At 44.0% G+C, this 144,179-nt stretch overlaps 1 protein-coding gene across 3 annotated transcripts; it reads left to right on the forward strand.

Annotated features, from left to right (window-relative positions):
• Window positions 1-15,352: 15,352 nt before the first annotated feature.
• Window positions 15,353-54,939, forward strand: LOC134565277 (uncharacterized). 3 transcript variants are annotated; one of them, XR_010083849.1, is made up of 2 exons: window positions 15,353-15,488; window positions 22,983-23,472. XR_010083849.1 is itself a non-coding variant. In XM_063424792.1 (2 exons), exon 2 carries the CDS (start codon window positions 52,095-52,097, stop codon window positions 54,534-54,536), a length of 2,442 nt encoding a protein of 813 aa, XP_063280862.1. In that variant the 5' UTR covers window positions 15,355-15,488; window positions 51,984-52,094; the 3' UTR covers window positions 54,537-54,939. The 3 variants fall into 3 exon arrangements, 1 of the variants encoding a protein (XP_063280862.1); XR_010083850.1 differs by lacking the exon at window positions 22,983-23,472 and adding an exon at window positions 15,813-17,656; XM_063424792.1 differs by lacking the exon at window positions 22,983-23,472 and adding an exon at window positions 51,984-54,939 and having other exon boundaries at window positions 15,355-15,488.
• The last annotated feature ends 89,240 nt before the right edge of the window (window positions 54,940-144,179 follow it).

Raw genomic sequence — 144,179 nt, forward strand, 5'->3', positions numbered from 1 at the left:
CTGGGCCGCAGCACAAGAGTTCTGGCCTGACCGAGGTGGGACCCAGGTTTGTCCCTGCAGGTGCCTCCACTGGACCGAGACGCCTCAGAAACCCGTGCAGGAACAATGGACACTGTCACGGTTCCTGGGCCGTGTTTGCAGAGGCCGTGTTTGCTCTGACTGACTGTGCTGTCCCAGACCTGCTTGTCCCAAACCTGCCTGCCCAGAGCAATGAGCCTCTTCACAATGACTCTTGGGTGCTCCCCCCATGTTGGCTGGGTGCCCCCCACTTCTGCCTGCATTGGCCGGGTGCCCCCTGCTTCTGAAATGACTATAAAAGCTTCCCCCCGTGACTCACTCTGAGGCCTCCCCGGCGGACTACGGATCTATTGACACACGCCACGAGGACTGCGAAGGTGGTCTTGGGTCCAGTGTCACGAGGACTCACGTCTGTTCAGTCGGTAGCTATGACCCCCTTTTCCTCTTTTTTCTCTCTCTCTCTTTTTCCCTTCTCTACTATCGCATAATTGTGTGTATCAATAAAGATACAATTGATTTTACTTGAACCAAGTTCTCATTGCCTCTTTTTGCACTCTGAAATCAAAACGAACCATCACGACCATCCTTTGGCTCGTGACACCAGGTCATCTCAATATCCACAGGTGGTTGAAGGAGCTGGCGGGGTTAGGAGTGCAAGGACGGAGCCTGTTGGAATGATGCAGTCCTCCCTCGTGTCCCAGGGCCGCAATCCTAGACTGTGGTGTTACCTTTATTTTGCGACAGAGGCAAGGTCCCTGGCACTGTGCAAACTGAGGTGAACACGCTGGCTTTGTGCCTGCTGCTGCTGAGTGCTGGCTCTGACCTCCCGTGGCTCAGTCTGCTTAGATACTGCTATTCTGTGGGACACGACATGTCCATCCCTCTTCTCACCTGACTTGTGGGGACAAACCTCCAAACAGCTGCCAAATGGAGCTTACATGTATTTTGCTTTTGTGGCTTCTTGTATTGTTTGGGCTGATCTGTGGGAAAGCTGTGTGTTTCCCAACTGGCTTCAGTGCAAAACCCCTTAATTTGGGGGGCAGAATCTACTTTTTCTCATGAAGGTAATTTGGCATTTTGCAAGTGTACAGAATAGCTCACGTTTCATCTGAAATAATGAAGTGTGCCCATTGATTTCATGTCTATTGCTACTTGTCTTGGTTTGAAAGACAGATATCTGCTAGGAAGGGGCAGGACCTCCCTAGAGATGGAGAATTCAAATCCCCTCCCTCCAAATTATTCCAATTAAAAAAAATTAAAGGAGCTTTCAGACAGAGGTATGGGGGTAGGAATAACAGTTCTTTACTAGTATATATGACAAAACGACAAACAAACAACAACTACAGCATCAATAATAAACAGAACCAAGAACCTTGAGGGCTTTCTTTTACAAAAGCCCAGAGCAGTTTGATCTCGGCGCCCCTGCAGGACTCCGAGAGGCCGAACTGGAAGGAAGGAAAGTCCCAGACCGGTGGAAGAGATGAGGAGCTCTGCGCTGGCAGCTGGAGCGGCAGGGGTGCCCCGGCAGGGCTGGGCAGTGCAGGGCTACAGAGGAGCAGGGGAACCTCAAAGCTCCGAAGAAGCAGCGACGGTGGGGGGAGGCTGGAGAAAGCGAGCTCAGGATTCCTGGGTACACAGCAGATGACGATAGATTTCCCAGGACGAGGCAGAGGCAGAGGGCAGCCTGACCGTCCTCCTCGGCGCTGAGAGCAAGAGTGCCTCTCCCTCCCCCAGATCTGTCTTTTTGCCTTTCCCAAAGCTCATCATCTCTCCCCTCTGAGGGACACTCCCAGGGACTCAAAAACAATAGGTGTAGCCTCGTGCTGCCATATCCCTCAAGCACTCCTTTTGTTCTGACTAAGTAGTCATCAAGGCTTCTTGGAAATTTATGGGAAAAAATTCTGTGAGAAGAAAAAAAACCCAAATCTAACCCCCAACACTACTGAAAGTTTTCTTAATTACAAAAACCCCTAAATATTTCATTTTTCTAAAAATACATTAATTTTAAGGGGGTTTTATGATGAATTTTGAGAATCTTAATCTCAAGAAAAGTGCAGTTTTTTATGTAATTTGCAATTGTTTTCCTGACAGTATCAGTGACTGCATTTTGGTTGAGCACAGCCTGCCATCAGCAGCCGAGGCTCTCCAAGGTCAGCAAAGGAGCACAAATCCTGCCCTACCTTTTCACTACATTATTTCCAGACATAATCTTTTTGGAAAAACAACCTCCCATCCCATCTTTTTTGTGCTCTTTCTGTTAAATTGTTGCAGAAAGATAGCAAGGAACGGCTTTGTGACTAGCAAACCACTGAGTCTCGCCACCATCCCACCAGTCTGTGTAGGTTAATCATGAGCCACTACACCAAAAATACTGCAGCAGTGGCTTGGCTTTTTAATGAGGCTAAGACAAGCTCAGAAACCATCCTTAAAGATCCTCCATACTCAGATGGCTCTGCTGTGACATGCTGCCAATCCAGGGATAGGTAAACCTTAAGGCTGAAGGCACATGTGCTTAAAATTTGGAGCAGGGCAGCATTGTGTCACTTGAGGGCAGATGTTGCCACAGGTGGAGTGGTCCTTGTCAACACCACCAATTGATGTATCCAGCCATGAAAAGGTGAGCTTCTGGGCAGTAGGTTAGGACAGGCAGCTGTAATAAATGTCAGGACTGGGAACCAAACAGGATACATGAGATGCTCTCACATATGGTGTATTTAAATGGGTATTTATAAACAGGCTTCAACATGTATTTTGGAGCTACTGTCCCTATTTGGTATCCACTAATACCTGCCCTCCAAATGATTGCAAGTGTAACATGCTGAGTTTGAGATTCACATGACTTAGTCACCAGTTTACAGACACTACCAGTTGTGGGTACTGAAACAATATTCAGATCCAGAGGTCATTTACCCAAAATGAACATCTGGATATTAAAGCAACATATGCATATTTATCATCACTGTTGGCACACGTGTGTGACACATAATAATAGCGAAAGCAGGTTGTAACAGCAGGTGGCACCTGGCATACTCTGTCACATCAGTCACTTTTTGTTTTTCTGTGCATTCGGACTGACAGATATATTTTCTAGATAACTGGCATACTCTTTTTCAGAGGAAGCAATTTTTGCAATACCTTTCCTAGCCTGGTCTCTCTACAGTTCCCTTTTTTCTCTGGGTTGATTAAGATTCATGTTTCTTCCAAAATTGCTTTCTAAGGTCCCTATTTACATATGATACAAGATCAGTGGACTAATAATTAAGGCAGTGGTGTGTTGCTATTTCAGGTCTTGTTGCCTATTTATTTGAAGCAGCTGTCTACGAATGTGGGATGCATGGTACAGAGGCTGCCAAGGTTAAAAACCATGTTTACTGATTGCTCAGTAAATAGTTACACAACTTTCTGTGCAAATGCCAGATAGAAAACCAGAATTTCCTTGGGCAGTTTCGCTTAGGCACAAGCCTTCTCCCCAATTCCTGTAACTGTACTAATCTTGTTTGCTTGCTCACACCTTTATGGAGTGAGGTGAGAAGAGAAGGAAATGTGCCACCAAGAAAGGACTGAGTTTGTGTTAAGCTCAGAGTGATGAGTGACACGGCTGGTAAAATCCCAGCTAGCTCTGCTTCCTGGCTGTGCCAAGAGCCGTTCCCAAACCTGCCCACAGATTCAGGTAACAGTACAGAACAAGGCTGTTCTTCTACGGCAACAGGTGGAACAGTGCCTAGGCTTCAGAAAAGGACTAGAGAAGACTCTTTTTCGTACAATTTCTCAGAGACCTTTATTCCCCAAGACGGGGGTACGAAAAAGGGCAAAGAACAAACTCCTCACCCATTTTTAAAGCCGAGGGGTGGGGGGTATGGAACAGGCAGGTGATTGCTCCCAGGACAGATGGACAGGGGTTTTTCCATAACATAGGTGTGAAAAATGTAAGGCATTAATTCATGTTCTTATGGGTTATGACGTTAAAAAATTATGAAAACCACTGTATATATGTTATATGGGAATATAGTCTTAAGTTTCAGTCTGCCTTGAAAATTTGCTGAGACAGAAGCAGGCACCAGCCTGGAATTTACATTTAGAAAGGAAACAAAGGACTTAAGAGAAAACCCTGGCCTTCTCTTTGGCATCAGAAAAGGACACATTAAGGTAAGCTATGAGTCTTCCCCTCCCTGTGTTAGCGTAGGAAAACATATACCCACACAAAGGCGATCATATGCGGTTCTTTATTTGAGTGCGCGGGACACAGGGGCATGGAATGCCCAAATCTTGTGCCCGAGAATACAGAGTTGATGTGTGATTTTATACTTTCAAATTATACATATGTTAACTAACCTCCACCCCTAGATACTGGTTATCCTATTTCTTAGCTACTATCTTAAATCATACCTACGCTTTACCCTGAGTTATGCTTGATTTGGTTTAAACAAAGCTTCTCAATTATCTCCTGGGCTGGAGTCACACTTGATTCAATTAAAACAATAGTATGAAGCTGGTTGCAGAAAGCTGACGTTCGTTCCAAGGCCAGGCTGCGTCAAGTTCTAGTTGTGCGTCTTCTACCTTCTCCCCCCAACCACCCGCAGTTAGCTTATACAGAAATTATTTTAACTATCACCTGGATGACAGAGCTGTCAGATCATTATATTCAGCCATCAGAACACCGTCATCCGAGCACCGGAACACCACCATCAGAGAACCATCATCATCAACATCTCCGGAGATAAACTTTTACTATTCATAAACTTTGGTGTCCATTCACTCATGGGAAACTAAAAATTAACACCTTGCATTAGAGAAGGAGACTCTTTTCAGCTAAGCCGGAGACGACTATGAATTCAAATAACTAGCTTGGAAACAAAAGGACTATGAGGAAATATTTGCCGGAGGCGGAATAAAGTGTATAAAAACTAAGCCCCGAACAAGGCCAATTCGTGAACTCAGGGGGGACGGCAGTTGGCCAGATACTGCGTCCCAGTTCACCGTTGACGATTCCCGGGTCAATCGTCAACGTATCTCCGCTGTGGGTGGTTTTGCCGAAATTCTGTAATTCAATCCTTTTTTTAATAAACCAAAAATTATAATTTTAATTGGACTATTGTATTGGCATTTATAACAATAGGGCAGGATCAGGGAAAAGATGGACAGATTACTGAAGATTCTAGGGACAGGGCAGGCATAGGAGAGGTACACAAAGGCGGACATGCCTGGGCAGCACCCTACCCTTCGAGTGGGGGGAAACAGGGAAAACCATTGATACAGAACTCCAAACAGCTTAACCAAAACCCACCACCACAGATGAGGACTGAGAGGAGGTGTGAAGCCAATCTCTGCAAAGATGAAAGGCCACGGAAAGGTAGCTAGGAATAATCTCCTCATCTCTGGTGGCTAGGAGAGGAGCACAGGTCTTCAATCGCTGCCAGGAAGAATCCATTTAGGCATCAAGGAGAGACTTTGTAATGGTAATGATGGTGAGGCAACAGCCTTCAGAGGCTGTCAAATCTCCATTGCTGAAGATCTTGAAGAGCAGATTAGATCTAGTTTTGGCAGGAATGATATACTGTAATTAATCCAGCCTTAAATCAAGGAAATGGGCTGGATGACCTCTTGAAGTACCTCATAGCCCATAAGTCTCTTTATGCCATTAATATTTGGAGGCAGAATCTGATTAAACTTTGGCACACACCAAATGCTGTTTCTTTCACCCCTAACATGGCAAGAGGACCTAGCAGGGCTCTGTGGGAAACATGTTGCCCTGAAGGAGGATGGCACTAATGTGCCTATATGCAAGTCTCAGCTTGGCTCTTCAGAGATAAGCATAAAGTCAGCAAGGAACAGCTGGGCTTTCCCGAAGTTGTATCCAAGCGTCCACTGGAAAATCTCTCTCCTGTCATCTACAGCAAGTCTAAGCTTCTTTGCAGAGCACTGGGTACCTGGCCAGTGCCAGCAGCATACTCATGCCCTCATCCTCCCCAGGGGAATGCAGGTGCCCTGCATCCTGCCTTGTGTTCCCCTGTTCTGCATATCTCATCAAGGAGCAGGGAGAGTCTGGCCCTTAGCATGGCCATTCTTTGTTTTCCATGAACCCACTGAATATTTTATCAAAAAATGTAAAAATGTTAATGTGAAAAAAGGTGTCTTTTTTTTTTTTTTACTTTCTCCTGAATGACATATGCTTCCATTTTCAGACATGTCTTATTTGCTTTTGGTTCTCCAGATGTAAAACAGACCCATGGGGTCAGGCAGTACAGGTTTTCTATTTTTCACTTCACTGCATCCACAGAAGGATAGAATTCGGTATCACTCACATTATGTGGGGGAAGAGCCTTCCTATTCATGCTGTTTTCAAGAATGTAGTATTCTTACAGGAATACTAAGAAACTCCTCTCATTTTCTGCTGTGAAGAGCTTCTGCAAGTTGGGGTAAAGCTGTGGGCTGTGAATGGACACACTTCCCAATAACATGGTCTTATCTTTAAAATGGGAAAGCTGTGAAAAGCAAAAGTAACCAGTCAAGATTGCATACTGTAAAATTAATTAGCAGATAGATGACTTCTTGAAATGGAAAAGGCTTGCTTTTCACAGGGCCTGGATTTACTTATCTGCCATGCAAGTACTTGCATAATAATAGCCAATCTGCATATGATAAATTAATAAAATGCATCTAAGTGTTGAGGGTGCAAAGGAAAACACTAAGCACTAGATATTTGGCTTTTATTTATCTCAATTGAAAACACCAGTGGAGGATCTGTGAAGAAATTAGTAACACTTACTGGAAGAGAAGATTTTGCATGTGTGATGGCTTCCCAGATCCTTCCTGTGGCAGCCACATTTTAGGTATTCTTCTCCTGAAATGAGAGCCTGTTCTGTTCCCAGTCCTTTGCAGAGCTGGCTTTATATGCAGTCACCTTCCTTTCAAAATAATAATCCAAAGTTTACAGAGCTGCAAATAAAACAGCAACCTGTGTAAGCCAGCACAGAAATTTTTCCTGAGTCCACAGATAATCAAAATGATATTGTTGGAGAGCACTATTTAAGCTTTCCTGTCAGCAGTTACTGTAATGCTCAGTAGCTGTGGTGTAAAAGAGTTTGGGGAGATGTGTGGGCCATGGCACCAATGAGCTCATTTGTGTGGCATGGGGAGAAGGGCAGCAGGGCAGCTAGGCGAGATTGGGGAAAAATCCATGCCCATTCCTATCTCCATGTTTCCCAGCTTCCCACAGCAAAAGATTTTGATATTGCAGTCAGTGCTGGGCTACCAGATCTGACATCTCAGCTGGCTATTTTGTGCCAGTGCAGTTGCACTAATTATGGCAGTAACTAGAGGCTTGTGGCTGGTTATATCTCTAGTTTTTCCTAAGTCTCTGTTGGGTTTTGGAATATTTTTTTTAGGTCCTTGCTGCAAAGTGGGGCTGAGCTGGTCTCTGCATCACAGCCACATAGCTTGGATAGATCCATCTCTAACACTGCAGCCACTGCAGAGAAAGATGAGCAGCAAACACTAGGACTTGGTTCTATTGTGGTGAGAGCCTCAACACTGGCTGGCTGCCCATTTCTAATCAAGCAGTAGACATGACAACATGACATTTTCTGCCTTACTTAGCTCCAGCTCTCCTTCCACTCAGAAAACACCTCAAAATGTGGATTATTCATACACTGATCTCAAGAGATGCAGCAATAATTATGTAAACTTCACATCAGCTGTACATGGTGTTGACTTTATAGCAAAACAAAAGCAGAAAGGAGGTAGTTGTTTTGTGGGATTCTTTCCCCTCATATCACTAGCCAATATCCCAGGCTGGCCTGGTAGTCCTAACTGAGGATGGTGTTTTGTTTTGAGAGGCTACAAAAATCTGCCTCTGGAGATCATAGTCTAGAAAGAAGAGCAGATAGAGGCAAGTGAAGGAGACAGAAGAAAATCTTAGCAATTAACTCTTGTAATTATCTGTACCTGAAAAAGCTGTGCTCACCCAGTCAGGGAACTGACAAACCAGTTGAGCTATGGGCACAAGGAAACAGTGCAATTTTTAATGACAAATACTTGAAGCAGTAAATGAATAGCTTACCAGCAACTCAGTCTGGAGTTTACATTGCTTTTTAGATAATTTTGAACTGTAGATGTATTAATGGAAGTTGTGATCTGTTTCAGGACAATTTGCAAGCAGGCAAAAAGAGTAAATTCAACAAATTGATTCTTCGCTGCAAGTAGTCCAACCAGAACCAGTTCTTCAAGATAAGGTTTTGAGCATTTCTCATTTCTGACTCCAATAAATGTGCTAGTGTGCTATTGCATTGTTTATCACCAGAGAGTCTGCATAAATATTGAATCATAAAATTGAGATTGCATAAAATCCTATGCATGTGCAAAAATAGTCATGCATCACCTGGACCCCCTCCTTTACTGCTCTTTCAGGGTGCCACACTCTTCCTTGGAAAGGGGACAAGACTCGGTGAGCTCATCAGAATTGAAACTATATCCCATTCCACTTGGACTTCTTGCCAATGAGGTAAATGCTGACATTCATTGTGTGTCCCTTGCTTTAATAGTATGACAAAATTATTTTTTCAAATTCTGATTGCTTTGAGAAGACTGGGGGGGGGGTGTGGATTTTTGCCCTACATGCACACTGAACCCTACTGTACCACTGTTGGCACCCAAGGGGTAATAGATTCACCAAACGCTTATTCTGGGTTCATTGTCTCTCAAGTCTGTACGGACAGACGGGTTTTGCAGAAGTGGTTCCATGTGTGGTGTCACTTGCCTAGTCTGTGGTGACTTGCACCACATTGAACCCATTGAGTTCATCTGCTCAGCAGGCAGTTTTTCCTTGAGGCTTTAAGAAGTAAGATCATTTATTGGAGAGCAGTTGAGTAGTATTTGCTTGAGGTGAAAGCCTGGTTTGGGAAAATGTAGTTTGTTTGGTCCAAAGTTTGAAGAATTATTCTTGCCAGTAATGTCTTTCCCTGTAGTAGAGAGAAATGAGCATTTAGAGCCTGAAGGGGACAAAAGGTGCAGCCACTGAAGCCATATATTTGTGCATCTAGGAGGGTCACAAAGTCACAGATTCAGCCTCCAAGTTCAGCAATCAAAACATGGATGGTATGTTCATGACACATCCTTTTTTTTCATATAATGTCAAAACTTTAAACCCCTTTGGACAATTTTAGCTTGATGGTAACATATTGTCTGACTTCTGTTGAACTGGATTTTAGTCAAGGAACATTATATTTAGATATAACACTGACAATAATTGTCTTGGCTGGGTTAGTAATTACATAGAAATGCATTCTCTCATGCTCCTATAATAATTGCATGTCTCTGTACTGTTGGCTGTGTTCGAAGAGACCTTAGGGCTGCAGTATTGTGTGGAGGAATAGACTAGACAGTTCTTACTCAAAGGTCAAGCTTAAGTCATGCAGGACTATGATTTTCACTAACTTTTATCCCACTTGCTGTTCCCTTTTGGCAGCCTGTGCCCAGAACCAGGTCTGCTGATGTTCTGTGGGCCTGCTCTCAGCCTCAGCATCAGTTTTGGAAAGAGTTCACATCCCTACAGAATTGTCACTTGGTGTTGGTTTGGTGTTTTTTTTTCCCTAGGCTCTCCGAATGTACTAAAGTGTCATTAAGACAAATGGCAAACATTTTTCCATTTCTCACATGTCAAAACTTAAAAATCTACTTTCATGACATTTCACATAGCATTTTTTTATGTACCACTCAAAGGACATGGAGTTCTCATGAGCCTTGCTTCCATAATTTTCATCTGCCACATTCTGCTGTCCTGATATAATAAATTAACAAAAGCAGGGGGGCTATGTAACAAATTATTTAAACACTTGTGGAGTGGAAGGAAAGGGAAAGTGAATTAGGCTGGTACCCACATGGGGTTTGAAGACACTTTTTGAAGGAAGTAACTTCACATTCCCACCAGGAGGGCATGGTCCTCAGCCCCTGAGCAGAGTGTTTCCTCAACCCACCACCAAGGAGGCTGAGTTGCTCAATAGTAGAGCAACTATGTAAGACTGAGAAGTAGCTTTGCATTTCCAGTGTCAGGAATCAAAAGGGGACTTTATTTTTGGTCATTAATTTAAAAAGCAATTTGTTGTTTCTGCAGTTACAGACTTGGCTGGCAAATGTTAACTGATGTGCTTGCTTTCACTGTTCATAAATGTGTTAATGGGAGATTGAAGATACTGCTTTTTCACATCAAAACACAAAAGGAAAAATATACCAAAATTAGCTTAAGTGCCTCCTTTATGAAGGGAAAAAAAAGTGGACAGTCATTTTTTTAAATTCAAGGCTACTAAAGTCAGTAGTGCTGGCAGCTCAGGTTCTTCCTTGTTAACCACTACAGTGCAACAAATAGTTGTCATCTCCTTCCCCATCCTCTGGATTGGGGAAGGACATCTTCAGACGGACTAGCTGACCTGTAATAGCTTGGATGACAGCAATGTAGTTAATAAGATTCTGAGCAGATCTCTATCAGTTTGTTAAAAGCCACCCACAAGCAAAAGACTGGCTTTCAATATGAGGGTCTCCTAGCAGCATTTTGAAAGCACTCAGTAATTATTTGGGACTTCTGTTGCCAGGAATTTTATCTTGATTACAGGATTCCAGGAGCTACAGTTGTAGGATGGTCATGTTTCCATCTTCAGGATACTAACTAGTCCATTTGGATATAGACTGCCCTGTTAATTTTGCAGAAAACATGGAATTCAGGGTTGGTACTACCCAAATTAACAGAAATAAATTGGTAGTGTTTGTATTCAGGATAGAACACACAATCACTGAAATGCCCAGGGAATGGCCTTTAGGTGCTGGCCAATCGTGTAGTGTTTCTACTTTAGACCAGAAGTACTGTCAGAAAAAATCAGAAATACCACTACTGTCCATGCTACCAAACCAACCAATGAAGAAGACTACATCTTGTTAGGTTCTTGTAAACTAGTTTCAGTTTTAACCTGGTATGTCAGGACCTGTACACACACACATACACACACACACACACTTCTATACACTCATTTGTTATAGTTCTAATGCACCATGTCCACCTGAGCATTGCAATGTGCTGGGTGGCAACATGGCACTTACCCTTTGTGCTCCTTCACAGTAGGGCAGGAGGCCATCACCTCCAGGTGACTTCCAGCCTTGTGGGACTGCTGGGGGTTCACAGTCCCTGCCTGAACGACCACAGCTATTGTACATGGCCTCACAGGTTTGCTTTATATGAGACCTGCAGCCTTCTTCCTGCCTGAGATGCGATACATAGACCAAATTACCTTTCACTGCCTACCCTGAAGTCAAAGTTCAACTTTCTCCCACAGCATCAGCCAGCAGGAAGCCTGGATAATAATTTGACATGGCAGGTGTCAGCACAGAGAAATGTACTTCTGTCTCAGTACAGAGCCTTATACAGGTTTTCTAATATATTTTCAGAAAGTTTCCAGATAGAGCAGATATGGCAAAAACTGATGAAAATTTGATTTCACTTGCAGCAGGGGAACAGGAAGAGGAAGAGGAGTTAATGTGCTTCAGAGATCATCCAGAAGGAATGTTGATGGGTAGTCACCTGCTCTACTTTTAACTTTCATGTTGGATGCTATCTTACTAGATTGCCAAAATCTTCATTCATGAAAAAAGGAGCTTGAGAGCACTCAGACTTCAGCAAATCAGAGTGTATTTGGGGAGCCTAAATCTGAACTAAGAAGAAAAATTTTGTGCTTTTCATACCACTGGCAAAATGTAAATGTCATTGGTGCAACATTCACTCATCGCTGAATCAAAGAGCAGTCTCACTTCCTGCTGGCATCCTATTTAACAGAAAAATAAAAGTCTCTTCTGTTGCAGACATATATTGCTGTGTGAATGGATTACGCTGCCTCAATCTTCATGTCTCATGTTTGTGTTGATTAGCTGCCCTATTTTAGGACTGTTTGCATTATGCAATAGGCTAGTAAAAACATTGGTGTGCAAATAAAAGTAGGTCTTTACCTTAAGAATTAAACACATAAAACATGTGATTAAAATGACAGAGGTTTATAGGAATGGGGAAAACTGCATGAACTAGGTGAGACACCAGGATTTGAGGTAGATGAGCTACACTGGCGATAAATGACAGGGTGAAGCACACAAATGAAAATAATCAGAACTCCTGTGTAAAGTGACACTGATATATTCTGAATGTCACACTGCACTGCACAGTGCTATGCTCGCTCCAAAAAGGCTCTTCAATTATAGTTGCTCAAGCCTTAAAATCACAAAACTCAAAGTGTAGAGGTGAGCACCATTTAAGGTACATAAATCCATTTGCTGAAGATGCAAATGGGAAGTTCAGCTCCTAGATAATTAGCAAGACTTACCTCTGATATTTAATTATTTATGCATCTGTGTAAGGCTCACAGTTTATTAAAACCATTATCCTTTTAAAATACTACTTTCTGTTTTTTCTTGCCTTTCCAATGCTTATAATATTAAATTGATTTTGGTTGTTTTTTTGCATACGAGCCATTACCTGTTCTTCCCATGTTGCTGTCAAGGGTGGCAACCTGCTCTGGAAATCTCTTAATTACCAGCCCTTCCAAAGGATCTGCAAATGAGGGCAACACCTGCTAATGGAGGTCTGAGTTCAGTAGTCCCAGTGGAGCAGGAGCACCTCACATGGGGCTGAGGAGGCAAGAATGAGGGCGCTTTGGAGGTTTTGCCACAGGGGTGAGGATGGCGGCGTATCAGCTGTCCGTTGTGATTTGGCTGGCAAAAATGACTTTAGGAGCTTCGTCCTCTACTTCCCATTGCCTGTCAGAAAGGGGACCCATCCCCTCAGGCATCACTAGAGAAATCCCTTACTTGGATATGGATAAACAAGGGAAATGCTCAAGCCAAAACCCAGTTCCCAAATTAAATGAAGGAACTCTGCCCATGGTAGTTTGAGAGTCCTGGAGAGTGCAATATGGGCCTTTGTTGGCTTTGTAAACTGCTGGCCTAGCCACTTAAGCTAGAAATAAATCTTTCCTTGAGAGCTTTTCTCCAACACCTTTCTTTTCAGGAGCTGGCACTGAAAAAAGCAGTTTAAGAAAGAAAACAAACCAAAATGGGGCAGAGTTTCAAGTGGAAAAACTGAAAAGCCCTCTTGAGCTGTGGCCACACACAGCTGCATTCTCCCAGCTGTCCTGGGATCCTGCCCCTGCCAAGTGTGCTGCCTGCTTTGCTGTGGATGTTTTCTTTATTTTAAACAATACTGATGCATTCATTAGTAGGCCCCTTGTGGTGGTGAGTTTTTGTTAAGGTGTTTTGGGTTCTCTATCTCAGTGGTTCTTCCCGGTTCCCCCCTCCCATGGGTCAGGTGCTGTCCAGGCATGTCTCCCCCTTTGTCTCTTTGTCTACCTCTCCTTCCCCTGCCCTGTCCCTGGAAGCTTCGGTAAGCTGTCCATCTTTCCCCTGACTCTGCCCTGTGTTATGGAAAAGCCCCTGTCCATCTGTCCTGGGGCCAATCACCTGCTTGTTTCACATCCCCCACCCCTCGGTTTTAAAAGTGGGTGCAGGCTTTGTCTTGCACTCTTTTTCATCCCCCTGTCTTGAAGAATAAAGGTCTCTGAGATTCATACGAAAGAGCTTGCTCCGTAGTCTAGACACTGCAACACCTGTTGCCGTAGAAGAACAACTCTGTTCTGCACTGTCACCTAAATCTGCTGGCAGATTTTGGGAATGGCCCCTGGCACCCCGGGAACTAGACCTAGCTGGGCCCTACTGGCTCGTTTCAGCTGGCACCTGAAATGAACAAAGATTATGCCTTTATTACTATTCAGCTCTTTATTAAAGTGATCAGCTGGGTGGTCGAGCCCGACGGAGTTCTTCCATGCTGCCCTAGCAATCCGGACGAGCAGGAAATGTCCCAGATCATCACTCAACTGCAAGCAGTAGGTGCCGGGTCCTTGTTCTCATGGGAACAGCTAGAAGCTCTCTCTGGTCAACCCTCAGAAGGCAGAGTGGTGGAGGTCTGTCAGTGAAATGTAAAGCGGCAGACGTCAACTCTTTACCCTCATGGAAAAGCCTCGAGAGTTTCTCACTATCTGTCACTTGAGCTGGCCCAGTCCCCACGCTCGTCAGACTCTTAATAGATCATGGCGAGTTCTCAAACCAGGTCAGGGGGTGGGTCCACCTCCTCCTCGGCGAGAGCATCCCCTGGATCTTTCACCGTGTCCAGTCTTCCATTTTGGGGTGCCTTTTATCCCCAAAGAACTCTCTCCCAGCGTGCTGTGTGTTTGTCTTAATTGCATATGCCCTCCTCAAGTAGGCAGCATGGGGGGGACTAGGTGAGGTCCGATTACAGTAGACACAGCTAGGACAATCAGCTTGCTTTTAACATGCTAATGCAGAAATGCAGGACCGGCAGGATGGCTGCCCAGCCCCGCCAGGGACGGGGTCACCTGTCTCTGAGGCGCCGAGGCACCGGCGCCTCCCATTGCCCCCTCCAGAGCCCCGCAGAACCACGCTCGGCACTCCCCCCCTGCCTAGCCATGGCTCCTGGCTGGCTGGCGGGGCCGCCGCTTCCCGGGGGGTGGGAGCCGCCACACCAGCAGCCTCAGTGGCTCCGTCGGCCGCCAAGGCATCCCCCCAGGGGAGGACCCCACCTATGGCAGCAGGGGTCCGGCAGCAGATCCGTCAGGGCTGGGGCGGCGGCAGCCGTCTCAGGAGTTCTGGAGACATAACCCCGCCACATCTCGGGCCGCGGCAGCTACACAGGGGCAGCCTTTGGAGAATCCACACTCACTGAGACTTCATTCATAACAGCTCCCACCACCATGGGGCAGTAAGACCCCAGACAAAAAACCTGCTTTGGAAAGCCGCTCACCACGGCAAGAGAGCTGAGGGACTGCGGCATCAGCAAAGCTGTATCACCCCGGCCACGTGCAAGACAGCTGCTGTGCGTTCTTCTGCCCCCGGCCGGGAGAGAGCGCGGAGCCGCTTCTGCTGCGGCCGCAGCCAGCCTGTGCAGAGCCGCTCTGCCGCCACCACCACAGCACAGCCTGCGCTGAGCCATCAATGCAGCCCGTGCTGCACTCTGCATCAAGCGACTGCTGCCGCCGCGCAGTGCGCGCTGACCAGTGCACGGCCGCAGCTGCTGTGGCGCCTGCCAAGCACACAGACCGCACCAGCCGCGTGCTTGCCCATGCTGCCTCCTGCCGCTGCAAGTGCAGACCCACCACGCCATCCGCCCGTGCTTACCGGCGCTGTTTGAGCTGGCTGCCAGCTGCGTGCTCGCCCGTGCCACCCACCCGCCGGTCTCTCGCCGCTTGCTGTGGACCGCGGCACGGAAGATTTACAGTTTGTGGAACGTCAGTGCCTCTGTGGAGCCAACCCGCTTTTTGGTCGCTGCAGGCCGACATGGGAAGAAGAGGCAGCCCTGCAGCAGCACCTACAGGGTCTCTTCCGGCTTCAGGGACCTAACTTGCAGCTTTTATTTCCAGGAAAGTCAGTCGGTGAGTTGCCTGACCGCGCGGCAGGCAGGAGTATGGGTGTTTTCCCCAGGGGAAGTGGGGGCACAGGGCGCACGTGGCAAGACAGCCGCAGAGTCGGCTGCATACCCCGAACGGGATCCCTGGACTTTCCTTTTGCTTTTGTTTACTTGTTTTACTGCAGAGGAGGGAGAATCAGTGATTCTGCAGACTCAATGGGAGCTAAACAGTCTACAGAATCTAGAGAAGTGTTTGTCCAAGTTATGGATTCCCTGGTGGTGGGAAAAATGCTTTTTTTCTCGGACTTTGTTAAAAAGGTTATTTGCTGGTTGTTTCTTCATTTTCCAGGTGTGTCTCCTAAAGATGTTAAAAGTGCAGCTTTTTGGAATATTGTGAATTCAAAAATGATTGGTTTAAGAAAAAAAGGGGACCCTTCTGGGGATGATTACTATTCTTTGCTTGCTAAAATCCAAGCTGTAGTGAGTGAGCAAGAAAGGGAAAAAGACCCAGAGAAAATGAAAAAACAACCACCCCATTGTTTTCCAGTTCCTCCTAATACCCCTCTTTCCCAAATCCATTGTGATTAATTAAAATATGAATATCGATCTAATATCAATATTCAACTGTGACGGACAAAAGACTCTCTAACAGTTAAAGTTAGAAAGTGTATGTTTATTGCGACGCCGGGCAGTGCGTGGGATAGCTCCCTAATGAACACTGCAAAGATCACAGGTAATTACAAAGCCTTTTATTTACAAAAATGTTGAATACACAAAATACAAATGCATATTCATACCCCTGTCACTTCCTCTTCTCCGCTTCCTATGCTAATTGACAAAAAGGCTATTAGTCATGCATAGTTAGTTCCCTGAAATGGGTCGGTGGTCCTTTTGTGAGGGGTGGTCACCAAAAGGAGGAAGTAAAACGAGTCTTCCTCGTTCTAAACTTTCAACCTTTTCAATGCAGATGTGATTGATGGCTGGTAGAACTCCCTGTTTCCTGTTTTCCAGGACTATTTCAGTGGGTTTCTGGAAACAGTAGGTCTGGTGTTGTATTGATTAGTTTCTCTGTTTGACAAGCAATGAGTTACTAGATCCGGGGTAGCTTATCTTAAATCCAGTTTCTTCTAACCATCCTGTTAGGAACGAAAGAAAAGAAAAAAAAAACAAAAAAAACCAACAACAAAACAACAAAACAACCACCCCACAACTGACCCTCTCCTGGCTAGAGTAACACCCCCCCACACCCCAGACAATCTGAGTAGGGAGAGCTGCCCTGAAGGAAAGTTGCCTGGCAACTTTTCCCTACCTAATTGAAATGTGAAAAGAAGCTGCCCACACCTAGATAGCCCTATTGTCCTTTGTAACTACCTCATTTAGCAAGAGTAACTTCGGCTATGACCAGGACAAATGCATATGCATTTGGATATGCAGATAGGGCAGGGCCGCCCCCGTGGATCCTGGGAGGTTTTTTTTGGGGAAACTGCACCCCAGGACAGGAAGCTGGATTCGTCAGAAGAGAATTGGATAGTGCCCTGGCTGAGCGGGGAGTGGATGCACCTCCTGGCCTGGTTTGAAGATTGGCCATGACCTGTGAGGAGCCTGAATGGAATGGGAACTGGCCAGCTGAGCTGACTGATGCAGAGAATGGGAAACTCTTGAAACTTTTCCCTGAGGGCAAAGAGCTGACTGCCAGTGCTCTGCCTTCTGATGGTTGACCAGAGAGAACTGCCAGCTGTTTCTATGGGAACAAGGACTCAGCATCCACTGGGATAGCACCTGCTCCTTCAGATGGCTGCAGTAGTGTGGAAAACTCCGATCGGACTTTGCAATCCTGCTGATGATTTTAATAATGAGCTGATCACTTTAATAAAGAGCTGAATATTAATAAAGGCATATGCCCTGTTCTTTTCAATCCTCTAACTTTTAACTGATTTCAGCAAAGCTTATCTATTCATTTCAGCTAAATGAGCAACATCTATTGTTAACGGTAACCTTAGCTTTTCTCAAAGCTTCAAAATTAGTGTCTCAATTGTCCCAATCCCTCATCCCCAAAGCCTTCTCAACCCCCCTGCCCCTGCAGCAAAGTGCCTGCTGCCAAACAAATTTCCCTAAACCCTCTACCTATTCCGTTTGTCCCAGTTCAAAATCCCAAAATTGAATCTAGTTTGCCTTCCACCCTCCAAATAGGCTCCCAAGGGGTACAAAATGGCCGAGGCCTCATGGCTTGATCTCGACCATGTGCTCCTTCCCCCAATCCCTTTCTCCCTGTCTCTTCCCCTCCAACCAACCCTTTCCTGTCACCTAACCCCTCCTACCCTCTGGGTACCACCCCTTCCTTTGAGCCAGCCCCTTCAGCTCCTCCCCCTGTGTCAGTCAACCTGACTCCTCCCCTGGCTCCACCCAGGGTTCCTCCCCCAATGACATCACTGGGAATCTCCACCTCCTTTGGTGACTCTGCCCATGTTTCTGCCCAATTTACATGTAGCTCTGCCCATCCACTTCCTACTTCTGGTTCCCACAGTCCCACATCCGGTTCCCATGGTCCAGAACCCAGAAGTGACTGGCCCAAAAACCTAAACCTACAAGAAATAAAATCCATTCCTTTTGCTGCCCTTGTTGCATACAGTCAAAGGGCAAACCATCCAAAATGGGAACCTTTCTCTTACCAAAGCAAAAAAGAGCTTTGCAAAGCTTAAAAAGATTTTGGTTGAAAAAGTGAATTTTTTAAAAGCTTATTAAAAGCCACTTTTTCATCAAATGTGTTGATTCCTAGTACCCTCAAAGATTTATTTTCATGCCTCCTTTCCCCCACAGAATATATTCTGTGGGAAAGGACATGGAAGAGGTTGTTAAAGGACCTCCTTCCTGAGCTTTTGCAAATCCCCGAATGTGCAGTTGATGAACAAAACAATCTAATTACAATAGGCCATATAAGTGGCGAAGGACATTGACGTCAAGCACGCAAGCAACCTGGAAGTATACCTCAGCCTGTTCTCCAACGCGTGAAAAGAGCTGCTGAAAAGGCTTTCCAAATTATGCCTACCAAAGATGCTAGACAAAGTTGTATTTCTATTAAACAGTCTCCTTCTGAGCCCTTCCTAGATTTTATAGACAGGCTTCATGCTGTGGTGGAGAGTCAAATAGAAGATCTAGAGCTACAACAAAAGATGATCCCAGAAGTGGTGCAAACCAATGCCAATGAGGTTTGCAAAAGAGTCATCCTACGACTCCCTGTTCATCCACCACTGACCCTGGACCTCCTCGCTGAGACGTGCACGAAGCGAGCCATCATAGACCCAGAAGAATTGCGAAAAGGACCCGGGCTCAGAAGCAAGACTGCGGCACCAGCCACCATCCCACCTCAACCACCAGTGGCTCGGAGAGTCGCATGTCACCAGTGTGGGAGGGAGGGACACATAATGCGGTTCTGTCCTTTCAAAAACAACACATCACATACACCAAGGGGGGAGAGGGGAGGAGAAGGGGGAGCCTGCTCCAACATCAAAAAACTAAAAGGGGAGCGCCAACCTGTCCCGCGTGCTGCAAAAAAATGGGACAGGTCGCCAGGTTGTAAAAGTTGAAAAAGAGAGTGATTCTTTAAATGTGCAAGATCCTCAAAAACCTTCAGGTTTCATTACCACAAAAAGTAAGTGTGAGCCTTTTAGGCTTAAACTTACTTCTCCCATGGTCTTTTCTTCACATGACTGGCACACAATAGCATTTGACCTTGAACAAGTTTCAACCTTACACCAAGCTGACAGTGAGTATCTTGTTGTTGGAGACACAAAACACCCTCTGAGATCGAGATTGTTCCTGGCACTTTACCATCACAGCCAGAGCAAATCGTTCTCTGGGCACGTTGTGTCCATCCTCCCTTTTTCCTTCCTAAAGGTCAAGTAATAGCGCAAGTGATTCCAATTCCCGATTTACTGCCATCAGCACCCAAACCTCATGATGATACTGATCTTTCTGTTTATTGGGCTGAGGCTGTGGGTGAACAAAAGCCTTTGATCTGGTGTGTGCTCATAAAAGGAGACTTTTTTATGATGCGAGGAATAATGGGCACAGGGTCAAATGTAACTCTTATTCCACCACACAAATGGCCATCACACTGGGAGCTGCAACCCGTGGCTTGCAAGGTTTCAGGTGTTGGGGAGACAAAATTGGCAAAGAGATCAAAAAGCATTGTTCAAATTGAAGGACCTGATGGAAAATTGGCTTCTTTATGTCCATTTGTTGTCGATTCTGGTTATACCCTCTGGGGAAGAGATGCCATGTCCCAATGGGGGGGTTGAATTACAAATTCCAAAAAAGCCCCCAGTATTGTTTAAATTTTTGGGGGGTCCCCGGGGAGTGCCCCTGGAGACCCCCGGGTCCTAGGGTCGTGGTTGTTCCCATGCTGGCAGGCAAAGAGACTCAGACGCCGGTGGGGTGCTGATGAGGTGAGGGTTTATTCACTGAGGGAGAGGGGAAAGGGAAGGGGAGCATCCGGAGGTCTCCAGGGGAAGAGGGGCAAAGAGGGCGAGACCCCTTGCGTTAGCATTCTTAACACCGAGGTTCAAAGGGGCGCGGTAACATTCTCCAGCCAATGAGGTTACAGATAACTTGATACTGCAGGGAGGTTACAGACTTGGGACAAACTATGCATTTTCCAGGGGTGAGCTAGAACAAACCATTTCCATAAAATGCAATTCCATCATTCACCCTTTTTTTATTTAAATGTGAGAAGAGAAATATGACATATGACAATTAACAATTTAAAAATGAAACAGTAATTACACAGTTTTGCAGCATAAAACCAAATACAATTGCAGTAAGGATTATGTTATACTGTGAACTTTCATCTGACCTTGTAATTGCAGTAAACAGGTTATGTGGGTTTATATTGCAAGATTTGAAACAAATTAGCAAATTTGTTTGAGCCTTTTCAGCGTGACTGGCCTAATAGTGTCTAGCCTTTTCCAACTGGCTTTTCAGCCCACCACAGCCCCCAGTTCAGGCTGTGGCGCTGACCTCTGCTCCCACTCTAGGGACAGGAAAACACGTGGAGTTCCCTGGGCTCCACACACGGCCTCAGATTCTCCAGGTGACCTGCTGCAGTTCCCCTATTGGGGCCGGGCAGGGGCAGTGAGGAATTTAAATCAACTCAAGCTGCCACTGATCTGTCACGGAATCCTGTAAGGCCTGAACAGCAAGTCACCGACACTCACGGATCTGAGCCAGATTATTCCTTTCACTTTCCAACTGGTTCAACCAAAAGGACCTACACTCTGCATGCAATTGTTTACATTCGTCCATATGTACCCATTGGGGATTTTTTTCATCCATACTTGCACCAGAAGTGTCGGAGACCTAACAGAAGACCTCCAGTTTAAGGTCATCAAAAGAAAAACAAAAGAAAAAAACTACAAAAACTGTCAAATACTTTCTCAGACACCAATTTAGCTTATCAATCACCCTCAGAACTAACTGAGGACAGCATAAACCCAAAAGCGTTACTGATTCAATAGTCTATGACTGAATCGCGCCTTACAAGAAGACAATTCAAAAACTGCTTCCCTTGGATCTACCCTTGTGACCTGAAAAAGCCTCTGCTTACTAAAACAGAAAACGGGAATCTACAATATGAACACACACAAAACTAGAAAGGCATAATTGTAAAACTACTTCATGGGGATGGGAAGGAAATAGAGGGGTTTGGGAACAGGGAAAGGGGATCATAGAGTAGAATTAACAATTACAGAAGGCTGTAAAACTGGTATTACAAATTCACTTTAGCTTTGGGGTTTGGTTCTTTTCGCTGCTGTCCAGGGGCGTCGGCTGCTCGGGCTCGATCGACTGTGTGTGGGGCTCTTCTCACTGCTGCCGGGCGGGGGGAGGGGCGCCTGTTCTCCGCGCGGCTTCTCCAGGTTCTGGGGCCCGCGTGCACTCTGCGGCGGGGCTGGGACCACGTGTCGGCTCGCTCCGGGACTGCCCAGCGCCGCAGCAGGGTCCTGCTGGGCCAGGGCCGCTCTGCCGCCGGGGCCGAGCCGGAGCCCCGCCACGCCGGCACCCGGGCCCACGCTGGTCTTGCCGGGCCGGCCTGCGCAGCAGCCACGCGCTGCAGCAGCAGTCTTGCCCCGCCTGAGCCTTGCCGCGGCAGAGCTGCACCGCCCGGTGGGGCTGCGCAGCCCGCGCAGCGCCGAGGCGGGCCGGGGCCCCAAGGGGCTGGGACCCGGGCCCACGCCGGGCTCATCGGCGGTGGTGGGACGGTGGCGTGGTGGCTCACGAGGTCTCTGCGCGGTGGGGGAGGGGCCGCCCCTGGCCGCGGCGGCCCGGAATGGCCGCTCCACCGGAGACGGCGCCGAAACGGTGTTACCATGGTCCATCCTTGTCTCAGGGTCGTTGGTGCTGTTGCCCGACGTTGGTGCGTCATTTATTGTTGTTTAAATTTTGGGGGGTGCTCCCGGGGAGGGTCCCCCGGGAGACCCCCGGGTCCTAGGGTCGTGGGGTTCCTGTGCTGGCAGGCAAAGAGACTTCAGACGCCAGTGGGGTGCTGATGAGATGAGGGTTTATTCACTGAGGGGGAGGGGAAGGGAAGGGGAGAGGGGGAAGGGACGAGAGGGAAGGGGAGCGTCCGGAGGCCTCCTGGGGAAGAGGGGCAAAGAGGGCGAGACCCCTTGCGTTAGCATTCTTAACACCGAGGTTCAAAGGGGCACGGTAATATTCTCCAGCCAATCAGGTTACAGATACAGGATGCTGCAGGGAGGTTACAGACTTGGGACAAACCATACATTTTCCAGGGGTGAGCCAGAGCAAACCATTTCCATGAAATGCAATCCCACACATCAGGATTTTTCGTTGGGGCCACTGAAGAACGCCCCATCCAAAAACTGAATTGGCTGACAGATACTCCAGTTTGGCTGGACCAGTGGCCACTGAACAAGCAAAAATTGAAGGCGCTCAACAAGCTTGTGGAGGAACAACTAGCTAAAGGCCACACTGTCGAAACTAACAGCCCATGGAATTGTCCAGTGTTTGTCATCAAAAAGCAGGGAAAGACAAGTGGTGCCCCCTCCACGATCTGCGAAACATCAATTAAGTCATTGAGGACACGGGGTCCCTTCAACCGGGTATGCCATCCCCTTCCATGCTCCCCCAAAATTGAAATCTAGTTGTCATCAATATAAAATATTGGTTTTTTCCAAATTCCCCTAGACACAGCCAATGCTTTGCGGTTCGCTTTCTCTGTTCCTTCCATCAATAGGGAAGCTCCCTAGAAGCGTGTTGGGGGTTAGATTTGTTTTGTTGTTTGTTTTTTTTTTTCACTTCCAGAATTTTTTTTTCCCATAAGTTTCTAAGAGGCCTTGATGACTACTTAGAACAAAAGGGAGTACTTGAGGGACATGGCAGCACAAGACTACACCTATTGTTTTTGAGTCCCTGGGAGTGTCTCTCAGAGGGGAGAGATGACGAGCTTTGGGAAAGGCAAGAAGACAGAGCTGGAGGAGGGGAACTCACTCTTGCTTGCTCTCAGCATCCAGGAGGACGGTCAAGCTGCCCCCCATTGCAGGAAGAGTTCGCGGCCATCACTCTGCCTCTGTCTCGTCCTGGGAAATCTATCGTCATCTGCTCGTGTACCCAGGAATCCTGAGCTCGCTTTCTCCAGCCCTCCCACCACCGCCACTGCTTCTTCGGAGCTTTGAGGCTCTCCTGCTACTCTGTAGCCCTGCACTGCCAAGCCCTGCCGGGACACCCCCTGCCATTCCAGCTACCAGCACAGAGCTCTTCATCCCATCCACCAGCCCGGGACTTTCCTCCCTTCCACTTCGGCCTCTCGGAGTCCTGCAGGGGCACTGAGGTCAAACTGCCCCGGGCGTCTTTGTGAAAGAAAGCCCTCAAGGTTCTTGGTTCTGTTTATTACTAATGCTGTAGTTGTTGTTTGTTTGTTGTTTTGTCATATATACTAGTAAAGAACTGTTATTCCTATCCCCATACCTCTGTCTGAAAGCCCCTTTAATTTTTTAAATTAGAATAATTTGGAGGGAGGGGATTCGAATTCTCCATCTCTAGGGAGGTCCTGCGCCCTTCCTAGGAGATATCTGTCTTTCAAACCAAGACAAACCGCTACCACTGGACGGTTTTACTGCAAGGGACGAAAAACAGTGCAATTATTTGTCAGCAGTACGTAGTCAAAATACTGTCCCCAGTGCGTGCCAAAGCAGAAGCAGCTGTCATCCTTCACTATATGGATGACTTGTTAGCGTGTGCCCCTAATAGTGACATGCTTGCAAAAGTACTAGATGAAACTAGATGAAACTATTACTGCTCTGACCACTGCGGGATTTGAGTTGCAGCAAGAAAAAGTGCAGAGGCTGCCGCCTTGGAAGTACTTAGGGCTTGAGATTGCCAACCAAATGATAACACCCCAAAAGTTTGTGATCAATGAAAGGCCTAAGACTTTGAGAGACCTCCAACAGCTGTGTGGGTCCTTGAATTAGGTCAGGCCCCAGCTAGGCCTCACTACAAGACTTAGCACCCCTCTTCAATTTGTAAAGGGGTGAGAAGACCTAGATTCTCTGAGGACTCTGATGCAGGAGGCCCAGCAAGCATTAGAGAAGGTACAGTCAGTAATGTCAAGCCAGAAAGCCCACCGTTGTCGGGCAGACCTCCCATTCAATTTCATCATTTTGGGGAAATCGCCACATCTCCATGGGCTCATTTTTCAGTGGGACAAGGGCCAGAAGGACCCTCTCTTGATCAGAGTGGATGGTCCTTAGTCAATAAACTTCAAAAATATCACCAAACCACAAGGGTTGATGGCCCAGCTGATCAGCAAAGCTAGGCTGAACATGCCACTGCTAGCGGGGTGTGAGTTTACATGCATTCATGCACCAATAAAATTGTCACCTGGATCCTTCACAAATGAGGCATTAGATCAATTGCTCCGTGAAAATGAGATGTTACAGTTTGCTCTAGACAGCTACCCAGGGAAAATTTCAGTTCACTGTCGGGGCCACAAATTGTTCAACTCTAAATTTAATTCGATCCCAAAAGAAAAGCAAAGTCGCAAGCCTCTCGAAGCCTTGACAATTTTCACAGACGTGTCCAGAAGGTCCCACAAGTCTGTAATGCCTTGGAAAGATCCTCAGACTCAGCAGTGGGAAACAGATGTAGAGATAGTTGAGGGTTCCCCTCAAGTTGCTGAGTTGGCCACAGTAGTCAGGGTCTTTGAGAAGTTCTCTGAACCAGTTAATATTGCTACTGATTTGGCCAATGTAGCAGGGGTAGTGTGAAGAGCTGAAAATGCAGTTCTCAAAGAAGTTTCAAATCCAGTCATTTTTAACTTGCTCTCAAAACTAATCCATCTAGTGTCCCACTGAGAGCAACCGTATTACATAATGCATGTAAGATCACACACAGATCTTCCAGGTTTCATCGCAGAGGGCAACCGCAGAGCAGATGCCCTGGCCACTCCTGTGCAGCTAGTTGGCCTTCCTAACATCTTCCAACAAGTCAAGTTAAGCCATCAACAGTTCCATCAAAATGTTCCAGGCCTGATCTGCCAATTCCGTCTAAGGCGAGATCAAGACTAATCCGAGAGGGCTTGGCAGTTGTGAAGTGTGGCAAACAGATGTCACCCACATACCCCAGTTTGGAAAGTTTAAATACGTCCATGTTTCAGTTGATACCTTCTCTGGTGCAGTTTATGCCTCAGCCCACACAGGGGAGAAGGCCACAGATGCACAGAAACACCTTGTGCAGGCCTTCTCCACTTTGGGGATCCCCAAAATGATCAAAACTGATAATGGTCCGATTTATGCCTCCAAGGAGTTCAGTAATTTCCTGCAAGAGTGGGGGGTTGAACATTGCAAGGGTATCCCTTACTCCCCCACCAGTCAGGCAGTAGTAGAAAGAACCCATCACACTCTCAAAGAAAACTCTAGAACAACAGAGGGGAGATGTCAAAATCAACAGTCCACACCAACGACTTTGTAAAGCTCTTTTTCCAATGAACTTTCTCAACTGTTCATTTGAAAATCTCAACCTTCTTGTTGTCAGGCATTTCAACCAGAGTCAGTGGTTGAAGTTTGAAGAGAGACCACCAGTCCTGGTGAATGACCCAGAGACCTGGAAGGTCCAGGGGCCCTTTGATTTAGTCACTTGGAGTGGAGGATACGCCTGCATGTCCACCCTCTCAGGTTTAAATTGAGTCCTGCAAAAATGGGTCAAACCTTATGTTCCACCTAAAGGAAAAGACACCCTAAATGCAGATCCACCTTCACCTTCCCTACCCAATGATGTAGCCATTGCTTCCTCTTGAAGGCAACGCAAAGGAAGTAGAGAACCCCAGTCCTGTGTTTTCCCTGATCCAGAGTGTTTAATAAGATCTTCTGATGAGTGTTAAATGTTATTTTCCTACTTACATGCGTATGTTGTTTTTAGATGTCCTCCTATTCCCCAAAATTAAGCCAGAACTCCTGTGGGTTTTTGTTCCTGCTAACGCTGTCAGCAGAGCATGAAAAAGAGCATGATGACTTCAGAGTGAGACCTTGCCTCAATTTTTACAGCGGAGGCCAGAGCATCTTCAATTCCATCCAAGAAATGAAGAACATGATTGAAGAAATTAAGCAAGAATCAAGAAACTAGCTGAAAAACATCTTTAGAGACTGGGGGTTGCCAGGGTAGATGTCATCAGTTTTAAAAGATATTTTAATAGTTTCTCCCAATATCTGTCATCCTGTTCTTTTGGAATTTTTTTAGCTTTCTGATTGTTTACTTTATTGGAGTCAAGATTCTCACGCTTCTAGCAGTCTCTTAATGTAAAAATAGCTCTGTTTACCTAACGGTTATTTTTTGTTTACATTCCTTTATGGAGGAGGAGAAGAAAAATTGATTGACTGTGTGTTTGACCAGTGTGGTTGGAGGGGTTGTGATCCTATCTTCCAATCCACAACTGGTGCCAAAAATGTATAAATATGAATGTAAAGTTCTACCCCCTTCTTTCCTGCTGGGACATCTGTTAGTCGCATGGTTCTGTCGTGTCCAACTGTGTCACATTATCCTTTTAATTTCCCTAACTTTTAAAGTGCTAAAGGGAGTTCTAGCTCAAAGAGACAAAAAATCGGCTCCTTTCAAATTCTCTGTGGCTGCCGTTAAAAGATGGTGGGAAGAGCCACAGAAAGGAGTTTGAAGAGTTACTTCTCTCTCTTCTTTCATTTCAAATTAAACAAAAAGGGAGGAATTGTGGTGGTGAGTTTTTGTTAAGGTGTTTTGGGTTCTCTATCTCAATAGCTCTTCCCTGTTTCCCCCCTGCCCGATGGGTCAGGTGCTGTCCAGGCATGTCTCCCCCTTTGTCTCTTTGTCTACCTCTCCTTCCCCTGCTCTGTCCCTGGAAGCTTTGGTAAGCTGTCCATCTTTCCCCTGACCCTGCCCTGTGTTATGGAAAAGCCCCTGTCCATCTGTCCTGGGGCCAATCACCTGCTTGTTTCACATCCCCCACCCCTCGGTTTTAAAAGTGGGTGCAGGCTTTGTCTTGCACTCTTTTTCATCCCCCTGTCTTGAAGAATAAAGGTCTCTGAGATTCATACGAAAGAGCTTGCTCCGTAGTCTAGACACTGCAACACCTGTTGCCGTAGAAGAACAACTCTGTTCTGCACTGTCACCTAAATCTGCTGGCAGATTTTGGGAATGGCCCCTGGCACACTGGGAATTAGAGCTAGCTAGGGTCTTCTGGCACGTGTCAGCCCCTGAAGAATGATTTTTAGATCTAACTTCAGTCACCAGTTTTCTTTCATACCCTTCTGCACTTTTTCTATGCCAGGCGTTCCCAAAGGAAATGGGTTAGTTGGTGTAGCTCTGGAGAGGCTTTGCTATGCTGCCAAAAGTGCTTTGGTACTTCACAGACAGAATCTCCAGGATCATGTGTCTGGGCTGTTCTCCCATTATGCCTCCTTGGTGGTTCTGCAATTCCCTGTTTTTCCACCAGTATTCAAAAGGCAACTCACCTCGGTGCAGCCGAATTCTAAACATTTGTTGCCATTTTGAGGAATATCCAAATTACTGTTTGTCATGGGTAGGCACTGGCCAGATGTTAATGCACCCATGAATATATGTTTTTCTTTAACAACTGCTGTGGGATGTGATCAGGAACAGAGCAGAGCAGGCTTAAATCTTGAAAAAAAAAAAAAACCACCAAAACTTTATTACATTACATAAGAACAGAGACAGAAAAACTCTTAAACACACACAGAGACAGAAATAAAAACTTCTCAGAACATTTCTTTTCCCAGTTTCCACCCCCCACACATTACTCTTCACAGACTAAACCTTTGGGTTTTAGATCAAACAATCAGCACTCAAAAACAAACCAATCTTTAATTCAGCAAGGGAGAGAAGAGTCTCTCTCGCACCACAGACTGTTCTTCAGAAAACACGGGTCTACCCCTTATGTGTTTCTATGTCACCCCTGGCACCGCTCAGAGAAGTCTGCCAGGGTGACACTCTCTTTTTCTTATGTCCAGCGCTCTCACCGCTGTCCATAGGCTGAAAGCTGCATACAGGGCTCTTTTAAGGATACTTGCATGCCGAGCTCTCCCCCTTTTTACCCAGGGGCCGGGGTTCCAGGAGCAGGTCTCCCCTGAGGGCAGAGGGCGCCACCTCACCCTCCCCCTCTCTTCTCTGCTCGCTCTACTCTTCAAGTGCTAGTCACTGTAGCAAAAGCAAGGGCAGCTGTATCTACCCAAAATGCAGTTTATGTTCAAAAGAGACTTAAGTTCAGTCCATGGCTGACATTATGCAAGAAAAGTCTAGCTCAGAAAGCTACTCTTCTCATTCTTTGCCCATCGAGTTCCTTCTAATTGTGCTTTATCATCTCGGTCCCAGGCCGCTTCCCTCTCTCTTCTAAAACCACCAGTCATGAGAATCAATGTCTAAGAAAAGTTTCTTTCTGCCAAGCAAGGGTTAACAGTTTCTATCTCTCGGCAGGGTGCAGGCTGAGACACTCCCAGGCTCGGCAACTCCCATGTGGCTGAGCACCTTCTCCCGGAGTTTGGGGGGGGAGGGGGGTGAACACACACAGAAGGCACCTCCACAGTTTTCCACCCCTCCATCCTGGACGGGTCAGCTCAGTTCCAGTCCTGTCCACTCTCTTCTCCCCCCTGGGGCTCCGGCTTACCTGAGCTTGACTACGTGTTTCCCCTCCCCCACCCAGCCTCGTGGCTGGGCAGGGGAAGGAGGCCTGAGACGTCTCTCTGCTGAAACTGGAATCTAAAAAGAGGCCGAACCCCCTTAGAGTCCTGCTTTTAACTCTTTGTGTCCTCAGAGGCGTGTCTAAACCTCTGAGTGACCAATCCAGGTGCCAGCAGAAAAGCTAATCACTTATTGGCCTGCTCACCTCCCCCTGGAAAAATTCACCTCCCCCCGCAACCACGACACTGTTGCCTTCAGCAGAACTCATCATCTGCTTAGGAAAGTTCAAGCGATGAGTATGTTGATTTAGAGTCGTTGTGGCTTTACTAAACATGTTTTACAGTTATGAAGAAATGAATAGCTGTCACAAGTGATGATTTGGCCAACAAAAAGGTCCAATTTCCTGAAATAAACTATTAGCAACAAAAATATGTGACTGGCTCAATTCTGTGATTTCCCTCAATATTTACTGAGGAAAAAGCATGATTTAAAAATGAAAATAATTTAGTGCTAAATGAAACTAAACTAAACTGTTTTCTTGGCAGATTGATGTGAACAGATTCAAAAAAATGTAATGGCAAAAATTGAAGTGGCAAGTTAGTATTAGGAATTAGTAATTTTTCATAAGTAAAAATAAGATATTGAAAATATGTGAAATGTGAGGAAAGAAATGCTTTTTTAGTATTTTGGTACCTTACCACATTCCAGAAAGAGAGGAAGGAGTTGTCAAAGGCCTTTAGACTTACATTCTCAAGAACAGCTTAATCTGTATGCTATAATTTACTATTAATGAGCAAGAATGTGGTATTTCAAATGTATTATGTTACAGAGAGGTAGATGTTTTGAAAATTGTATTGCAGTTGTTCAAAAGTGGATGCCTATCCCCCCTGCACAAGGTAGAGTAAGTGAACTGCTTGCTCCTGTATTCCTCTATAGTGACACCCACTTCTTTGTGGCTTCTGACTTGTAGATGAGGCAGTTCTTGCATGGAGAAGGTAAAAAAACCAACCTCTTCCTTGAATGTATGCTTTGGTAAAGCATCGGCTTTACTTGTCACCAGTGACAGGTGTTAAAAACTCAGGGGAATCATTTCAGATGATCAGCATCTCAGGATTCATCCACATCTCTGGCTCTGTGACCAATGCACAGTATTTTTAATAATTATTTTTATTTAATTTTATTTAGCTACAAACCATCTCTGCACCCACACTTGGAGTATTGCACAGCAGACTAACACAAGAAATGGCTTCTCTCATGGACAACCAACAGTTCCTTTTAGTTGAGAAACCTGCAGCCATGCATAAGCTTATGCTCTCTCTGTCTCTCTCACTTCTTCTTTTTAAAATTTAAATATCTTTCTTCTCTTATAGGGCCAAAAGAAAAATTCAGCCAGAGCTAAGTCTCCACACAAAATACAAGAGGTGTGCTGGAGTCTCCTGCTGTGCAGGGAAGAATCATCAGCTGATTGATCTGCCATGTCATTTTACCTTCTCCCAAGATTTCACAGCCTTAAATGTCTTGTCTGTAAGGATTCTAAAGCAGGGGTAAATATGATTGAGGTTTTACACCAGAAGAGAAAAAAAATGTAAGCTTTAAGAGAAAGCTGTGTGCATGTGAAAGAAGCATTAGCTGGATTCACAGGTGTCATTTTTGGATTTGAGAACATACTAGCAATTTTGGAGGCCTGGGGGTGAGAGGCTTTGCATGCCTTCCCCCTTCTTTCCGATGAGCCTCAATTTACCACGTTTATGTCCTTTATATTTGGAAAATTGCTTGCTGCTATGTATGTTGCACATGCCACGCTGCATCCTTGCAGCCACGGTTCTTTGTGCTCGGCATTTGCAGATGGATGGCTTTTTCCATCATACATGGTGGCTGTGACAGCAGACTGATGATTTACGACTCCAAGCGCTGTAGTGCTGATGATGTGGCTGTGGCTGTACTAATTATCTGGGCCCACTCCTGGGACAGCAATGCTGGATGGGTTTCTTTTAAAGGTGTCTTGGTTTGGAAAGACAGGTATCTGTCAGGGGAAACTGGAGTTTCCCTTGGAATGGAGAATGTGAAACCCCCTCCCTCCAAATTATTAAATTTTGCAATTAGGAGCTTTCAGGCAAAAATATGGGAATAGGAATAACAGTTCTTTACTAGGAATATTAAAAAATGCAAATGCAGTAGTACAAAAAACAAACAAGCAAACAAACAAAAGTCCTAGAAAACCCTGACAGAGTGAGAGATACGACCTGACACCCTGTTGTCAGGGTGTTGGACGTAGTCCAAATAAGTCCTCCTGGAGTAACAGATCTTGTTCTGTGATGTAGAGATGATCCTGTAGAACAAAGGGTCCAGTGCTGGCGAGATGGGTCTGGTCTTCCTCCGAAAATTCAGTGGAAAATCAGCTAAATTGGTGTTTGAGATGGCTGGTTTTATCCCGGTGGAAAGGCTTTGGATCCTCCGACTAAGTGGAGCACCTCACAATGGAATGAAGTAACGTTATCAGTCGTGTGAGAAGCCTTAAATGGCCCATTCACAGGTGATATCCCTCAGAGGAGGATAGGTGGAGGAAGAGATAAGAAGGCACTGCTTTATCTGGTGTTATCAGTTGTCCCATTAACAGAAGGCATGAGCCCTCTTCCCCCCCTAGAGCTACAAGAGATAAAGAACAATATCTCCCAACTGGTTTCAACAGATGAAAATAGAATACACATTTTTGGGTACATTTTTCAACCCAAGACAAAAGGCCAGGTAAAAGGCTTAAATCCCCTCTTTTTTCCTATCTGTCTCCCTCCCCAAAGTGGTTGCAAGACCCAGATCAATGGAAAAAAAATTAATCCATCTTCTGTGGAAATATCATCACTGGTATGAGAGAGCTCACTGATTTACATGCTGGAGAGGATATCACAAAAGCAAGCTTTGTAAATACAGATTTGGGCAGAAATGCAAAGGAAAGCCTGACTTTTGGATCTCTTACCATGGCAGGTAAATATTGTCACATTAGAAGCAGAACAAACTGTTCTTTTGTGTAGCGGCAGTTTGGTTGACTCTTGCGTTTTTTCCATAGGGTCATATCTCTAGTGTCCATTAAAATTCCAGCTCCTGGAGGCCATCATGTTTCACATCTTCCCTAAGTAAATAAACATTATTTTCTTTGAAAGGAAAAGTATATTATTCAAATTGTGACATCAGTTACTCATGGAGGTTCAGAAATAAAAAGGTCACAGAAAGAAAGCACGTTGTATTATTACAATATTTCCTGGGTTTTAAACAATTCTGCTGATTTGGGTTTGAGTCATGATGCTTGATCGCTTGGGGTAGTAATAAAAATGAATTTAGATCCGCACCTGGCACTGGTGCTCTGTCTCATTGTGGACTGGCATCTGGTGGTTCCAAACTGGAAGCCAAACTCCTTTCTCTCCATCTCCCAAGTGCATTAACCTGTTTTTAGCAGGCTGGATGGCCCCAGCTCTAGCACTGCCTGTGTGCATACAGACCCTATCCCCACTGCTCTCCCTGCCAGCCAGGCTACATGTACCTGTGGAAAACTCCACCTTCATCCAAAGTCCAGAGAAGTGGAAGAAGACACCTATTGACTTCAGTAAGCTTCAGTTCAAGCCCCAACCTCATCCATCACAAGAAAGTTGAGATTACTGCCTGTGTACACTGATAGAAACAGTGCAATGTACTTTGTTTAGTTATTATTATTACTATATTTTATTTTTTTATTATTTCTGCTTTATAAAGCATAGGTTTCAGCTAACACTGAAGGGTTTTAAAAAGTGAATTCATAATTGACCTCTGAATTAGTAAAGTAATTTCATCTTTTCCCTGGGATATGAAACAAAAACTGCACTGGTGGACATATCTGCTAGTGTTAATCAAGTGACAACTGTTTGCAGAGGAGCTTATGCACATGTGCCACTGAAAAGGAAAAATCACCACAGGGGATCTGACCTCAAGCTCTGGCTGAAGGAGAGAGGAACTCCTTGCATGTCCTGTATGCAAGCTCCTTCCTTTGGGAAGTTCCTGTCCTAATATTGTAGCAGGAGAATAGAAAAGGTAAAAGATGGAGTTTATTTGCCAATGAAGCAAATTGCATCTTGTGGTAACTTACTTCAATAACAGGGAGAGTTCACTGAACACCACTGGTTGCCTATGGTCAAGATGACACTGTCATTATACTTTAATCCTGTCCTCCTTGATATTTGCATATCCTCCTTGGTTTGAAGGATACCTAAATAGGAGCTTGCTCTTAAAAACACAGATTTGCATTTCTGACTATGCGTAGAGCTGCTAATGAAAATACCAATGAGCATGGGGGAATAAACTTGCCACCTGTGGAGTCTTGTTTGGCATCCTCATTCAGCCTAATAAAGAATCATTCATGTTTAATTGCTACATTTGATTGTTTAATTACACTTATTTTACATGCCATCTTGTAGTTTTGTCTTGGCTTTAGATACTATCTGCCACCTTACTCTTTTTAAATAGCAAATTATACTATAATAGAAAATTATTTTGGTCAAATAATTAGAACTAGGTCTAAATTTTAATCAAGATGTTTAAAAAAAAATGCTCATAAAATTCTTTCTGGTTGATCTTGCTGTATGGATTTAAACCCAGGCTTTTTTTTTTCTGTGCAACAGGAACTATATGAATAACTCTCTCAAATACTCTTGCATGGCCACAATATGAGTAGTTTCATTTTCTCACTTAAGTTTTATCAAATTATGTTTACTTTGTTAAAATGCCAATTCATTTTAACCACTGTAAGATGTTTTTGTACAGGCTTAACTTGGCATAAAATTAGTTCATTGCAGGTTCACTTAGCTGGACAATGTTCTGAATTCAAATCAATACAAATCTGTCTGAAACTTCAATAAGATGTTCTGCTTGCAAACCTGGCACCTGTATAACTAAATGAATGGAGAGAAAACCAGGGAAGCTCTTCTGCTTCTTCAGCTGTGCCTTTTTGATACTCTCATCAATTAAATAGAGGAGGTACCTCCCAGTGCAGAACCCCAGGGCAGACCCTTGCCTTGGTAGCTAGTGGGTTTTTCTCTGCAAGACAGACTACCTGAACTTTGTTGCCAGAGTTGATGACTTTTTGGTTTAATGATGGACTTGTCCTGGGCAAACCTTCTTCATGCACTCCTCAATGGCAGTCAGGCTCCAAACCACCTACCCCTGCCTTTCTCTAACCTTTGAATTGGCTGAGCTCCATTTTAACTAATGTGTTTAAGGACTTCTTTCAGGAGAAATCAAACACCTCCAGTTTATTTATTTTGTACTGTGCTCCCCACAGGACAGACATCACCAAATGGAGAGTAGTCCCCAGTTCCCCTCTTTGCTATCCAAGCAGGGTGAGGTGTCACTACCCTGCCCTGAGGTCCTCAGGTTTTCTTTCTGATCTTGTGCCTTGGCACATGTAGGCTCCCTGCTCCCAGACCGCCATCCATCTTGCTGGTACCTGCACAGCTGTCCTTTTTGGTCTTTTTATGCTAAATTGCCTGGCATTTAGTCAGTCACCCCTCCCACTGGTCTCTGAGAAATTTCTATAGAAGCAGCTGAAGAGATGCCCAGGCCATTTGAAGTCTATGCTTTCTATGATCTTTGCCTTGAACCTTATGCTCTTTCCAAATCTTCATCCCAGCAGCTGACATCCTCAGACACTTTCCAGATCCTCTTCCCTTGGACAGCAGCATTCCTCTTGTGTGCCACAGAATGTAACCGCTCAGCGTTCCTCCCCTCTCACATTCAAAAAAAAGAGACCAGGTGACTGCAAGTATCACACATTTTGTCTTGCTCACCAGATGGCAATTTTCTCAATGCTTCAGCTCCCCTCTTGGACAAGTAAAGACAAGTGGCTCTTTGTGTGCCCAAGCAGCAGCAATGGCAAAGGCTGCACTGATCCCTCTTGGATTGGGGTACAATGAAACATGGCAGCTTGGGGAAAACTGCTCATCACAGTACTCTGCCTTTTGATGCTCATGTTTCTTAATTTTAGGCACCAGTGATTTTTTTACCTGGGCCATTTCTATGTGACCAATATAGGTACAAGAGGAGGAAGGTCTCCCTTTTACTTTGCTTTTATTCCTGCTTTTCTGTTACCTGAATCTGTCTTTGTGCTGGTTGCCCAGGTGCTATGCCATCAAGAAGGGAGGCAACTTTCTCAGACTAGTCTTTAAATGTATTGTTTAATAGAAGAAAACTTTAGAATGACAGCATTGATATCCAGAAGTTAGCGAAAAAAAAAAAAAGGAAAAGTCATCTGTCAAAACATACGAAGAATTAATAAATTCAGGGCACTGCACTGTATGAGGGTTCTCCACAAGAAAGGAAAAAAAGAAAAAAAGAAGGTAAGGGAGCCAAAGAGCTTCAGGATGGTTTAATGATAGCTGTTTATCTCCTTGGAGGCCCTAAGGGATTTCCCTTTGGATGCATCTTGAGCTTGTTCCCAAGAAATTCTTCCCCTGCTTTGTTTTACCACTGTCTTGCCTTTCCCCTTCTCACCTCGCACAGTTAAGAAATGATGAGCCACCTGAGTGGGGTTTTTTTCAGAATAATTTTAGCTACTTCTTTCTCAGTTAAGATTTTTGAAAAGATCAGGCTCATGTACTCAAATCAGTTTGAAGTGCTTTGCAAGGATGTGGCACAGGAATACTAAATCATTATTCAGCATTTGACCAGACATGAAAATAATCTGCATTTATAACTAGTTTCTTAAAATGGCCAGCGTCATTGCTGAAATACAGAATAAGAAGGTAGGAAACAACTACTATTTCCACAGACAAGGAGCATCTTACTGAGACAAAGCTACTGTGAAACAGGCAATTTTCAGTTCTTTTCAGAAATCTTTCTACATCCTTTCTTGCCTTTGCACACACAGAAAGCCAATTTTCCATGTCCCTACTACAGGCAAAATGGGGCAAGATTTTAAAGATACAGCTCCACTCCATTTGACTGCAGCAGACTAAAAGGAAAATGAAGTTCAGCACTTAACTGATCCCTCTGCAATATTTCAGAGTAAATTAAAAATCAAAATGTCAAGAGGTTCAATATGTCAGTGGGCCTTTTGACAGAGCAGCCACTTTGAAGCCTAAATGGGAAATGTGCTCTTTTAAAAACTAAAGACAGATGTGTGCAACTGCTGCTCTATTTCAAAATTTGGGCCCTTCATCTTTGTATTTCTTTTGCACTAAAATTAGCAAAATATTCTGGCTGCTCTTTTACTTATCCTCAGAGCAGAAAGTCTCCATTTCAGAACTGCTGTTTATTAGGATGGCTATTTTTCATTATCTGCATTAAGGTAAAATCTGGTAATCTCACAGTCTGCCTTCTTTCACTGAACAATGCTGTATTTACTGCCCATGATGTGTTCATCTTTGCCTGGCCATCAGCAAATCATTTTTTGTTTTGGCATCTCGGTTTGGATTTGTAGAACAGGAAAGATAATAAATGATAATACTTACCTTCCTCACAAAGATGTGGTGAAGATTAATTAGTTCATGTTCATACAGATTGGTAATAGTGATCTGCAGGTTTGCAAAACCTGAAGTTATTGCTATTGCTGCTGTGCTTGACAAAGAAGCACAGTCAAGGACAGGAGCTGGTGCCACTGCAATCATTTACGGACAGATGATAAATGTGGCCTTGAAGAAAACTCCCCAAAAGCATCTGCATTTGTACCTAAAACTGGAAGGGAATGCATATGAGGACACACAGAAGTTGAGTTTGCAGCGTGACACTTGCAGGATAGCAATGTGGCAGCCCTATTCCTTTGCATCGCAACAAAAGCAGTGTTACCATCTAGTTGTGAGGTCTCCTTGGAGCCTGCAAGTGCAGTTAGCTGAAACAAAGAAGGGTGTCTGGGTGTCATGAAGACACTTTCCATCCTGCAGAGCTCCCAGCCCCATCACTGAGGCCACAGACATGGGGCTCTGCCCAGCATTAGGCTGGTGCTCTGCCCTGAGGCAGAATTTGGTGAAGCTCAGAACTTGCTCAGAACAATGCTGGGAGCAAACAGCTGGCTATGAAAATGCTTCCTCCTGCCAAAGTCTGCTCCTCACCTGGCCACATGCTCTCAGCCAGGCAGTGTGGGCTGACATGGACCTCACACTGGAACCCACCTCGAGCAAGGTGCTCCATCACCACTTTGACCATGGCACTCCATGCTGGGTCTCCTTCACCCAGCAGGAACCCTCTGCCCCTCACTGCAAACACTTCAGTCTGCTGGAAAAGGCATGTGGATAAGCAATCCAAATTACATATTCAGTAACCTCCTGGAGTGCATTAAACTTCTCCCTCCTGAACTTTGCATTGGAGACAGTGGTGGACTCAACTTCTCCCACTCATGTACATCTTCCCTGCTGGTCGCTGCATACACATGCTGTGCTCTGGTAAATTGACACCTTTGTTGCTCAGCCTGATGTGTTAGTGAAATCTGTGCAGGCTGTCCAGTCAGCAGGTTGGGCTATTTTGATAGTGATGAGTCTGCTGTGGAATGCATTTTCCCCCACAGTTGCCCAATTTATTCTCTAGGTGCTTTGGAGCACGGCTGGCTTTCAGTCTGAGCTTGCTGCAGATGGAGCTGTCTCTGTACAAAGTGGCTGAAGGCTGTACCAGCCTTGTCCTACACCTTCCCCCTGTTCCCTACAGCTTTCCATAGGCTCCAGCTGACACTTTTTGCTTTCCTCAGCCATTCCTCGCCACCCTGATAGCTGCCTCTGCCCTCCTGGGCCACTGCACTACCTGTGGCAAGGAGGAGACGTCCAAAATGCAATGAGATGATGCAGAAAATCTGGAACTCCCCCTGGTCAAAGCGTGGGCTGTGGCTGCTGATGACAGCGAACCAGCAGCTAGTGAAGGCCAGGTTTAGGTACTGCAGGTTTCTGACATAGCAGATGGAATTTCTGTGGCTGAGGCTTTATTCCTCCTGCAGCCAAAGTGGCATAAGCCATCAGCTGGAGACAGCTGTGGAAGATGCTGGTCCTTGCATAACTGGTGACTGCTTTTGTCAAGTCATCTGGTGACACCTGGGTAAGTTTTGGAGGGTAACTTTTCTGATTTGTCTGAGACCAAAGCATTCTGTTGAGGAGAGGTGAATTTAGCAGAACGTGTGTGAGATCTAGGGTAATGATACAATAGTTACCAGTGCTGACCAACAGGTCCCCAGAGCAGATGGTTGGCCCATCCTTGAATGACTGGGTATTACAGGGCCCCTCAAATCCCATGACCTTACTCTGTGCTTCTTTACTTACAGCCCTTACTGCATAGCTATGTCAACAGTACACTTGTTCCGCTGTTAGCCCTGTACAGGCTACAGCCAAAAAAAAAAACAAAAGCAGCCAACACTGACTGGTTAGCAACTCCTTCCAGATTGTAACAAAAGCAGCATTGATAAAACTTTGATGTTCTGTAAATACATAGCTCCTAGCAAGTTTTTTTCAACAGCAGATATTCAGTTACTATGGTGGACTTGAAGTCAAAGTCTATAGGTTAGATTGTGCAAAGCCAAAAATTCAAGCTGTGGGATTTCACCTCCATTTAGTGGTGTGGGCTAAAAGGAAGGATGTGTTTTGGGCAATTTGCATTGCAAAGTATATGCAGGTGGCAGTGCAATATGATGGGAGATGTTGTTCCTGAGATTAGAATTTACACTTATAGCCCAAATTGAGATTGTATTTGTCTGAGAAATGATGGTACCCTGGAAAAAAATGCTAAACACCTGCTAATTTAATATAGACTGCATCCAGTAAATATCCTTTTGGTTTCCTATTTCAAACTAAGATTAATTTTCTGATCAAAGAAAATTTGACCAAAACTGCATAGACAGCGCAATAGCAGTGATATTACATGGCTTGAGGATATGTGTTGTACCTTTGAATCTCTACAGGAAAGGCAGCCAGGAGGGGATGATGATGGCTTGTGGTAGAAGCTCTGCAAGAAATAATAACTCTTCTTTGGTTTTGGAAAGGAGTTATTTTTATGTATTTCTTTCCTGCTGTCAATCAGAGAAATCCTTTCCTCACTTTGAAAGCACTGTTTTATGCTTGTAAAGCTCTTGGGATGCCTTGGTTGAACCCTGTGCTAGTTACAATTATTACTATTTTGGTTTCTTTTATAAAGTCCAGTAGAGATGAACAGTACCATGCCATTATTTTGGTGTTATAAACTATGTTAAAAAGATCAATCTCCATTCTCTCATGTTTCTGCCAAGGGATAGTCTCCTTCTCCTTCCCCTCCCATTTTCACCCATTCCTGCTAGATCAGCTTTTGCCATCACAGGTAGCATCCCACCCACACAAGTTCTGAAAGGTTTCTGGTTAGTCTTTACCAGTCATTTTGCAATATTGTCTTCCTTGCTCTTCGACTACCATACCTTAAATATTCACTGCTCTACAATGCCTGTTAACTCTATGGTTTTCTACTAATATCTGGGTCTGAATGGAGATATCTTACTCTGAGTATTCCCAGCACCATCTGCTGCCTTTCTTTATCTCCATTTCTAGAAAGGGTTTTGCTGATATCTGAGAAGCAGGGGAGGAATCTGGATATGGTTGACACAAATCCCAGAAAATATTTATCTGTTTGTCTTATGCACTAATTAGTGCAGACTTGGTCAAAAGTGTTCTGAACTTTTTTTTTTATTTTATTTTACTCATTTCTATAGCATCTATCACCATGACAGCAATATGCTTCAGTGGCAGGAAATTAAAACACATAATGCAGACAGCTAATCAAATGCAGAAGCAAACAAGAATTTTGCACAGAGTTCTCAGTGTTGCTACGGTCCTACTTTGACAGACTGTTTCTCTTTCTGCAGGGAAAAAAAGATGTTTTGTTTGTTTCAAATTCCCTTTTCCCTTGCAAGCGTAAATGTGAAATTATCTTCCTCTGTTGGGATGTCTTATTTATTTTCCTGCTAGTGGCTGCTAAAGCAGATGATGTTTAATTATTTGGGGGTTTTCATTCATGGCTTAGACAGTTCAGGATGGGGATTATGGGAGGACTGGTGCAGACTGACCTGTGCTGTTGAGGTGCAGACTGTTCTTAGTAGCTCAGCACCCCTATGGCCAGACTCTGCCCCCCCATAGCTGCCCAGGCTCCACCAGATCTCCCTTCTGTGCTGTGTCAACAGCATCTTGATCCACTTTGTCCTCTGGGGCTGTGCTGGAGTTAGGAGGTCTCTGCACATGGGCAAAGGGCTGAATGCCATCTCAAGGCTCCCGGGGTGCAGCACGCTTCTCTGGCAAGAGCAGGTGAAAGGGCAGCTGTCCAGCTTGTTCCCACATACCAGGCCACCTGCTTAGCCAGGCAGCAGGGCTGGTAAGAGGTTTCAGCAGCCAGGAAAACCTGCTGAGCAGAGAAGAGAGGCTAAACCTGTCCAGGTAAAGCGGGATGCCAAGCTGGCAAGGCTGGACTTTATCGCTTTGCCTTTGGGGCAGCAGGTACCAGCAGGGAAGGACTGGGAGCTTGTTTTGCTGAATAGGAGTCACTGAGCTAGTGAGTTCTTAAGATCAAATCATTCACTTAATGAAGAAAGACTGAGGGACTAAACCGGGACAAAAACAAGAGGTGTTGGAGTCCATGTTTCCATGGATCCTCTGCAGAGAGTGAGAAGTACAGAGATAGAATTAAAACCTTTAGAAAAATTAGAATATATAAAGCTTTAGATACATAAAGTAGAAATCTAACCCTCAGCTTTAAGTTTTACATGCCCTAAGTCCTAGTTGTTAGTGTACAAGGACAGAGCTTTAGGCCTAGTGATAGAGTATAGACACAACAAAAATAGAGTAGAGTACTGTTTATAATTTTTAGTATGAATTTCATGTACAACAAGGTAGAACCTTATGCTAGTAAGATAGAGTTTTACGTTAATAGATATGCTATGTGCGTAGGTTTTGACGCTGTTTTTCGTAGTTTTACAAACTTTAGAATTGTACCTAGATTGGTTAGTGTGTAGATAAAAAATATGAATATGCATTTTGCAATTTGGGATAAAAATCCTCTGGGTCGGTCGGGGGTCGATTGATCAATCCCATCTATCGATCCAACCTCCGCTTTCTGCAGCCTGAGGAAGGAGTCCTGCCAGGCAGCCGAATGGGATTCTAAAGGTACCATCTATTGTTGCCTGGGATCTGGGCCCTGGGGTCCCATCCCTTCCCCCTGCGAGGGTTCGGGACCCCAGGACCCCTCCTTGCCCCTGCGATCCTGTCTCTTCCCTTTCCCCCTGCGGCGTTTGCCCTGGAACTCTGTTCGGGGCTGCTGGAGAGTCTGCGAGGGTTCGGGACCCCAAGACCTCCTTCCTGTCCCTGCAATCCCTGTGACCAAGAATTCTGCCGGGTTCGGGACCCCCCCATTGCCACTGTGATCCCAGCGGCCGGGACCCCTGTCTGGGATCTGTGATCTTGTGATCCCTTTCTGTTATTGTGACCCCACGGTTGGATAATCCTGCTTGGGGTCAGGAGATGGGAGGCTGATTTACCTAGAGGCTGTAATGTCAGATTTATGCTTGCTTATAGTCTTACTAGAGTTTTGCTTGTTAGGAATTCTATGCTTTGATTGCTGTTTCATTAGAACGTTGTGTGTTAAGATTTCTATGCTTTGGATATTGTTTTATTTAGACTTTGCTTGTTTATGTTTATAATTGATTGTATTGTAAGACCGCTCTTAGGACTCTCGCACCTTCAGATACATGCTTTTATATAATAAACCACTTTGCTTAGATGCTAAAATGATATAAGACCTTATAAAGACTCTATACCCGTACAACGACCTCGGCAAAGAGGGTTGTGCAATGGGACCCAATTGAATGGATGGATGGCCCACCTTGTGGGGTGAGGACAGGTGCAAGGGAAAGCCCAATAGAAAAACAAATCCATGCAAATCTCTCAACTCTTGGAAAAATGGGGGTTTTTTTCAGGATCCAAACTAGATCTATTATCTGGGCTGCATGAAGCTTTTTTATTTGAGCAGTGTTTGAACATGAGTGTTACTGTAGTTCACAGCATTTCATGATTTTTCTACACTTCTCCCTTTTCAGGCTGCAGCCAATTCATGACTCTGCATATTGCAACCCTCTGCCATGGGCATTGTTACATGCAAACCTAAATCCCTCCAACCCAAGCTTGTGGCAGTAATGAGTCCAGAATCATCACCTCAGCTGGTCAATGCAACATGAGTAGCAGAATTAGGGATAAAACTCTGCTCATCTGATGCTCTTCATTTTGGACACTGGGCTATGCAGTGTGATGCTCACCTCTCTCTTCAGCACATGAGGTTTTCTTGGTGTGAAGTGGATAGCCTGTAGTTAGGGCATATGTTTATGACTATCTACATGCTGGGGTGAGAAGCACAGTTATGTGATGGGAGCAGGGTTTTGGGCTTCAGGTGTTCAGAAAATCGCTGTACTTAAAATTATTGTTTAAACAGGAAGTTTTTAAAGAAAAATATGAAAAATAATGTATTTCAAAGAAGTGTAACATGGCTCTTTTGTAGTAACAAATAAAATTATTTTGGGCTGTTTTTAATGTTGACAGGAACCCTTTGAGCTGTTCACATAAGGTATTGCATGTGTCAATCACAGCCTGGCTGCTGGTGGAAACTTCAGTTTGCACTCTGCTAACTTCTCTTTTACACTTTCATCAAATCATCATCTATACTGAAGTTTTCAGATAATTTCTTTTGGGGGTAAGAGAATTTTACCAAACCAAATATTTGTATTATTCCCCTTGCACCTAAATTAGTTTTTATTGTATTCTTTAGGGTCAAAAGTTCAAACAGCTATCACACCTATGAAGGAGCATCCTAATGGGAAGCTTTCCTAATAAGCTTTCTTTAGTGTTAAAAATTGAAATGCATTTTTTTTCTTGACCAGCACTGATAAAATATCTGCCACACGATTTGCATGAATCATGCAAAGCTTGAGTTCTTCCCTGAACCCAGTTTTTTTGTTTTGTTCCTGCAAGCTAAGTCTGGATTTCATGGAGCCATTGAGAAACTCATCTCTTAAATCCACATACTAGCAGCCTAACTTATCTCAAAATACTTATATTGCTTCTACCTCAGGCTGTAAACTTGGGTGTGTTGTTAAACAGCTGATGGGTTTCATAGTCCAAATTAACAGAATGATGCAATGTGCACAGCAATCAGGTCTTCTCCCCAGTATGAGATGCTCCACAAATCTGAGACTCATTATTTGCCCATCCATCCAGATACATGTAGGAGAAAATAATTTACCATACTAATGAATACATTAGTCTCTTTTTTAGTTTTCAATCCAGCTTTTTTGAGTAATTTACTTGATACTAATTACTGGAAAACACTCATGATTTTGTGGGGCTGTTGTACCCAAGTAGCATTATTTCCTGCCATAAAGGGCACAGCAAGGTTAAATACCAAATACCACTTGATGTGATTTTTGCAGAGATTTTGGGCATATGGAGACACAAATGTGCCTGAGGCTGTCATCAGCTCCTCTTGGCACCCATAATCAGGAGTGAGCTGATTGTCTTTCCTTTTCATAGCCCTGTGTTTGAGTAGGAACTCTCCAAACTATTTTGTGGGATAATGTCTTGGTGAAACTTTCATTCTGTGTACATAGGCATGTGGAATTGCATTTTATGGAAATAGTATGCTCTGGCTCACCCCTGGAAAGTGTATGGTTTATCCTAAGTCTGTAAGCTCCCTGCAGTATTGTGTATCTGTAACTCTATTGGCTAAAGAATCTTAGTGCGCCTACTTCGAAACTCCCTGTTAAGAATGCGGGGGAAGTGGGCTCGTCCTCTTTGCCTGGGAGGTCTCCGGAGGTTCCCCTTCCCTCTCTCCCCTTCCCTCTCTCCCCTCCCCTCTCTTCCTTTCCCCCTCTCCCCTTCCCCCTCTCCCCTTCCCTTCCCCCTCTCCCTCAGTGACCATGCTGCCTTCCCGGGGTCAAACTCCAAATAAATCCTCATCTCATCAGCACCTCACCAGCCATCTAGAGTCTCCATTGCTTACCAGCATGCAAATACCAACGACCCTAGGACCTGGGGGCTCCTGGGGAACCCTCCCCGGGGACCCCCCTAAATCAAAATTACAACATAGGCAGACAGTCTTTCCTTGCTTTGAAAACTGATTTTATATCATAGCACTTTTCTCTTGTCTCTGTTTTATATTTCAGGTGTTAGTCTAGAGGCTATTTTAGTTTTTTCCTTTCCTTGCATGCTTGCTTTAAAACAATTTGTAGATAATTGAGTATTAGGTGTTTTAAATGGCTAAAATAGAGTACATTGATGTCAATTCAACAGAAATGGATTTCAGACTGCAGCGACCATGGCAGCTTCTCATGCCAAAATTGGAAGGTATAGATTCTGAAGTAGCCAATGTTAGCACCTGAGTAGTACTCACTATCAGTCAGGTTCAGACTAAAGTCTGTTTCAATTTTTTTCTTAATTCTCTTGGCTGCAGATACTTACTGTTTACTGTTCTTGGAAATAAATCAGTTTGTCTTCCCATCATCCAAGGAGAATAGCTTTATGAACCCTACAGTAAACCTGCATGAACATAATCATACAGCCCTTTTTAAAAATTAAAGCAATCCCCAAAAGCTTTTTGCTTCATAGGGAATGGGTGGAGCTCACAAGTGCCTACTAAGGGTAATGTCACTTGCAGATTTGAGGCACTTCACTTATGCATCAATGATATTGGAGGGTTGAACGAGGTTAAAGGTAAGGGAAAACCAGTCAGAAAAGAGTCCCTGTGACCAATAGGGTGAATTCATGGTTCACCTGGTTTATTTTTCCTTTGGAAACTAGGAGGCCTCCAAAGTTGTGCCCGTGGGAACTTTAAATAATGCTTGTTGCAGCAGAGAGGGGAAAATGAAAATTGTGATATCAGAGCAAGAAGACCCAGGTGTGAGAGATTAGGGCTCATAGGAGGAGCAAAGCCACTTGGTGGAATCCCATTCACCCTAGTGCTCTCCTACCCTACCCCAGTCCTGCCTCCTTCTTTCTCTTCTGCCAGCCAGGATCTGGAGCCGAAAACAGGAAAAATGCTCAGTTCACTACTAATTAAAAAATATTTGCTCATTATCCTATAAGCCTCTTTCTCCCATTTAGCTTCTTTCTCCCATGTCAGCGTGACTTGTAAAGGTGACTTCAGCTGCTGTGCCTTCTCTCGCAGGGAGGGGAGGAGGGAGGGATTCATACTGCAATGAGAAATCAATTTAAATTCACATGGGCACAGTCAATCCTTAATCAAATCAGCAAACTCAGGCTGGCTGCAGGAATCTGAGTAGGAAGTTCAATTACCTCAGTCCCAAATGTTCGTTCTCGATCACAGAACTCCCATCAGGGTGTCCCTAATCATTAATCTGCTGCTCCAGCACTTTTCTCAGTCTCTTCCCCAGCTACATTATAATTTGTTCCCTAGTTTACAAATTATAATTTGTCTCCCCTCTATTTTTCACTCACCATTCTGTAGCTCTTGCTATACCTTTGGAATAAATTCTGTAGTCACTCTAAAAATGATGCAAAACATGATCTTGCACATGAACATTATTATGGTGGGTTTTGGGAACAGCTTCCTACTCTGCTTTTCTTGCTTCCTGTGCATTGTCACTAGGGGCATGTTGCAGTTCCTGACAGTATTAGTTTTTATTGCTTTCTTTACTCCTCTGGGACATGGAGATCAAGCATAGCTAGACAACATTTTCAGTCTCTAGTGTCTTTAGTTTAGGCACTTCAAAATCAGCAGCAGACACTCAATTGGAAGCTAATATAAGCCAGCATCCACAGCTCCCATTTAATCCACAGACTGTTCTCTTGAGTCTTACCTGGGCTAAGATCTGCAGGGGTGGTGATTAGAGTAGCTATCAGACATGCTGATAGGGAGGCTGCTCTTGGTTTGCAAGTCTGCTGTCACTGCCCAATGCTGACTGGCTCCTCACAGCCTTCCTAGGGCATTTCCCAAGCCTCAGTCTTCACCATCAAGAGCTGCAGCACTGGGAAAAACCTGCTAAATGCTGTTCTGTTCCTGCCAATGATTCTTCAAGGAGCAGAAAGAAAGAAGCTTGTGAGCCAGGAATTTCTTTTAAAGAATGGAGATCAGAGGTTTTGTGCAAACTACTTTCTTCAATTATTTAATACTTCCTGTAATTACTGAGTACTTAAAAATATTTTCGGGAACAATTTCTGGGCCCTTCTGTTGTTCCCTTTTATTTATTGCCACAAATTATCTAATCCATTAGAAATGCTACAGGATGACTTTCATAAAAATGATGGAGATAGCAAGGACATGTTTGACAAAAACACAAATTCTGCTTGAAGTGCAGCTATATGTCCTGATCAGAAGACACTAAGAGGTGGAGGATTCGTTACTTCCACTGGTACCTTTGTTGCCATTTGATTGAAATAAACTGTATCTAGCTAGTAGAGAACCTTATAGTTGACATTAGTTGTAGTAGTCATGCTAAGGCTTGATAGGCCGCATATAACCTGCAAATGAACTATCATAGTGAAATTTGTAATGTAAGCAGTGTATCTAAGGAATAATCACTTATCTAAGGAATGTACCTGTTGGCAAGAACCTAAATGTCAAGAAGATAACAGTACCAGGCGATAGAATTAAGTAAGATGCTGTAGCGATTAAGAAATCATGTAAAGAAACATATAAAAACCCTGTAAAATTTCTGTAAGATGGGGCTCTGATCTTGGACGCTAGTCCACGGCTCCCAGGGCCCTCAATAAAGCACCGCATAAACGACTTCGGTTGTTTGTGTTTTCTTCGGATCGGGCAACAGTTTTCTGGCGACCGCGGCAGGACTCCGAAGGTGACTAGGGGCGGTTCGCGTTTCGATCTACTCCACGCCCGCACCGAGTGATTCTCGGGGAGTCATCGGCTCGTGCCCGACCCCTGCGCCTGGCGGACGACTGCGAAAGGTAAGCCCGAAGGTGCTTTATTTTTCTGGTTTGGGTGCCTGCCCATAAGCCGAGGTGGCAATCCTCGCCGGGTTGGGCTAAGACGTCTGGTTGGTCTGGGAAGCCTAGGCGCCGGCTGTCAGACACAGCGAAAGCTGCGCAGGTCCGGCACTTGCCCCTCGCGGCGTCGAGAAGCGGCAAGTTGGTATTGGTCTGGTATTGGTCTGGTATTTTATTCTGGTATCTACTTTGCTGTGTGAGTGCGAATATATGGTGTGATTGATTTGTTGAATTGTCAATATTGATTTGGGTGAATATTGTTTTGTACACTGCTGCACATTAGTTGTTGTTGACTTGTTGTACGGCTGTAGGTGGAATCGGTTCAAAATGCCATTTGGAGCTCTTAAGTCTATGGTTCAGTTCTCTAAGGGTATACCTGAAAATACTCCGTTAGGATGTTTATTGAAAAGGTGGAAGAGTGAAAGGTTTTTCCAAGAGATGAATAAAGACAAAATGATTGAATATTGTAATCATTGGTGGCCGGAATATGAGCGAGAGGGGCCGGTATGGCCAGAAAATGGTACTGTGGATTATGATACCCTGAATTCACTAATGCAGTATTTAAAGGAAAATGAGAAATGGGATGAAGTACAGTATTTGGACTTGTTTTACTTACTGCGCAGTAAAAAGGAGTGGCAGACTGAATGTGGAATAATGGTATTGGAGATGAAAGAATCTGGGTGCGGGGGCTGTAAAGGGAGATCTAAATGTGTTCAGTGCTTAGCCTTAACCTCTCGACCAGAGGAAGATTTGTCTTTAATGGTGTCACCCAGAGCGCCGTCCGCCCCACCCTCCCCTGCTGCCTCAGCATCCTCTGCCGCCTCAGCGTCTTCTGCTGTCTCACCTCCTCCTGCTGTCTCCCCTCTCCCCTCTGTTTCACCCTATTCCTCCCTGTATCCCGCGTTACCGGAGAGCAGTGTAGATGAGGAAGATGAGGAAGATGAGGAAGATGAGGAAGAGGAGGAAGAGGAGGTGGCAAATATAACAGTAATGCCAGGGAATGCTAACAGGGTTGTTGTGCGTCCTCCAACCCCTTCCCCTGTTTCTCCCCAAAATCGGCGAAACACCCCGCTTGCAGCACGAACTAGGCAAGGACGAAAGAATCATGGGGAACCCCAGCTTATTGCCCCCTTAAGGGAAGCTATGGGACCTCAAGGAGGGAAGGTGCTTGTGAAAGTGCCCTTCTCCCCAGGAGACCTGGTAATTTGGAAACAGTCAGCAGGGAGTTACCGTGAGAATCCTGAGAGAGTGGCACGGGTGGTTAAAATGATTATTAAAACACAGAATCCAGATTGGAACGATATGCAAGTTTTGTTAGACACTCTAATGGACTCCACCGAGAGTGAGATGGTGCTGCGGGCAATGAAAGAGCGTGCTCGGGAAATGATCAGGCTGTATCCAGGCGGAAGGACTTTGGGAGACTTGGTGCCTAGTGATGATCCAGGGTGGGATCCGAATAGGGATGAGGGAAAGGAATCTATCAGGGAATATCAGGAATTGTTAGTGGAGGGAATTAGGACTGGAATGCCCAAAACACTAAACTGATCAAAATTGTATTCAGTGAGACAAGATAAGAATGAATCACCCTCGGCATTTTTAGAACGACTTAAAGAAACAGCCAGGCGATTCACAGATTTGGAAATTGATAGTGAAGCAGGAAAATTGCAGCTTGCCTTAATCTTTTTAGGTCAGACCCAGGAAGATATTCGTAAGAAACTGCAGAAATTAGAGGGACAAGATACTCGGGATTTGGATAAAATGCTAGAAATAGCTTGGAAGGTTTACAATAACAGAGAAAAAGAAGCTAGCAAAAAGCAACAAGCGAGTCTGTTAGCTGTGCTGCAGCAAACGAATGCTGGGAGAGGGAGGGGTAGAGGTAACTTCGGACGGGGCCGAGGGCAAGGAAGTGCAGGATTTCAAAACATGGGAACAAGTGGAAGAGGGATGGTTTCCCCAGGACTCCAACAAGGGGGGCTTGCCTCTAATCAATGTGCTTTCTGCCGACAAATAGGACATTGGAAAAATGAGTGTCCTGTGAAAGCTGGGCTGGGAGGGGTATCTGGTAATTCAGGGGGTTACCCGATGAATCCAGAAGGGGTCGCCCAGGCATTGGTGTTGAGCAACTATCAGAACCAGAGCTGACTAGAAGAAGGTTTGACTGTGGTGCTTGAAGTGGATGGGAAAAAGCAAGCATTTATAGTGGATACAGGCGCTACCCATTCTGTTCTGAATAAACGGTTAGGACCTTTGAGTGACACTACCATACAAGTAGTGGGGGCAACAGGACAAATAGAAGAAAGACCCTTTTTGCAGCCTTCACACTTAAGATTTGGAGGAAAAGAATGGGATCACCAATTTTTATATATGCCCAACTCCCCTAAGCATCTTTTCGGAAGAGATTTACTGTCATTCTTGAATGTCAAAATATCCTTTGAACAAGGTAGGGTAAAATTAGAGTTCCCAGAAAAAGAGATCGCTAAGCTTTTTGTGATTAAAGAAGTAGACCCCTCTCCAATACCTAAGGAAATTGAAGATGCAGTAGTTCCCTGGGTATGGGAAACGGGAAATCCAGGACGGTCCAAAGCAGCGGAGCCGGTGGTAGTAGAGCTGAAAGAAGGGGCAAAACCGGTCAGGGTAAAACAATATCCAATTAAATTGGAAGCAAGAAAAGGGGTAGCACCTTTGATCACTCAGTTCCTAGCCCAAGGAATTTTACAAGAAAGTGAGTCAGAATACAACACTCCAATTTTTCCCGTACAAAAACCAAATGGTAAGTACAGGTTAGTACAAGATTTGAGAGCTATTAATGAAATAGTAAAGGACATTCACCCAGTGGTGGCTAACCCGTACACATTGTTAACATCTGTGTCAGAAAGATTTAAATGGTTTTCTGTGATTGATCTCAAAGATGCATTCTTCTGCATCCCTCTGGCATTGGAAAGCAGAAAATATTTTGCATTTGAATGGGAGAGTCCCGACACTGGAAGAAAGAGACAGCTCACCTGGTCTCGGCTACCTCAAGGTTTCAAAAACAGTCCTACGATATTTGGAAATCAGCTGGCAAAGGAATTGGAAGTATGGAAGACAACGGAGGTAAGAGAATCTCCTTTCTCTTATGTGGTATTGCAGTATGTGGATGATATCTTTCTAGCAACAGAAGAACAAGAAATTTGCCTCAAGTTGACAATTGCACTGCTGAACATGCTAGGCCAAGCTGGCTACCGGGTATCAAAGGAGAAGGCCCAGCTAGTGAAACAAAGTGTTATTTACCTGGGATGTGAAATCACGCAGGGCCAGAGAAAATTGGGAATCAATCGAATAGAAGCTATCTGTGCTATACCCCAGCTGAGGAACCACCACGAACTGAGATCCTTTTTGGGAATGGTAGGATGGTGCAGGCTGTGGATTTTAAATTTTGGCCTCTTAGCTAAGCCCTTATATGAGGCCCTGAAAGAACCGCAGCTACACTGGGACCGACAAAGGAAAAAGGCTTTCGAGGACTTAAAACAGGCCTTGAAGGAGGCCCCCGCGTTAGGCCTCCCAGATCTGAACAAAGATTTTCAGTTATATGTGAATGAAAGGCAAAAATTAGCACTTGGGGTGTTGGCTCAGAGACTCGGATCCTGGAAACGCCCGGTGGGGTATTTCTCAAAGCAACTGGACCCAGTTAGTGCTGGATGGCCGTCATGCTTGCGGGCAGTTACGGCCACAGTGATCCTCATCCAGGAGGCCAGAAAATTGACTCTGGGGAGGAAGATAGAGGTATTCGTGCCTCACATGGTACTGGCAGTTCTGGAACAAAAGGGGGGTCATTGGCTTTCGTCCAGCAGGATGCTGCAATACCAAGCCATCCTGAGAGAACAGGACGATGTGGAGCTGAAAATGACTAATCATGTTAACCCAGCAGAATTTCTCCGCAGTGAGCAGGAAGAAGGAGAACTGGCACATGATTGCATGGAAGTGATTGAGCAGGTGCATGCTAGCAGAATCGATTTAAAGGACACCCCAATGGAGGACCCGGACTGGGAATTGTTTACTGATGGATCCAGTTTTGTGGAGAACGGAACCAGGTATGCAGGGTATGCTGTAACAACAGTAAAAACCGTGGTAGAGGCAAAAGCCTTGACTCCCGGAACCTCAGCCCAACGAGCAGAAATTATTGCATTAACAAGAGCTTTAGAATTAAGCAAGGAGAGGAAAGTGAACGTGTAGACTGATTCCAAATATGCCTTCGGAGTCGTCCACATTCATGGAGCCTTGTGGAAAGAACGAGGCTTGTTGAACTCTCAGGGAGTTACTATCAAATATAAAACTGAAATTCTTGCTCTACTGGATGCGGTCCACCAACCTGTGAAGGTGGCGGTGATGCATGTTAGAGGACATCAGAAAGAAGAAGGAAAAATCTACGAAGGAAACCGGATGGCAGACTGGACAGCCCAAGATATAGCCAGACAAGTATGGACTCAGATGGCCCTGATACCAACTAAGGTGAGCCCAGTAACTCCACATCTATTGCAGGAACCAAAGTACTCTCCAGACGATGAAAAACTGGCATCATTGCTGCTAACCCAAAGAAATGCAACTGGATGGTATGTAACAGGAACGGGACAAGTAGTAGTGCCTGCCAGAATCATGAAGGCAATCCTAGAAACAGAACATAATAAATGCCACTGGGGAGCGGAAGCATTGGTAAAGTTTCTGAAAAGAGAAGTGATTTCTAACCAGATGTTAACATTGGCAAAACGGGTAAATGCCATGTGTCCAATTTGTTTAAAGAATAACCCAATAGTTAGGAAACAGATTCAGCTAGGGAAATTGCAGATGGGACCAGAACCAGGAGATTACTGGCAAGTGGATTTTTCAGAGTTACCAAAAGCGCAGAATTACAAATATCTTTTAGTGTATGTATGCACCTTTTCAGGCTGGCCTGAAGCTTTCCCTTGCCGAACAAATCAAGCAAAAGAAGTGGTCAAAACACTGTTGAGGGAAATCATTCCAAGATTTGGGGTGCCGTTAGGACTGTCATCAGATAGAGGCCCACATTTTATAGCAGGGATTGTACAAGAAGTGGCCAGGGTACTAGACATATCCTGGAACCTACACACCCCATGGCGACCTCAATCTAGTGGCCAGGTGGAGCGGATGAATCAAACAATCAAAGGGCAAGTTAAGAAAATTTGCCAAGAGGCAAAAATACAGTGGCCACAGGCATTGCCATTGGCATTGCTCAGAGTTAGAATCAAACCCAGGGAGCGGGTGGGAGTTAGCCCATATGAAATTCTATACGGGAAACCATACCATGCTACTGTGTTAAAAGGGGATCTGCATGTGCAAGGTGATCAGACAATATTCAGTTATGTCATGTCATTAAATAAAATCCTTAATGCTTTAAGGGGAACCTTGCAGTGGAATCGACCCATGCCACTGGAAAATCCGGTGCATGACATTCAACCAGGAGACCAAGTGTACGTGAAAAATTGGTCCACCCTCCCCTTGAAAGAAGCATGGGACGGCCCGCATCAAGTGATCCTGACAACCTACACGGCAGTAAAGGTCGAAGGAATCGACTCATGGATCCATTACACTTGGGTCAAGAAAGTCCCTGTGCAATGGGGGACACAGTTAGTTTCTCCCACGCGGATGATTTTCCACAGAGAGTAGCATTTTTAATTATATTGTTACTGGTGTTGACGAAACCCATCCGTGTTAATGGTTCTGATTTTATTGTAGTTGCAGTTACCGAACCAGTGGTCGGTGTCATGGAAGGAATGGATGTGAACCTGACCTGTTTAATAACAAATAACCAGAAAACTGAAGCCCGGAATGTGCGAGCAGTCTGGAAGAAAGGTGCTGATTATCCGGAAGCAAATGCTACTACAGTTTGGGATAAGGATGCACAAAAAGGAAACACCACATTACAGCTGAAGCGAGTCAGTCAAAAGGATATGGAAAGGTACATGTGTATTGTAAGATCCCGGAAAAGCTTTGATTATAAACAAATTACATTGAGAGTAGTGCCCTGGAAGTTGTGGAAGGATGCTCCATCCCAGGAATCTGTAGAGATAGATCCCCCTTGGGCTGGACAAGATATGTGGGAAGGACTTCCCTTGAAAATGAGTTGCCCATTCATATTGAAACAGGGATGTAATCAGACTGTGCAGGTCAAATGGTGGAAAGAAAACAAGCCAAAGTCATGGGATAAGATAGACCGAGGAATTAGTTGGTGGGAGAAATCTGGAAAAGGTATAGGATGGTTGAATATTAGTAACCCTCAAATTGGTCTTACTGAAGGAAAATACTTGTGTTTAGTGATATGTGGAATTGAGGCCGATTATGGAATAAGAATTGTAGAGGCTGGACAAGGAACCAGACCCCCTCGTATAGTGTCCCCAATAGGAAAGAAGCGTAGAGAGGTAGCTATACCTCAAAGTCATGAATGGGAAAACTTGATAATAGGGCTGATTAGAGATTTTGGGATGGTGCAAAACGTATCCCGAATCACAGCATGCCTGCCACTTCCACAAGCAGCAGGAGAACCAATTCCATGGGGAATAATTCCTATTCCATTACCACATGAGATAGCAGAAAACATATCTACTGTATGTCACATTGAAAGAAAAGAAAGAGAAATAGTGACGGTCAAAAAGAATGTTTGGAACGCAGCCTTGTATGCTACCGAAGATGTAGAAGTTAGAACAAAGCAGCCTTACCAGGAAGTTAAGTGTGAAAATGTAAGCCAGCAACAAGTTATTTGGGATAACTGGAAAACAGTATGGGGTCCGAGCTTACTAGAACACTACAGCTATATTGGAGCAGTGAGTTGGTGTATACAATGGACAGGAAAGAAAAATAAAACCCTGTTAGAAGTCTACAAGACAGAAACATCTACAAGAGAAATTAAAGAAGCTAGAGAAAATTGGAATTGCACTAATGTCATTACATGTGATACCCCTGAAAATCAGATCAATTTGGCTCCTCTTAGAGTACTACTCAAGTGGGGATGTGAATGCAGGAGATTCAATCATACAATACTGGACAAAATAAACTCACTCTGGAGTAACGGAATTAGGAGAGCAGTAAGCTGTAAGGACACTACAATTAAAAGTCCAGGAAACTTAGTTTGGGTAATGGGACATGGACAATGGACCACACATATTCCTATAGATGGGCCTGTGACACAAATTACTCTAGGAATCCCTACTCTTTGTCCCCTATGGAAACAATCAAGATTAAAATCCAACCGGAAGAAAAGAGAAGTAGATGCATTCACTGAGTTAGAAAGTGAATGGCACGAACCTGATGGCGGAGTTAAATTTGGGTGGGCTTTAGAATCACTATTTGTGCCTATAGCCACCTATAGGAACAGAGAGATGCTGTACAAATTGCTAGGGCAAACTGAAAGATTAGCAGCAGCCACTAAAAAAGGATTCAAGGATATAAATTTGCAATTACAAGCCACATCCCGAATGACTTTGCAAAACAGGATGGCACTGGATATGCTCCTGCTAAAAGAGCATGGTGTGTGTCAGTATCTAAAAACAAGAATTGATCATTGCTGCATCCATATTCCAAACATGACTATTGAAGTAGAAAAAGATATATCTCAATTGGAAATCGTTGAATCCAAAACAAAAGATATTGAAAAGGAAGCACAACATAATTGGATCGGAGAAATTTTTGAATCTTTAGGGCTTCAGGTTTCTGGATGGGTTTCGTCTGTAATACAGTACATTCTGTTGATTTTAATTCTGTTACTAATTGTTTGGCTAGCATATAAGTGTGTTCTAGGAGTCATCGAAAAGGAGACAAAACGCACCAGAAGAGTGATGAAAGCCTTGACAAGAACCAACGAGATGCAACTGTCTCACTTGACTCCCCCGAGGTATGAAGATGTTATCGGGCAAGAGAACCCAGCATTTGAAGACCCGATAACAACTGAAAATTGAGCATCCTTGCAGAAGACTGAAGAATGCTCAAAAGGGGGGGAAGTTGTTGCCATTTGATTGAAATAAACTGTATCTAGCTAGTAGAGAACCTTATAGTTGACATTAGTTGTAGTAGTCATGCTAAGGCTTGATAGGCCGCATATAACCTGCAAATGAACTATCATAGTGAAATTTGTAATGTAAGCAGTGTATCTAAGGAATAATCACTTATCTAAGGAATGTACCTGTTGGCAAGAACCTAAATGTCAAGAAGATAACAGTACCAGGCGATAGAATTAAGTAAGATGCTGTAGCGATTAAGAAATCATGTAAAGAAACATATAAAAACCCTGTAAAATTTCTGTAAGATGGGGCTCTGATCTTGGACGCTAGTCCACGGCTCCCAGGGCCCTCAATAAAGCACCGCATAAACGACTTCGGTTGTTTGTGTTTTCTTCGGATCGGGCAACACCTTGATGAGAGGTTTAGACCCTTCTTAAAAATGTATTCTTACCATGTCAATTTGCCTGTCTCGAGATTCCAGTTACTGGGTCTTGTTACCTCCCATGCTAAAACCCTTCATGGTTCCTATTGCTTTGCAAAGGTAAGAGCACATTGTAATCAAGTCACCTTTCAATTTTTTTTATAGGCTAAACAGATTGTGGTCTGCTTTTTACTTTAGAGCACTTTCTTCAAGTCTTAAACCATTTTTGTGGCACTTGCTGTGGTGTTATGTTTTTTTTTTCCTGTGCAGTCACCAATTTTGCTACATTCTTATTAAAACTTTGGAGCTGAGCATTATCAGGAACTGGCCTCATCTCAACTATATACAAACTGTTGGGGGTTAGATTTGCCTCTTTTTTCACTTACAGAATTTTTTCCCATAAGTTTCTAAGAAACCCTAATGACAGTACTTAGCCAGAACAAAGAGAGTAGTTGAAGGACATGGCAGCGCAAGGGTACACCTATTATTTTTAAGTCTCTGGGAGTGCCCCTCAGAGGGGAGAGAGAACGCAAGCTTTGGGAAAGGTAAAAAGACAGAGCTGGGGGAGGGGGGCTCACTCTTGCTCTCAGCATCGAGGGAGGCAGTCAAGCTGCCCCTCGCTGCAGGAAGAGTTCACGGCCATCACTCTGCCTCTGCCTCGTCCTGAGAAATCTACCATCATCTGCTCGTGTACCCAGGAATCCTGAGCTCGTTTTCTCCAGCCCTCCCCCCACCGCCGCTGTTTCTTCGGAGCTTTGAGGCTCTCCTGCTACTCTGTAGCCCTGCACTGCCAAGCCCTGCCGGGACACCCCCTGCCGCTCCAGCTACCAGCGCAAAGCTCCTCATCTCATCCACCAGCCCGGGACTTTCCACCGTTTCAGCTCAGCCTCTCGGAGTCCTGCAGGGGCACCGAGGTCAAACTGCCCTGGGCTTTTTGTGAAAGAAAGCCCTCAAGGTTCTTGGTTCTGTTTATTACTAATGCTGTAGTTGTTGTTTGTTTGTTTGTTGTTTTGTCATATATACTAGTAAAGAACTGTTATTCCTATCCCCATACCTCTGTCTGAAAGCCCCTTTAATTTTTAAAATTAGAATAATTTGGAGGGAGGGGATTTGAATTCTCCATCTCTAGGGAGGTCCTGCCCCCTTCCTAGAAGATACCTGTCTTTCAAACCAAGACACAACCTAAGAAGCTCATGCCTGAATCTGCTCACATTCCATTCTTTTTATATAGAAATTATTTTACCACTTTTTAGTGCAGTTTTGCCCTCACAACCTGTGTTCAGGTGCTTCTCCAATATGACCTTAAAGCCTTTGCTGTTATTGTGGGATTACCCTGTTTGTCCATTTCCAGGAATGGCTTGCACTCTGCATCCCTACCTACTCTTTGCACAGGCCTGTATTTAGATACAATTTATTTGAGTGAGCCTATCTTACCAAATGTTGCACCATCTTCTACATGATTTACAGTTTCTCTGAAGCACTTTGTTTCACTATCACCAAATACAGGATGCTGATCTCATGCCTCTTGTTCCAGCTCCACAGCAGATCTTCCCTGGGAATGGACTGTGGTCCATGGGAGATCACAGAGTGAATCCCCAAGGCCTGTCTCTTTCAGCCAATAAAATGGGGGAAAATTAACTCCTCGGCTTCATCAGCATATTTAGCACTGTTTGCCCATCCTTGAGGCAGACCTGTTGCTACTTGTCATGTCATTTAGGTGCATCTTGGGTAGAAAATGCTTTCAATGTCTTGGTCACTTCTGACCTGCAGTGGAAACATCTCTGAATCCAACTCAAAAATATCTCACTCCTTCATTTAATGAAATTTTTACTGATATTGTGGAGTGATTACTTTTTAATCATCTTGCTGTACAGTATTAAGTGAAGCACCTGACAAGGAAAAGAAGATTGCTGCATCACCAAATCCATCATCAAAAAGCGGAATATTTTTGAGACAGGATTTCTATTTATAAGAATGCTGATTGACATTATTTATCACTTAAAATCTGTATCAGCATTCTCATTTGGCATAAGAATTATGCCAGACATCTCCTTCAGCAGTAAGAAAAATGCAATGTAACCTCCATGTTAGCTCCCAGCAGTTGCTCTGGTGTTATCCGCAACCATATGTGGGTGTTGCCCTGTGACAGAAATGGAAGGTATTGCCCTCTGCTTTTAGAATCCCTTGATTTTCCAATTGGGTTTGCATGCTCAGACCTTTGCTTTGCTGCTCAACTCCACTATATGAGCACAGCAGGATGATTTATTAAGGACTTCAAGAGGGAAGAGCTCTGTTTGTGCAGGGCTGGCCAAGCCCCCTCCTCCATCTGCTCATGTACCCAGGAATCCTGAGCTCGTTTTCTCCGGCCCCCCCCCCACCGCCGCTGTTTCTTCGGAGCTTTGAGGCTTTTCTGCTACTCTGTAGCCCTGCACTGCCAAGCCCTGCTGGGACACCCCCTGCCATTCCAGCTACCAGCGCAAAGCTCCTCATCTCATCCACCAGCCTGGGACTTTGCACTGTTTCAGCTCAGCCTCTTGGAGTCCTACAGGGGCACCGAGGTCAAACTGCCCCGGGCTTTTTGTGAAAGAAAGCCCTCAAGGTTCTTGGTTCTGTTTATTACCAATGCTGTAGTTGTTGTTTGTTTGTTGTTTTGTCATATATACTAGTAAAGAACTGTTATTCCTATCCCCATACCTCTGTCTGAAAGCCCCTTTAATTTTCTAAATTAGAATAATTTGGAGGGAGGGGATTTGAATTCTCCATCTCTAGGGAGGTCCTGCCCCCTTCCTAGCAGATACCTGTCTTTCAAACCAGGACAATATGGAGTCCTTATACTGCTGAGGATGGAGACCACATGTTCTGTGGACTTTTCATCCTGTGTTTTGACTTCCCTTCCTGTGGAAAAAAAAAATTAAATATCTAGTCCAAATTTCCTGCATACCAACTTGTATCCATTGTTGCTTCTCCTATTCCCCTGCACCTCAGTTCAGAGCCCAGTTCAGATTTTAATTTGTCCAAATTTCAGGCAGTGCTCCAGGTCAAAAAAACCAAAGACCCATACCTTGAGACTTCTGCTGATTTTAGGGCTCCCAAAGAGTTAAATGCACTAAAGCCTCACAAGGAAACCAGTTCTGGTGCCTAGAAGAGAACATTTTTTGTGCACTGAAACAACAGGATTAACACTGTAATTTAGCCAAAATATTTTACCAAGGCAGTTACCAAATAGTAGAAATTAAAAGGGTTTTTTTTTTTTGTTTTTTACTAAATTAAAACCTCCTCTGGGGCTTTGAGGGTGAATGTTTATCACCAAGCTCCGCCTTCTTAAAAAATAAAACCATTTCTGAGCTATAGACTAATGTCTTAGCAAGATGCACAATCTCCTTAATGGAAAAGTGAATTGTGGCTACTGTGATGCTCCATCTGATGAGGATACTTAGCTGTGATGGTGTGGAATAAAGTGCTTTATTATACCTCAGTGAACCACACTGCTGGTGCTGGGGATATGGTTAATGCAAGTACAGAGAAATTACACAGTGTCTGTTTTGACTTTCTTATTTCCTCTAATGGACACACATCCTCCATGCTAAGCAGTTGCAGAGTTTTGTGCCGTACCATTTTCTCCAATTATTACTTAGGCTTTTCCTCCAAAGTACCTGGTGGCAGTGGCTCATTCCAAAAACTGGCATTTACATCAGGGAATTTAAGGGGCTTGCGTCCCACATCCAGAATCCTTCATTTCAATCCCATTTCCCTTTAATGACACATTAGCCATTTTAACACATTAACTGATGTCACCTGCAAATGCAGGAAACAGCAAAGTCAACACCTCTAGGCATGGGATTGCCTCTGTAGTTTGTTAGCTCAGCATTCGTCCTCCAGCTGTGACTCCTTTTCCCTTGTTAAGATCCTCCTTAGCTCTTTGTGCAGACGCACTGTCGGTGAAGGCAGTGCACAGTGCCGCTGCGAGCAGGGCCAGGCGGGTCCTGCCAGAACACTACTTTGCCAGTGCCAAAGTCTGCTGCGGCAGGGAGCGGGAGAGGCAAATTCCCCAGGGAAGCTGTCTTGGGTTAGAAAATGTACCCAAAAATGTGTATTCTATTTTCTTCTGTTGAAACCAGTTGGGAGATATTGTTCTTTATCTCTTGTAACTCGGGGGGGGGGGGGGGGGGAAGAGGGCAGATGCCTTCTGTTAATGGCACAACTGATAACACCAGATAAGGCAGTGCCTTCTTATCTCTCCCTCCACCCATCCTCCTCTGAGGGATATCACCTGTGAATGGGCCATTTAAGGCCTCTCACATGACTGATAACATTACTTCATTCCATTATGAGATGCTCCACCCAGTAGGAGGATCCAAAGCCTTTCCACCGGGATAAAACCAGCAATCCCAAACACCAAGGGAGCCTGTTTCCACGGGATTCCCAGAGGATGACTGGACCCTTTCTTGAGGATCATCTCTACTTCAACAGAGCCACATCTGTCACTCCAGGGGGCTTATTTCGGGCTGCTTCCAACACCCTGACCAACAGGGTTTTAGGTTTGCATTCTGACTGTCAGTGGTCCTTTGTACTATTGCATTTATCTTTTTTTAATTTTATTTTTACCTTTTTTGATGTTTGTTTCTTCTCTCTATTAAATAGTATTTTTTCTGACTTGGTGTCTCACTGGTTTTGCTTTCAAACCAGTACAGAAGCACACAGTGCAGCCCCGTTCATTCAATTATAGGGCCCTTGAATAGCAGTTTATAAGCAAGCCTTGCTGTTTCTGTACTGCCAATGCTGGTTTGGGGTTGGTTGGCCTTTTTGTTTGTCTTTCCAGTGGGAGTGCCTGGGACAAAGGTATCTGAGGGAGCAGAGGGTTGGTCAGAGGTAAACTCTTGGGTTTCAGTTATACACCTGTGCATTTTACACACTGAATGGGGGGGGGGGGGGAGGATTAATCTAAATAATCAACATGCATTCATATATACATGCACACATACATATAGAAAAGGACTGCTTTGTGCAACAGTCTCTTCTGCTACGTTGAAAATCCACTGAAGCCCCAGAGTATGATCTTCTACTTTATTGTTTAAATCTCTCTTTCTGTCAACCCCCAGACTGTTTTCACCACCCCTACTGAACCTGGCTTGTTATGTGGCGCTGAGTTATTGCAACGGTCTGGCTTCAAATCTGTCTTGGTCTTGTCCAGGCAATAAGGAAATGCATGCAAAAATAGTCTCCTAGGAAAACTGACCACGGAAAATTCAGCTTAAGGAGCATTAAAACAATTTACTGCTGTCACGTGGAAACCAACAGGAGAAATTACATCTCCCACAGCAAGCTCCTTCTGGAGGCATTTCCATTCTGGGGAAGGGAGGGAGTGTCCACCAGAGCAAGACCACCTTGGAAGCCAGGAGCTCCCTGCAGCATGTGGCCATCCTTCCCAATCCACCAGTGTCTCCCTTTGCTGAGCCCACTTGAGTGCTGTAGAAATCTAGTTGAAGTGATCCAGCTTTGGGAGGGAAGTCAGCAGCTGCTCTTTGCTAACAGCTATCATCTTCCAGCCAGTGTGAGGGACATTTCCCTGGTAGGCAAGGAGCTTGACCTCAACCCCACCCCTTTGTATTCCGCGGCCACAGCACTCTACATCCAGGGCTTTCTCCGTGTCCCCTCTGTCTCCTGGCAGTTTTCTGGTTGTTGCCTTTTGTCAGGCAGAGCACAGGACTTGCACTCCTCATTGACCCAGAGAAGGTCTTGTGGGGCTATTTTTTCTTCTTCACCCAGGAACTTCTGCTGTTTCCCAGCTCAAAACTCAAGGGTAAACCAATGCTCAGGACTGCTGCCCTTGAGAACCACTTGAAAGACCTGAGCTGGCCTGCTCTGAGTGGGCCAGGGGTCTGGGCAGGACAGTGGGCAGGTGGCCTCTGCCAGCTGCAGCCTCTCATGGCTGTGTCCATGCTCTGAGCTGAGATGGGGGAACACAGGTATTCCTGAAAGGGGTTTTTTTGGCAGAGTTTTCCTAAGAAGGTTATTCCCGTATGGCTCCAGGACTGTGCACTGCTGCTTGCAGAGCTGGCCAGTGGCAGAGAGTGGTACACAGGCCTGAACAGTTATTTTTCCCTCTGGCTGGCATATAGGTACCCTGAAGACTTGACAAGTTTGGATACAGACATCTTTTCCTGCTCCTTGTTACCCCAAAGTCTTTGCAATTTTTATTTTGACATTTTTCAGTCTCAGGCTCTTTTTCCAGCTTTATGTCATTCTTTCCATTTTGGAGATGTCAGATGATCTGTAATAAACTGACAGTATGTGCAGGAGCAGTGAGGAGACGAGGTCCATTTTAATGAGACTAAGTCCAATGGGACTAAGTCCAATACGCGACCGCCGCCCCGGAGTTTTCCCTGCCTGTTTTCTCTGGTTATAGGAGAAACAGGAGTTAGACAGCTGACTGTAGCAACCGGAGGCTGGATTTTGAGCAAATAGCTTTCAGTAATATCGAATTATGGGCATTCAGCTATCTGTTCATCAAAAGAGTGTATTAAAACAACTTCAAGACCTTTTAATTAACGTTAAAATTTCCAAAAGGCTGCAGAAAAAATTTGTTGGCTGGTTAGAACATGAATTTACTGAAGCTGATTTGTTACAGATTGATACTGTTTCTTTTTGGGACCACGTGGGTACTGTGATTACAGACAAAGTACAAAATAATGATCAAGCCGCTTCTATATTTATTCCCATATTTTTGCAAGCTCGTAAACATCTTCTAGAGTTAAGCAAACCTAGCCAGCAGCAAAAACTTCCCCCATGTAATCCTCTCTCTGATCCACCTCTATATCCGGGCTTACCATCGTCCCAGGATCCCTCTAACACAGCCAGTTTCTCTCCGACTGATCTCTGTGGGAGTGCAGCGCCGGCCGGGGCTTCTACCATGCTGCAGACCCCCTGGGGGTCCCTCTCCACGTGGCCGATACTAATGGCGACTCCCATGTGCTCCGACCTTTCTCCCACAACCCCTTCTCCCCCCTACCCCCTCCCTCTGCCCCCGCCCCAGCTTCATACCCCTGTGCCAACCCCTTCTGGCCTCCGGCAGCCCCACCCCACCCCTCCTCCCCCTGCCTCCCTCCTGGCTGCCGTGGCGGGGGGTGTGATTGCCTCACAGCGGGGGGAGGGGGACAGCCTGGGCTGCCCAGCCAGCACGGAGAGAGCATGCCTCCTCTTCCCAACCCCCAAGGGACTGCAAACGCTGTAACCCCAGTGTCCCCAGGCACTGAGAGACCAGCAGCAGTTTCCAGACCCTTGGCAAATGCAGATGAACACATTTTCTCTGTTGCTCCTGTTACATATGTTGGTAGAAGGCAAGGATCCAGGCAATACCAGCCACTCTCCTACCAAGACAAAAAAGAGCTGTGCAAAGTACAGCGTGAGTTTGGGAGGGACACTCCCATCTTTAAAGGTATGTTTAGAGCCACATTTGATTCTAATGAAATGGTTCCTAGTGATATTAAGGACTTATTCAGATGTCTGTTATCTCCCTCAGAGTATGATCTGTGGGACAATATGTGGAAAAGAGCTTTAAGAACAATTTTACAGGAGATTCAGCAAAACCCTAATGTGGCTAAGGACACTGAGAATAATGATATTACATCTGACCATCTGTGTGGTGAAGGTGTCTGGACTTGCGCGGAGAAACAAACTCGAGTGTTAACCAAACCAATTTTACTTAGGATTAGCAATGTAGCAGAGAAAATGTTTTATCAGCTACCATCAATGGAAGGGAAAGGAAGTTATATCAATGTTAACAATTTGCTACAGAGAATTTCTTACAGTTTGTTGATCGTCTGAGGACACAGGTGGAACACCAAGTACCAGATCCCGTGGTGCAGGCAGAGCTGATCAAAGAGATGGCTCAAAGAAATGCTAATGAGACCTGTCGTAGAATTATTCTTAGCCTTCCCCTAGAACCTCCACCTACTCTGTCCCAGATGATAGAAGCTTGTTCCAGAAGGGCAGAAATGTTCTGCACATCTGAAAGACATCCTGGACCAACACACCCACAGCATACAGCCCCTGCGGGACCAAACCCAAGCAGGCAACCGATGCCACCAGAGCAGCTGCAGCGCATCACCTGCCTCCGCTGCAGGAAACCAGGACACTTTGCCAGATCCTGCCCTCAGACCCAGAAGCAGAAGAAATCCCACAAACAAAAAACCTGAATTTACAGTGCGTGCCCGCTGTTGATACTACAACGAGCAAAGATATAAATATAGCGGGACTCACATTGGCAAAAGCCTCTCTCTTAAAGAAAAAGGGGGGGAGGGCAGGTCACGGGGTGTGGGGGTGCAGAAAAATGTAAATGTTAAATGCTCAACTAACAAGGTTTGGCAGCCACTTGGTCGTTTTAGACTTGTAACTACCAAAGGTTTTCATTTCAGATCTACTGAGTGGATGGTTATAACAGTTGACCTGTCTAACATCTCACAGGACCTGACGGTTTACCACATGGGATTGGACAGTGAGTATTTTGTTATTGGGGACACAGCACACACACCCTTGGAGATTGAGGTAGCTCCCATGACCATTAAGGGAAAAATAATAGGCCTCATGTTGTTGGCTCGCTGTATGCAACCACCCTTTTATCTCATAGAGGGGCAAATTCTTGCCCAAGCCATACCGGTTCCAGCAGAGATCACAGCAGACGGTAAATCACCAGAGGTCTACTGGACAGAAGTGGTGGGGGAACCTAAACCCTCTATGGTGTGCAACATTACTTGTGGGTCAGAGCGCCTCCAAGTGGCAGGGGTGCTCGACACAGGCGCGGACATTACCATACTCCCACAAAGCATGTGGCCTTCAAACTGGGAATTACAGCCTGTGGCTGGCAAAACTTCAGGGCATAGGAGGAATCACAATGGCAAGGATTTCGAAAAACGTGGTGCAAATTGAGGGACCTGATGGAAAGGTGGCGAATGTCCGTCCTTTCGTAGCAGATTATAAGGCCCCACTGTGGGGGAGGGACACCATGTCCCAGTGGGGAGTCCAATTGGTCATTCCTAAAACACCCCAGGATTTTTGCAAGTAGCCACTGTGGAGCGCCCTATCCAGAAGTTAAAGTGGTTGGAAAACACCCCCAGATGGGTAGCACAGTGGCCTTTGAGTAAAGAAAAGCTCAAGGCGCTGGAAAAACTCGTGGAAGAGCAATTGGCTCAGGGACATATTGTGGAGACAACAAGCCCCTGGAATTTCCCGATCTTTGTGATAAAGAAACCGGGAAAGGACAAGTGGAGGTTGCTCCATGATCTAAGAGAAATTAATAAAATAGTAGAAGACATGGGACCCCTCCAACCAGGAATGCCCACTCCAACAATGCTCCCCCGAGATTGGAAATTGGCTGTCTTAGACATCAAGGACTGTTTTTTCCAAATTCCATTGCACCCTGAAAATGCCCCAAGGTTTGCCTTCTCAGTTCCCACTGTCAATAGACAGGCCCCAATGAAGCGTTATCACTGGAGGGTCCTTCCCCAGGGTCTCAAATCGAGTCCTTTCATATGCCAACAATATGTAGCCTCATTACTGTCTCCAATACGCGCACAGAGAAAAGAAGCCATCATCCTTCACTACATGGATGATGTGCTAGTGTGTGGCCCCAATGACTCTATACTCCAACACATGCTTGACCTAGCGGTTAAAGTTTTAACCTCTGCTGGATTTCAATTACAGGAGGACAAGGTTCAAAGGATGCCACCTTGGAAATACCTGGGCTTGCAAATCAGTGCAAGGACTGTTGTTCCACAGAGCTTAGAAATTGGTTGCAATCCAAAAACTCTAGCAGATCTCCACTCCCTGTGTGGGTCTTTGAATTGGGTAAGACCCTGGCTAGGCCTCACAAATCAAGATCTAGAACCCCTCTTCAATTTATTGAAGGGGGAGAAGGAGCTGATGTCTCCCAGGGAGCTGACCCCAGAGACGAAGACAGCAATTGAAAAGGTACAAAAAGCCTTGTCAGAGAGACAGGCTCACCAGTGTGAGCCAAAGGTGCCTTTCCAGTTCATTGTTCTAGGAAAACTGCCACACCTGCATGGTTTGATCTTTCAATGGATCGAGGAAGAGAGAGATTCACTCTTGATCATAGAGTGGGTCTTCCTCTCCCACCAAAGATCCAAGACCATCACAGAGCCACAGGAGTTGATAGCTCAGCTGATTCGGAAGGCCAGGGTAAGATTGTGTGAATTGGCAGGTTGTGACTTTGCATGTATTCACCTCCCGGTCAGACTTTCTGAGGAGGGAAAGAACTCTCCTGAGAGATTGACCAAAGAGATGTTTGAGCATTTGCTGCAGAGTAATGCCAGTCTCCAATCATCTCTGGACAGCTACAGGGGACAAATATCAGTCCATGCCCCATCCCACAAGTTGTTCAGTGAGGAATTCCACCTCATTCCTCATGAGAAAAGGAGTGGGAGACCACTCAAAGCTCTCACAGTCTTCACAGACGCATCGGGGGCTTCCAATAAGTCGGTGATGACTTGGAGGAACCCACGGACTCAGCATTGGGAAGCTGATGTTGAGTTTGTGGAGGGATCCCCCCAAGTGGCTGAACTGGCCGCAGTGGTAAGAGCTTTTGAGAAGTTCTCAGAACCAATCAATTTGGTAACTGACTCTGCCTATGTGGCGGGAGTAGTGTCCAGAGCGGAGCAGGCTGTGCTCAAAGAAATAGAGAATGAACATCTCTTCAGGTTGCTTTCAAAGCTAATCTATTTGGTTTCTCATCGACAGCACCCGTTTTACGTGATGCATGTGAGGTCACACACTGATTTGCCAGGTGAGATTGCAGAGGGGAATCACCAGGCAGACTCCCTTGCTGCACCAGTTGAAAAGGCACATCTCCCTGATGTCTTCCAACAGGCAAAACTGAGTCACCAACATTACCATCAAAATGTGCCAGCCCTGATCCGACAATTCCAGCTAACACGGAGCCAGGCTCGAGCCATTGTAGGTACCTGTCCGAACTGCCAGCTCCAGGTCATGCCATCAATGGGCATGGGGGTTAACCCCAGGGGCCTGGGCAGCTGTGAGGTATGGCAGACAGACATCACGCACATTCCTAGTTTTGGTCGCCTCAAATATGTTCATGTGAGCATTGACGCATATTCAGGTGCAGTGTATGCCTCTGCCCACGCAGGAGAAAAATCCATACATGCCAAGCAGCACCTAGTGCAAGCCTTTGCTGTGTTGGGAATTCCAAAAACAATCAAAACTGATAACGGCCCAGCGTATGTGTCCAAGGAATTCCTAGAATTTATCCAGCAGTGGGAAGTGGAGCATAAAACTGGCATCCCTCACTCCCCCACAGGTCAAGCTGTGATCGAGCGTGCACACCAGACGCTCAAACAGGTTTTGGCTAGGCAGAACTCCTTGGTTTCCTGGATGACTCCACAGCAGAAGCTCTGCAAAGCCATGTTTACCATCAATTTTCTGAACTGTTCATTTGAAAACATGAGTCCACCTGTGGTAATCAGTTTAAATTGTCTCAGCGTCCATCGGTTCTGATTAGGGATCCTGAAACTTGGGAAACCAGAGGTCCCTATGAGCTTGTGACCTGGGGTCGTGGCTATGCATGTGTGGCTACTCCCTCAGGCCCTCGGTGGATTCCCCAGAAGTGGGTGAAACCTTTTGTCCCCAAAAGTCCAGCTCCAGCAGAAGGGGATGAGAAGCAAGTGACTGATGCTTCGAAGAGAAGACGCCGCCGGATGGAAGAGAAAGAACCTCCCTAGATGTGGATTCCTTCTGGCAGAAACAGGGACCTTTTGACATGTTTTAAAAATGTTTATTTTTCCCTTCTAGAGAAAACCTACCTCCCACTCAACCCTATGATGAACCCCATCCAAGTTGTCATCCTGCTAATGCTGAACAGTCTGGCAGCTGCATGGATCATCCCTCAGCCGCGTCAGAACGTCTGGGTGACCCTGGCACAGACACTTCAGCAAGAAAACATATGTTTGTCCACTGCAGCAGCTAAGAACCCTATGTCCACCTGTCTGGTAGGAATTCCTTTGCAGGCTGGAGAATTTCCAGCAAGTTTGGAAAAATACAGGTCCAACGAAATTCCAGAGGCACACACCCCACAACCACACAAGGATCATCAAAAGCAAGATGTGCTTGCCATGAACCCCTTAGCGGAATGGGTGCGGGGTTTTCCCAAGGCAGCTCATGAACCCCAGTAATTAGAACTATTGGGTTCCTCCCCTGCAACATACTGCATCCTTTTCTCTGTCATCCCAAAATCCTCTAGCACTAATGAGTACCACCTTATAAGGCAGTTCCGGGGAGAATTTACTGCAAAGAGGTGGTGTCATAATATAAGCCACATTGCACCAGACAACCCATCTCACTCTAGCCCCAGAAGCCTCCCTAGGGGATTGTTCTTGGTTTGTGGGGATCGGGCATGGGCAGGAATTCCATCCTGGCTTTTAGGAGGGCCATGTACCGTAGGGCGATTGTCCGTATTGACACCCAACCAAACTTTAATTCGTGAATGGACTCACAAAAACAAATCTGCTGACAAAATTCAAAAAAGGAGTGCTGACAATTTGGACCCAAATTGTAATTCAGACATTTTTCATTGGGCAAAGTCAAAAAGAGTTGCTGTATCCCTGTTTCTTCTGTGGGTAGCAGCAGTCAAAGCTCTAGGTGAATTGGGCCACCTAGAGTGCTGGGTGGTCAAGCAAGCTAATTTAACATCCATCGCCATCAGCACTCTCCTAGAAGACGAGATTACCAGACAGGCCACCATCCAGAACCGTGCTGCTATTGATTATCTTTTGCTATTGCATGGACATGAATGCCAGGAATTTGAAGGACTCTGTTGCATGAATCTGTCCTCAAAGGCTCCAAACATCCATGCTGCCCTCCGAAGCATGTACAACATGATTGGACAAGTGAAGCAAGAATCTGAAGATTGGATCAAGGAACTGTTCAAGGGCTGGGGATTCACTGGGTGGTAGACTTCTGTAGTTAAAACAATTTTGTTACTTTTTGTTATCCTTTTCCTTGTAACCATAGCGTTTGGGATCCTATGCTGTTTGATTTTCAAGGCTATTAACGGCCTCATACTTTCTACTTCAGAAGTCAACCACATAGAGTTGGCGAACCTAAAGAGATCTGGTTTCCCTACCAACCATAAGTGGTGGGAAAACCCGCACTCCATGTCAAACCGAATTTGAGAATTTTTCTCTGTATCTTTTTAAACAAAAAAAGGAGATGTTACATTCTCTGGGGAAATGGTTTCTTCCCCCTCAGGGAGCCCTGGAACTCCTGTCATGTACTCTGACCCTTCCTTCCCTTTCTGACCCCATTGGCTGTGTGCCAGCTTGCCCCTCCCTCAGAAGTCCTGAGAAAAGACCCTGTCCCCCTGGGGTCCCTCTCTCTCTCTCCTCGGACACCACCTGGAAATAAACATCACTGCATCTAAGGGTGAGAGCCTCTTTTGAATCCTTTTCCTGTCTCTTTGATATAATCCTCCTAGGCCTGAGAAGGACTGAGCTAGCTTAGACCCTTGAGGGGAATAAAGGAGGTTTATTTATCACAGCAGATCCTGCAAGCACTCTCCATTTCTTCTCTCATCATCTGTAGAAGTCAAAACAACCAAATGCAGAGGTGTGAGAAGAGAGCAAGAAGAGATAAGGCTGTTGAGGCAGGACTAAAAAGTGGCTGGACTTCAGTAAACAGAACACTGCTAATAAATACAGAAATAAATTCTTAATATTGTCATGCATGTTCCCTGACTTATTTATTGTGGTTTTTACCATCTCTTGAGAAAGCTGTTGGTACAAACCCTGCCCACTGGCCCTGAGATTTAATCCCATGAGCACTCCTCTGGTGGCAGAGTTTGGATGCTAATGAGGTAGGATATGTGGAGACATAGCATGGCTCAAAGCAAAGGTTGAGCACAACAGTGCTTTTCAGCCCATTGTCATTTAATGAAAGGACTAAGGTGCCTTTCAGCACCTATGTAGCATCATTATTCTCCATAGATGAAGAAGTCAAGTTGTCTTGGGTTGAAAAATGTAACCAAAAATGTGTATTCTATTTTCATCTGTTGGAACCTGTTGTTCCTTATCTCTTGTAACTCTAGGGGGGGAAGAGGGCAGATGCCTTCTGTTAATGGGACAACTGATAACACCAGATAAAGCAGTGCCTTCTTATCTCTTCCTCCACCTATCCTCCTCTGAGGGACATCACCTGTGAATAGGCCATTTAAGGCCGCTCACATGACTGATAACGTTACTTCATTCCATTGTGAGATGCTCCACTCAGTCGGAGGATCCAAAGCCTTTCCACCGGGATAAAGGCAGCAATCCCAAACACCAAGATATCTGGTTTTCCACTGAATTCTCAGAGGAAGACCAGACCCATCTCGCCAGCACTGGACCCTTTTTTCTACAGGATCATCTCTACATCACAGAACAAAATCTGTTACTCCAGGAAGACTTATTTGGACTGCTTCCAACACCCTGACAACAGGGTGTCAGGTCGAATCTCTGAATCTGTCAGGGTTTTCTAGGACTTTTGTTTGTTTGCTTACTTGTTTTGTTGTTTTTTTTTTTTTTTTTTTTTTGTACTCCTGCATTTGTATTTTAATATTCCTAGTAAAGAACTGTTATTCCTGTTCCCATATTTTTGCCTGAAAGCTCCTAATTGCAAAATTGTAATAATTTGGAGGGAGGGGCTTTTTACATTCTCCATTCCAAGGGAAACTCCATTTTTCCCTGACAGATACCTGTCTTTCCAAACCAAAACACAAGTCAAACCAAAAATTTTGGTACTATTACCATCTTGTATCTAGCACATAGGTAGGGAACTAAATGCAAAGGCAATTTGGTGTGCATTTCAGGGCTGTATTTATTTCCTGACTCCCTGTGAAAATAATTGCTCGTACTTAACTTCGAGATGATTAACATGGCATGTGAAGCAAATTTTCATGGCTGACTTATTAGTCTTTGGGACAGACTGGGTTCATACTTCATGCTGGTTGCCAATACAATCTGGATGAATTCTGGAGAAGTAATCACAGCTCAAATAGGGTCAGCTGCACAAGGTCAAGGCAAGTGATGCGTATTTTCTGAGGCTTGCTATGGTCAGGAATGCCATTGACACCTATTTCAGTTCAGAATCCTGTAGAAATCAGAAAGACATCTTCACTTAGGTCTTTTCTTAAGGAATTTTTTACCATAGTATAGAGAATGTGTTGGAGTCCATGTTTCCATGGATCCTCCACAGAGAGTGAGAAGTGCAGGAATTGAATTAAAACCTTTTAAAAAATTAAAATATATAAAGCCACACACACATAAAATAGAGATTTAAGCTTCAGTTTCAAGCTTCACATACCCTAAGTGCCTAATTGTTTGTGTAGAAGTTCAGAGCTCCAAGCTTAGTGATATAGTTTAGACATAACAAAAATAGAGTACTGTTTATAATTTTTTGCATGAATTTTGCTCAAATAAGATAAAGTTTTTCAGGTATGTTAAGACAGTTTTTCACATAACAAGATAGAACTTTTACACTAGCAAGACAGAGTTTTTGCACTAATAGATATGCTATATGGGTAGGTTTTTGATTCTGCTTTTCATAGTTTTTCATAGTTTTACAAACTTTGAAAATTGAACCTAGATTGGGTAGTGTGTAGATAAAAGTATGAATATGCATTTGTAACATATAGATAAAGAAGCCTCTGGGATGGAAGTGGAGGTATCAATCGATCAATCCGATCTATCTATCCGACCTCCACCTTCTGCAGCCTGCGGAATGAGCCCTGCCAGGGAGCCAAAATGGGATTCTAAAGGTACCATCTATTGTAATCTTTGTCGCTTGGGATCAGGGCCCCGGGGTCCCCTTCCCTTTCCCCCTTGCGGCGCTTGCCCCTGTAAGAGTCGATCCAAAGGTCCCTCATCTGCCTCATGACTATCAGAAGCCGAGACCCCCATAGACCCTGGGCCGCAGCACAGGAATTCTGGCTTGACTGAGGCGGGACCCAAGTTTCTCCCTGCAGGTGCACCCATTGGACCAAGACGACCTCCTCAGAAACCCATGCAGGAACAATGAGGGGCTGTTACGGTTCCTGGGCCGTGTTTGCGGAGGCCGTGTTTGCTCTGACTGACTGTGCTGTACTTGCTGCAAAGCCCAGACCTGCTTGTCCCAAACCTGCCTGATCTGAATGGTTGCACCTGATTCCTAGAGCAACGAGCCTCCTCACAATGACTCTTGGGTGCTCCCCCCACGCTGGCCAGGTGCCCCCCACTTCTGCCTGCATTGGCCAGGTGCCCCCTGCTTCTGAAATGACTATAAAAGCTTCCCCCTGCGACTCACACTTTGAGGCCCTCCCCGGCGGACAAGACGGTCTATTGGCACACCCCATGAGGACTGAGAAGGTGGTCTTGGGCTCCAGCATCACGAGGACTCACGTCTGTCAGTCGGTAGCTATGACCCCCCTTTTCCTCTTTTCTCTCTCTCTCTCTTTCTTTACCTTCTCTTCTACTGCATAATTGTGTGTATCAATAAAGATACAATTGATTTTACTTGAACTAAGTTCTCATTGCCTCTTTTTGCACTCTGAAATCAAAACGAACCATCAAGACCATCCTTTGGCTCGTGACAGCCCCGGAACTCTGTTTGGGGATGCCGGGGACTCTGCGCGGGTTCGGGACCCCAGGACCCCTTCCTGCCACTGTGACCCTGAGGCCGGGAACCCTGTTTGGGGTTCGTGATCTCGGGACCCCTTCCTGTCATTGCAACCCTGCGGCCGGGAACCCTGCTTGGGGTCAGGAGCTGGAGGTTGTTTTATCCTAAGGCTGGAATGTTATGTTAAATTCCATGTTAAGACTACTGTTTATTCCGGTATTTTGTTTCTAAGACTTTATACTCATAACCGATTGTAAGACCGCTCATTTAGGACTCTCACACCTTCAGATATATGCTTTCATGTAATGAACAACTTTGTATAAGACTTTAAAATGTTCTTGGACCTTTAAGATCTATTAACCTGTAGAGACAGCCTCAGCAATTTTGAACTGCAAAATGATTATGTGCAAACCTTCAGCAACTGAGCAATACACAAAACAATTTACACATACTGGCTAAATGCAAAAAGACAACTAGTCCAAGTGGCAGATAAAAGCACTCTTCCAGTGTTTTTTTTGTTTTTTTTTTTTTGACCTAGACACCACTAACTTTGTTCTGTAGCATCTACAGAGAATAATTTTTATGGAATGTATTTTTTAAATCTTGCTTTCCAGGGAAGTACTTTTTTTAAATCTAGTACTCTTTCCTAAACTATTTTTGGACCCCAGTGCATGAATTTTAAGATTTCTGGGCAACACTCTGAATGAATGAATAGATGAATAGGAGATGTAAAATATCCCAGCCTGCATAAGAGTTATCCAGTCCAGTTTTCCTGTTCTCTATTGAAATGTGGATTTAATGATGATTTGTTCAAGCCTATGGGAAACTTATCAAGTTATGTATTAAAAAAAAAATCAAATGTTGTAATCTTTACTCATATTTCTGACTACAAATGACTCCTGTATTTTTTTTCAGCTAGGTCTGGAATATCTCTCCAAGGTAACTATGGTCTATTCCTGAGACTGCTTTTTTATTTGTAGAAGTCTGATTTGTTTAAATAGCTGTAGGAAATTCCATGTAATCAGTGGTGAGATATTGGCGATTGAGAGATGGGAAGACTGATTCGGGGATCAGAATTCGATTTTACTCAGATTTTCCAAAAGCTTATATACCATTTCAGAAAGGTTAATAATTTCTACTACAATAATCAGGTTAAAAATCACACAGACTACTCATGCATTTACAACTCTTTGCTTGCAGAAGTCTTGATTGAATCTTCTCTCTTCCTGTAAGCAGGTGTAATCCCATCTTCTGTAATCTTCAAAGTTCTGTTTGTTCCTGCCATGTCATCTTGGTTATCAAACCAACTATGCTAATAAAGTCTGTTTGACTCTCTGTCTTGTGTATTCCCACAGTGAGAGGATATTCACTAAGTTTTAAAGGCCTGACAGTACAACAGCAGGAAAACTGTCAATGTAACTTGATGGTCACTCTAAGTATTAATTTTGACTTCAGCAGTACTAGATACTACCAGAAAAAATTGTAAATCTTGCATTTAAGAAAAAGAAAGTGTGATCCTACAGAACAGATGCAGATTTCTCCACATTTCTGTGAGTGTCCAATCTTTACACATCTGACTGATAGCTTTAGCAGCAGGACAGATGCGTGATTTATTCACTTTCAGATCTTTAAGTAAGACAACAAAACAACACTAAAATCTCCTGTTGCTTTTCAGTCAGTAGATGGTATCCATCATGGTCAGGGTAGCTTGCAAAGGCACAGACAGCTGTAGGTACAGGTATCTTTTCAGATTTAGGTGAATAGAGGAAGGTGACAACAAAAGCTTTGATTTCCATCCATCTGCACAGTAAACAAACAAAAACAGAGCACATGGGCACACACGATGATACCAAGACAGGCCAGGGCAGTATCAGATCAGTGCCTCACCAACGCAATCGCAGGGTAGCAGCAGTGGGATGGATGTGTTCCTTCAGCCCTCTGAGCTGAGAGACCTCGCTCTCTTCTCCAGACAGCTCACACAGAGAGCTGCAACAAGGGCTTCTTCTGCACTATGTACCCCCCTTATTACTTCTTTGAGGACCCTAACTGTTGCTAGCAGCAGCTTGAAGGCAAAAAAGCCCAGGGCCTTTGGGTGCCATAGATCTTCTCTATATCCATTGTAGTAAATATAGTATGTTAATTCATGTTTTGATGCATGCAAACTGTAAAAATGTTCTGTAAAATGTAACACTAGTTCAAGTCAGACACGGAACTGACTAATTCCAAGGCAGGCAACACCCAGAAACCGCCATTCATAGGAGGACAATGCCATGCCAGGAATTGGAGACTTTGCCATTTATTGGCGATTGATGAGAGACGGGAAGACTGATTCGGTGATCAGAATTTGATTTTACTCAGGTTTCCCAAAAGCTTATATACTACTTCAAACAGGTTAATGATTTCTACTACAATAATCAGGTTAAAAATCATACAGAAAACTCATGCATTTTACAACAATTCTTTGCTTGCAGAAGTTGATTGAATCTTCTCTCTTCCGTAAACAGATGTAATCCCATCTCCTGTAATTTTCACAGTTCTGTTTGTTCCTGCCATGGCATCTTGGTTATCAAACTAGCTATGCTAATCAAGTCTGTTTGACTCTCTGTCTTGTGAATTCCCATAGCCATTGGCATCAGAAAGGAGGACACATCAAGATAAGCCATCAGTCCTCCCAGAAGCAGCGGAGCCATGAGCACCCAACCATCATGCTTATCATAGGAGGGGAACACCTGCCCGTTCAGCATTTCGTCTTCCATTCACCCACCGGAGGAAAGAAATTGACACTTCTCCCTCCCAGAGGAGACCCCATTCAGCAGACCAGCGACAGCGATGCATTCGAATAACCACCCCAAGAAAACAAAGAACTGTGGGGAAATCCTGTGCCAGGGGTGAAATAAACTGTATAAAACCTGGACCCCAGAAGGGGCCAATTTGTGAACTCTGGGGGATTGCAGTGCAATAGAGGCTGCTTTCCGTTCACCCTCTGACGATCCCGGGAATAGTCACCATAACTCCGCTTGTTGGTTTTACTGAAATTCTGTAATTTGATTTTTTAATAAACCAAATTATATTTAATTGGCAAAATGGATTGGCATTTATAACATCCATCAAACAGCCAGAAAATTCTAGAGGCCGTATGGAGTACAGCCAGTGACAGCTACTGCCCAGGCCCCTAAAAACAGCTACATAACTGAGTTAACAGCATCACAGCAAACACCTGCTTGTGCTTTCCTTGCCTCAGTGTGGGCACTGCATCTACGTTTGTGCCACCTTGTACAATCAGGCACCAGAGACTGAAGTAAAAGCAGCTATTTGTCACCCCTTCCAAGGCAGGTGCTTGCCTCATCAAAGCAGCAGAGCAGCCTGGACTGGCTCCCCAGCCCCCACTTCCAGGGGAAGCCTCTGCCATGTGCCCCCTACACCAACAGCCAACAAGATATGCAAAAAGCACCAGCAGCAGAGAGATTAGAAAGATGTGTCAAAAAAAGCTTGCCTGTCTGTCTCCCGCACAGTGGACCCAGCAGATCTTTGATGGGTTTGAAGCCCTAAAAGGAGTTCTCTGTGTTCTGGTACTGCTTGAGCCTCCACAAAGGAGATGAAAAGGAGGAATAAAACATCTGAACAGCCCAATCTGGTCTGAACTGCATGCATTAATTACAGCAAAGACAGATTTCTTATGGTTCCTCCTCCGTATCCTCCTACTCAGTGGTGGCAGCAAGAAGCTTGACACTCCAATTACAGGATGTTCACATTAAACAGAGAAGAGGAACAGCTAGTTGGTGGCAGACATTTAGGCTATGGCATCCAAGGCTCCATGCAGCCAGCAGAAACCTGAAGGGACAGATTTAAACTACTCTATGGCCCAGCTCCTCACAACGCTTTGGTATAGCCTTAAATTATCTCCGTGCTGTCAGTGTTACCCATGACTTAAATCAGGGTCCAAATGTACTCACTTCACCAAACTACTGCAAAATGGGGCCAGTGTTGTGGAGGCTGGAAGGGGCCCTGTTGTGTGGGGCTGCTGTTGCAGTGTAGCATTGGGAAATGTTTTTTCCATGCTTTTTTTTTTCCCTTCAGGTTTGCCATTTGCCTGTACCTCATCTCTGAGCCCCTCAGCACAGGGTCTCAGGCCAGGAGTGGATGCTCACTCTACTCATTTACAAAACCATGTGGATGAAATCCATTCAAAGGCTTGTGCAAAAGCATTTGTTGTTTCTGGCTCAGAGACTGCTTTTTGCTTTCAAACTTGAGAAAAGTTTTTGTCTTTTTTCCCCTCTAATGAAAATGGTAATGCAGGCTAAGAAAAATGTCATTATTAATACAAACTGGGGACCTTTGGGAGGAAATTTTAGTTTTGAAAAGTGACTACTCTGCATGAATATGTCATGCCATCAGAAGTTTATCTGCATTGTCTCGACTCCTCGCATGTATGTTTCTCTTCTGCCAGACATGGTCCTTATCCTTATTTAAATAGGGTATAATTATAGATGCCTACTTAAATTACAAGAAATAAATAGAAAATCATCTATTCAATAGGCACTTTCCTAGGAAAAAATGTTTTCCTTCAGATATTGGTTTTCTTCAGGGTTTTTTCCTCTCTATTTTTAATTTAAAGCAACTTCTCTTATGTTTTATTCACTTGTTTTCATTAGGTGAATTCATCAATTCCATGGCTGGCTGGAACTAAGGTTATACTCCACATAACATATTTACAGTTTGTATTTATGATTTAACATACTATAATCCATAAGAACACAAATTAACATACCATATTTACCACAATCCCCCCCCTTTTTTTAATTTTACCATTTAATTTGTGTTCTCGTTAATCCAAACAGTTTCTTATCATTGATCTCCCAAACAAACCTCAATTAGCTCCCTCCCTTTTCTTTATCCATTTCCGAATACCCACTATCTGTGTACCTTCTTTTGACAGTAGTTTTCCCGGGGAAGGGGGTGCACATCTGACCAGTGATCCCTAAACAGCACCTGTTCGTTTGCTAGGTTTCTGGTTACCTCAGTCCCTTGGCCCCAAGTGCTCTTAAAGGGACAGCTTAATATTCCCTGAGTGTATGGAGCTTGGGCTTTTGGTTTGTCCCTGGTGGGGTGGCCTTAGGCTAAGCCCAGTTTTATGGAGCTGGCCCATTATCACACACACAGCTTGGTCCAGAACCGCTAGAGTGATCCAGAGATGTACCCCTCTGTCTATGCCATTGTCCATTGAGTTGCTGCCAACCACGTGGTAAACCATTATCTTCTTGACAGCAAGGGTTCTCTGCCCGGATCCTCTGTGTGGTTCGAGCTGCATATCTCCTTTTGAAGGCCCCTCACCGAGATAGTTTTACTGGCTCTTCTACACAGGGTACTTTATTTGTCCACCGGCACTCAGAAGCCAAAACCTGGGCCTTCGAATTCAGTTTTCCACTTAACCCACTTTGATACAACGAATACCACCCAGGAGAATCTGATTCTATCACTCCCAGATGAGTGGTGCTTTCTAAGAACTGCATAGTCAAGATTTGTTCCTCTTCCAAACATTTCCAACACAATCCCGATGGCCTCCACCCCCATTTGCAGCGAACCACCCAAATCTCTAAACAATAGTTGCACTTGAAATGGATATAGGGATTGCAGGGACACCCCGGTTCTGGGAAAGCGAATTGAAGCCTCGTCTGCCATCTGCCACCTTGCTGAGGTTCGGTCTTCTAATTTTTGGGAGAGAAGGTGACTCTCTGATTTTCCTCTTCTTGGGTATCCTCACAGTTGTACCTGTAGTAAGGGGTGCAAAAAAACCCCAGACCCTCCCAATGAGGGGTTAAAAACACCTCTTTCCAACTTTTAGCGAACTTCCAAAGGGGTGCTTTTTTCTGTGGTCCTCTACTTTTCTTGATTCCTGTAAATCTTTATTAATCACTACCAGGTAAAGCTCAATTTGAAAATCATTTTTATCTAGGGTGCCTTGTAGGCATCCCTGATAGTCCCAATCCAACGTCTTTCCTTTATTTTTCACCCACTGTCACCTATTTTCTTTCTCCATTTTCCATTTGTAACCCTTGCCTCACACCTCCTGTGTTGCCAGCTTATAAATCCCTTTTTGCACCCTAAAAATAGTGTTTCCCTCTCATCAGGTAGCCTTTATTTACTCTCATCGCATCTGCCCCTCAGCTTCATCTATTTCCCCTTTTTCGAGATAACCGGGAAGGATATACTGGGGCTTTTTTTTTTTTTCCCCGAATCTCTGGGGTGCTTACTATTCAAAAGAGCTGCCCTCTTTGTCCTCTGATCGGCCAAATTGTTTTCCCTGCTTCTGAATTGAATCCCTGATTGATATCCCTTCACATGCGCAGTGGCAACTGCTTCAAACCCCCTTACCACTTTCAAAATTCTCTCCATAATGCCTGATAAATCAATTCCTTTTCTCTTCTTACTTATTAATTCTTCATTCTTCCCCAAATTTTCCTCAAAGGTATGTACCACACCAAATAAAATGGTGCCTTGTTTTCTTTTTAGTCTCTTTCAACGCCTGTAAAACTGCGTACAGTTAGCAGGCTTGTGCTGACCAGCCAGCACTTAATAGTCCTGATTCAATCACTTCTCCAGCTTCCTCATCTATTACCATGTACCCTGACTCACTTTTCCCTTCTATTACTCTTACAGAACCATCTTCAAAACATTTCTTGCCCTCTTTCAGCTCTTCATCCTCTAAGCCTGGTCACACTTTGTCTGCAATTTTACTACCTCCAAGCAATCATGGTTACATTTTTCCGCTATTTCCCAAGACAGAAACCGGGCGGGGTTTCGGACTGTTGCGGTCTGCAACCCCCAACTCAGGGGAAAACAAAACAAAACAAACCCTAAATACTTCAGCAACCTAGCATCCGTGAGCCACCCATCCGCTTTTCCATTGGAGGCTACTCCTATCGTTATGCGGAGTATATACCACCAAAAGTGCCCCAAATGTAATCCCTTTTTCTTCCTCCACCATCAATGCCACAGCCACTACTGCCTGCAGACAAGTCAGCTAGCCTTGGCTCACAGGGTTTAACAGCTTTTATACACATCCTACCGATTCCCTGATCTCTGCCTAATCTTGTGCTGACACTCCATGCGCTATGTGATTGCTAGCATCCACAAACAACTGGAATTGCTTCCTTATATCTAGAAAACTCAGATTGGGAGCGCTGACCAGGATTCCTTTCAATTCTCCAAAGCTTCTTGGGTCCTGACCACTCTATTCTGTCCGCGGTCAAATTCTTATACACACACATTAAAAAAACTTCACCTTCTCACCACAGGTTTCAATCCATCACATAATATAAAAAAAAAATCCTAATACCTGTCTAACTTCTCTCTTTTGTCTCGGGGGTGGTAATGAAATGATTCCTACGATCCAATCCAGATCCTGATTTTTCCGTGGGCCTCCTTCTCCGCGAGCTGTAGCTGGGACTTGGGCACTTTGAATCCCTTTCTCCCAAACAAATACAACAGTTTTATTTAACTCACTCTCACTCTTTTCCCATAGCTCTGGCAACTACCAAATCATCCATGTGCTGCAAAAGCTTAGTTTCTTTTACCAGTACAAGCCGACCTAGAAGTTGTACCAAGGCTTGCCCAAACCATTGTGGGGGATCTTGGAAAAAAAATCTTTGGGCCAGAGATATTAAACGAAACTGTTGCCTTCTGGGGACCTTAAGATTTTCCAATGGGACACAAAAAATTTCAACTGTTCCCTGCCAGGGGATAAAAGCTTCTTTAAAACTAACTACACCATACCAGCGGTTCTCAGGGGAAATCTAGTTCAGGAGGGGGTACGGATTTGCCACCACCAGGATAATAGTTTTGTCCTCTGACACAAACCGCAGATCTTGTATTAATCTAAAGTTCCCATCTGGCTTCCTTACAGCCAGAATTTTGGGTGTTATATTTTTGGCATGCATGGCTCTAGAATTCTCCTTTATCACCAAATCACTGATCACAAGCTTGAATCCTTAGCTATTTCTCAATTTTCTCTTTTCCTAGGCCCTTTTCCCAATTTTGCAAAAGAGATAGACTCCTTTGAATATTACAATACTGCCGAAAAAAATTTTTCCTCCTTACTCCCTTTTCTTCTATTAATCTTCCAAACCAGAGTCCTTCCCCTGCCCTTTTCCCCTCTCATCTTCCTTGGTTAATCTATACAAACTTACTACTATGTTTGGACCCTTGACTATCAGATTGATCCCTAACGCAATGATCAAATCTCTCCCTAACAAATTGTAATCAGCTTCTTCTACTAACAACACATTCCCAATACAAATTTTATTCTCCGATTCAATCTCTACATTTTTAATCACTGGAACCTTAAAAGGTTCCCCTTTTTCTCCTATCCTCATCCCCACTTGCTGAATTAATTCTATCTTGTCCTTACTCTTCACACAATCACAAAGGGCATGACAAGTCCACTCCTTTTCTAATAAATTGCAGTTTACCTCTGGTGCCACCAACACATTTCTTAGACCAGTTCTTACCAATGCTAAGGCTTTTTTTTTTTTTTTTTTTTTGGTACTTCCTGTATCGCCTGTCCCTGTCATTCTATACTACACTGCTGCTCCTAAAACTCCTACGCCACTGCCGCGGTGCTGAGCCGAGGGGGGCGGGACATGCTGCTCATTCCACCGCCCTGGGCGCCGCCGCGCCGCCGCGGGAAGAGGGGGGGGGAGGGCATGCCTCTCGCTCTGCCCCGCCATGCCACGCTATGTGCCTGCCGCTCCACCCAGAGCCTCCCACGCTCACCGCCGCTGCCCAGAGCCCCCTCACTCCGTGCTCACCTCCACCGCTCACCGTTGCCTGGCAACAAGGAACTGCAAGCTGGCACTGTCCTTATACCCTGCTGCCTCCGCTCCTGGGAAGCCGCAGCTGCGCGTAGTGTCCCCAGGACACAACCCTCACCCGCTGCGCTGATTCCCTCTCTCTCCCCCCCCCCGTTGTGGTTAACGGGAGGGGTGGCAGGTGTGGCAGCGGGAGCTGGGATGGGGAAGAAATACCGAATCCTTCCCTCCTCGAACCTCCATGCAAAGGTAGATTATTTTGTCTCTAAACCTCCTCCTTTTCACTGGGCAATCCTGCCAGCACTGCCACATTCTTCCCAAGGGGCTTTCCCAAGGGATCCCAAGAGTCATCTCCGCAGGGGCTCCTCCTGAGGGGTCTTCCTGATTTCTGCTAAAATATGACCCCATCCTCAATGAAAAGGAAAATTCCCAGGTCACAACTCAAAAATTAAACCTTAATCCCCAAGTCAGAAACTCTGTGCTGTTAAACTACTGGCCATTGGGGGACTGTCCCGTGGGGTTTCCTCTAACGGCGGGCTCTCAAACTACTAATACACCAAAAAAATTAAGTGGACCTTCACTGGTCGCGGTCTAGAAGGTTTACCAGCCCTCAAACTCAAAAAGGGCATCCCTTCCCTTCTACCCCCCTTGTGACTGACACCCCCTGACCGTTTGGGGAACACGCACACAACTATCACACACTTTCCCTGCAGCCGACCACAACCCTCACGGGACAATGGAACTGCGGCTCTAAGGTCCCCCTCGCTTTGTGATAATATCACGTCTCATTCACACACACATACACTTGGTCACCCCACCCAACCACGCAATACTCACAGTCTCCTTTTCTTGCGTGGACTCTTTGTGCATGTTGATTTTTAAGAGTGAAAAACAAAATACTGCGGTTCCGGAGACCCCCCTGGGTCCCCGCCGAGTTCCCAAGAGCCCCTCCCAAGCTAGCTTGTCCTATCCTCCGTTGTTGGTTTTGGTTTTCGTAGGTTCTTTTTGGCCAGTTGGTTCCGCAAGATTTACTCCGTTCTGCTGAGCCGCTTGTAAGAGCGGGGCGCCTCTCCATCAGGAAACGGGTGATCCACAGATCTCCCAAAACTGGCCCCACGTTGAGCGCCAAAATTGTTATAAATGCCAATCCAATTTTCCAATTGAAAATATGATTTGGTTTATTAAAAATCAAATTACAGAATTTTGGTGAAACCAAAAAATGGAGTTATGGTGACGATAACCCGGGGATCATCAAAGAGTGAACCGGAAAACAGCCTCTATCACACTGCAGTCCCCCAGTGTTCACAAATTGGCCCCGTTTGGGGTCCAGGCTTTATACATTTTATTTTGCCCCTGGCATAAGATTTTCCCACAGTTCTTTGTCTCCTTGGAATAGTTATTCAAATGCATCATGGTCGTTGGTATGCTGAATGGGGTCTCCTATGGGAGGAAGAAGTGTCAATTTCGGTCCTCCTCCGGTGAGTGAATGGAAGACGAAATTTTTGAATGGACAGGCGTTCTCCTCCAGTGATCAGCCAGATGGTGAAGCTCTGATGACTCTGCTGCCATTGGGAGGAGAACTGATGGCTGGCTTGAACTAAGGTTATACTCCACATAACATATTTACAGTTTGTATTTATGGTTTAACATACTATAATCCATAAGAACACAAATTGACATACCATATTTACCACAGCAGAGTGCAAAATAATAAGATTGCTGCAGATAAATCAATTCTGGAGAGTACTTGGTTGAACTTTTTAACAGGGCGCTCACTGCCCCTTTGTTCTCTATGTAATTATCCTTGTTGAAGAGGTCACTAGCAGGAAGGTTTGCAGAAATTATGATCATTATCTGGATATTCATAAACAACCAGTATGCTGCCAATCACAGGACAGAAACAGGCTGTATCACCTCTGGTTCTGAATGGAATTAGCCAAGAAATCTTGAATTAGCAATTTGTTCCTTTATGGCAAAGTCTAGGTCCTAACACTGACGTCATGACTAGCTGAAATTATGTCTATATTAGAGAAGAAAAAAAGCCAAACTTCCTCAGAGGTGTTTTTCAACTGTAAATAAGGCATAAATGTATCACCTAGGAACTGTGATAAACTGTTATCAGCGTTTGAGTTGCGTTTCCCATAGAAATCCAGGTGGGCCTTTACCCTGGATTAAGAGTCCCTCCTGACATTTGAATAGGAAGCGCATATGGAAATTGAGTTGTCCAGGGTGTCACCACCTTGAGGTGAAGGACAGCCTGAGATGCAAGGGTGGAGAATAAACGTTACTGCAAGAAAAGCTGATGAATTTCCTTTTGAGAGACTGATAATCCCACAGGCTTCTGCAGAACCAGCTTTTGATTATCATTGCTGATGATATTAGAAGACATCTCTGGAGTCTGTCCTTTAAAAAATGTTTCCCCAGTGCTACTTGAAAACATATAGGTTGGAAACTGAAGTGAAAAACCGATGTTTTACTAACTCTCTTGGCATGATGGAGGCTTAGAAAATGATGTGCCTGATACTGGGGATGCATTTTTAACAGTAAATGAAACAAAACTGCATAAAATTTCAAAACACTGGACCAATAAATGTAGATGAGAAAAGAAGTTGGAACAAGAAAAAGGGACTGGTTAAAGAACCAAATGAGAAAAGATGGTTCAGGCCTAGACTTGGGGTGAATTGGAGCAACTCCACTAGCTTTACTGGGTCTATAATGAGCTGCATGAACACATAGAAGATCTAGATGTACATTAGCAGTTTATACACAGGGCTGGAGTAAACCAGGTCATTTTCAAGTGCAGCAACATCCTGAATGCTGTTATGAATGAATTCTCAGTGGGTATGAGTGCTCCAAAGGCTGCCCCTGTTGCTGCTGTGGCCCTGGGATGTGGCGGGGTTATGTCTCCAGAACACCAGCTGCCAGGCAGCCACAGCCACACTGTACAGCCCTCACGGGTGCAGCCTCTGCTGGAGGGAACAACGGCCGGGCTCCGAATAGAGCAAATGGGGAGCACTGGGACCCCGGTGTTTCCCAGGGATGGGTAAACCCCCTGTAGGGGGGGTTGTGACATCCCTGTCCCAGGCCCCATAGCAAGACAGCCACCCCATCCCCACAGAGAAGAATGCGGAGCACCTACATTCCTGAATTAGCATATTAAAAGAGTTACTAGTTAGGTGATTGCTCAAAATGCAACCCCCTCGCCCCATCGAAATTCATGCTGTCACCCAGCCTCTTAGAAAAATGGGTTTTTGCAGGGAACCCCATAGCTGGGGTGATGCTGCTGCCCCTAGGGAGCCACTGGCCCCCCTCCCGGCTAGGCGAGAGGTAGTCCTGCAGGAGATGACAAAAAAAGCACTGACACCCCAGCAAGTTTGGGGATGAGAAGAAGCTGCCCTGCCCGTGTGGCATTCTCCTACATCATTAGAATGTGAAAAAGAGCGGCTACTGTCTAAATGGCCCTGTTATTGTTTTGCTGTGACTACCTTTTTCGGCAGGAATGCAGCAGGAATGCCCTTGCTGCCTGAAAGAGCAGCAAACAGGAAGGATACATATGCAAATAAAACTGACCCTGTGAATCTTGGGAGGGTTCTTTGAGAGGAAAAGCACCCCAAGATGGGGAGCTGGATGCAGTGGAGGGGAACTGGATGGTGCCCTGGCCGAGGACGAAGTGGACGCACCCCCTGGCCTGGTTTGAAGACTCGCCACGATCTATTGAGAATCTGACTGGTGTGGGACTGGGCCAGCTCGAGTGACTGATTCAGAGAGAAACTCTCGAGGTTTTTCCATGAGGGAAAGGAGCTGACGTCTGCCGCTTTGCACTTCAGCGACAGACCTGCACCAGTCTGCCTCCTCAGGGTTGACCAGAGAGAGCTTCTAGGTGTTCCCATGGGAACAAGGACTAGGCACCTACTGCCTGCAGGTGAGTGCTGAAGTGGGACACTTCCTGTTCCTACGGATTGCTACAGTAGCATGGGAAAACTCCATCAGGCTCCCCCACCCAGCTGATCTCTAATAAAGAGTTGAATGTTAATAAAGGCATTAGCCCTGTTCATTTCAAATGCTTTATCAAGTAATAGGATGGGAAAGTAATTTGGAAGGTAAAAAATATGAGGGGAAAAGAGCAGAGAGATGGAATCTGTGCCAGTGTATTTTCCTAACTCCAGTTACTGCACCAGCAATGCCTGGCTTCAAAGGAGGCACATCTCCAAGGGTTACTGAAAGCAATCAGGAAGGGAAAAAAGAGGAAAGAGGAAACCTCCATGTGGTAGTTGACCAGGCTTTTTCAGTCTAGTATCTTGGGAAACTGGCCTATAGTTACATTATTTAAAACAGACTAGAACACCTGGAGAAAAGTTCATGCTCTCATTCCAGTGACTCTTCTCTGGACAACTTAAATTTCTTTCCAAACAACATGCACTAACCTCCAGAAGATGTTTTATACCAGAACAAGTGTGCTCTGTGCTTGAGTTGGATTAGGTTACTTTTGCTGGTTTAGTAGGGTGTCACAGACGACACGGAGAGAACTGCACAAGGACAAGCTGGAGAACAAAGCAGGAAAAGGGGCAATTTTATTAACAAAACTCAATTTTATACATTTCCTATGGTGCCTGTGGATTGGAGGATGGAGTTCCACCTCTCAAACCACATTGGTCAAGCCAATTGTCCATCAACTTTCTCCTCCCACCTAAAATATGTAAACAATGACAGACAGTTAGTAAAACATGGCCATTGTTTATAGTACAAAGTGTGATAAAGTAAAAATTCTGACTCCAATATGCAGAACAATACAGAAGGCTTAGAAAAGTCTTCAAAACCAGGGTGACAGCAGGGTATTTTAAAAAATAAAATTAAAAAGCGTTACTCTGCTACTGCTTCAGAGGATACATTAGGCAAACTGCTGGCCTTAAACAAGGTAGAAAACTTCACCCCTTCATTTCCACAACCTGTGAAAATATGAATACATTTGGATTGCTGCAGAAGAGCTTTTGAGGAAAAAAACCTACTTTGGTATAGTGTAGAATCTTGACTGGACTTGTGGCTTTGAGCTTCCCCCAGAAATTACTGATTTTGTACACTTACTGAAGTAAAAGAGCATCCTCTTTCAGTGCCTTTCCCATTTACTTTCCTCTCTCTTTTAGTCATCACACATACCCACAGGAAAAGTCAGATGACCAGCAGATTTTTTGCCAGACATTGCTACAAAATTCCTGGTGAACTTCAGGAGGTTTTGGTGTGCTCTTAAGAAAAAAGTAAACTCTGCTGAGGTTGGCATCTTTCTGCACCAGTACAGGCAAGCTCTCAACCTTTTCCTTTTCCGTAAATAGGTCAGATATTTTGACCCCTGGAAAAGATTTTTTTAAATGTCAGAACTTATATTTTTGCTGTATGGTAGCTACAGCGTCTGTTGAAGCTGTGAAGTTCTGCAGCACCCTAAAGAAATGTTAGACCCTAAAGACAGCTTTCATTCTTAGCCATAATCAGTTAACATAATCTATTTTTCAGTTTTTTCAGGCCCTCTTAACACTCCCTAGCTAGTAGGTTAACCTCTTTTCCAAAAACCAACATAGCTAAAAAACACTTAATATCACTCTCAGTTATTACAGAAACCAGGATAGGTTTTGCATTTGTCTACACAAAGAAGTTTTATTTCAGTAACTTGAGGTGCTAGGGTTTTTTCAGATGTGACTCAAGCCATGATATCCCATTGAAATAAGCTTTCATCCTTTTTCCAAGAGAAAGATTGCATTATGAGAAAATTCAAATTATTTTATTTTAGAAGCTAATTAAATTGAACAATAAAAATTGTTATCCTTTATGACCACCAAGCAATTAAATGACCTGGTGATAGGGAATTAAGTCAGTCTTCTTCCTTTGAAATGACAACTGAAATAGGAGAGGCACTGTTCTTTGTCTACCGTGTGCATGCTGGAGAGGAGGCAGAGGGGGAAAGATGGAAATGGAATATTACACAATCAGAAAAATCCTGTCCTGTTGCAACTGCAGAATTGTTTCCCATTAACTTTCCTAAGGGCAGAATTTTCCTCATTGTGTCCCATCTTCTAGGATAGTCCCATAAACAAACAAACAAACAAAGAAGAAAAAGGACCAAATAAACCTCCTTGCATCTACTACAACTTATATTATTCCCCAAACTGTTAATCTAAAATGCTCATTGAGTATATTAAGGTGCCTTTCTTTTTCTTTGACATCACTTGGTGTAAAGGACTCTATAGTAGGAAGAGTCCATGCTAGCTTATTGAAAGTGTGTGTCAATGAACTTGTAATTCCAAAATTACACAGTGGGAAATGGACTGGGGAAACTGGGTTTAAAACCAGAAGCATCTAAAGTACCAGGGCTGTGGCAAATTCACCAGCATTATAGACCACAGCCTCTCCATCAAAGACATGAGATACAGCCTCAGGGACCTGGTAACAATGTGGCCACATAGAAAGTTTTCCCTTTTACATCACTACAATTATCTTAGTTCTAGGAACTTAATTCAACTGACATACAGTTGTATTCATTCAGTGATGAAAGCATCCAAGGTGACACAATTCAAGATAAAAAAGGGACCTACATAGGGGAATTAGTGATTCTGTTTGGGATATTAAATTGGCATGACTATTTTTTAGAAGAATTGTGCCCCATCTAATGCTTTTTCCAGGCCATCCAGTCTTTGGGTGGCTGTTGATTATATGGCACTCTGTGACAGGACAATTGTGTATTAAGCATCAGTGAGTGCTTGCCTATCCAATAAAAGTATATACAAAAATCAATTCTATACAAATTATCTCAATAAAATGGCTGAAAGCTTGTAAGATGCAACAAATGGATTAAAAAAAAAAAAAAAGCATCTATTTTGGTGTCACTTACCAGTTAGACTAAGATATTTGTCACAAGATATCTCATTGCATGGATGAACAGTTTCCTTCGCCCCAAACTGCCATAACTGTGATCTTCCACTGGACACCTTTTGGTCAAGAAAAAGGTCCTTACCAACTGCCCCTCATTACACGGCAGCATCCATCTGGAACAAAGTTTCTGTTAGTCTGCATAAATTTGGTCTAACTATTAATTACTGTAATTAATTAACCTCTATGAGTGGAAAAATATGAAAACAACCTAAAGAACAAGACAGTTGCATGCCAAAGATGTTTCTACAGCAGCTGAATACCGTGCTTTCACAGCACAGTTGTAAAAGTTCCTGGGTTTGTAGTTTTCCTTGTTGATGGTGGCATTAATAATTTCTAACAGTGACAGATTTCAGTGTCAAAAGAATTAGGGCTGTAATGTCAGAAAATAGGAACATAAATCATGTAGCGGAAAGGCAGAGCTTTTAAAATGTGTTTAGATTTTAAATCCTTTTAAGGGATAGCACTGCAGGCTTCAAGTGCCCTAGCAAATCATTAATGATAATATGAAATCCCAGAAGAATTATAGCAGCTATTTCACCATGAACTTGGTCATCCAACCATGTAAAAAGAGTCCTTTCCACCTTTGAGTCATTACTCATTACAAAAAAAGCCCATCATCTTTCCTCCAATCTAAAACTAGAAGAGTGACCCATATTGGCTGTATATCTTAACAAAAAGAAAGACTGGGAAAATTCATACAAGAAAAATTCTTCAAGTACAATTAAATGCCTCAAGAAGTTGGTGAGATGCAAGTAGCTGCAATCTGGAAAAGCCCTTGGAGGAAGCATCTCTATGTGCTTGTCCTGTTTTCATGCATGTTTCATAGGCATCCATTGTTGGTTGTTCTTAATTTCTTCTGGACTTGTGTTCAAGACAGCAACTTCTGGGGAAAAATTGTAATTACTGGTCTATTATTAGATACTGTAATTTTGCCAGAAGGCCAAAAGTTGCAATAAATCAGCTTTAGTACTATCTGTTGTCTCCAAACATGGAAAAGGGCCATGAATTCAGTAGAGGGACAGATAATGCAGTTATATTAGAATACATTATTATCCAAAGTGTTGCCTATTGACAGTTTAATTTTTATTAAACCGCAAAGGTTAACATCTTTAGGTAGTTCAAAGGACCCAAAGGGTAAAAAATTACCAAAAATTCATCTATTCAGCATAGATATGAAACTATCAGAAAAGACAGTCAGTATGGTGCTAGCACCCTCTGATCCAGACGATAGATTTAATTTGGCAAAGATTTGTCTGTCATTAATGGTGGACAGACACTGAGGGCTGAAAAAAGGTGCCAGCTTATTATTCTGCAGCTGAAATGTAGCTCTTGGTAACAAGATTCATGAGTCTCAGATTCCTACTGGAAACTGCACTGAGATTCATTTTGGGGAAATTGCAAGAATATTTTTATTTCAGGTTATCTTACTGTTTTACCTAGAAATAATCCACTCAGACTTCTTTTCAATTAAAAAGAGGAAGAAAATTGAATGAAAATAGCAATCAATATGGAGAAAAAAATGGGACATTCTTCTACAGCTTTTATGCAGTTTAATTTTCTCCTTGGTATTAGTTCTCATAATATTTGCCAGTAATGGCAACATTATAATTTGTAGAAATAATTAATGATCTGGCATCTGATTTTGATTCATTAATGCTTAAGCCAGCTAAGTCTCAATTATCCTCTGGACTATTTATTCCTTAACAAGCTTTTAGCTAATGTGATTTTAAAAATATGAAAATAGGTTTTAACTTGCCTCTAAGATGCAGCAATATTATAACTCTCCTCTATTAAATAAAGGAACCTTCATATTTCTTATTCTATTATAGTTACATTCAAAATTAGACTAGGGGATCTGCAATGTATTAACTAAATATATATTATATTTATATGTACCTGGAACCTGACTTCAATTTAGTCTTGATTAAAAAATGTACTGAATTGGAAACTGTGTAATAAAGGATGCCTAAATCATACTGACCCAGAATATCTCACTCAGTCAGACAGTTAGCAAATAAGTGCACAAGCAAGCAGATGATACAAGAATTCAAAATTAATTCTATTCTCAGAGGATGCATAAACTAGGAGATAGCATCTGTTTCTATCTGCAGAGGTGTAAATCCAGAGTAACACCTTGGCTAAAGTCTCCTTACCCTGAACTTGATTGCTTATCCTGCAAATGATCAGAATTGGACTCTCCTGTGCTCAAGGACAGATTAAAGTAGCTGAAATTTTCAGTTCTACTTCATGACATTTTTGTGATGCAACTGAAAGTATCTACCGATTTCCAGGTATTTATTATTTATAATGAATCCATTTACCAAATGTAAGGACTCCTGATATTTTCTCCAAATGACTGATATTTTTAAAAGTTCAATCACCACATCAAGGAAACCCTGCCCAATGCAGTTGTGACTTGTGTTGCAATTGTGTTACAATAGGGGGCATTCAGAAACTGCATACCTTTGATTTGGGATTGTCAGGCACCAGTTCAGAGCTGAGTTGAACTGATCCTGAGAAGAGGCTTCTATTGCTGGGCTCTGACATGATGGTCCTGCCTGTCATCATTGCACGTAGCCCTTGCCCACATCAAAGCTGAAATGCATAATTACAAAGATGGGTAAATAAATGAAATATGTGTGTTTTAACCAAATAATCATAGTTAATTACTTTAGTTACTGAGATTTGTTTTGAAAGTACCTTCTGAAAAATTTCAGGCATTATGCAATCGGTAGAAAATACCATTTACTAAGCTATCGGTGTTGCAGTACATGAAAAAAACATCTGAAACTGTTTCCTTCTCCTAAGAAGTCATTCAGTGGCTTCCCAATACCTACATGTCAGTGTAATACCACTGGTGTAAATGTGTTTTCTCTTAGTTCATACTGCTGTGACAGCCAGAGCCTTCCCCACGCTTCTCATTGGCCTGAGATAAACATCCAAGAGTATCTTCCTTCCTATTTTCAGATTTTTTTTGATCACTTTCAGATCAGTAAGTCTGGCTCCTTTTAGTCCAAGATGGGAAGTCAGTCCCAACTTGTAATGCATAAGCTGTAATGCCAGCTTCCCTTGAAACTCAAGGAGCTCTTAGGTCAGCCAGTTCCTACATGGCTACCCCAAAACTACTGAGTAGGGGGACTGCTGTCTGTGGGTTTAAAAATCAAGACCCATTTGCTGAGTCAGATCCTCTGGCCCACTGAATCCACACTGCAATGCTCCAGGGACATAAGGTAGCTTATAAAAAAATAAATCCAGTTTATGTGGCCAGCACAGAACTCCTGGGTGGTCACAAAACCAGCTATCAGAGTTATACCCGAGGCAGCAAACAAAGGAATCAATCTCCACTTACTGCCACATGAGGAAAAGTCCAAGGTACCTGCAAGAGTTGTTGTTATGGCTTGAGTTCCTTTGGACTAAGAGGTAAACGGAGATGGCTGAGCTTGATGTCTAAAGCTGGGGCTGGATGGCTGGAAGCACCAGCTTTCTCGATTGCTTAGAGTAAAGGATTGAGTTGATAAATCAGAGCAGCCCTGATCGCTTTTAATCAGCTGAATGAGGAGGAAGGAGGGGAGGTGGAGGCTTGGGAAGAAAAATATGTAAAGCTTAAAAAGTTCCAGCTGCCGTTCTCTAATGGAGTCTCATTCCCCATGAACGGTGGAATGGCTAGGCCACCTGGTGGCAAATAGCAAACCAACAACCTTTGTAATTTCCAAGCTACAATAAATGTTCAAAGGACCAGAGAGCTCTGGGAACTGTCAAATGCTGGGAGCTTTCCACACACAGGTGGCTGCCATCAGCCACTCCACAGGTGCAATGTGGAATAGCTGACCTGGTGTCTGGCCAATTTCTGCCAAACAGCTGCCTCCACCACCAAATCTTCCACCACAGCCAGCATCTCCCTCACCTCAGGACAGAGGCAAAGAAGAAAGCAGCCCAGGAGAAAGGAGCTGAACTTAGCTTGTAGCTCATGAAGAAGTAGTCAATGGCTCAGTGTTCCAGTGTACGTTGGTGAAAAGTGATGTCCTTCAAGGGTCCATACTGTGACCAGAACCGTTCAATAGCTTCAACAGCAACATTGGCAGGGGGGGTTGAGTGCGCCCTCAGCAAATTTGCAGATGACATCACAATGAGTCCTGTGGTTGACATACCTGAAGGCCAATATGCCATCCACATGTATCTTGACAAGTTTGAGAAGTGGACACATGGGAATATCGTGGTTTATCAAGACCAAGTGCAAAGTGCTGCACTTGGATCAGGGCAACTCCTGGTACCAACACAGACTGAGGGATGAAGAGATCGAGAGCAGCCCTGCTGAGAAGGACTTGGTGCTGTTGGATGAAAAGCTAAACATAACCCAGCCATGTGCACTCACAGCCCAGAAAGCCAAATGTGTTGTCCTGGGCTGCATCCAAAGCAGTGTGCGCAGCAGGGTGAGGGAGGGGATTCTGCTGCTCTGCTCTGGTGAGACCCCACCTGGAGTGCTGTGTCCAGCTCCGGAGTAAAGACATGGACATGTTGGAGTGAGTTCAGCAGAGGGACACAAAAATTATCAGAATGCTAGAGCACCTCTCATATGAGGAAAGGCTGAGATTTGGGGTTGTTCAGCCTGGAGAAGAGAAGGCTCTGTGGAGATCTTGTTGTGGCCCTTGAGTATTTAAAGCAGCCCTATAAAAGGCTGGGGATAAACTTCTTACCAAGATCTGTTGTGACAGGATAAGGGGTAATGGTTTTAAACTTCAAGACAGCAGATTTACACTAGCTATAAGGAAGAAGTGTTTTACAATGAGGGTTTTTCAATAAGGGTAAAACACTGGAACAGGTTGCCCAGAGAGGTGGTGGATGCCCCTTTCCTGGAAGCACTTAAGCACTGATCTAGAACATATCCCTACTCATTGCAAGAGACTTGGACTAGATGACCTTTAAAGATGACTTTCCAAGACAAACCATTCAACGATTCTATGATTCTAAGTTGGAGCTTGACATGATGTTTGTTAAGAGTCTGAATGAGGAGGTCTGTCCCTGTGTAGCATCAGGTCTATGCAGGTAAATCAAGTGAGGCTCGTGTGAAAGGCTGTGATTATACATTTCAAAGGGCTGTGCAGCCCTTCAGAGGGCCTTGACAACTTGGAGAGACGGACAGAGAAGAAGCATCTGAAATTCAACAAAAACAAATGCAGGATCCTGCACCTGGAAAAGAATAACCCCATGCACCAGAACAGGCTGGGGGTTGATCTGTTGGAAAGCAGCTCTGCAGATAAAGACCTGGCTGTCCTGGTGGAGAACAAACTGTCCATGAGCCAGCAGTGTGTCCTTGTGGCCAAGAAGGCCATTGGCATCCTGGGGTGCATTAGAAAAGCATTGCCAGATGGTCGAGGGAGGTGATCCTGCCCCTCTGCTCATCCCTGGTGAGGCACATCTGGAGTGCTGTGTCCAGCTCTGGGCTCCTCTGCACAAGAGGGACATGGTGGTAGCATCCAGAAAACATATAACCACGCAAAGACAATTATATGTCAATGCTTTATTAACCCGCAGGGGCACAGGGGCCACAAAAGCCCAAATCTTGTGCCTGAGATTACAAAGTTGCTTGTGGTTTTTATACCCTTACGTTATACATATTCATTTATCAACACCTCCCCTTAACTACTGAGTCTCCTGGTCCCGGTTACTACTACAAAATCATACTTGTTCCCCTACTTTTGATTTATTCCCAAACCTGAGTTATACTTGATTTGGTTAAAACAATCTCTCCTAGCTACTACCCAAGCCTAAGTCACACTTGATTCAGTTAAGACAATAGCATGAAGCTGGTTACCATGAGCTAACATTCTGTTCCCAAGGCCTGGCTGGCCAGCAGGTCCAGGCACACCTCCCTATCTACCACCACCCTCCTGCTTGCAATTTTAGATAAATTTTTTTTTAACCCTATATTATCAATGGAGCTCCTGGAGTGGGTCCAGCAGAGGCCACAAGGGCGATGTGGGGACTGGAGCATCTCTTACAAGGAAAGGCTGAGGGAGCTGGGCCTATTCAGCCTCGAGGGGAGACAACAGAGAGGGGACCTCAGTGTTTATAAGCATCTGGAGGGAGGGTGTCAAGGGGAGGGAGCCAGGCTCTGTTCAGTGATGCCAAGCAACAGGACACAAAGCAATGGGCAAAAACCAATGCACAGGAAGTTCCACCTGAACATGAGGAACTTTTTTACTTTGCAGGTGACTGAGCACTGGAACAGATTCCCCAGAGAGACTGTAGAGTCTCCCTTACTGGAGATATTCAAGAACTGTCTGGATGCAATTCCTGTGATGTTTGCTCTAGGATGACCCTGCTTGAGCAGGAAGGTTGGAGTAGATGAGCCACTGTGGTCCCTTTCAGCCTGACCCATTCAGTGATTCTGTTATCTAGAATTCATATTTTAACAAAAATGCTGCAATATAGTTATCATTTATGTGTCTGCAAATTGTTTCTTCTGCAAATATACTCACTGGAAGTACTGCAAAGTATCAAAGATAAAAAGGGAGTACATTGAAGATGCCAAACCTGTTGAAGGTTTCTTGTCCAGAAGCACTTCTAAGTGCTCATCTTTAATATCCAGAAATTTAGCTGAGCTGGAGAGACGTTCACTGCTAGAGAGCATTCACAGATGGGTTGAGTACAGGCAAAAAAATGTAAATGAAAATTTGTTTGAAAATGTAGTAATTCTTAAATTAAGAACTGTCAGTTGTTTTCTCCAGTTTTTTCCACTGTACCTTTAGTCTAAGCCTAGTGAAAACAAATATGTCAGTGTCTTGGTTTGGAAAGACAGGTATCTGTCAGGGAAAACTGGAATTTCTCTTGGAATGGAGAATGTGAAAACTCCTCCCTCCAAATAATTACAGTTTTGCAATTAAGAGCTTTCAGGCAAAAATATGGGAATAGGAATAACAGTTCTTTACTAGGAATATTAAAAATACAAATGCAGTACTAAAAAAAGAAAAAACAAGCAACCAAACAAACAAAAGTCTTAGAAAATCCTTATGGAGTCAGGAATATGACCTGACACCCTGTTGGCCAGGGTGTTGGAAGCAGTCCAAATAACTCCTGGAGTGACAGATGTGGTTCTGTTGGAGTAGAGATGATCCTGTAGAAGGATTCAGTAGTGGTGAGATGAGTCCGGTCTGCCTCTGGGAATCCAGTGGTAAAAACAGCATGCCTGAGGTCTCTGAGTCCTCATTTTTATCTGGATAGGGAATGGTTGGCTCCTCCCCACTGGGTAGTGCATCTCACAATGGGATGATGCAATGTGTCATGTCATTGGTGAGCCTTAATAGCCCATTAACAGAAGATATCCCCCGGAGAGTGTACAGTTGATGAAAGAGATAAGAAACACTGCCCCGCCTGGTTTTAACAGCTGGTGCATTATCAGAAGGCATCCACCCTCCTCCCCTGCTAGAGTTACAAGAGATAAAGAAAAAAGAAACGATCCTCCAACTGCTTTCTACACATGAAATAGAATACACTTTTTTTTTGGTTGCATAACCCAGGACATTATCCAGCCCTTATTCTATTACCATCTGTATCATACTTAAATCAATAAACTTTACTATACACAATGAACCCTTACACCAAATTCTCACTTAGGATAAGGCTTCCCTGTGGTACACACCTAGTTTCTCCATCTTTCAGCATTACCCACCAAGTGTAACCAGGTCCTTGAGCAAAAAGAATACCACGGATGCGTTTGCCTTTGTCTTGGGTTGAAAAATGTATCCAAAAATGTGTATTCTATTTTCATCTGTTGGAACCTGTTGGGAGATATTGTTCTTTATCTCTTGTAACTCTGGAGGGGAAGAAAGAGGGCACATGCCTTCTGTTAATGGCACAATTGATAACACCAGATAAGGCAGTGCTTTCTTATCTCTTCCTCCACCCATCCTCCTCTGAAGGACATCACCTGTGAATGGGCCATTTAAGGCCTCTCACATGACTGATAAAATTACCTCATTCCATTGTGAGATGCTCCACTCAGTGGGAGGATCCAATGCCTTTCCACCGGGATAAAACCTGCCATCCCAAACACTAATTCAGCCAATTTTCTACTGAATTCTTGGAGGAAGACGGGACCCATCTCGCCAGCACTGGACCCTTTTTTCTACAGGATCATCTCTACATCACAGAACAACATCTGTTACTCCAGGAAGACTTATTTGGACTGCTTCCAACACCCTGACAACAGGGTGTCAGGTTGTATCTGACTGTCAGGGTTTTCTAGGACTTTTGTTTCTTTGCTTGTTTGTGTTTTTATTTGTACTTTTGCATTTGCATTTTTAATATTCCTAGTAAAGAACTGTTATTCCTGTTCCCATATTTTTGCCTGAAAGCTCCTAATTGCAAAACTAATAATTTGGACAGAGGGGGTTTTACATTCTCCATTTCAAGGGAAACTCCAATTTTCCCCGACAGATACCTGTCTTTCGAAACCAAGACAACATAGGTCATACTTTCTAATGTTTTGACTATGAAGAATGGGAAGGAAAATTATGCTACCTTAGGGTGAGTTATGGGCCCCCTTTAAGCCTGGGGAAACATGAGTAGGTGTGGGGCTGTGCAAGACACAAAATGAGAGAAAATCTCTGTCCTCATTTTCCCTGTGCTTTGAAGTGCTGCTGCTGCCCTTCATTGAAGCCAGTGTGAATACACCACTTCCTTGCATCCTGCCTCCAATGACGGTGCTGGAGTTCTGTGGTCTCAAAGTGAAGAAGCAGACTCCCAACTATCAGGTGCTGCACACTGCTATCCAGAAATCCTAAAAAACTACCCTCCATCAGCTCACTGACTGACTGAAGAGGAATCTTACCATGACAGAGACCTGCATACTTTCTTGGGGCTTTCTTTTCATCTTCATTCAGGCATGTCAAGTGCCACATGATACACGTAAATGTAATCCTACTTGTTGTCTGCTCCAGAAGTAGCCTTCTGCAGCATACCGGACTTACACTGGAGGCTTGGAAATGGAGGTAGGGGTCTGCATAAAACAAGGGGCTGCTTTTCAAAATAAGCAAGAAAATTGAACTAAACTTTCAAATATTACTTGGTCTTTGAAAAGCCACCAATTGCAAACCTCTTGGGAAACACCAAATTTTGGTGAAGCTGTGCGAGAACAGAGGTCAGAGTCACCTTTCTTCCCAACTTGTCCAGCTTCCAAGTTAATGCCAGCTAGGAGTTGAATATCAGTAGTTACTCAGGGGAAATACCCTGGTTTCAGGATGTCAGTTTGCTCACTGGAGGACACTCAACATAGATGAAAGCATGGGCAACTCTACTGGAGAGATCTCCACTCAACACATGTGTTTGAAACAAAAAGTGCCACTGGTTCCTCACTCTACAGAATCTTCATGTGTTAATTTCCGAGGAGAGGCCATGCTGTGTCCCTGGCCTTTCTGTGTGTGCACGAGAACAAACTGTGAGCAGGGACTCACAAGGGCAGCTGAGGGGTGCTGGGGGTCTTGCAGAGCCAAGCAAAACTGTGCCAAGGACCCCAAGTCCATGGGCACATTGTGGGGCAGCTCTCTCAAGAAGCCAGATGTTCTATCTGGTTTGCAAAGGGAGCAGTTTTGTGACTTAGGAAGAAATATTTCCATTTGAGCTCCTGCTGTGACAGTGCTCATTACTCTGAGATGTGTCTAAGTGGCAATACAAGTTGCTCCTCGCAAAAACATGCCCTGTGCCTGCCCAGGTTTTTTGGGTTGTTTGTTTGTTGGTTTTTTTTCCCTATGAGAGGTTTGGCACTTGACTTTTTTTGGCAATAACATTGTAAAATTCTTTCCAAAGAAATTTTCAGTGTGCCTTGCTGGGACTTCCTAAAAAATATAGATTAATCGTGATAATTAAATTTCCCTCTGAGTGTTGTCTTTGATAAATGGGTCTAGTTAGGACTTTGAATTAAGCACCAAGCCCTGCTGTGAAGTCAGACTGAGCTTCATGTTGCAGGCATTTATTGCCTAATTTACACAGAGACAATCTGAATTATTTTACATTACACTGTTTTCTTTATCTGTCTTTTTTTACTCAGGTATTAGAATTCCTATTAACCCTTCTATCAGGGAGCCAATCAAAAAGGTAAGGTCAAGCAACTTTTAATTATTTTGTTATGATTTAAATAAACCTCCTGGAAGCAGGGCACTTAAAATCTTTTTGTCCATACTGCAACACATAAACCTATTAGTTTGTTACTGTGCAGATTCTCACAGTCTTCAAGTAATAAAAAAATATGAAAATAATATAAAGGGGGGAAGAATAGAACTACCACAATGTTTTGATGAATGGTGGTAATACACAAAAATCCTGAGAACAGAAGCTTTTATGTTTTTGAATTGTCCAAAATTGTGAGTAAATGGTAACCACAGCTGGAGAATTTCAGTTATCAAGTGTGCTCTCCACTTTTAAGGTCACTGTGTTTTAAGTTATATCCATGCACTCAAGCAGCATTGCATGGTCATTTTGAAAGTGGATTGAAGTATTTAAGATACACAATTTCTACTTTTTATTATGCAGTTGGGACTATTTGCTTGTTTTTCTAGTCACTGGTACTGATGGCTACAGAAAAAAAACACCCATGTGACTGTCAATCACTGCTGTTAACCATGAAGAATGAAAGGGCCACTGATTGAACAAAATCAAACCCCCAAACTGAACCAAAAGAAGGTGTATTTTTTTAAAAATGCAAAATGCACATCTAGACACAGGATTCACTGTCATTGATAATAAAGGAGTCTACTTGCCTTAGAAAATGGTTTTAAATTTTTATGAGTTTTCTGTAAAGCCATCCACTGTTGGAGTCCATGTTTCCATGGATCCTCCACAGAGTGAGAAGTACAGAGATTGAACTAAAACCTTTAGAAAAATTAGAATATATAAAAGCTTTAGATACATAAAGTAGAAATCTAACCCTGAGCCTTAAGTTTCACATGCCCTAAGTCCTAGTTCAGTGTAGAAGGACACAGCTTCAGGCTAGTGAGAGAGTATAGAAATAACAAAAATAGAGAAGGGTACTGTTTATAATTTTTAGTATGAATTTTAGGTACAACAAGGTAGAACCTTATGCTAGTAAGATAGAGTTTTACGTTAATAGATATGCTATGTGCGTAGGTTTTGACGCTGATCTTCGTAGTTTTACGAACTTTAGAATTGTATCTAGATTGGTTAGTGTGTACATAAAAAATATGAATATGCATTTTGCAATTTGGGATAAAAAGCCTCTGTGTCAGTCAGTCAGTGAATTGGAGGGATTGGAGGGATTGATTGATTGATTGATCAATCCGATCTATCGATCCAACCTCCACCTCCTGCAGCCTGAGGAAGGAGCCTTGCTAGGGAGCCGGATGGGATTCTAAAGGTACCATCTATTGTAGCCTGGGGTCCCGTCCCTTCCCTCTGCGAGGGTGCAGGACCCCAGGGATCCTTCCTTGCCCCTGCGATCCCGTCCCTTCCCTTTTCCCCTGCGGTGTTTGCCCCGGGACTCTGTTCGGGGCTGCTGGGGAGTCTGTGAGGGTCCGGGACCCCTGGGACCCCTCCTTGTCCCTGCGACTCTGCGTTCGGGAACTCTGCCGAATTGGGGACCCCCCATTGCCACTGTGATCCCCGCGGCCGGGACCCCTGTCTGGGATCTGTGATCTTGTGTTCCCTTTCTGTTATTGTGACCCCACGGTTGGAAAATCCTGCTTGGGGTCAGATGGGAGGCTGATTTACCTAGAGGCTGTAATGTCATATATGTGCTTTGCTTATAGTCTTACTAGTTTTGCTTAAGAATTCTATGCTTTGTTTGCTGTTTCATTAGAACTCTGTGTGTTAAGATTTCTATGCTTTGGTTATTGTCTTGTTTAGACTTGTTTGCTTAGGTTTATAATTGATTGTAGAATAAGGCCGCTCTTAGAACTCTTATGCCTTCAGATATGTGCTTTTGTATAAATAAATTACTCTATTTAGATACTAAAATGCTGTAAGACCTTTTAGAGACTTTATACCCGTACAACGACCTAGGCAATCCACAACTGTGCTAGCTAAGTTGAAATTGCAAGGTTTAACAAGTGGTGTGCTTTAAGATATAAATCAGAAAATAATTGTCTGACATTAGGAAAATATATGTTTTTCTCTTCTCCCACACTACCCAACAAACTAATATTTCTGTTTCTTTTTTACTATGTAGCATGTTGGAATCTATGGAATGAGAGTATACACATTTCTGGATGTACTTTTGAGCTTGATTTTGATACAATCAGTGAAATTGGAATGCTTCTCAAATGACAGATATTCACGGGCATATTTTAATTTATATCAAACTGAACCTTTTCCGGGAGGCAGAAGGATTTCCAGGGAATCTCCACAATCTAAAGAAATCATTCTCCCTGTCCATATATGAATTTAATCACAGTCAGATCTCATCTATACAAAGCAATAAATGAGTTATGACTACTCAGAGTTTAAATAATTGACAGAAATTTCAATGCCATTAATGTAAACAAATGAAACAGACTCGCTGATAAGAAATTAGGGTTTGTAGATTATTGAGGTATGACAGTAAACCCAGATGTCAGCCCCCACCCCCTTTCTTTTCTCCAACATAAACCACCAAACCCCATGCTTCTAATGCAGATTTGTTATGCTCTGGCATATCTAATTTCTTAAACTGGGTAGACAAAGATGACCGATACCAAATAATAGAAGTATACATTTTAAAAATGAAAATGCTATTTTAAATGCAAGTTTAAATGAGAACACTATGTGGTTAATATTTATCTAGCATCCACTGTCTTTGAGGCACATTTCGTCATATAAGACTGTGCTGTTAAAGCAGTTCATGGGAATGATGTGCATGACTCCTTTTGCTAATGGGAGCTGGTTGTGAACTAACAATCTAGCTGTTAGTGCTTTGAGGAGAAGGGAACTTGAATAGCAGGGACTTGGAGAGCAAAATAAAAAGAAAGCTGCTAAGGGCATTTGAAAATACACTTGCTATTCTTTTCCCTCCTAAGCACTGCTGCAGAAAACAACAGCTTCAAGACTCCTCTTTAACTAAGTGACATGAAAATGAAAAGAGCACGACTTTGTATCAACAGCCATTCAAAATGCATCCAGGATCCCAAACCAACCTTGGGGATAGGAAAGGCTTGTAAGGGGAGGGTACTGCTAGGATGGTTGGTTGGGCTTGCTTCTTTCTTTGCTGGCCAGTGGTTTAAGGAAATTATTCCTCATGGGAGCCTTCCAAATGCTCCCAAAAAACAGGGATGTCATGTTACCTATGGGGAGTGTATTTAGGGCCATATTTGAAAAATACAACTGCCTAAAATTGGACTCCCAAATCCATGCCAAGTGCTAAAGAGATGCCCTGGTTTACAAAAGAATCTAACATCCACAGTCTCCAGGTCAAGATCCTGACCCAGGAAAGCAGATGAATATTCTCCCCAACCCCCCCACCCCGAGGGTACAAGATTGCTCAAGTATTTAAGGCTGAAGTGCTTAAGTGTTCCCCTAGGTAGGAGTTAGAGAACTTAAACATGAGGGGATAATCGACTGGGCACCATCCACCCTTTTAGATCTTGGCCAGAGGGAAGTTTTTCATTTGATTGGTTTTTTTATCACTTTGCATGTGTAGAATTTCCCAACCAAGCCATATGCAGCAAAGTGCTTTTTAAACACATTGCAAACCTTGGTCCCAAACTATGCAACAACAATTTCTTTTGGGAGGTGAGCTAGAAATACACAAATTGTTGTAGGGCTCTGTACAATCCCTAAAGTCAGGAGAAATGTACACCATGCTGGAGAGCAGCCTCTTTCAAAAGCTAAGCTAATAGCAAACTCTTTCTGATGATTAGCCAGGACTAAAAGGACCCGGGATATTAAAAAAGGCCAACGAGTATTATGCATCACACACCCCTTTGCTAAATGCTGTGATGCAGATCTGTTAGTGGGTGAAAAGATGGCTCAAGGTACTGGACCACGACACAGAAAACCTGAGTCAAGCCCCACTTCCAGAAGAAATAAATATGACCTTAGGCAAGTTCCTGACTATTCACTTCCTAAACTGTAAAAGGGCAATGTACTTTTCTGCCTTTGGAGTGAAGGGAGACTAAAATCCATTAGTGATTGTGAGGTGCTCAGATGCTAAATTCTTAAGTGCTTAGAAACATCAGGAGAGGAATTTTCCAAAGAGACGTTATTGAACAGATCTGTGCCTGCTTTTTAGCACTATCTGTCATAATGTGTATATCTTTATTCCTGATGTTTATTTATCACTAAGTATTAAAGGTTGGGTTTCCTTATCATAGTGGATTGACTTGGAGGAGTTCCACAGGGAAAGGAAATGTTTTCCATTATATAAGACTAATAATGCAAGGAGGAAAAGAAAAACCTTATGTTGCTATTTGATTGAGACAATAAATAAATGTTTTCACTTTGGCCCATGGCATACTGCAACAGGCCATTTCTACAGGTTAAAAGATCTTAAAGGTCCAAAGACATTTTAAAGTTTATGTAGAGTTGTTTAATACATAAATGCAAAAGGTCTGAAGGCAAAAGAGTTCTGAATAAGAGGTCTTACAACAGTTATGAGCATAAAATCCCAGAAAGATGAAACGCCAGGGTAAACAGCAACCTAGCACAGAATCGCAGCCTCAGAGCTAAGCAACCTCCTGCTCCAGCTCCTGTCCCCAAGCAGCGTTCCCAGCAGTAGGGTCACGGTAGCAGGAAGGGGTCCCAGAGTCCCGAGCCCCGAGCAGTGTTCTGGTGGCAAGCACGGCAAAGGCAGAGAGGGACCCCGGGGCCCAGATTCCAAGCGGCAAGGACTGCAATAGATAGTACCTTATAAATCCCGTCTCAGCTCCCAGGCAGGGCTCTTCCCTCAGGATGTGGATGGTGGAGGTTGGATCGATGTGGAATACACAAGACAGAGAGTCAAACAGACTTGATTAGCATAGCTGGTTTATAACCAAGATGCCATAGCAGGAACAAACAGAACTGTGAAAATTACAGAAGGTGGGATTAAACCTGCTTACGGGAAGAGAGGAGATTCAATCAACTTCTGCAAGCAAAGAATTGTTGTAAAATGCATGAGTTTTCTGTGTGATTTTTAACCTGATTATTGTAGTAGAAATTATTAACCTTTCTGAAATGGTGTATAAGCTTTTGGAAAATCTGAGTAAAATTGAATTCTGATCACCGAATCAGTCTTCCCGTCTCTCAATCAATCATCCATAGACGGATAGATCGGAAACCGATCGATCGACACCTCCACTCCCAACCCAGAGGCCTTTTATCCATAAATCATAAATGCATATTCATATGTTTATCTGTAAGCTACCCAATCGAAGTCCAATTCTGAAAGTTTGCAAAACTATGAAAAACTACGAAAAACTGTATCAAAAACTTATGCATATAGCATATCATATAGCATATCTATCAACATAAAAAGCTCTATCTCATTAACCTATAAACTCTATCTTATTAAAGTAAAAACTCTATCTTTTTTGTGTGTAAAAAAAGTTGTCCTGGTTTGAAAGCAAAACCAGTGAGAGGCTCCAAGTCAGAAATACAATTTAATAGGAGAGAGAGAAGAGAAAAAAAGTTAAATAAAATAAAAGCAATAGAACAAAAACTACTGACAGAATACAACCTGACACCCTGTTAGTTAGGGTGGTGGTAGCAGTCCAGATGAAGCAGCCTTGTTGAAGCAGTGATCCTGTAGAAAAGACTGGTAGCTCTTGTCCTCTGGGAATCCAGTGGGTAACGCCTGCTGTGCTGTCCCAAATGCCAGATTATATCCAGGTGAGAATGCTTGGCTCCTCCCCCTGGGTGGAGCATCTCACAATTGGATGATGTAATTTTATGAATCATGCAGTGAGTCTTTGATTACCCATTAAACAGAGATAGCTCCCAGAGGGAGTTACCTCTGAGTCATGGGGCAAGGCCTTGATGGCCCATTAACAGAAGATAGTCCGGAGGGAGGGGGCAAGGGAAACACTGCCCCACCTAGTCTTAACAGCTAATTAAGATGGTGATAGAATACATACTTTGGGCACATCTTACACTGTAACCTAGGACAAAACTTTATCTTACTTGCATAGAAATTGTATGTAAAGTTATGAGTAGTACTCTACTGTATTTTTGTTATGTCTAAAGTTATATCACTAAGTCTGAAGCTCTGAAGCCTATGGTAGCAGTTTGTGGTGGTGGGTTTTGGTTAAGCTCTTTTGATTTCTGTATTTCAATGGTTCCTCCCTTTTGCCCCCCGCTCAAAGGGTTGGGTGCTGCCCAGGCATGTCCCCCTTTGTGTACCTCTCCTACCCCTGCCCTGTCTCTAGAAGCTTCGGTCAGCTGTCCATCTCTCCCCTGATCCAACCCTATGTTATGGAAAAATCCCTGTCCGTCTGTCCTGGGAGCAATCACCTGCTTGTTCCATACCCCCCACCCCTCGGGTTTAAAAGCAGGTGCAGGCTTTGTTCTTTGCTCATTTTTGTACCCCTGTCTTGGGGAATAAAGGTCTCTGAGAAATTGTACGGAAAGGAGTCTTCTCTAGTCCTTGCTTCGAAGTCTAGGCACAGTAGCACCTGATGCCGTAGAAGAACAGCCTTGTTCTGCACCGTTACCTGAACCTGCTGGCAGATTTGGGAGCAGTTCTTGGCACAGCTGGGAGACAGAGCTAGCTGGGATTTCTACCGGCCATGTCAGCAGTTAGGCACTTGTACTGTATTTTCTTAAAGTTAAAGCTTAAACCTCTACTTTATGTATAAGTGGCTTAATATATTCTAATTTCTCTAAAGGCTTTAATTAAACCCCTGTACTTTTCTCTTTTTGTGGAGAATCCATGGAAACATGGACTCCAACATCTCCCCCTCGTTGTTGAGGCATGTAGACTCTCTCAACAGCCTTATTAATCATCTGTATTTGTTTTAGGTTGGCTAACCCTTAAATCTGTGCTATTAAAAGCAAGCAAAGCAAAAAGGCAAAAGCATAACATACAGTTGTTCCCCATATCTACTAACAGAGAGTTCTACAATACTTCTGATTCCCACATTAAAATCTCCAAAGGCCACAGTCTTTTGGATTTGAAGCATTTGGCAGCAGATGTAAATTGGAATCTCTGCCTAGTTCACGTCTGCATGCTTGCTTCTCTGTTCTTGGAGTGGTCAGCGTGTTTCTGTGCTTGATGTGTCCTTCACATTCTTTGTTGGAATTCATCTTGGTTTTAAATCTGCTGAAACATAAGCAAGTCCTTCACCTCAGGTTAATAGAGAAAGTGTACCTTCAATTTGTTCTGTTTCTGGATTTCTAAGGTAAAAATAATCTTTTTCCCTGTGTGTACCAGTGTAAAATTTGACTTAAAGATATATCCACTGACAGATGGATATTTTGTATTTCTCACTTCTCATGAGTTGACTGCTCCTGTATATACAAGGGGTTGCACCAGCTGGTAGACTGGGCAATATTTATGATTGATATCTAGAAATACAAATATTACATTAATGCACAGGTACTCTGAAAAAACGCATAACTGTTAAGAACTGACATCAATCAGGAAAACTCAGGTACAATAATTAAGAATATTTCAGATGACGAGCATAATTAATGACTGTTAACAATAACACATATGTGAAATTGAATAATTATTAATTACTAAAATAGTGTGCCATCATCTCAGAGTCTGCAAACATCTTTTGGAACCTTTTTTCAGTGGGGACTCAGACATCCTTTCCTGGGCAAGGTGCTCAGGTCCATTTCAAAAATCAGTCCAGCTGTCATTTTATAGGGTCAATTTGTCAAGTCAAAATAACTTGAATTTTGGTTGTTTTTTTTTTTTTTTTTTGTTTTTTTTTTTTTTTTTTTTTAAAGCAGAAACCATCTGAGCTGTTGGCAGAACATCCATCCAGATAGAGTCAAGAGTCTGGCCAGGACTCAGGCTCTAAACTGATGTTCCTTAATACTTTTTGTTGTTTGTTGTTGTTTGTTTAAAACAAGACTCTTAACAACAGCAGTTATAAAATGCTTAAACAGTTAAAAAATAAAAGGAAAGATCTTGAAATGACACGTCTTTTTATAATTACAAAAGGGATATTAAAAATCAATTGTAAATATGGAAAATTAATATATCAACACTAATCATCTTAAGAAGTTGAAATAACACTTTCTAAGCTATCATATACTTATAACCTACAAAAATAAAACCCCAAAAACTCATATGCATTAAAACCTTAAATTAATAGAATATAGACTTAATATCACCTAAATTTTATAAAACTTGAACTTACCAAAACTTAAAAGTAACCTAATCTCAACAGGGCCTAAACTTAACCAAACAAAATAACATAACTGAGCAATACTTGGCCTATACTTAAAGTAAATCACACAGAAATTAATCTTAACAGACTACTAAAATATAACTTAAACATATATATAACAATTATTCTAATTAAAAATCCATTTCTATTCTACTCCCCATTGTGATAGTGCTCCATATTGTAATGTGCTTCTGTATGGATCAGACTGCAAGTTAGGTGTTGTTCTTTCTGCAACTGGACTGAAGAAGCCCAGAAGAGATGCTGGGCAGAGGTTTTCATATAAAGACATGCCGGGTCATCCTTGCATTGTATCTCTATTGCATCGATCACATGATCCACAAATATAAGAAATTACTCCGATGTTCCTTGCTTTATTTTGGTGTAAATCTGTTCAGGAGTTTCCACTGACTGAGTCAATACCAGAGCTGTACAAGCAGCTTTTTTAATGTCCCCATGATTTAGTGGTTGCAGTGAGTTGACACCCTCTCTGGCATCCTTAACTGGCAAAGCTAAAAGCAGCTCTTCAGCCAAGGTAAAGTCCTTGTCCCTAATTGCTTGGTGTCTTGACAGCTGCCCAGTCTGTCAGGGACTCACGCTGAGTTTTTCTTGGAGGACGCCTTAATTCAGGCAGAAATGAGGGGTGTTCCGTGTCAGAAGAGGATAAGACTCCTTCCCAGTTTGAGTCTGGTGGGTCTGAAGTTGATGAATCCGAGTCATTGTCCGAGGCAATATAATTTGTGTCTCTGCTTTGATACACTATAATCTTGTGGTGTCATCCATTGATGTCCTGTGTAGTTGCTTCACTTTGGTACCTGCCTGCCCTATTCCTCCTCCTCGTAGGAACGTTGGTATGGTTCAAGTCCTGTGTAGGGTTAGGGGGGTTTGACGCAGGCACAAAAGGCATGATGAAGCAGTTTAGAGAGTGGAGTGGGCGAGCAGGCACCGGCGCAGGCACTGACGGCAGGACGGTGTGGTTTGATGCAGGCATGACATCATTCCGCTGTGCTGGTTCTTTTCTGAAGGTGATACAATCCGCATGGCTGTGTAATGGCGACATGGGTGCGAGCAGAGGCCTCCCTGGTTGCGCTCCTGGGTGGCAGTCCCCGATGGGTAGTGCTTGGTTGGGTGCTGTAATAAATGATTAGCCAATTTTATCAACAAAGAATTTTATTAAAAAATGGCAATATAGAAGTCAGAGAAAGCCACAGGCAAAAATCAGTGCCGAGCCTGGGGTCAGCACTGGGTGAACCTCAGCTTCGGCCTCTATCGCACCCAAGCTCCCTGAGTTCACAAATTCAGTCCTTGCAGAGTCCGTTTATATACAGTTTTTGGCTGGACAGTGAGTTGCTTCATACTTCTTTTGTTTCTCTTGTTTCTTTAACATATTCATGTAGCCTCTTTTCCTTGCTGCTGGTCCATTGAATAGCCTTCTGAGAAGGGGTGAATACTTGATTCAATTTCTGGGAACAGGGTATTGGGATGCACGCCCTGGATGATGGAGATTAGATCCATATCGGGTGTTAATAGCTGGGTCGTTGTCAGGTCCACTCTGGAGAAGGCCCATTTCCTTTCAGTGCCACCCTTCTTTCTATTGCAAATGGGTCCCTTCCTCTGTTACTGGCAGGGGTGTCACAATTTCTCAACACTTTTTATTCTTGAGTATGAATGACTTTATACCATATATTTTATTAAACACGAATTATTTCATACCATATATCACAGTTGTGGAGTCCCCTGCGTTGTGGCCAAGCCCGCTTCCTCTGGGCGGCGGCAGCGGTGGCTCCGGTAGAAGAGGAGCCACAGCTGCCACCAGACTGTGCAGTGCTGCAGTTGGATTTAGGGGGTCCCCAGGGAGGGATCCCCAGAGGCCCCCCAGGCCCTAGGGTTCATTGGTATTTGCCTGCAGACAGGCAAGGAGACTTCAGACGGCTGGTGAGGTGCTGATGAGATGAGGATTTATTTAGAGTCCAACCCCGGGAAGGCAGCATGGTCACTGAGGGAGAGGGAGAAAGAAGGGGAGAGAGAGGGAAGGGGAGATGTGTAGAGCCTCCAGAGCTTCTGGAGCAAAGAGAGTGAGCCCGCTTCCTCTACACCCTTAACAGGGAGATTCGAAGTGGGCGTGGGTTGATTCTCCGGCTAATGGGATTAGAGATACACGATACTGCAGGGGAGGTTACAGACTTGGGATAAACCATACACTTTCCAGGGGTGAGCCAGAGCTTACCATTTCAATAAAATGCAATCCCACAGTGCAGTGTTTGTTGTACGAATTCACTGGTTCATCTTGTGAGCCATAAATTTTCGGATGGCAGCGGGGTTGGCTCTGCTGTGTTTGGCTGAGGCAGTGGTGTAAAAGGGGTTGGATTAAAGTCTTTAGAGAAATTAGAATATATTAAGCCACGTATACATAAAGTAGAGGTTTAAGCTTTGACTTTAAGAAAATACACTACAAGTTCCTAACTGCTAGCATAGAGTTCAGAGCTTCAGGCTTAGTGAAATAATTTTAGACATAACAAAAATAGAGTACTGCTCATAACTTTAGATACAATTTCTACCCAAGTAAGATAAAGGTTTTTACGCACAACGTTTTACGTTAGTGAGATAGAGCTTTCTACATTAATAGATATGCTATATGAGTAAGTTTTTGATACTGTTTTTTGTATTTTTTCATAGTTTTACAAACTTTCAGAATTGGACTTAGATTGGGTAGCTTACAGATAAACATATGAATATGCATTTATGATTTATGGATAAAAGGCCTCTGGGTTGGGAGTGGAGGTATCGATTGGTTTCCGATCTATCGATCCAACCTCCACCATCCACATCCTGAGGGAAGAGCCCTGCCTGGGAGCTGAGACGGGATTTATAAGGTACTATCTATTGCAGTCCTTGCCGCTTGGAATCTGGGCCCCGGGGTCCCTCTCCGCCTTTGCCGTGCTTGCCTCCAGAACACTGCTAGGGGCTCGGGACCCCAGGGCCCCTTCCTGCCACTGCGGCCCTGGTGCTGGGAATGCTGCTTGGGGACAGGAGCTGGAGCAGGAGGTTGCTTTGCTCTGAGGCTGCAGTTCTGTGCTAGATTGCTATTTACCCTGGCGTTTCATCTTTCTGGGATTTTATGCTCATAACTGTTGTAAGACCTCTTATCCAGAACTCTTTTGCCTTCAGACCTATGCATTTATGTAATAAACAACTCTGTAATAACCTTAAAATGTCTTTGGACCTTTAAGATCTTTTAACCTGTAGAAACAGCCTGTTGCAGGTGAGGTCTGAAGATCTTCAAATGTCTGGGGTTTTTTGTTCCTCCTGCCACTTATAGGCCTCCTGTTTTATTTTTCAGAAACAGAAGCCTGTAAAATATTGCCTTCTCCACTCCTGCCCTATTCTAGAAAGAAATGATGAAGCTAAATGGTTGTCCCTAGATCTGCTCTACAAAAAAAAAAAAAAAAAAAAAAAAGGAAGGAATTTGATTTGAATTTGTTTTGAGGCATTTTGGCCAACATTTAGAATGCAACACACAGCACTGTTCTTTTGTTTCTGCCCTTTTCTCAGTTACCCACAAGACCTAAGCCACACATTCATGCATTCATGCAATTTGCTCAGCCCACAGCCTGAAATCAATGAGGTCTATGCAAGAAGAGAGCACCTGCCACAGGGTGTTACTGTTTTTATTTATTTTCTGTACTATTGAACCACACAGGAACCCCAACAACAAATATTGTCTGGAGCACTGTGTAAACATCGACCAAAATGATGGCCCTGTCCCAAAGTGGTTACAAACTAAACAGAGGACAAGAGACCCTGGATACAAACAGACAGAGGGAGAATAAAGGAAATGAATGCTCAGTGACAGCAGTATTACCTCATTAGCAGTCTAAGGGCTGTCAATGCTTTCATAGACCTCATGGCAAAGGAGACTTCTAAGGAGATTCTAGAGAGCTACCAACATAAAATCTGAGAGTGTTTATGTAGGGTACTCTCCAAGTATGACAGATACCACAGAGGAGAAAACGAGAACAGGTTTGCTTGGAGATGAACACAGGAAGATGGTAACTCCAAACAAAAGGTGACAAACCATTTTAAGGTTTTAACAGCATTTAAACATGGGAGTTGTGTTCATTCCTGACTACCTTTAATAGTCACCCCCTTTTTTTGCCCCTGACCAATCGTATTCAAAAAGGAATGTAAGGAACAAGCATGGCAGAGCTGGAAGTCTGCTCAGGCAGGGCAGTTACTGCAGCTGCTCTGTTCCCCATTCCTGCCTCCTGAAAATGAGAGATGATAGGTGGGGTCCCAGGGGACCTTGGAAATGAAGACAGGCAGCTTATGTTGATGTGAGATAGGGGAGGGGGGAGGTAGCACAGTGCTGCCAAGAGAAAAGTGACGTTCAAAGAGACAGGCCAGGGAAATGATCTTTGAAACGAGCAGCCACATGCAGCATGATTAGGGCAAAGGCAAGCCTGCATGTGTCAAGGCCAGAGAAAAGGAGGTTGCACCAACTCAGATGCTAAATAACGTGAACTTAAACAAGAATTCAGCTGCATGAAGAGTGAGAAAAATGCATCACAAAAGTTCCTAGAAGATTTAGGAATTGGAGGTGGGGTGGTATAAGCAAGTGAAAGTCTTTACCTGTATGTGAGAGAGGTCAGAGCCAATGCCCCCACACAGCTGTGAGTGACAGACAGCATGGCATGCTGTACACAAGCTCAGCAAGTGCAGGGAATGGTAGCAAGCAAGAAGTTGAGGTGTTTCCTCTCTCTCACCTCCTGTTCCACTCTTTTTTCTGCAGCTATTAAATACAGGCAACTACGAAGTAGATGCCTAGGATAAGCCAACTATTCAGCAAATAATTTCAGTCCCATAAATAACTCTTTCCTTATGTGATCCAGATCCTGTTCAATATACCCATGAGTTTGTGTCTCTCATCCAACTCAGAAAAAATATGACGCCTTTCCTCCATGCTCAGTAATAAACTGCAAAGCCCCTGTGCAGTTTTCTGCTGTATTCCTGGAATAAGATTACCATCAGTATTAAGGCCTCTGGTTGTGAGAAGGGAGATTTCACAGGATTAAATGTTATCCAGTATACTTCTGAAACAGAGGATAAAATACAAGAAAGGACTATGAATTATATTATTGAAATCATCACAGACCATGGTGGTGGTAAAAGGGATAATGAAAAACCAAAATTTTAAATTACATTCATAAATAAAAAGCAGCAGGGGAAAGTACTGCAGAGACTACAGTTGTCATCTGTTGCCAGAAGAGGGCACTCCCGGCTTTTTTTTTTTTTTTATGACTTGCGAGATTTAAATCAAGATTTCCCTTGGTAGCATTTCCCAGGCATAAATCAAGCACAAACGAATAACCTTTGATTTATCATTCCTAATGGAGATGAACATCATATTGGAGTGTCATCACATTTCAACATTGACCATTATGATGCCAATCATGTAGTAATTTTCTTACGTCTCATAATCAGTGATGAAGATGTATGTTTCCATTCAGTACAATTAGATTTTCATGTTTCTTAATGGTAGCTGAGGGCATTAGGCAGAATACCTGCTTTTGTTCTGACTCTTTTGTTCTCATATTTTTCTGAAATTGCATCCAAACCATTACCCAATCACCACTCTTCACTAGTTAAATGCAGCCCCTGCTCATATGGGAAAAGGTGAGAAAGATTTAAACTATTATTCCAAGCTGCAGAAGTGTCAGAGTCCAGGACATCCCTCTGGCCACCCTGGAGGGTTTGGAGACCGGACAGGGGGTTTGGAGACCGGACAGGGGGGTCTGGGATCTGTACAAGGGGGTCAGTCAGCCTCACACAGAGCCCAGGAGGACACTGCCTCTGATCCCTGTCCATGGGAGTGAATGCCCACATTGTATGAAGAATCACAAGCTGACAAATCAAAATAAGTAGTAGCTAGTTTATCACACAGTGTAAATGTAGAATCTAGGATTTTTAGTATATGGGCTTGAAGAGGCAAGATGGAGGAATTGGGGAGTGGTCCTGTCCTCCTTGTTCTCATCCCCCATTTTCTGCTGAGTTGTGTCACAAGGATTGGTTTAGAGTAGAAATGACATGTTAACATAGGTAGTAAGTATTGGTAAGATTTTGTAAATAAAAGTACGTTGTGGATGGTGGTTGGACCAGGGAGACCGTACATAAAATCCGGGACCCTCTGATCCGCCCCAGTCTGCCGCATGTCCTGCTCTGCTGGGGACGCCTTGCAGAGCTGAGAAAGAACTAAGAGATAATGAAAGAATAAACAACCTTGGAAACATGCACTGGCAGACTCAGTTTGTCTTCTCTGGCTCTGGCGCTGGACTTTTCGGGCAAGAAAAGCTCGAAAACCCTATATACCTCGGGGAACAGCAACCCCAAGGAGAATCTCAGGGAAAAGCAACCCTGAGACAGAAGAACATCCTGGGCAAATACATGGTGTTGAAAAATACCTGGCATTAATTATTTGAGAGTTTCTTAGTATACTCCATGACATCAGCTTGGGCTCGTCACTAGTGACCTAATCCAGACCAAAAACTGCAGTGAAGGTGTTCGGCTGGGCCCAATGTCCAGCTGGCCAAGTCCAGTGGTATCGTTAGTGTTATAAATGCCAATACGATATTCCAATTAAAATAATAATTTGGCTTATTAATAAAGATCGAATTACAGAATTTCGATAAACCCACCAACAGCGGAGATACTTGACAGTCTTTTTCCCGGGAAAATGCCAAGGGTGAACCGTGAGATACAGAACCTGGCAGTCTTCTATCTCCCCTATGGTTCGGGGCTTAGTTTTTTATACACTTCATTCTGCCCTTGGCAATATTTCCCCATATTTCCCTTTGTTTCCCGGCTAGCTATTCAATTTCAAGGGTGTCTCCTACCAGGCTGGAGAGAGTTCTTTTCTCAGTTCTGTCGTGGTTGGGGGGGAGGTGAATTCTTCCAGGGGGATGTGGGCAGTCCAATCAGTGATCAGCTTTTCTGCTGGCACCTGGGTTGGTCACTCAGAGGTTTGGACACGCCTCTGAGGACACAAAGAGTTAAAAGCAGGAGTCTGAGGGGCTCGGCCTCTTTTCGGATCCGGGTGTCAGCAGAGAGATGTCTCAAGTCTCCTTCCCCCGCCTGGCCACGAGGCTGGGTGGGGGAGGAGAAACACGTAGTCGGCTCAGGTAAGCCGGAGCCCCCCCGGGGGGGGGGGAGAAGAGAGGGGACAGGACTAGAACTGAGCTGCCCCGTCCAGGATGGAGAGGTAGAAAACTGTGGAAGTGCCTTCTGTGTGTGCTCACCCCCCTCCTCCCCCCCAAACTCTGAGAGAAGGTGCTCAGCCATGTGGGGGGTTGCCGAGCCTGGGAATGCCTCGCCTGCAGCACCCTGCCGAGAAGAAACTGTTAACCCTTGCTTGGCAGAAAAAAACTTTTCTTAGACATTGATTCTCATGACTAGTGGTTTTCAGAGAGAGGGAAGCGGCCTAAGACCGAGATGATAAAGCATGATTGGAAAGAACTCAATAAAAAAATGAGAAGAGTAGCCTTAGAGCTGAACTTTTCTTGCATAATGTCAGCCATAGACTGAACTTGAGTCTCTTTTGAACATAAACTGCATTTTTGGGTAGATGCAGCTGCCCCTTGCTTTTGCTACAGTGACTGGCACTTAGAAGAGTAGAGCGAGCAGAAAAAAGAGGGGGAGAGTGAAGTGGTGCCCTCTGCCCTCAGGGCAGACCTGCTCCTGGAACCCCGGCCCCTGGGTGAAAAGGGGGAGAGCTTGGCATGCAGCATCCTTAAAAAGCCCTGTATGTAGTTTTGGCCTATGAGACAGCGGTGAGAGCGCTGGACATAGGAAAAAAGAGAGTGTCACCTTAGCAGACTTCTCCGGGCGGTGCTATAAGTGACATGAAAACACATAAGGGGTGAACCCCTGTTTTCTGAAGAACAGTTTGTGGTGCGAGAGAGACTCCTCTCTCCCTTGCTGAATTGAAGATTAGTTTTTTTGAGTGGTGATTGTTTGATTTAAAACCCAGAGGTTAGTCTGTGAAAAGTAATAGGTGGAGAAGTAAAAACTGAGAGAAGAAATGTTCTAAGAAGTTTTTATTTCTGTCTCTGTGTGTGTTTAAGTGTATTTCTGTCCCTGTTCTTATGTAATTAATAAAGTTTTAGTGAGTTTTTTTTTGTTTTCAAGATTTAAGCCTGTTCTGCTCTGTTCCTGATCACATCCCACAAGAGTTGTTAGAGAAAAAACATATATTCATGGGTGCACTAACATCTAGCCAGTGCTAACCCATGACAAGTTCATATGTTAATGTCCAGTTTCTATAGATCCTTATGGCTGATGAATGGTCGAGATATGGATGATGGTGCCTGATGATCTGTGAGGGTGTCAGCAGAGGTGTGGATCACTTGGCCACCTTATCTTGATGGGTCTCCTCCCGGTGCTTGAGGAGGCTGCCGGTTTTCCAGTAAACCTTTTGTCTCTTTCTGAATGGGAGTTTCTAGGGTGGCGCCTGCTTTTTCAACATTTTTAGTTTCACCAACTGCTACAAGGTCTCCTGAAGCATATACTTTATACAACACACATTTATACAGTTTTATAGTTTTTCAATTAACCATAAGAATATGAATTAATCATTTCACATTTTTCACATTAGGAATAACCACCCTGAGAAAATCCAAGCTACAGCTGTTGGCACTGAAACTCTTCTGTGAGCAGAGGCATTCTACTGGTTGTTTGGATGAACAGATAGATGGATAGATGTGTTACTGTCATTTAGAACAACAGACAGATAATTTAGAAGAAAATTATCTGCCCAGTGAGCCTTCCAATTATGACTCGTCTAAAAAACAGATTATCACCTCTAACATCAAGAAAAAAAGAAAGGTGATTGAAGTGGGTGATTCCCTTCTGAGAGGGACAGAAGGCCCTGTATGTCGACCTGACCCATCCCACAGGGAGGTCTGCTGCCTCCCTGGAGCCCAGGTACGAAACATTACTGAGAGACTTCCTAGGCTGATTTGGTCCTCTGATTATTACCCACTGCTGATCCTCCAGGCTGGCAGTGATCAGATTGAAAAAAGGAGTGTCAAGGCGATTAAAAGGGAGTTTAGGGCACTGGGTCAAGTGGTTGATAGGACAGGTGTACAGGTAGTGTTCTGCTCAGTTCCTTTGGTGGCAGAGAAATGATGAAAGGAATAGGAGAACCCACATCTTTAACAAATGCCTCAAGGGTTGGTGTCATCGGCAAAATTTTGGATTCTTTGATCATGGAGCAACCTTTATGGCACCTGCTCTACTGGAATCAGATGGGATACATCTCTGTTAAAGGCAGGAGGTTTTTAGCTCATGAACTGGCAGACCTTATTGAGAGGGCTTTAAACTAGGTTTGAAGGGGGAAGGGGATGCATCTGGGCTGTCTGGAAGTAGGCCCAAGGATGATAAGACTGTGTTAGGGGAGAAATCAGTAGCCCAGCTGAGGTGCATGTACACCAATGCACGCAGCATGGGTAACAAACAGGCAGAGCTAGAGGCCATGGTGCATCAGCAGAACTATGATATTGTTGCCATCACTGAAATGTGGTGGGATGACTCACATAGTTGGAGCACTGCACTGGATGGCTACAAGCTCTTCAGAAGAGACAGAAAAGGGAGAAGTGGAGGGGTGGCCCTTTATATTAGGGGAGTTTTGGATGTCATAGGTATCGAAACTAATGATGATGAAGTAGAGTCCCTATGGGTAAAAATTAAGGGGAAGGCCAACAAGGATGACATCCTCCTGGGAGTCTGCTATCGTCCACCCAACCAGGATGAAGAGGTGGACAACTTATTCTATAAGCAACTGAACAATGTTTCAGGATCATCAGCCCTTGTTCTTGTAGGTGACTTCAACCTACCAGACATCTGCTGGGAACTTAATACAGCAGAAAAACAGCAATCTGGAAAGTTTTTAGAGTGTGTGGAGGATAACTTTTTGTCACAACTGGTGGGCAAGCCCACCAGGGGAGGGACTATGTTAGACCTATTGTTCACAAATAGAGATGGACTGGTGGGTGATGTGGAGGTTGGAAGGCCGCTTGGGGTACAGTGATCATGAAATTATAGAATTCTCGATAATTGGTGCACTAAGGAGAAATATCAATAAGATCTCTACACTGGACTTTCAGAGGGCAGACTTTGGCCTATTTAAGAGACTTATTCAGAGTTCCTTGGGAAACAGTCCTTGAAAACAAAGGAGTCCAGGAGAGATGGGTGTATTTCAAAACAGAAATCTTGAGGGCACAAGAACAGACTGTCCCTGTGTGCCGAAAGAAGAGTCGACGAGGCAAACGTCCAGTCTGGATGAGCAATGCGGTTTTGAAGGAACTTAGAAATAAAAAAAAATGATGTATCATCTTTTTAAGGAGGGACTGATTTCTCAGGAAGTATTTAAGGGACCTGCTAGGGCATGTAGAAAAAAAATCAGGGAGGCCAAAGCTCAGTTTGAACTTAACTTGGCAACTTCTGTTAAAAACAATAAAAAAAGTTTTTACAAATATATCAGTGATAAAAGGAAGGGTATAACCAACCTCGGTTCCTTGTTGGATGAGGCAGGCAACTTAGTAACTAAAGATGAGGAAAAAGCGGAAATGCTTAATGCCTTCTTTGCCTCAGTCTTTATTGGTAGGACAGCTTATCCTCAAGATAACTGTCCTCAGGGGTTGGTAGGTGGTGCCAGGGAACAGAATGGTCCTCTTGTTATCCAAGAGGAGGCAGTCAGAGAACTGCTGGGACACTTGGATATTTATAAATCAATGGGACCAGATGGGATCCACCCTAGGGTGATGAGGGAGCTGGCAGATGAGCTTGCGAAGCCGCTCTCCATCATTTATCAGGAGTCGTGGCTCACTGGTGAGGTTCCAGGCAATTGGAAACTGGCCAATGTGACACCTGTTTATAAAAAAGGTAGGAAGGAGGATCCTGGTAATTACAGGCCAATTAGCCTGACCTCAGTACCAGGTAAGATAATGGAGCAGTTCATACTGAGCGCTATCGCACAGCACTTACAAGATGGCCAGGGTATCAGACCCAGTCAACATGGGTTTACAAAGGGTAGGTCATGTCTGACCAACCTGGTCTCCTTCTATGACCAGGTAACTCGTCTGGTAGATGCAGGAAAAGCTGTGGATGTTGTCTATTTAGACTTCAGCAAGGCCTTTGATACTGTCTCCCATAGCATACTCCTAGATAAGCTGGTAGCCCATGGCTTGGACAGGAGCACTCTTCGCTGGGTTAGGAACTGGCTGGATGGCCAGGCCCAGAGAGTGATGGTGAATGGTGCAGCATCCAACTGGCGGCCAGTGACCAGTGGTGTCCCTCAGGAGTCTGTACTGGGACCAGTTCTATTTAATATTTTTATAGATGACATGGATGAGGGCATTGAGTCCTTCATTAGTAAATTTGCAGACGACACTAAGCTGGGAGCTTGTGTTGATCTATTGGGAGGAGAGCTCTGCAGAGAGACTTAGATAGGTTGGATGGATGGGCAGAGTCCAACAGCATGAAGTTTAATAAGTCTAAGTGTCAAGTTCTACATTTTGGCCACAAAAATCCCCTACAGTGTTACAGGCTGGGGACAGTGTGGCTGGACAGTGTTCAGGCGGAAAGGGACCTGGGGGTGCTGGTCGACAGCCGGTTGGATATGAGCCAGCAATGTGCCTTGGTGGCCAAGAAGGCCAATGGCATCCTGGCCTGCATTAGGAATTGTGTGACCAGCAGGAGCAGGGAGGTCATTCTTCCCCTGTACTCGGCACTGGTGAGACCACATCTTGAGTATTGTGTCCAGTTCTGGGCCCCTCAGTTTAGGAAGGATATTGAGATGCTTGAGCGTGTCCAGAGGAGGGCAACAAGGCTGGTGAGGGGCTTGGAACACAAGCCCTATGAGGAACCTTTGAAGGAGCTGGGGTTGTTTAGCCTGGAGAAGAGGAGGCTTAGAGGTGACCTTATTGCTCTCTCCAACTTCCTGAAGGGAGATTGTAGACAGGTGGGGGTCGGTCTCTTCCACCGGGCAGCAACTGACAGAACAAGGGGACACAGTCTCAAGCTACGTCAGGGAAGGTACAGGTTAGATATTAGGAAACTCCTGGCTCTCCTGTTCAGGGCCACTGTATGATGGGTTTGTGCAACTTAAACAAGAGAAACAGAAGTCACAGCATTTTCAAAAGCACCTGAGGCTGTCTGAAAAATCCATTATTCATCTATAGTGGCTATTTTGCCAATCAAACATCCTTTTGGATGCCATAGTTTTTTGTCACCTTCATTCTCTGCCCGGATGCAGAGGGGTGACACTTGATTGTGGGGCAGACCAATACGCTGGGGCTGCGGACAAAGAAATTGAGCGGCATCGCTCCGGCCTTGTCACTATACACCGACATTCCCAAGCTCGCGAAGTGAGCAAGCATAGCACAGCCCTCGAGAAGGACGCCCGTGCCTCAGAGCCAGGCACTCCCGGCGCCCCAGCTCTGAGCCTGGGCGGGACGTGGCACCGAGGCCTGCCAGCGACCGCGGAGTGCTGGGATCAGCAGCATGCCCAGGAAGGGCTCCAATGTCACCTGCCGCCGCCTCCTGCTGCAGGCTGTGAGCACAGGGGGCCTCGCTGCTCCGCACACCCCGGGAAGGCCGAATGGAGCGCCCGGGGGAAGATGGCTTCGGCAGGCTGCAGGGGCACTGCGGCAGGGGACGAGGGCTCCCGCGGCGCCGCGACAGGAGCACGGATGAGGCGCCTCGGGAGACGACCCCGCCCGCAGGAGCTGGAGTCACACTGCCTCTGCCTCTCGCGCCGCCTTCCCCCTCCCATCGGCAGCGCATTTGGTTCTCCCCAGGCCCTCCCGCGGGGGCGTTCGCGGCCGCCGGAGCTGCTCTGGGCAGAGGGATGAGCGCCGGGAGCAAGGGATGAACCCCGCAGGGCCTGGCGGAGCCAGTGCGCCCTCTCGCGGCCATGTCCGGGAGAGCCGCGGGGCCTGCCTGGGGTGCCCTAGGCAGGGAGAGGCGGAGAGGCTGAGAGGCCGCCGGGGTCGGGCACACTAACACACCTTCAGCGCCGAATTGCAGCTGCTCATTTCTCCTCCAAATGAAAGTCCTGCTGCTGGCCCTCTGGTGCTAAGCTCTCACTATACTAACAGGAATTCTGTGATAAACCTGACCTTGCATCTGGCTGAACATGGGCCAGTGTGCGCCCAGGTGGCCAAGAAGGCCAAGGGCATCCTGGCCTCTATCAGCAAGTGTGGCCAGCAGGAACAGGGCAGCGATTGTCCCCCTATGCTCAGCATCGGTGAGGCCACACCTTAAGTTCTGTGTCCAATTCTGGCCCTCACTTCAAGAAGGACATTGCAGTGCTGGAGTGTGTCCAGAGAAGGGTGTAATGAATAGTCAGATAATTTGTGTTTTGGTGTATATAAAATGTAAATATGTTTTGTAAAATAAAATGCACAAGCAGGTCGGGCATGAAGCTGACTAATTTTAGGATGGGCAACACCCAAGGACACGAATGGGGAAAACAATACCCCTGCCGGGAAATCGGGAAGCACACTATTAACACCAGAATAAAGGGTAGATCTAGATTGGAATCAGTCCTCCGGGGGGGAGGGGGGGGGAGCGGTGAAACTGTGAAGCACCCAGCCATCGGGAGAGATACAAATCGGGGAGAACGCCTTTCCATTCATGATTCCATCTCCCATTCATACTTCGGAGGAACAAACTTAGTATTCATCTTTCCTCGGAAGCCCCATTCAGCAGACCGGATGGCAGAAATGAATATGAAGAAGAAGAAGCAAAGACAAAGAACTGTGGGGAAATACTGTATAAAAGAGGACCCCAAAAAGGGCCAAATTCGTGAACAAGGGGAGTTATGGTGTGATAGAGGCCCTAGCTGAGGTTCACCCAGTGCCGATCCTGGGTCTTGACACTGAACTTCCGATTGCTGACTTGCCCAAATTTTATGTTCTGTAATTCTTTAATTAATAAAATATATTTTAATAATTGGAATTGGCTGGACATTTATAACAATGGCAACAGAGATGGAGAAGGGTCTGGAGCACAAATCTGATGAAAAGTGGCTGAGGGCAGCTGTTCATCCTAAAGAAAAGGAGGCTCAGGGGAGATCTAATCACTTCCTACAACTACCTGAAAGGAGGTTGTAGCCAGGTGGAGCTCAGCCTCTTCTCCCAAGTAACAAGACAGAATGAGAGGACATTGCACCAGAGGCGTTTATGTTGCATATTAGGAAACGTTTCCTCCCCAAAAGGTCAGTCTAGCATTGAAAAAGGATGCCCAGGGAAGTGGTAGGATTACTAGCCCTGGAAGCATTCAAAAAATATGTAAATATTGCTTAGGGAGAAGTTTTCATGGTGGACCTGGCAATGTTAGGTTAATAGTTGTAATCAAGAGCCTTGGAGGTCTTCTCCAACCTTAATGATTCTGTGATTGAGCTGTCTCATCTCTCTTGTGTGTAAGATAACTTCTTTCTCAAAAAGGTAAAGGTCAAATAATTTTCTGGGATCAGGAAATTGGTCAAAAAAAGTATCTCACCGTTAAATGCGAGCTGTGGAAAGACCAAGCAGCCCCTTCTGGTGCACACCAAAGACAGTCCTTGTCCATGAGAGTAACTCACTCTTGCCGGGAGGTACCTAGAGCACATTGGCACTGTGAGGGCACCAAGCCTTTTTGCTGATAACAACAACATACTAAACATAGAAAGCCTGAATTCCGGTAGAGGAAATCAGTTTGCATCTTAGCAAAACAAAATGTGGGTTTCCTGCTTGGTATGGGAAAAGTTCCCAATTATGCTGCTGCCAGGCAAGCCTGGAGGTTTTATCTAGGTAGAAAGAGAACTGCTTTCTTTCCAGGTATAGCAGAACTAAACTGTAAACTCATGTTGAACTGAAAAGTTACTGGTTTGTGCCTGGGTTTAAATTAATGTTTTTAAATCTATCTGTTGATGTGGTGTCATGTGGTTTTTAAATGTATGTGTTGATGTTGATATGGCAAACATCTCGACCTTTTCTACCTCTCTGTCCATAAGCTGTGCAGGTTTGTAGCCTGCCCTCACAGCAGACTGACCTAGGCACCTCAGCTGTAAATCCACTTACCTGAGTCAGATGGCCTTGAGAACTGATGTGGCACTTCTAATTGCCCATGTGCTGTGGCTGGCTGCAGAGTCACATTTGACCTGTTTGTGGATGAAAGAAGCTTTATTTAGTGAACTTGAAAATTTTCCCAATTTCAAACTGAATCACGGCAATGTCTAAAAGTTCTGATGGTAATCCCATTTCATTTCCTAGTAAAAAATGTTCTACAAAACCAGGATGCCTTATGATGGCATCCTGGTTTTGTAGATATAAACCAGAAAATGTACTCAGCAACCAAAAACCTAGTCTTTATTGAAGATGACTTGGGCAAATAATTATTTTAGGATGAATCTTGGGAAGAAATAAAAAGTACCTTTCTTTCAAAGAACAGAGAGCAAATAAAACTTAATGCTGCCTACACAAGGCCATGTTGGTTCCCCTTTTGAAGATGGAACCTTTTTCCACTTATGGGGGTGAGTTAGGGAGAACACTGAAATCAGTAGTCACAACAGTGCAGAAGCAGACTGAGGGAAAAATGAAGTTCTTTAAATGTCTATTTGAGTGTTACTAATGGGTGGCAGTAGCTGCAAATGTCACTCTTAGCTTCCTATTTTCACTTTCAAATTTGTCAGTAGTGTCCTGGTTAAAAATGTACAGTTCTGTAGCTGAGGTTTGGATTAAGTTAAAATTATTAGGATTAGAAATGGCGCAAACCAGAACCTCAGATATGATTCTCTTTGAATTTCTATGGAAAGGAGTTTGGATTTAAATCCCCAGATGTGAACCCACTTGCATGTTTAATTCTGGGTCAGTAGGAGTCTAAATTCCTCATCTGGTTTTGTGTGGGTGTAATCCTGCAGGAGCATTTGATTGTGGGATTTTGTGGGGTTTATGAATGAAAGTGAGAGAAAGGAGGCATTTCGTGACTGGTGATGAGAATAGTTTCTTATTCAAAGAGTATGAGGAAATATGAGACAGTTACTACGCCAGTTTTTATAAATTGTTGGGAATACAAGATATGGCAGGAAAAGTGAAATTAATAAATTTCCTGTAAAATCAGCACAATGGAACTTCACCTTTTTTTTAAGTTTTAGTCATTATTACAACAAACACAATTAATATTGAAAATGGAAGCCAGAGTTTTGAGGGTTAACTGCTAGTTGTCACCATTCAAATCTAAACAAAATATCACCATAAATTGATTTCAATTCTGTTACTCTACCTAAATCCAGGATTTGGCCTACTATAGAATGGTGCCATTTAATTTAGCTGGAGATGATAAAGAGTCCAGGCTCTTTCATTTGTTTACATTGGAAAAAGCATCTGGTCTGCTGACCTAGGAGGAGTATTCTGGGCACAAAAGTATTACCTTGTGTAAGATACAGTTACTATGGTCAGCATGTCAGCTGGTCCTAAATTACTAAACCCTTATTCAGCTTTTCCTTTGTGCATGTAGAATTGCTTTTTCAAGAAGTGAAGTTGGAGATTGCTTAGTCGATACTGTAATTTGTGTGATTCTTCAAGAACATCTCTGTTGTGTGGTGGGTAAAACTATTGTGCATTCTTTTTTTCTTTTTCACAATTTTGGGAATGCGCGTTTTCTCCTTGGTGGGCTAAAGCACATCTAGAAGCATTCCTTTCCCTCACTACATCTCCCATCACTAACTAAAACATTGTCATTATCCTGGAGCAGGAAGAATATTGGGTTGGATCAGCCATTTCACTGTCTGCATGTGTCTGTGAGATAAGGACACAGTATTGTCTTTGAAAAGATGTTCTTCCAAGTAGCTTCTGTCTCAGTCTCTGTGCCTTTAATTTATTAACTCTCACATGTGACACTTAAATCTAAAAGTCAATATGCTGTATTAGGGCTCAATCCCACACCACTGACATCAGTGAGAATTTTATGAATTACTTTAATGAGCATAGGATTAGGCCTTTGTGATTACACAAATAACTAATTATTGGATTTTCCATGAACCTACATTAAAACCTCCTTACAAATGTGACTTGCAGGGTGGGAATCAAAGAAAACATTGCTTTTCTGTTTCAGTTTAAGCTCTACTTCAGTAATAAGCATATAGTATTTAGGTTTGAAATGCAGTGCATTGGCAGAAACAGACACATTTTGCCCTCTACTCCACCTCCCAGTAATAAGCCACTGCAGGGTTTAATCTTTTCCAAGGAATGTCTTGCCTAAGGGCCCAGTATTTTCAGTCTCTATATTAAAAAAGACTTCTAGCCTCTTGTAGAGTGAGACACTCCCCCAATATATTTTGTTTGACACATGATCTTTCCATAATTCCATTGTCAAACAAGCAAGCAAACAATTTAAAAACAACTTAAAAACAACAACAACAAAATCCCAAAATCTAAGCTAGAAAAAAGCCTGAGCCTGTGATTTATTGGTCTTGGTTTCGTTGAGAGTCTTGCAAGTATGCCAGCTGTGCTGTAATGACCTGGCCTACATTTTATCCAACATGATGCTGCAGATCTTTTATTTTCCTTTTGGTCCTAATCATTATTTATTATCTGAAATTATTATCAATCACTTCTTGTTGAACCCCGAAGAGAGCAAGCACAACCTCCAAGCCTCACGATCTTTTATATCTGAAGCTCAGAGTTCCTGACTTAATTTTAACTTCCTGAAATCCATTAATCCACAGTGCAGGTAAATATAATTTTTATGTAACTATGGTCTCTGCATCAGTAATTTATGCTTAAAATCAGAAACACTGAAAGTGGACAGCTGCCTCTCAGGCACAACTTGTGATGGAGTTGATGCAGAGCTAATGTTTTATCCTTTACTTCACCATGAATTCAACCTGGAATTTCACTATGTTCCTGCACATCCACATAAAAAAGATGGTTATAATAATTATTACTTTTGTCTTGTCTTTGGAAGTACTCTGCACAAGGTAGATAGAAGCTGCATCATGTTTTCCTGGAATAAAAGTTTATAGTGTTATTATGCTGGAGTGATTGGAACTAAACCTTCCTGGGGCATGTTATTTTTTATTTATTGGCATGATAAGAAAATACTATTTACAAGTTATAAAAATCACTAGAAGATGCAGTAACAGAATCTTACTGTATGACACATACAAACTAGAAATAGTGTTGTATTCACCCTGGGAAAATACTGTTTCCTAGAGCATCCATTCTGTGCTTGTGCAGGAACATATAGATCTCATTTTAAGCTGAGGAAACATTAAATTAAAAGGGCTTTATATTTGGGGTCATTAGGATTCAGTGTAAAGCTCCAGAGTAATCTCATGAAAGTAGTGGTATGATCTACGGGAGAGATGATGGCTTAGGAATCAGGGAGCTTGTGCTTCATTCCTAGCTGTCTTGCTTGATGGTTCTGGCCTCTTCATCTCAGCTGTTAGTAATGCCATTTTTCACTTGTCTCTCTTCACTATTTAAACTGTAAAATTATTGTGACTGGCATTATTCTTTGGTGGGAATTTTTAAGGTGCTTACCACAGTGGAGCTCTGTGAAGTAGATCAGGCATTTTAGATCTGTTCTACCATAAAAGAGTCTCTTCTTTAACTGGACAAAAGGAACAACATGATGATGTCAGAAAAATACAGGAAGGAAACTTATACCTGAATTTCTGATACAAATCTTAAATAGAACAAAGTTACCTTTATTAAACTATTAGGAGAAATTACACAGAAATTATTCATTAAGTAAATGAAGTCAATTTATCATAGCTCAGAATATCTGTAAGTCTATTTGTGCTTTTCTCTAGCTGCTGAAATGTTACCTAGATTCACACCTGTTGTTCATCTATGGGTTAATGACAAATAAGACCAAATGAAACATAAGCCTGAATAATTTGGTTTGGCTGCAAGAGATCAGGCAGGATTCCTCATAACACCTCAGTTCTTTTCTCCAGCAAGCCCACCAGCCCCTCTGGTGTCAGTATGCTGTCCTTCACAAACAAAATCCGGTGCCCTGAAACAACTCGTTGCAATTGAAGAATTGCTTTTGCATTTCTTTTCCAAAAGTAGTTTCATGAACCAAATAGTTTTGATCACATACAAAAATGAGGTAGAAATGTAGCTGAAGGTGATTGACTTGGGACTGTAACTATTCAAATGAAAGCATTCTTCATTGTTTTGATACCTCTAGATTTAAGCTGACGATTTCACAAAATGTTGGCTGAAGAACTTGTTCTATTAACAAACATGTAGAGTTACTTGTGTCCTACTGTGCATTAGCCTTAATGATTTCTTCTTCCTTCTCTTTAATTTTCAACTTTTTGTTTCTTTGTTTGTTGCACTGTGCTTTTGCTTTAGCTTCTTGGCTAGCCTTCTGTTTTATGTGTGAGTTAGCCATCATAAGGGGATTGCTTGAAATTATGATTATGCTTTAGGATTTGCTGTGTCTTCCCTAAGCATCTCCTCCCCTATTCCCTATAATGGTGCCTGTCTTTATTTGTATCAACTTGTATTATATTTTGACTCTTACCCTAAATGTTATTCAATCAGTTATATGTCAATCCCTTTTACTTATTAGCTAGCCACTTCTTAGAGACTCTTCTATTGGCCCCCAGGTGCCTATCTTCTCCCTAATCTCCTCCTTTCCCAAATGTCAATCCCCTGTATTCCTACCCCTCTCTTCATAACCTTCCCTATCAATCTTTAGTTACTCGATGTCCTATTTGTCCCTGTGTATCATTCCCCTCCCCTGTTCCCCCTGATAAGTTTGTAAGATGTAAACCCCACCTTGGACCCCTCCCTAGCTGTACCCTCATGGGTTGTTTGTTCTGCATCACCCCCTCATAAAACCCACTGCCTGACCCCTGCTCAGGGTCTTGGGCGTCTGGTACACCTTCATTAAACCACCTCAGTTTCACCCCAAGACCTGTCTCGCCTCTGTGTCATCTCTGTGCCCTGAGAAGCAACAGCTGAGAGGATCAGAACTCCGGGGGAAGCGTCACTCCCTGAGGTGCTGCGTGCTCAGGGACCCCCCCTCCAGAGTCACAGACTGTTATATTTGTTTGTTTTCTTTTTCCTTTAATTATCTCCGATTATTTTTATTTTGGTATTCTTGCAATTTCTCTCATAACATCTGTTTGTGCATTTATGAATTTTAGCATTAATCTCTGGTCTTAAGACATCATTGTTTTCCAGAAGGAGGGCTAGATCTACTTGTGCTCTTGGCTACTTTGTGCTGTTCAGCTGATGCAAAGCATCTATAAAGCCATCTTAATCAGTTAAGCCTGATTTATGATAATGAGAACTTGGCCTCTATGCTTCTTTTCTTGTTTCTCTTCTTTTTAAGTATTATTTTTTCTTGAGAATATTCCCTTATTCTTCCATAAAATGTAGCCAAGTGATTCAAGAGTATTCATGAGTTGGAAATAATTTCTACAGTTAATCAATAATGTATTCAATATTTCTCTTCATTACTCAAACATCACAATTACTACTGTATTCTTTTCTCTAGGGTTCTCTTGTCATATTCTACAAATTATTTTCTTATCTCCTTTCACAAAAATCTTCTTACTCTTTAAAACCACTAATGTAGAAGCAAAAACTTCCACAATAATCATAATCCCAGTAAGTCAATACAGATGCTCTACTTGCCAAATTAACACCTGATTTCTTACTATCTGCAGTATAAAAATACTTATGCCAGAAATCTTTGCTTCCTATTTAAAAGCCAGTGGTAGCTTGTCCTGGTTTGAGGGGAAGTGAGTTTTCCAGGTTTGTGGTCAAACCAATCAGTGGTCAGGTTTGAATGTTGGCACCTGGAGTGGCCACTGAGGGGTTGGACATGCCTCTGAGAACACAAGGGGTTAAAAGCAAGGACTTCCAGAGGGATTTCTTTTTCTGGTTCCGCTTTCAGGAGAGAAGCATCTTCTCCTCCTCCCCTGTCCAGCTTACAAGGCTGGGCTGAGGTAGGCCGGTGCCCCGGGGGGAGAAGAGAGTGAAAGGGACTGGAGCTGAGCCAGCCCCATCCAGGATGGAGGGGTGGAGAACTGTGGAGGTGTGGAGGTGCCTTCCATCTCCCGCCCCCTTTCCCCCTTCCCCCCCCCCCCCCCCCCCACGCAGGGAGAAGGTGCCCAGCAGTGTGTGGGAGTGCTGGTGCCTGCGAGTGCCCCAGCCTGCGGCCCTGCCAGGAGCTTGTAACTCTTTCTGAGGCAGAAGAAAGCTTTTCCCAGACATTGATTCTCATGGCTGGTGGTTTCAGAGAGAGACAGCCTGGGACTGAGATGATAAAGGAAGATGAAAAGAATCCCAGATGGGCAGAGATGAAGAGGAGTGGCTTTTGGGCTGGACTTTTCTTGCATAATGTTAGCCACAGACGGAACCTGAATCCTTCCGGACATAAATAAGACTGTATTTGGGTGGATGCATTTGGCTCGAAACCAAAGACTTTGTGGCGGTGATTTGCCACTGTAGGAGTGGAGAACAGAGAAGAGAGGAAGAGGGTGTGGTGGCGCCCTCTGTCTTGAGGGATGAAGATCTCTGTTCTTGGAACCCTCGGCCCCAGGGGTAAATGGGGGCGGGACTGCTGTCCCAATATGAGAAGATGGCTGGTTTTTGGTACTTGGCCAAGCATCCTTAAAAGAGCCCTATATGCGGTTTTGGCCAATGGACAGTGGTGAGAGCACTGGACATGGAAAGGAGGGTGTCACCATGGCAGACTTCTCCGGGTGGTGCCATGGGTGACATGGGAACACGGGACGGTGGACCTGTGTTTCCTGGGGGGCAGTCTATGGTGCGAGAGAGACTCCTCTCTCCCTGGATGAATTGAAGATTGGTTCTTTCTGAGTGATGATGACTTTGATTGGGAACCCAGGGTTTTTGGTTTAAGCAAGTAAGATGGAAGGTGATGTCTAAGTGTTAACAGTTTGAGCATGTAAGGGGTGGAAATTGGGGGAGGAGAAGAAATGCTCTGGGAGTTTTTCATTTCTGGTTTTTGGTGTTTAGGTTTTTTTGTTTTGTTTTGTTTTTGTTTTGTTTTGTTTTGGTTTTTTTCTTTCTATTTCTGTTGTTATGTAGTTTAATAAAGTTTTCTTTCTGTTTCAAGTTTTAGGCCTGCTCTGCTCTGTTCTTGACCACATCTCACAGTAGTTCATTAGGAAAAACGTACACTCATGGGTGCACTGGCATCTGGCCAGCGCCAACCCATCACATAGCTACATCTAGATCTTCAAAGCCCAAAGAGCTCACACAAAATCTTGGAAGTGCCTGAACTTGGTCTCAGATTTTCATCAGTGAGATCCTGCTGGGATGAGTGTCTGTGTGAGCATTCTTTGGGCGCTCAAGCCAGAAGGCACTCTCAAAGTCCCACTGGATGCCTCGCAGTGTACCTCTGGTGGAGAGGCCACCACCAGCAGTTGATGCCACCTCAGTGATGCCTTCATTCTCAGCCCACAGAGCATTTAACCAACACCTGGGATACCTCCATACAGTGCTCTTCAGGGGATCTCATCTATCACAAGGACTATGTAAGAATGCTAATGTGCAAAGCATGTTGAGATAAAAGAGAAGGGATCATCGTCTTCAAAAGGTTCTGAGGCTTCAGAATAATTATACAGAAACACTGATGACAGTAGAAGCCTAATGGATTGAATACATAACTGAGAGAAGGCAACGTGAGCTTCCAGCTCTGCTCCACTGCACATTTTTTATATTAGATTTGCAGCAGAGCAAGGAAAACCAAATCTTCCCTCTTCAGCCAAGCACTCCAACCTTTCATTATATCATAGCTCTTGTTCTGCATTTATACTCAGCCCATGAGATGTGGACTACCTTCAAAGGCATGTTAAAAATGGTTCTTTTCTAAACCTGGAAAAACACACAATCTTATAGAAGTAGTCCTGTGCAAACCATAGGATTCAGCATGCATCTAGTGACTCTAGCCTTAATTCTCTTAAATTTCAGTGGTACTCTCTTTTAAGAACCACCAAGTTTAAAGAAGAAAGGAACCTACCTCTAGACTGTTCTGTGCGTATAGGAACATCAAGAAGGAATCACCTTCACAGATCATGAAGACTACTGGTGTCCTTATCTTGGGACCAGTACAACATTAGTGGTGCCTGAATTACTTCTTCAAGGATGTTTTCCTTAGTGGGCAAGGCTGTATTCAGTAAAAATTTATTTCTTGGTGACTTTTTGAAAATGGGAAACTTTTTCATAGTGCACTGATAAACATTCTTCTTTGTATGGATAACAGATGCCATTATAGGGACAACGATTCCATCATACTCGTTTTTCTGCAACACCATTAGCTCTGATATCCTTTTTCAGACACAGTTTATCAGCCTCTTAATTCCAAGCCAGTGATCTATATCTGCAGCTATCCAAATGTTTCTTTTTATATTGTTTCTTTCTCATCGTGACCCATAAAAATCACCATTACCATTTCTTTCATTATCCACCTATGCTGTGCAGCTTGCACACAAGATTTTGATGTACAGAACAACCTTTTCTTATTTTTTTCTCTTTGTCCTTTCTGCACAGATTGCATCCATCAATATTAACAATTTAGGTCTCTGATTTATCTCAATCCAGTTCTACATTACCAGCTAAGCCATTATTTCCTTCCTGTAATGTCACTTGGAGCTCATTTCCTATACACTCTGCATGTGTATATAGACAATTATGGAGTTTATTGCTTCCTTCCTCTCAAGGTTATTTTTCCCTGAGATTCTCCTTGGGGTTGGTGTTCCCCAAGGTAATAAGGGTTCCCCCAAGGTTGCTGTTCCCTGGGAGTTTCCTCTGGGTTGCTGTTCCCAGAGGTAATAAGGTTTTCAGTCTTCTCTTTGCCCTAAGTGTTACACACCAGAGGTAGAGACGACAAGCTGAGTCCGCCAGTGCACATTTCCAAGGTTGTTTATTCTTCATTATCTCAGTCCTTTTTCAGCTCTGCCAGGCCTCCCTGGCAGGGTACCTTATCTTAGTTCTTTCTCAGCTCTGTGAGGCATCCCCAGCAGAGCAGGACACACGGCGGACTGCGCGGATCAGAGAGCCCCGCACCTTATGTACAGTACCCCTGACCCAACCACCGTCCACAATGTACTTTTTATTTACAAAATTGTACCAATACCTACTACCTATGCTAACATGTCATTTCTACTCTAAACCAATCCTTGAGATCCAACTCAGCAGAAAATGGGGGACGAGAGCAAGAACAAGGAGCACAGGGGCCACTCCCCAATTCCTCCATCTTGCCTCTTCAACCCCATATGCTGAGAATCCTAGATTCTACATTTACATTCTATGATAAACTAAATACTACTTATTTTGAATTCTGTCAGCTTGTGATTCTTCATACAATGTGGGCATTCACTCCCATGGACAGGGATCAGAGGCAATGTCCTCCTGGGCTCTGTGTGAGGCTGGTTGACCCCCTTGTACAGATCCCAGACCCCCCTGTCTGGTCTCCAAACCCTCCAGGGTGGCCAGAGGGATGTTCTAGACTCCAACACCTTCCTACTGGCCCTGGCTTTTCTCCTTTGTCTTCATCTTCTAGCATTCAATATTTATAGAAAGAGCTCTGCACTGAATTGTAACATCCCAGTCTAAGTTCACAGCTGCCTGAAATAGCATGGCAGCACTAGTATCCTGTATTTTCTTTTTCTCAGGTGGATGGTTTTTAAATATGAACTGGCCACTCTTTCCACAAATCTCAGGATGTGGCCACGCTTCTAGTCCCACTGGAGTCATATATGTGAGTGAAAACTATGGCCCACCAGTTTAAGGCTGGCTCATTTTACAAAGCAAGAACAAGGGGGTTTGCACCGACTTTGCACTGATAGTTTGTGAGAAGAAATTCCTCATAAAGAGTGACTTCCCAGTGGTTTGAAAGGAAATAGATTGCTAAAAGGACTCCTTTTACCCAGGACAGCAAGCCTTTGTCTTTCACAAACCACATGCATCACTGAGGCTTCCTGTGAGAAAACCACTCTCAGCACCTTATGAATTTCCAAAAAGTGGAGGTGCTTGTATGTATTGTATTGTCCACTGGAGGGCAATATTGGCTCAAAAAAAAAAAAAAAAAAGTTTTTCTCGGTTACACTGAAAGGTGACAGAGGTGACACAGACTCACACAGAGAAAAACACATAAATTCCCAGGATGCTGCTTCAGGGGCAGAAAAAATAAAATGCCTACTGCAGTGATCAGGAAGTATCTCAGACTGCAACAGAAATCAGTGACTATGGAATGGAGATGACAGGTGAAAAAAAAGTTTGTAGAAACTTTTGTTCTCTCTCTAGAAACTCATTCACAGAATGATTTAAATGTGCTTTATTAATCTGAAGCAGGGCTTTAGCTTTGTTGTCCTCAGTCAGACTAGACATTATATAGACAGAATTTTAGATATATAGTATTAAAGCTTTGCTGAAGACTAAGGACTCAGAAATGGTTCCTCCCCTGGGACAAGCCATTCAAATCAAAGGGAAATTGTAGATGGGCTGCTACCATTCTTGGGAGGATCAAGAGGGAAGTGAGGGATGTGTGGCAGGCCCTGAAAAAGTAGGTTCTTGAGATAAGAACCTTAGAAATGGAAAAGAGAGACAGTAGCAAATCTGGTGGCAAGAAGAGCTAAACAAGAGTTTCTCGCTAAGAAGAAATTTGCAGGTGTGATTAGAACCAGCATCGGTCAAGATTGGATTGATGCCACAACTAGCACAGAAGGGAATTTCTTCTGCTTTGTCTGACATTTTTTTTCATATCTTTTATCCCTGCTAAGGGAGATGGCTTCTCTCATTTATTACCTCTGCTGCCACAGTAGGATTGTTATCCCTCTCCCTCCTGATGGTGATGTAACTATGTCTCCAGAGAGCCCTGCCTTGCAGGCAGCAGTGCGAACCTGCTGAACCTGCTGAGCCTCTCCCGGTAGGGCTGTGCGCTCTGGTGGCTGCAAACTGTGCTGCTGCCTACTCGGTACCTATTTCAGATATACCTGCTGTGGCCCACAGGGGAAACAACAGGCTGAATGCCCACTTAGCAGCTGCATGCTGGTAAATGAATTTGTGTTAGAAGTACCTGAAGACTGCTAACAATAACATGGCTTGTCAGAGGTTTATAATACAGTTTTATAATTGGATTTGAAAAAAGAAGCTGGATGCACACTGTGCTCTGCAGGGAGCATCCCTTTGTGCTAGTCTGGGTTTCTGAAGAGGAGAGGGATGTGTGTGCACACTGGTTCAGGTGGCATTGGTTACATAAGCAGCAGTTGTGCCTCATCTGCAGCCTCATTTGATCCTGCTGCAGGGCTGCAGTGGCTGTGACAAGCGCTGCACAGGAGACCAGAGACAAGGTAAGTATGTCATGTCTCACATATCCTGTGTGAAAATCTATACTTGGCCTCTGCCTCCCTGTGCCTCATCTCACACCAGTTCTCTTGCCTGCTAAAACCTGCAAGGCTCAGAGCTGCTCAGAGCCTTCCCAGAGGTGGTGGTGCTGTGCCTGCTCTGTGAGGGCTGTGCATGCAGGAGCCTGCTGGTGCTCCCCGACTGCTGCCTTCCTGCTACATGGCCCCGTGCATGCCCCGTCTGCAGTGCTGCATCGCCAGATGCCTCAAACACGTCCCTACATACCCCCCGGCACTCAGAAATGCCAATATTTGGGGCAGGGTGAAACTATAAATATTTCTGAGCGTGATGCTGACTTTGCTGCTAAGCTAACATTCCCATTCACTTTGTCTAAAGAGCCCCTAATATTAGAAGTGCCCAAACCTTTCAAATCTGGAAAAGCTGCTCTCTTTCCTTAAGAATACCTAGCCACGTATCCTTCCACAAACAGCTCAGAAATTCTGTGTTGGCAAGTGTTTTGCAGAGTCAAAGCATGCCTTGTCCCATGTAGAAATCAGAAAATCCCCAAGAGATAATAAAAAAAATTTATCAAAATCCAACTGTTATAAATGCCAATACCATATTCCAATTAAAATAATAATTTGGTTTATTAACAAAGATCGAATTACAGAATTTTGGTAAACCCACCAACAGCAGAGATACTTGACAGTCTTTTTCCCGGGAAAATGCCAAGGGTGAACCGTGAGACACAGAACTTGGCCGTCTGCTGCCTCCCCTATGGTTCACAAATTTGCCTTCAAATTTGTCTTCTATCTCCCCTATGGTTCGGGGCTTAGTTTTTATACACTTTATTCTGCCCTTGGCAATATTTCCCCATATTTCCCTTTGTTTCCCGGCTAGCTATTCAAATCCAAGGGTGTCTCCGACTAGGCTGGAAAGAGTTCTTTCTCTCAGTTCATATGTTAATGTCCAGTTTCTATAGATCCTTATGGCTGATGAATGGTTGAGATATGTATGATGATCGGCGAGGGAGTAGTCTGGAACAGTTGATGGTTCTGCCGCCTTATCTTGATGGGTCTCCTCCCGGTGCTCGAGGAGACTGCCGGTTTCCCGTAAACCTTTTGTCTATTTCTGAATGTGAGTTTCTGGGGTGGCGCCTGCCTTTTCATAATTTTGGTTTAACAAACTGTTACAGGGCGTCCTGAAACTTACATTTTCACACAACACACATATACATACAGTTTTATAGTTTTCAATAATATTTCATTAACTATAAGAACATGAATTAATCATTTCACATTTTTCACACCAACTATGCCCTGTATTGAGTTTCTACTCCATCTGTACTCCCTTGCATTCTTTATCTTTCATTTTGCAGATTGAAAAATGTAGAAATATATATCTTAAAGCAAAAACCTCATGGTTTTCCCACCAATGAGGAAAGATCAATGCACAAATCTGACAACTACCCTGCTGTTTTTGTTGTTCTGGAAATGCAAAGTGAGCGTATTGCTCCATTCTGCCAAGAGAGGTGCCAGGACTAGTCTATGGGAACTGTAACATCCAGGTTTAGCAAATTTGATAGGAAAATGTAGCAAAGAAACTGCTTGTGGGACAAACAGATTTGGTACTTGAATAGCTGAGTCCCTATTTGCTTGCCTGTTAGCAATTCACAACCTGTAGAGGATTTTGAATGCTAAGTACCTGCTTATCATCTCAGGACTGCCAGCAAGATATTCAGTCAATAAACACATCTGAATGTAGCCTGTCAGGACAGAGTTTCCCAGGGCAGCAAGCTCGTGGGAGGTTGCTGCTTGCTACAGGTGCCCACAGCCTTGTGCTCTGCAGAAATGTCATCAGAAGGGGCATCCTCAAAGGCAGGTTTGACTTCTCCCACTGCCACCAGGGACTGAAGGTGCAAATGGTGCTGTCACAGAAGTGTGACTGCTGTTGCACTTCATTACAAGCCCAGAGTTTGAGTGGACAGAAACACTGTTTTGAAAGGAGCCCTGAGAAAAATAACACTTGCTCTGAGGCTTTTTTTTGGGAGGCAGTAGCGAAGCAACCCAAGGAATTCCTCCATGCCCTGCTTGTAAGCAGTGTAGGAATGGCATAACATACACAGCTGATTTATGCCATCTGCTGCCAAAGTGTTGTGGCTAATATCAAGCACTTCCAGAGTATAATTTATGGGTCAGACAGCCTGTTTAAAAGCCTATCCATAATGTTTGATCATGTCCTCACTGCTTAGAGACTAATGCCTAGAGATTTTGCTTCTGGAGCCAATACATTGGGCTCTTCAGATTTGCATGCATAATAATTCTCTGGGCTCATAGCTGCCAATATACATTTATTCCAATTATACTGGCTGCTTACTGTTTTGCAGTTCCATAGCAATACAAAGATTGACCTTGTGGGAAATATGGTTATTTAATTCATGTTCTATAAATAATTATAGATTGGGAACTGTGATATATATTGTATAAAGGTATGTGTGTGTCTGCTCAACCCACACGTTTCACGAACTTCTGGAAAGCACCTCCCTGATCTTCCGGGTTCCAAAAATAGAAGGTGAGAACACGAGGCGCTGATGACTTACCCCTGCCTACGTGCAGCTAAACTCATCGGGACTTACAACGATCAAACGCTACGTGCCAGCAAAGACGTGCCAGCAAGGACTTACATCGGTCATCACACACCTCTACGACAGTTACTCAAAGCAAGGACTAACTCTGGACATTAGCATTTGAATGTGCCCGGGGACCCTTTCGGGATTTAATGTAAATAAAGTTAATGGCCGATGATTAGAGAAACAATGGGAGGAAAGTTGCCGAGGGGGAAGCTAAGGGCATTTAAGTTGGGCCTTTAGGTGGGCAAATTTGTGAACCCGGTTAGATACACCGACTGCCAGGTCCTGTGTATCTAGGGTCACCCTTGACTCAACTTTTCCCGGGAGAACTTCGGTCAAGTAAGTTTCGCTGTTCGTGGGGTTCGTATTGTTTTGTTTTTATTGTTTGAAATTGTTATAATTTGATTCTAAATTTTGTGATTTGGATGTTAATAAACCAAACTATTGAATTTGGCAATAAATTTGTCCTGGCGTTTATAACAATTTTGACGCCCAACAGCGGGGCCAGTTTTGAATATTCTACGGATCCCTGCTTCTGACCGGGGGGTGCCCCGCCGTAAAAAGCGGCCTGGCAGAGCGGGTAAGTCCGGAAGAACGAACTGGCTTTACGAACCCAGAACCCACAACAGCGAAGGGATTAGGCCTTAGGACAAGCTAGCTTGGGGGGGGCTCGGGAACTCAGCAGGGGTTTTCCCTGGAACCGCGGTATTGTTTCACTCGTAAAAATCTAAGTGCACGAAGAATCCACGCAGGAAAAGGACCGTAAGTATAGCGTGGTTGAGTGGGGGTGACCAAGTGCTTGAGAACGTGTATGTGCGTGTGAGTGTGTGTGAATGAGACGTGATTTATCACGAAGCGAGAGCGGACCTTAAGGTCGCGTTTCCGCTGCTCCCGCGAGGGACACGGCCGACCGACGGGGAAGCGGTTGGAATGCGTGATATTTCGCTTCGTGTGTGAGTGTTACCCGACGGGGTGGGGGGAGGTCACCAGGGGGTCCTGAAGGAAAGAGGACGTCCCTTTTTGAGTTCGGGGACGAGTAAGCCTTCTTGACCGCGACCAGGTGGGGTCGGTCAATTTTTTCGGTGGCGGTTACAGAGCCCCGCCGTTAACCGAACATCCACGGAACGGTCATCCGTTGGATCATTAAGTTAACGGCATTGAGTTCGGAAACTCGGGATTTAATTTTTTGGTATCCCATAACTTCTGTGCCACGGGGAGTATGGGATCGGATCTTAGCAGAGATCGGGAGGATTCCTTAAGGGAAACCTCAGCGAGGGCTGCTCTTGAAATTCCTCGGAAAAGTCCATTAGGAAAGTTGTTGCAAGGTTGGCAAGAATGCCCAATTAGGAGAGGAGCATCTAAAGATCGGATGATTTATTTGTGTATGAATGTTTGGGGAGGAAAGGAGATAGGACCTAATATTATATGGCCTGTGTTTGGTACTTTTGACGAATGGGCGTGGGAAGCTCTGTGGGAACATGTAGCGAAGAAGAAAAGGAGAGAATTTGAGGAATTGGCATATGTTCTGTTATGGTATGAGGTACGAGTAAAGCTGTGTTCTGAGGAAAGGGAAACACGGAATGAACTGGACTACGGGATAAACTTCTCTCACGGCTCGGTGGCCCCCGTCCTGCCAGCCCCTACCCCTACCCCTTCCTCCTCCCCGGCCTTCTCAGAGGCAGAGTTAGCACTGCCATCCGAGACCCATGCGGAGCCCCGAGCTCAGCGGCCACTCCAGAAACCTCCCTCCCGTTCAAGGAGATTCCCGAGAGGGAATCCTGCCCCTGTTTCTGGTCCTGACCCCGCACCTCGGCCACCGACGCTAAAATATGGAGAAAAAGAGAAGAAGGGTAAGGAAAACGAAGGGTGGAAGAATAAACCAGACAGGTATACACCAGTTAGAGCCCTGGCTAAAACCAGGACCCCCGAAGGAGATCTTGAAGAGCCCGGGAGGGATTCGGGGTGGAACAGTTGGTGTGAGAGCAAGAATGGCCCGGGAGGAAAAATGGGGAAAGAGAAGCATTCCCGTAAGAAATTTGACAGTAGAGCAAAACAGAAATTACCAAAGGTGAATTGGAATGCATTAGAGAATAACTAGTGGTGTTGGGAAGCGTGCAAATTAGAAATGCGAGAATTCACGTGAGTCTGCAAAAGGAGAAAAAGATAGAAAAGGGATTAAAAGGAATCTTGCCTACTCTTTTCCTTGGTGGTGGTAGATCTTTTACTTCAGGCTGAATACATTTTGGAGACTCCCTAGAGTTGTGTATTTTGCTTTAAGAGTTTTTTTCTCCTGGATGAGGTCGGCAGAGTTGTTTTTTTTTTTTTCTTTTCACTAACGTGGGAATGGAACGAAACCCGCCCCTTCCCGCAAGCGGCAGGGCGAGTCAGTCCATGGTTGCCGGGAGACGAAGGAAAGCGGCAGTTTTAAAGTGATTAGACGAGGCTGCCTGGGGCAGAAAACCGCTCTGTAAGGCGAAATAGGAAGCAAAAATGGATAAAAGTATTGAGAGAAGAGGCCAAGAATGAGAGTTATACTTATGCGTAGGAAATACCTAGGTGTTTGTTCTTGAAAAGCTGAAAATATATCTTCCTTTTAGTTGTCTGTCTACTGCATGTGAGGATTTTGTGCAAATCAAAAGGTTGATAGTATGGTGGATGTAGCTCGTCTATGTTTGAAACAATTGCTACATTTTGAATTCGGATTGTTAGCTTGAGCAGGAATATGGCATTTGTGTTGGCAGACAGTGTAGTGCAAGGGTTTTGTGTGTTTCAGTTTTTCTTTCAAAAAGGTTGAAGCATGTGGCCGGTGAAGTCCAAATTAAAGCGGCTGTTGAGAGGCAGGAAACTAAATCTTTCTGTCGAGATAGTGTTAGAATGGTAATTGGAGTCAGGATTCTAGTATTAAGTTGGGAAAGTGGTATAATTCTCTGTGTTGGTAGTTACAGGATTTTTCTTTATTCTTTGCAGTTCCTATTCTGTATGTATTTTATCTAGTTGGGAACCGGGATTCCTAATTTTAATTATTGACTCCTTAGAAGGAGATGGTTTGTGTTGTCCCTTTGATATTATGTCTTCTTACTTGCTCCTCAATTTGGAGGATGTGAACCTTGAGGTTGCCCTGGTGCCTGTGTTTTCAGGGGTGGAGAGTAAGTGATGTATGAGAGGCAGCATTTTGTCACCAGTGTTAAGTTTGGTCGGTGTTTGCTTGTGTATTTAAGTTTAATAATACGCAAGAATGGATAGCAAATACAGGAGCTTTACTTTGGGAATTAGGCACAAGTTATCTCGAGTTTGCTTGTTAAGAAAGGCTAAGTTTGTGAAGTTTTTTGGACTGAAGTAAAAAGCAGTAGTGTTAATGTTCTGATAATTGTACTAGATAAAGCTGTCTGATTACCGGGGCCTGATGTTTACAGTGACTCCTGGCTTTGGAAAACTTTTCTGAGTTTTAAGTTCCGAATTTAAGTAATGCATGGTTTATTACAGAGTAAGTTCTGCTCTTTGTAACAGCTTCTTCTATTTGGTGTGCTTTGTTTTTTTCTGTCTTGTTAAAATACTCCCCCAGGATTATGGGTGAGGCCTTAAGTTTTTCTCTTAATTTGTACAAATTTTGCTTAAAGTTATCCTTTATTAAGTTGTACTGCTCACTGATTGTTTGAATTGGCTCCCTGATGAAGTGAAGAAGTCACTTCAGCTACTGCTGCAGGATTGTATCTTGCCACGCTGAAATAGGGGTCTGCAGCTGATCCTGTCTGTGAGAAATGGTTTGTAGACGGATCTGCACGAGTAGTTGACGGGAGCTGCCCCGGTATATTAACCGGGAGTTCCAGCTTTTCGAGGATGTTAGCAATCACACGGCGTATGGAGTTCTTACACAGGAGTGGGCGGGAGCCAGGAAACCGGTGGGGTATGTTTTAAAGTTATTAGATCCTGTTAGCCAAGGATGGCCCACATGCTTACAGGCAATTGTGGCCGTGGCTTTGATGATAGAGGAGGCAAAGAAAGTAACTTTCGGTGCCCCTTTGGTAGTGTATACCCCTCAAAATGTTAGGAGTATATTGCAACAGAATGCAGATAAATGGCTTACTGAATCCCGGCTATTGAAATATGAGGCAATTCTGGTAAATTCCCCGGAGTTGGAACTCCGTACTGCTGCGGCTCGAAACCCCGCCCAGTTTCTGTCCTGGGGAGGATCTGAGGAGTGTAGTCACAATTGCTACGAGGCAGTGGAATTACAAACCAAAATAAGAAGTGTCGCCATCAAGCTAACAGCAGAGCTGAAAGGTCCGATAGTGCTTCTGGAATTGTGTTAATTTTGCTGATCATTAGGGGTGGCTGAAGCAAGGGTGAGAAGCAGTTGTGAAGGCAGATGCTTCTTGGAGGCTGAGTGAGAATGGCCATGGCAGGGTGCACATCGAAAATAGGGACAAGGTGGTCCCATTGTCTCACTCAATTTGCTTCCTTCTTTTGGCTGTGTGTATCTGAGAATGTGCTGAGTAGGGGTCTGGAATATAAATTTGTAGTTCAGTTAATTAGCAGTAGTGCAGACTCATTACACTGAGACTGTAGAAACTGAGTGAGGATGTGTGTAACCTTAACAGCTGATTGTCCTGGAAACTGCTGTTGTCACCAAGCATTGTAGGATACTGGGTTTTATGAATGTTTGTCTGTATGCCAAACCACTCTGAATGTGCTGAGTTTGATTCTTGAAATAAGCCCAAATTGTTTGCTCATCTATGATTTTTTTAAACTGAATTTTTCTTTAAAAAGCTAAAACCTGTGTTAATACTATGGGATTTGGAGTAGTCTTAGTGTTTATTGTTTGCTCGCTATATATCCAGTGGACATTGTCAGAAGTATTGGTAGGATGTAAAAAGAATTGTTTGTATGTTTCAGTATAAACCTCGTTTAATAAGAAGTAAAATTCTCTTTCTGTTAATTTTAATTTTTCCTGTAACAGTACAAAAAAGGGGAAAATTCTGGATTGTATGGTACATTGTGTGAATAGTGAGGTGGAAATCATAGTGATCCAGGGACAAAATTGTTTTTATGGTGTGAATGTACTATTAGATAACTTGTTCTAATATTCAGATTTTCTGGATGGTAGACATGACAGGGATTCTCTCTGTACAATATTCCTGTAGTATTGGGCTGGTTTGGAATTTTGTATTAGGTAAATTCAATCTGAGGAAGTTGCAGGATTTCGATGTATATTCATGATATACAACCAGGAGATAAAGTACTGATAAGAGCTTGGAAAGCGGTGTCATTAACCCCTCATTGGGAGGGACCCTTTCTTGTCCTTTTAACTACAGATACAGCCATCCGAACAGCTGAAAGAGGCTGGACACACGCCTCCAGGGTTAAGAAACTAACAGCCCCGAGGGAAAACCCCGAATGGAAGGTCATCTCTTCCCCCGGAGATCTGAGGGTCCGGCTGCACCGAGGATGCCAACACCCTGGAAACATTAAGCTGCAGCCTAAAGGAGCCTCAAAGGAAACTTAATAACCACCTGACAAGGAGGACTGAGAGAGGGAAGGGTAACCAGAAGGAAGGTGTTAGAACATCAGGAAGGGTGAATCCGGAGCTCCAGAAATTTAAAGAGAAAGAACTCCAACCCCAGGATATCAGAAACAAGTGGCAGAAGAAATATCCATGCGCTGCTCTGAACCTGGATGCCCCTGCAATCCATATATCCATTTCAAATACAATTATTGTCTTGAAATTTGGGTGGTGCACTGCAAGTGGGGGTGGGGGGGCCGCTGGGGTTATGCCCCAGGTGTTCTGAGGAAAAACAGACTCCGACTATGCGATTCTTAAACTGTGCCACACGTTTGGGATTGATAGAACCAAATTATCCCGAGTGGTATTCAATATACGAAAAGGGGTTAAAGGGAAAATTGGATCTAAAGGCCCAAGTGTTAGCCACGAAGTGCCGTCGAACTAATGTAGTGCCGTGTGTGGCAGAGCAAGTAAAGTAATCTCGGTGGGGAGCTTTTAAAAGGAGGTGTGCCGTCCGAACCACCCCGAGGGTCCGAGCAGAGAGCCCCTGCTGTCGCGAAGAGAAAACTTCCCTGTTGTTCGGTTGCTACCCGACAGACGCTGGGCCAGACAGAGGGAAGCTTCTGCGGATCACTCTAGGGAGTGTGAACCAGGCTGTGCGCTCGGTGAAGGGCTAGCCCTGTGACATAAGGCTCCTCCAAAAAGTTACCCCTGTTAAGACACAAGTAACTAGCTGGCACTCAAAGGCAGTCAGGGACATGGGAATTGGAAAGATAGAAGAAAAGCAGAAAAGGCAAACATGGTTCAGGAATCGCTGGTCAGGTGTTTCTCCAAGGAACGGGAAACTCGAGAGAGGAAAACAATTAAGTTAAATACAAAACATGAATTAAAATTATTGACAAAAAAAAAGAAATGGGGGAGTTGTGGGAAATATGGTTATTTAATTCATGTTCTATAAATAATTATAGATTGGGAACTGTGATATATATTGTATAAAGGTATGTGTGTGTCTGCTCAACCCACACGTTTCACGAACTTCTGGAAAGCACCTCCCTGATCTTCCGGGTTCCAAAAATAGAAGGTGAGAACACGAGGCGCTGATGACTTACCCCTGCCTACGTGCAGCTAAACTCATCGGGACTTACAACGATCAAACGCTACGTGCCAGCAAAGACGTGCCAGCAAGGACTTACATCGGTCATCACACACCTCTACGACAGTTACTCAAAGCAAGGACTAACTCTGGACATTAGCATTTGAATGTGCCCGGGGACCCTTTCGGGATTTAATGTAAATAAAGTTAATGGCCGATGATTAGAGAAACAATGGGAGGAAAGTTGCCGAGGGGGAAGCTAAGGGTATTTAAGTTGGGCCTTTAGGTGGGCAAATTTGTGAACCCGGTTAGATACACCGACTGCCAGGTCCTGTGTATCTAGGGTCACCCTTGACTCAACTTTTCCCGGGAGAACTTCGGTCAAGTAAGTTTCGCTGTTCGTGGGGTTCGTATTGTTTTGTTTTTATTGTTTGAAATTGTTATAATTTGATTCTAAATTTTGTGATTTGGATGTTAATAAACCAAACTATTGAATTTGGCAATAAATTTGTCCTGGCGTTTATAACAACCTGTTCAACTACTGTGGTTATTTCTTCAAAAATCAGAAGCCTAAAAACATAAATGTTATTATAAACAGGGTCAGGATATTTAGTTAATAGCAGACTACCGTGAAATAGCACCTTAATTTATTATACTTCTCAATTTCTTCTTATTCATACTCTTTTGCTTATGGCTGAAGTAAAATCGTACCATCAGGAGCCTGAAATCTGCTCTTTTGCTCCCCTCAAAGGCCAGTGCACATCACATAGTGCAAGTGCCCATGAAGAGTTCCCAGAAGCTAACTGAAAATGAGATCCAGGAGTGTCAGGGCCAGGAGGAGGGAGCAGCTGGTGAGAAGCCCTCTCCATGTCCCTCTTCCTCCCCACCTCCATCATCACTCTTCTCTCCAGGATAACCTTTTTGTTGTCTGCCTTGGATGTGGCAAAGCTTTGTAGTTTCAGTCAACTCTTTCAAAGGGGCTCAGGGAGACAGAAACCAGTGAAGCCAGAAGGGGGGCATCACCTATGGCAACCAAAGTGACAGCTGCTGCAGCCTTTCATGTCACAGTTTTACAGACTCCAGAGGGGAAACATCTCATAAAAGATAACCATGTATGTATGTGACCAGAAGGTTTGGGGTTGTTTGTGTTCCAAGCAAGATATTCTCATCTTTAGTAATAGATGAAAACAGAATGAATTTACAGAAGGTGTAACAAATAGAAAGTCATCTCATGCTTTGCTCTGGTGCCAAAATGTGTGACAAGGCTGTAACAGGATGACGTATTATAGAATGAAGTTTGAGCTATCCCAAACTGGGCCTAAGGTTTGGGCCTGTGTAGAAGTAGATAAGCCTGTGGTGCAGTTAGAATTTAGGTTAAGGTGTGTGCATGCATTAGATAGGATAGTTAGAGTAGAATCACGGTAGCTGCCTTAAACTAAGATTGCTTGCATTCCTTTTCACACTGAGTGCCAATTAGAAAACACCTGCAACTGTAAACTATTTGAAACTGTATATAACCTTCCATTTCAGGAATAAGGAGAACATCGGTATTCACCATATTGGTTGTGTTCTGATGTTGTAGTCTAAATTTTGGGGGGGATCTCGGGGAGGGTTCCCCGGGAGCCCCCTGGGCTCTAGGGTCATGGGTGTTCGCATGCTGGCAGGCAAAGAGACTTTAGACGGCTGCTGAGGTGCTGATGAGATGAGGGTTTATTCACTGAGGAGAGGGGGAAGGGAAGGGGGGAGAGGGAGAAGGGGAGAGGGGTGGGGAGGAAGCAGTCTCCGGAGACCACCAGGGCAAAAGAGGAGGAGCCCTCTCTGTTTGCACCCTTATAACACAGAGGTTCAAAGTGGGCGCGGTAACATTCTCTAGCTAATGAGGTTACAGATACACGATACTGCAGGGAGGGTACAGACTTGGGATAAACCATACATTTTCCAGGGGTGAACTAGAGCATACCATTTCAATAAAATGCAATCCCACATTCTGAGTTGCTCTGTCCAGCTTCCACATAGTTCATAGAGACCCTGGGTTCACAAGGCCAGTAAGGGACAGAGACACACACCCCTGTTCTTGAAGAAAGTCAGTTTCAATTAATACTGGTTCTTATTTCAGGTCTGCACAGATGCCTCATGAAATTATATGCAATTCCTTTGAAATGTAGAACTTATGCTGCATGTGATCAAAAAAGTAATTTAAAAATGCCACATGTACTCTGAAAGGAATTCCTTACTTTCCATTTGAAACTTACTCCTGTCCAGTTCAGGTATAGTGGATGCAAGTCGCAGAATGAAACCTTTTTCATTTTTAGTTTTCACTGGAAAAATGACAAGGTTTTTTAAGAGGACATAGAGCTATTATTTGTATTACGTTTACACAGAACAAATCTGTTTGTCGTAATGCCTACTTCTTTCTCTTATCATTCATTATGCAGTGGGACAACAATGACTGAAGTGTCCCCTGCCTCAGGTAGAGATTGACAAGGCATATATCTGCTGAAGCCAAGCACATAGTGATCCTCAAAAGTCCTCACTACTATAAACACTAGTGTTATTTGCAACATAATCAATTACTGTACTTTAAACTAGATTCATACATTTTGTCAAATACCTCACTGGACGTCTCAGTAAAGCCTCAGTTTCTTAGAACCTAAGTCTGGATGGTGCATTTAAGCTATTTTTTTCCCTTTTAACCATTTGTTAAGTATTCAAGGCAAGAGCTATTAAAAGGATAAACTTGTTATTTCCTAACATCCTGTGACCATCACCAGTGACCCCAATGCTGAACCAGAGGGCTTTTGAGTCAATTCTGCACAACAGACCACTCTGTGGCTGACACCCATATTAAGGGTACCTAAGTGGGGATATGATATATATTGAAATATGTTTTACATTTCCAAGTGCTC

This window comes from Prinia subflava (assembly GCF_021018805.1).
Source record: "Prinia subflava isolate CZ2003 ecotype Zambia chromosome W unlocalized genomic scaffold, Cam_Psub_1.2 scaffold_51_NEW, whole genome shotgun sequence".
Taxonomy (NCBI): Eukaryota; Metazoa; Chordata; class Aves; order Passeriformes; family Cisticolidae; genus Prinia; species Prinia subflava.

Coding starts and splice junctions, on each gene's coding strand:
- LOC134565277 (XM_063424792.1), top strand. CDS start 52,095: ATGGGACGGCCCGCATCAAGTGATCCTGACAACCTACACGGCAGTAAA.